General features: G+C 35.1%; 1 protein-coding gene and 1 long non-coding RNA gene across 7 annotated transcripts; one reads left to right on the forward strand and one right to left on the reverse strand.

Moving 5' to 3' along the window:
• Nucleotides 1-13,212: 13,212 nt before the first annotated feature.
• Nucleotides 13,213-120,609, reverse strand: LOC105192849 (homeotic protein antennapedia). 6 transcript variants are annotated; one of them, XM_026134241.2, is made up of 4 exons: nucleotides 118,700-120,609; nucleotides 80,365-80,428; nucleotides 27,359-28,752; nucleotides 13,213-18,145 (listed from the first exon to the last, which is right to left on the reverse strand). In XM_026134241.2, the coding sequence occupies exons 3-4, from the start codon at nucleotides 28,164-28,166 to the stop codon at nucleotides 17,892-17,894; spliced, it is 1,062 nt and encodes a 353-aa protein (XP_025990026.1). In that variant the 5' UTR covers nucleotides 28,167-28,752; nucleotides 80,365-80,428; nucleotides 118,700-120,609; the 3' UTR covers nucleotides 13,213-17,891. The 6 variants fall into 6 exon arrangements, with proteins under 6 accessions (XP_025990026.1, XP_025990027.1, XP_039309160.1 ...); XM_026134242.2 differs by lacking the exon at nucleotides 80,365-80,428; XM_039453226.1 differs by lacking the exons at nucleotides 80,365-80,428; nucleotides 118,700-120,609 and adding an exon at nucleotides 92,255-92,992.
• LOC120358603 lies at nucleotides 45,006-47,266 on the forward strand. The gene is made up of 3 exons (XR_005575488.1): nucleotides 45,006-46,197; nucleotides 46,697-46,866; nucleotides 46,936-47,266. It is a non-coding gene; the product is annotated as an uncharacterized LOC120358603 (long non-coding RNA).
• Nucleotides 120,610-133,214: the final 12,605 nt, after the last annotated feature.

The following is a 133,214-nucleotide window of genomic DNA, read 5'->3' on the forward strand; positions in this document are numbered from 1 at the left end:
TACGATTATATTACAATTAGATTACGGTTGTAATATCAATATAGTGGCTATACTTTGTTAACGTAGGAGCATATAAATCACTTCCAGAGTATCATGGTTCCAATCATTCTTTTATATGGATAAAATAACATTATTATTCGGTTGAAGCAACCTTAATTCTTTCTCCATGTGGCTACTATCTTTAATTATATATTGTCTTTCATGTATGCAAAATATGCATTGCAAATAACTTCAAGTGATTTTTATTTATTAATTATAAATAACTTTCTCTCTCTCTTAGAAAATTTATAATTTAATTATTTAAGATGGTTTTCTAACGAGAACTATGCGATAGAAATTTTTCTTCATGATATTTTATAAGTGTAATGCATATTTAAATTGCATATTTAAATTAATATATTAATTAGGTTGGTCGCTTTCTATAGAAATCGTTCTCCAAATCCTCTGTTGTGCCCCTACTCTCAGTCTTTTAATAATTAGAAATGCAAGCACTCAAATTACGATTTAGTGCTACGCCATGTTTATCAGGTATTTCGTTAATTGCCAATGAGAACTGCGTCGTTCCCCCCTTTTACAGTTTACCCTACGAAGGCTTCAACGGATTTCAGACGCACAAGATAATTCGATTCAGAAACTTTCCAAGTTTCTATCTTGATTTCACACTCGATCAAACCATTTACCATTCTATGGTGCTTTTAGGGTTTTCGTAAGTCCAAAACTATTTCATGTAGTGAACATAAAGAAAGCAAAATTCTGAACAAATTTTATTTACAAATTTGATATCTTTGTTACACAATAATATTACAATAGCGAGATTTTATATTATTCTACCGAAATTACCGTGTAAATTTGAAATTACATTATCAAAAAGAATGAAAGAATTTTATGACTATATCTTTTGGTGCGATATGATACAACATTTCCGTGCGACGGGAACCGTATAAGATATAAGAATATGAAAGAACAAGATTAACTAACTTTCCTTTTCTCTTTCTCTAATCAGTACTTTACTACAAAATTAGCAAACTATTTATATCCCGATACTACTATTTTAGAAAAAAAAATTTACAAGGAATAACCTTAATGACAAGAATAAATGTACAAAAATTCAAGCATCAACACAGAAGAGAAAGATATAAGATTGCTCATAAACCATGTTATCTGATCACATATCTGCATACGTATGTATTTAGACACGCAACATTTCGCAATCGTAAAGAAGATTTCTAAAATATTCATTAGAGGTTCGTGTAAAACATCCAAGAGTTACAGTTGTTGAGATATCATGTACGTTTCTTCCCTATAATATTCTTAATAGCTGATCCTGGAATTTTTTAAATATTAACTTAATGGGATATCTCACGGACGTAAATAAATTTACAAGATGTCATCAAAATTACATCTTATCACATTTTAACACGGCAAACGCAAAATATGTTTCAATTTTATTTTTTAATTTCATTTCTAATTTTATTTTAATATTAAACGTTATATTAATATTTTAATTCTTTTATATCGTGCGATATATATAAACAAGCTTTTAAACGTGCGTTATAAATATTATATATTTTCCAACTTAACTAGACGATTTTATTACGCAAATATGTATAAGATTTACTCAATCAACATAGAGAATAAATTTATCAGTATTTATGAAAATCGATTTTTGAACGTATACCTCTAAAGTTCTATGAGATGTAAAAAGGCACTAATATCCATCACGTGAAATTGAGTTATATTTTAGTCATGTTTCAAAATGGTTCGTATAGTCATTAAGGCATCATTAATCTTATGCTTTTCTTATGTGTACGACAATAAAGCCACGGTTAGGACAGGTGTTAAATCTAGATATGCCAATTCTAATATTAACTCAATTATAAAACAATAAAGCCTGATAATACGTAAAAGAATTTATTTAGCGGTTCCAAAATTATATGCAGGAATATACATCAAAATTGTCATTATCGAATAATTACTACAACAAATAAAATAATTTATTAAATGAAAAACCATTTGCGTTTTCTTGATCTTGATTAAATAATACTTTCAAAGAGGTATCTTGTTACTGCTCATGATGCAATACGCTTATATAAGTAAATAACGCGACCACAACATTCTCTCAATTTGGAACTTCGAAATCGCTTGAGCATAAAAGATACTTGCGTACAACCGTACGACAACTATTTCACATCGTTTTTATTAAACATTTTGCGAAATATAACGAAATAGTTGAAAAGTTGTGGTAAAAATTGAAGAAAATTTGATTTAATAGCATAGTGATCACGTAATTTAAATATCAAATAAAGGAAAAATATTCATGCCTAAAAATATTTAAAAATTACACACAAAATCTGTTTATTGAGAAAACATCTCAATATCTCTAAATGATTGTCACAGTTTACAAGGTGACGCGACCTAGACAAATCAAATTCTTTTAGAAATATCCTCGAAACTTATTGTTAAATTCAAGATTAATCGGCATTACTTGTATGATTTTGTAACCTTGACCTGCAAAAACATTCTACCTGCTCTTTCTCAAGGTCTCGAGTCTTTTCTCGAATAACAATACTGTATATCGCGGCGCCATTTTCGCAATAAAGAAAACTTCCCATGTGCCTTCCATGCATATGCACATATGTTGCGGTTTTCTTCAGAAAACTAGAGCAATTTATGGCCTTCAAAATTGACCAATATTCGACCTAGGTGCATACCTCGCTCACATCTGAGTTTTCTTCGCAAAACGTAGTCCACCGGGTACGTCACCGTTTGTATTAGATTTCAGATTTTGCGTATTTTTAAACAAAACGAAAATTTATTGCGTCGCAATATATTTGTGCGAAAAGATAGCGTATAATGGTACTGAGAAAAGAAAGAAGTCTACAACATGCACAATACCATGAAATAGTTTTACTTTGGTAAAAGCTAACAATTGTGTGTGACAAATCGTACATAAAACAATAGCGTCAGTACAACGGAATCCACTATTAACTTTCCCGAGCTTCTCTATTCGATAGATTTTTGAGTGACATTTATCCACATATAATATTGCTAATGTTTTATTTCTGTTAATATTAATCCTTATTAAAAACATTCAATGGAATATAAACCAAAAAATTGTTAAGAAATAAATTTTGTATTTGGTGAGGAATCCAAGTAATATTGCAATTTTGTATTACAAAAGTTTATACTACGAAATCTGTATTATTATCAATTTACAATCACAATTTTACATGCATCAGATTACTTACCGATTCGACAAATCTTCTAAGCAACGTCTCCAGTTCCTCGAGTCCATGACTGATGATGGAAACTGTAACAGCATGCTATAATTAAAGAATAAAATTGACTTTGACAATGTCGACCTTCTATTTATAAATAATTTTCAATCCCTACTACTTAAAAATTACTATATCATCACGAAATTTTTATTCGGAAACAATCTACTTATAACAATTCAAAGAATTTGTGTAATATTTCTCAAAAACTCACAACTAGATATTTAAACAATGCAATTACTTCAATCGACATAAGCAATGTTACTCTTCTGATATCCAAACAGTTGTCATAAGTTTCATTTTAAAGAAAGATTTGTAAGTTACACACAGCAGAGCTTTTATCATAAACTTCTTAATTTATAACTTCTGAATATGTTAGGCAAACGTAATTTCTTCTTACCCATCATTTCGGTCATCTTGATGGTGAACCAGGCAATCAGATAGAAGAAATTCTCGAATCTGGCCGACGCGAACAGATATGACCGCGTTTTACAAAACCGTTGTAGGAGATATTACATCTAACAATACACGAACAATGAAATCAGACTACTAGTCAAATTGAGAGCGTGACAACGTTGCTTGCGGAGAAAAAAAAATCAATTCGACAACCGATCAACCTCTCGATCCTACCAGTAAGGTGGCAGCACCTCGCCACGATTTCTCTCGTCAGTGGCAACGTCGATGGCTGTATTTTTTTTTTCTCTGTTCACGTTGCTGGCAGATTAGGCTAATGCGATGGACCAGATGAGATATGGGCCAGCGAATGGGAGTACAGTACTCGCATGGCAGGGGCGTGACTGTACCCTGGAAACGGCCGTGCCCGGGGCCGCAATCGCGACGTAAACTAAGTGCTGGGTGGAGCCCCGTCTAGGCACTACCTACTCGATGGAACCATCATACTCTACCTCGAATGTCACGGGGGCAGTCTAATGGTTGCCGGTATCCTCGAAAAGGCGCCAGTTTCGAATAGTAGTTCAAGATAACAGACGTATGAATGTATTGTTTAATTGAAGTATTGCTCTATGTGTGACTATTCCAGGGCCCGATACTGGATTGGATCCAACATCAACGTGCACCATACCCGTCACATTATCCGAACATTTGAATAATTATGTGACTCCATCGATTTGTGGATAAAATATAACAGCTTTTTATTTTTTTTATTAGTATAGTTTTATATGCATTTTCTAATATTTCTTTAGTCAAGGAAAAATTTTTCATTTGTAATTATAATGCATATTTTATTAGTACCAGAAGAGTGATTAATTTCAATTAATTTCCGTTGCGTTTCAGATGCAAATTATTAGATCTTCAAGCATATCAAAATTCTTATCTTCTCTTATTTTGAATCCATTTTCTTGTCCATTCTCTTAAATTGCATATAGTGTTAGTAGATCTCCATTATTCGTATTGATTGATTCATAATCGATGGATGTAATGATGATATATGTGATGAAAGAATATCCATTTTCATTAGATAAACTGATATAACAATTTTGTTGAAATCCGTAATCCATTATAGGTTATAAGTAATTGAATCTGAAAAAAACAAAAAAAAAATTATTATTATTAAAAATATAATTTCCAATTATTATATAAGATAATGTCTAATTATTATATAAAAATATTTTTTAAAAATATGTAAGATAAATATTATGAAGTAAATATCCCATGCAATATATAATACATTACTGCTAAAAGTATAAAATAATTAGAAAAATAAACGAAAAAAGTTACGTGCACAATGAATAATTGTATAGTAGTACCAACAAAAGGTACGAACAAAATATAATTAGAATCTTTTCAATTGGTTTGGCTAAAGGTACTGTGCAATCCTACTTACGTCATCGTGGTCGTGAAAGTATTGAATCCACGAGGTCGCGATATTTTTAACAGGGAACAATGAGGCGAACGTATTTGCGCCAATCTCACGTACAATGCATCCCAATGACCTCGGGTGAGAAAGGGCAGCAAAAGATTTTAAAAAAACGTCCGTCCGTCGAACAAACACTTTTCAGTCTATCAGCCCTCGCACGGTAGTTTTTCATGTCCCGCTTACTCGTTCCAACCCCTTGCTCATTCCCACGCCATTCGTCCGTCTACCGATATTCGTCGGTAGGGCCATATCTCCCAGCTACTTTTCAATTTCATTCGACAAGAACACCTCGGTGCGCACCCTACTCCCGCGCCGCGTGCCTCTCCCACGCCATTCGTGTTCAATTCTGGACGACATAAATCCGATAAGTTTTTATTATTTAGCATATCTGTAGCCGGTGAGCAACGGCTACAGTCGTCACCTAGAATCCCGTTGAGGGCCGCGGACGGTCGCTTGGTAGGAGCAGGAGCAACACAACTGGTAGAGAGCGGTAGGGGACCGAAGTCGGCGGTGTGGCGCAGCGGCGAAATTTCTGTCGCGAGGCTACGTAGCATGGTTGGCGGTCCCGGGGGATGCCCCGTTGATGTCATCGGGACATCCGGCTAATTGCGAGGATGTTTTGTTAGTTTCTCCGAGTACGCGAGTCTCTCCCCTTACAAGGTTTTGCATTTAGCCTTTCTATACATCGGCGACGTGGACCCGTACCCAAACTTCCTAAAACACCTGGAAATGCGCCCCACTCGAAATAAATTCACATTAATTCAGTAAATGTCAGCTTCTATCTTATTACTAGCGTAAAAAATATTATGTAAATCTGATCAAACCGCATATATCTATCTAAATTCTAAATATTTATATACTTCTCGATTAGCACTGTATAACATGCATGAATTTACTTTGGAAATGCACCTCACTCGAAATAAATTCACATTAATTCAATAAATGTCAGCTTCTATCTTAATATTAGCGTAAAAAATATTACATAAATCTGATCAGGTTGCACACGTCTGTCAATCTAAATTCTAGATATTCAAACATTTCTCAATTAGCACTGTATGCATAATATGCATAAATTTCCATTCATACAAGATAATAATACTGTATTAATTAAACTTTACTCATAAAAAAAAACATGTTAAAGAATTTTTATGATGTACAAATTTTTGTATACACATAAAAATACGTCGTATGACTTGAATATTTAATTTAATTTAATTTGAATATTTAATGTAATTATTACTCGTTATATCATCTTAAAGAAATATCAGGTAGTTGGTTCTTCATCGAGTAATTACATTGGAAAGTACTTGACAAACGTGCATTATTGGGCCAAAACAAATGAATAAGTTAATTGAGCAAGTCGTAAATTGTTTTTGATGAACATATCGTCGAATATTAGAGAACATATATTGTTTGTGATGTTTTAGACGTGAACATTGATTGCGGAAGAGACGCCGACTTCGCTTGGCGGTTTGCAGAGCAGTAACGGTGTTCGGGGATAGAGTGAGGTATCCTAGGGAGGGAAGAAAAGAGAGGGGGTAGCGATATTATTGATTTATGTTCCGTTATACGTTATGTATCCAACGGCGTCCTCCGCAACATACAATGATCCACCTAAAGCACAACATTGTTTACACCTGAAAATCGACTACAATAGAGAATTTTTTTTTTCAAATTCACTCTTTGACAAAAATATTAAGTACGCCCATTAACATACTTTTTTTTCGTATAATCCTAGGATTTGTAAGAACTGAGAAAATTAATGATACGCGTTGTTTTACTCATACTTAAACCTTGTTAGAAATTTTCCTGTAGAATTATGATCTATATTATCTTTTAAGAAGATAATGAAAAAAACTACAATAACTATACAATAATTATTATTAAACAGTGTTAAATAAATAAAGTAATAAAAAATGCAAGAAATGATTATCGAAAATTGTTCAAGTTTGAGAATTGCGAAGCCATTGAAATCTAACGTCCCTATAACGCGGGCGCTCGAACCTCCATAAACTCCTAGTAATTGTCTACATTATCGGACATCTCCATCGCACAAATCGAAACTGATCATCACCAACGGAAACAAACGCCGCGGAAGCAGCCGGGACAGGCGAGCAACCATCACGTACGGGCATTTCCAGGGAAGTAGGCGTTCGTGATATCAATTATCTTCGATACGATTTACATTGTACGAAATGCAGCGTGCACGAGAATTGTGTCGTTGTGCGATGCGCGACGGAAATTGAGTGGGGATAGCCTGGCGCGGAGCGCGGTGAGGAGACAAAATCGTCGAAGGTGGCAATAGTGGGGGGTCAGCGAGAGCGGGAAGCGCCGAAAATTGATGCATTCTCTATGCAAAATAGCAGAAGCACGAGGCTAATAGTAGCCGGGCAGCACGCAACCAGAATTCCTCTATGGCAACCGCTTACCATTCTCTCCTCTCCCCTCTGTCAAGCTTCTACCTACATCACCACCTCCGTCACCTACGTCCTGGACAGAATCGAGAGCGGCATAGAAGCCGTTAACACTCTATTAACACTAACGACGCTCATACATAACAACGGTGCCGCGGGGATAGAATTTATGGTCTATTAATGGGGGTTACTTTATGCGTTATGTAGTTGTAGTCGTCATGCCGACAGGTAGTATGACGTAAATTTTACGAGGCCCCGCGCGGAGCGTCCGTGTATGCAATAAGTTACTCGTGAGACCCGTTATTAATGTGTTTACACTAGATATTCGTGGATTCGGTTGGCGCCACTTTTCCTGTTAACCGCCGGAACAATTCCCCTCGGGTTGGACCAAGTGAATTAAAATCCGACCGTTAAACGCCCATAAGTATAATGAGGCATGCGAGCAGCCCAAGAGTTAGCACGCACCAAGTATATAGAGACATAAATTTAGACCGTAGACATAGGGATAGCATCAGCAGGCTCTTCTCAGATTAGAAAGCACCGACTCTCTTATCTCCCTTCTTCTGCTATCTTCTCCTGAATCCGTATGATTTTATATTAATTTATACGAGCTAAAAGTTCATTATCTAGACATTACGTTTCCAACTTTGAGATATAACGGTTTAACAGAAATTGCTTAATAAAATTGATTTTTTTTTCCTCAAAGTTTTATTCTGCAATTTAATCCAATATGGTGTAATAGTCTTTTTATTAAATGCACATTTTCCCGAATATTTTTCATTATAAAAATATCCTTAATTCTAGAAAACAATAATGCAATAACTATGTTTTAATTTATTATTGTAACGTACAATTCAAAATTCAAATTATAAAATTAAATTCTTCAAAACACCAAACTGGATCTTTCAGATCAAAATATATATTTTTTCTCTCTACAGATTTATGCGTATCGTTCAGGTAGTAAAACACATTTTACTAATGTGTTATTGCACTAAATTTGAAAAGGAAAGGAAAAAGCGGAAAGAGAGCGAGAGAGAGAGAGAGAGAGAGAGAGAGAAATAGAGAGAGAAAACAGGTGTACTTGTAATCTCTCGCGAAATGCGAGTAAACAAGAAAGTTAACGGGCTCACCGCTCGTCGAGTGCAGCGTAGTCGAGTGCCAAAGTTCATCGTGAGATCCTGCCCTCCTCACAGGCTAAAGGAGACGCGGCAAGGCCGGTAAAGTGATAAAGCGGCCATAAATTCTAACCGCCATCCTCCCACCGGCTCCTCTATCTTGCCGGGTCTCTACTCCGCCGACTCTTCGCTCTCTCCCATCCTCGGCTATCTCGCTCACTCCGCGTTCGTCCTGCCTACAGATTCCCTCCTCGTCTCGAATGCATTTGCAACGTGGATGCACCTGCAACAACCGAATTGGCAAAGGTCACCGTGCGCTTCGTTGCTTTAAATCGTAAATACGCAATCCACTATGTGTATACATATACTCACTCGACGATGAATTCTTCTGCTTCTCTGTCTCGCATGACCCGGATTCGTTACCCAGTTCCGGAAGTGCGATAACATTACAAGAGTTCCGCCGATTATACTCACCTTTCGTCGCGTCAACAGATGCGTTAGATAGTATCGCGTCAATTTATCGATCTCTTTATAGCAAGATTTGAATTAGCGGATGTGCGTATAAATATTAATGTGATCGTTTGATTTATGTTTAACATCCTTAATCACACATTAATAGAGCGTCATAAATTGATGTAAAAAGAAAAATATGCTTCAATATTGATGGAATATGCGTTAATAGAGTGCGTGTAAAATCATATTAGACATAATTTAGATTTTCTCAATTAAGAAATATCTAAATTCGCTATTGCTTCGAATATTATTTAATAACTCTAACGTATATTAAAAAATACATTTATTTTTTGTATATTATTCATTAATTCTAATCATACTTGTAAAGTGATCATTTACATTACATACGCCAATATTATAATGGAAATTACTACTTATTGCATATAAAGTAATTTTAATCCAACATGTATATATTAATCTTTGTACGAGCTTTGTACAAAGGTAATCGAAAAGACATTTGAAAGCTAATCCTTCCGATATTAAAAATAAAAATACCAAGCGTGAATAATCGAAAAGGGAGGAGATAAAGGCCGCGATATCTGAAATTGAATCTGATATTGACACTTGAGGCATGCCGGACTGCACGTGGACACGTAGAACGAAGACGTCTGTCCGTCGAGTGGAAGAATGGTTGCAGCTGCACTCGGTCGAGATGTCGAAATCCAATATCGCAAATCCGAGCATACCTACCGTCTAGGCGAGCTAGGCATGGTGTGTTCGTTGCAGCGCAGGGGCGAACAGACAGAAATCCCAATAAATCATCCCGTCACGAGCCGTGAGCCAAGGCGGGGCCTCTTGCTTCGTATTAGCCAATAATAATCCTCTCCGAGGTGGAGGCCATCTTGGATTATACAATGGTTCCTTCCGCTGCAATTCGTATAAACGCAACCTCCGGGTATGCTGGACTACTCTCTCGAAAGGAAGCCAGTGGCGTACTAATCGCGATATCCTCGTACGAGTATAGAAATCATGATTTCACGCTGAGAATTTGCGAATCCGACCTGGGAATCTCATCTACTCCGCCGATTGACCACCGCCCGCGAGAAGCAGATTCTCGAATTTGCATAGCATCGCGATGCGATGTAACGATAAGGGGGACACGACACATCCGTTTTTATCACATCCCTATTTCATATTCAACCACAATTATTTCATATTCAACCACAATTTATTTCTCGTTTTCAAACACAGCTATTATAATTAATATAATAATAATTATTATTATTAATATGGACAGACTCTTATATAATATAATACAATACGGTTTAGACTCGTCGACATGATAGCATGTAATACTATTATCCATCTCGTCGTCTTCATCATTATACATAATACATACTTCACTCGCGTAAGACATCGTTTATCATTGCAATCATCATCAACATCGTCACTGTCGTACTCTTTATGTGTACATATAGTTTACATAATGCGAGACACTACAAAATAACTATATACGTTTGTTGTAGCTGTAATAATTATCGTATATTTATATTTAAATATATATATTTATATATATAATTTATATGTATATATATTTATATATATAGATTTATTTATTTATATTTTTTTCTTCGATTTATCGTTCGATAAAGCAGTGTTGCCCATGTTTGTTTTCGGCTGCTAGGCACACCTGTACTTAAGTATTTCTTCCGCACAATCGTTGGAAACGAATGCATTGTACCCGGTCTTTTGTCAATAGGCAATGTGTATATTGAATACTTGTATGTTGAATTTGTCTTTATGTATGTGTGTGTGTGTGTGTGTGTGTGTGTGTGTGTGTGTGTATACGTGTGCGTATATAATATGTAGAATATATGATACATATACACTTTGTGTTTTCGGTCGGGGCAATGCGTAACCATGGTGACTCAAGTGTGTAGCTGAGAGATAGCAAACCTAATCGCAAATCGTACGTCATGCTTCAGGAAAACGTGTTAACGCGAATTTTTATGGAACGGCGACGAAGCGCGTTCCTTCCACCAAAATAAATCGCGGCTTGTCTCCTAGATTGTTGTCTCGCATGTACCATATCCAAAACTTGCTTCTCGCACTTGCAGGTCGCAGTTCCTAATAGTGACCTTGACACGGTTGCATTTTGTCAAAATTACATAAGCGTTCTATGTGGACATTAAACTGTTGTATGTACAATTGGAAATGCCGAGGTTACTAGATTTACTTGTTGTCAGTCTGAAATACATGTCAAAAGTTGCAATACTTTCCTTCGATTTAATAACTTGAAAATATTCGAGAACCATCATGGCAGTAAAATCAAAAATTTCTTTATAAAATTTTAATTAAAAGAATTCTTTCGTAATAAAAATCCATAAAATGCGACACACTGGAGAAACCGTAAGTTCATCAGCGGACGACAACGTGGCGGTTCTCGAAATATTGTCATCCTCTTACTCTAGTTATATTTTCGTCGAGTCACTGAGTAATCGAGTTACTCGCGGAACTCGACCATGTGAATATCGTTACTATATCGTATCAATAAATAGTGATTAATTAGACCTCTGCTACCGTTACTTTGTAAGGTTTTTTAATCTAGTAAACAGGTACCTACTTTACCTACGCGGTATCGTATACAGGGTCGCGGCTCGCGATTCGATACCGCGACGTTAGACGTCGCCTTTCACATTGCCCTGCCGATAATTTAAAAAAGAAACTTTCATGCTCTCTTTCTCTCTTTTTCTCTCTCACATATATTGTATTTTTCACATGACTAATTATATACAAATGCATCTTGTTTGTTTGTTCTGTGCCCACTGGGACATCAAAATGAAAGTTGTGTGTATATATTTATACATGTATATATAGAGCAACTTCGGCAATTTTTTATTGCTTGTATTTGGATGTTAGCTCGATTTATAAAAGAAAAGTGTCTACATGTAAAGTTCCGAAGTCACTCTAAATTGAGTCTCAATCTGCAAAATTCTTTTGGAATAATTAGTTAATTAGATTATTAATAACGCACAGTTAAATAATTATTTCTATTGATAAATAATTATATCGGTCTGGATGTCTTCCTGTTTTAGCGACTATTGTATACAATATTCTTGTCTCGCGTTATACAGAGTCTATCAGTCTTCATGGCGGAACCTATAATCGATGAGACCGCATATCTCGAAACGTTCGAAATAGCAAAAAATCGGAAATTTCTTGTGTATAGTTATGGCAAAATCTCCCTTAGTTGCATTACATAAGCAATACATTTATAATGCCTTAATCTTCCTTTTACATTTACAAGTATATCGAAGTATGATTGAGATATTAAATGAAGTGAGTAAATATATTAGACAATTTAGTGTGCATTACAAAATTTGTGGAAGAGATGAAATCAGCAAAATGTATTCCAATATATATATATATATAATTGTAATATCTGTTAAGTAATACTGAACTTTGATCTGTAACCTGCATTACAAAATTTGTGGAAGAGATGAAATCAGCAAAATGTATTCCAATATATATATATATATATAATTGTAATATCTGTTAAGTAATACTGAACTTTGATCTGTAACCTTTGTTTTACACGTTACGAAAACAATATTAACCAAATATTTCACAACAATGAGTTTAAATTCGTTGGATGATTATGGAGCGAGGGACTTACTTATTTATAGATTTTACGTATCTGAATAGAAAGACGATACCTAAAAGGTATATGAAACTAATGACATTTTCCTGAAATGCGACAGGAAGTCAGGAACTTTTCGGCGCATACACGTACGAGGACGACGTTTTTGTAATTTGCTTGCATAATTGAAAATGGATCAGATTAAAGAATTGAAATTGCGAAAGGATAAATCAAAAAATGAATACGCGGAAACGTGCCGTTTTTTTTCAAACGTCGTTTCGTATCTACACGTGTAATCCGATAAAAATGATTGGATATGCGAGAGTACAACATCAGCATGAGGATTTCGTAATCTCTACCGATCCACGTCATTTTGTAGAGATAATCGAAAGGAAGTGTTAGAATAATGGTACATACAAATACCTACAACTTTATCTAGTACATTATAAAAAATATTTATTGTATAATCAATTAAACAAACAGAAAGATCCATTTTGCGGTATATATAACATGTATCAATAAATATTACCGGACTAAACAATATTACTGTCTGTGAAAGTTATTCGTTCATTGACAAACATTACTTCTCCTTATATTTCTTCGTTTCTCTTTGTTCTACTTATCTGATAGCGTTTCTTTTTTTGCGGATAGCCTAGATAGAAAGATCGGACTTATGTACAATTTTTTTTTCTTTTTGCAAATGCCGCCGCTCTCTCGCTTATCGTGGACAATAATAAATAAAATTTTCATTGCGCGTTTCTCCCGTGGTGTACGCTTAATGGCGGATACCGTTCTTTATTTAGACGAAAATCCAATTAAAAATTCACGACTGCCACCTCCACTCATTGCGACTGACACATACCCGTTTACTTAACGCTATTTCTTTATTTTTTTTTTACGAATTAGATTTTAGATGTTACTCTTATCGAATACGGACTATCTTAGTGACATACTTCGTACGTACACACGGTTGCATTTATGTTCAGTTTTACGTTCTACTTTTGCATACACTCACGGTACGTGATTTAATTTACGTATATCTTGTAATTTAATGCGCATATATACGAGTAAAGATAAAATATATATTTTGCATTTTATTCCTCCCAGTTAATACTATGAATTTTTCCCTTCTCGCGTTATATATAATATACGTATATATTTTTAATCTATAAGTAATAGGTTCGCTATCCAATAGATACAAAAGTTCATTTTTCTTTAATTGCGTACGTATTCACGGCGATCGCTCACCACAAATGACTTTTACAGCACCGAAGTCCATCATATCTTTCGTTTAAACGTACTTTTTATTTAAACACATTTTATTGCACTATTCAACTTTTGTACATATTACAATCGAATGATGTTTGCAAATAATCTTCGATAGATATTTTTGATAGATCGGTACTGTATCTCGAATTTTAATTTTTATTAAATTTTATTTCTTGTATGCACATTACAATTGAAAAAATTTAATTATAAATATATTACAATTTCGAAAGATATTAAAATAATCCGCATAGCAAATCGTAAGAATCTCATCTCATAGTTTATTATCATTCTCTCTTTAGCAATTTGAAAAGAAAATTATTAGTTCGGTCTCTAAAAGTTGGATACATGAAATTTTCTTTTGGTCATAATATAGAACAATTGAAATCTTAGTCAAACGATAAGAAATTCTTCCTTACCAAATGGTAGAGAGCCGTGTGCTTTGCGTACCGCACACTCTTCTCTACCATTAAAATACTGTTATTTGATTAATATAATTAGAACTACGTGCAATATTCTCGTAGTAAAATATGTAAAAATCCATGTAATATCGTGTAAAGTTACATGTAATACGTCTACAAAAATCATTCATCAATAGTACAACTATATAGTTGTCGTACTTCAGAGGGCAAAAAAGACCGCAAATCTTGGTACAACTTGTGATAAAAAAAATTTTTTTAATAATAATTTCTATATATCCAAATTAGATAAAAACCGAATAACGGAACGAGAATGTAAACGGTGAATCCTTTGATGAAAGCATGAATGGCTAGGTAACACGAGAATTTGCAAAACGCGCGATAGCGAGCGAGCGCCGCGGATTTTCCGCTTCTCATAGTTCGTTGCTCCTCAAGGACAAAGAGTTTTACATAAATAAATTTCTCGAGAAGGAAAGGCTGGTCACACATTGCTCGATCGACGCACGAGCGCGAGCTGGACCATACGTTACGTATATCGATTACACGTTTTATATGTCACTCTCTTCGTCTCTTTATCCCATCTTCTCTCTTTTTTTTTTAGTGAAGAGATGGTAAGGAGCCGAATTCTGCAGCGAGTTAGAAGATTGACCACCTCTATAGGCATTTTCGATCGCTGTTCATTAATTACCACGCGGTTATTAATATCGTTTATTACGTATATTCGTTAATTATGGTGTATACAAGATATACACTAAATAATTATGTCGAATCTAAGTTTACAACACAGCACAAGAATTCACCGCGGCGGAATATATGGGCTTGCCTGGCTACAACGTGGCCGGGCTTTCCTGGATCTCCCGATACGGCATAATCGAATCAATTCATCGAACCAGATCAGACGATCGAGTTGACGATCGAGTGCTCTGATACCGCTTGCCACGCTTAACACGCTTGTTCCAATATAAATGTAACAAATTGGATTCTCACTGATCACACATTTCTCGCACATAGAGAGTGTTTTGTCATGTAAAAACTTAAATAAAAATATTATAATTCTCATATAAATAGTAATAAAAAATAATTTGTAAAAGAAAAGCACAATATATCACTCACAATCGGTTGAAAAAACTAGAATAAAAATTTGCTTAAATTCTCTTCAAACTATACAAATAAACTCTGATATGATGAATATAATTGTTTGGAATGATAATAAAAGTTATTGTACATACATGATAAAAAATTTTATTTAGTCACGTTAGCTCTAAGCCACTATTAAGGTGCCAAGCGGTTTCATGCCGAAAGCATCCTATTCCGAAAATACGCTATGTATTATAACACTTGGTAACTTGGCGTCATGTCGCGCGGAGCAAGAGCAAATTTTCGATAGCTACTAATGCAAATAAACTTTCGTTCCTTGAGTTATCTTCTTTTAATATTTAAATAAGAAAAAAGAAGAATTGCAACGCTATTACGAGTATAACTATTGCATTTGCTCTTTTTAAAAAAATTCTAAAGAAAATAATTTATTCGAGATCACGTTACATGTCCGACATTGTAAAAAAGATATATTACACTATGTACATTTATTTAATGTCAAATATCATTAGGTGTTATCAAATATCTAATGATACTTGATATTAAATATCTTAATATCAAATATCTGTTTTTCTTTCTTGAAATCATTTAAACTATTTCAAATACCAACTAAAAATTTCTTTATTCAAATAATAGATAATAATATAAAACGCATTTCTCAAATACATTTCTAAATTATTGAAAGTAATGTCGAAAACTTAGTAATTTGAACATCTTTTTTCAAGCGGACACGCTTTTCATCTAGGAAAGAACTGCTTATGTACATTATATATTCGTCATTTTGAGCAATATGCGTGATAGGAACAAATTTGTCCAACTATCGGTCAGTAAACGGATAAGCTACAGTTTTATGCACTATCAATATCACATAAAAATGTAAACACATTCCGTTGGCTTTCAAAGCTTACTGTTCTTATCAAATGCACGCTGATTCAACGAGAAACAAAGTAACATGACCGATAATTGCATATCATTAGCAATCTTTATAAGACTAACCTTGCGATGACGCTGATGAAGAAATGCCAAGTCCATTTGACTCTGCTCCGCCGAGGGGCGCTGTTTTATTTCTTTTTTTTTTCATATTCACTTTATCATTCAGCACTAGTCTGTCCCATTCACGGTCGCCTCTTCCGCATACAACATTTCAAAAACAATGCCATGACCTTTTATATTTATACATTCAAATTCACTGATCTTCCGTTTAGTTTTGCACACACTTGTATCACTGTTCTCAGGATAAGACGTAAACTTGATGATTTTTCTCTTCCACTTCCGCTCATTCCGTCCACCTGTTGTATCCCGCCGTAATCCTCTCTCGAATTTTATCAAAACACATTCTCAAAGATCACACTTGGCACGAATCATAAATATCCTCGTTAGAGCCACCGCGCGGCGGTATTAGAGAAAAAAATCTATCTAAACAAATCCTCTAAGGACACTAAACCGCTTACCTATCGCTAAATACAGACGCGATGGACATCTTCGTACAGCTATTCTACTAATCGCCCTACAATTCTACTTTACGATGTAAGAGAATAAATAATAAAATGCTCTTCTAAGATTTCGATACGACCTTTTCTTCTACCACACTCGCAGTCAGATTCGCGCATATCATTGTTTCTCGGCAAATTTAACTCTTAATACTCTATCATTCTGAATCACGTCTCCTACATGTTCTGCGTTTAGTACCAACCGGTCATCGGTCACTCGCTCCCATGATTTTACATTAAACTACATACCTCTTCATCCATATGTATATATATTTATATATATACATATGTATGTAAGTATGTATGTATGTATGTATGTATGTATATATATACGTTTATTTTTATATATATATACATATATAGGCTTTAGTATACAATAATCGATTAAACGTAATAGAGGTTAACGCGGTTCTGATTAGCATGTGATCCAGTTTCATTTACTCTTCTCGATCAATAATCCTTGATCCACCTTATTCACGCGCATTTCCGCAGATCCTCTTCTGCTGACTCGTTTGTGCGTCTTTGCTTCGTCTCTCTTGCTACTTTTCCTTTCGTCTTCCTTGTCACCTTTGTGTCTCTGAGTTTATCGTAAGTTTCCTTTTTATCGTCTATTCGTCATCGAGCGCTATTACGGGTCCTTCTACAACTTCCTCGCCTTAATCATTATCTGTTTCGTTTTTGGTACAAGCAACATGATTAACACGACAAAATAAGCGTCATTGCTTAGAGGGATCATTTGGAGGTCATCGATGAGGATTAGGGTTTGGGTGGGGAGGAGGTAGTGCTGGAAACAAGGTATTAACGACCCTGAGAGAGGTGGAAAGGAAGTTCCACTCCTCGGAGCTCTTTTAACCCTGCGGCGACGTCTGCGGCGAGATTTCAGTGTCGCCATCGCCCGAACCCGGCTCGCCTTTCGTTTTGTTCTCCTTCTTCCACTTCATCCGTCTGTTTTGAAACCAGATCTTTATCTGTCGTTCTGTCAGACATAGCGCGTGTGCGATTTCGATACGTCGCCGCCTAGTAAGATATCGATTGAAGTGAAATTCCTTCTCCAGCTCTAACGTTTGGTATCTCGTGTAGGTCTGCCGACCCCGTTTCCTTTCTGAAACAAAACAAATTAAAAATCTATTATTAATATAAATTGTTACGTGTTAGAAAATTATTATTATTATTGTTTTATATCTATATGCATAGATAAGATAAAAGATCGAAATAGCTATATTTATATCTTACAAGATACGTTTCGAATATCGCGCGCGCAAATAGTAATGCATTATAAAACGTTAAAGTATATCCTTTGACGAATGGCAGTTGCGCTTGCATAGACGAAGCACAGCCATAACGGACAAGACACGCGGAATACTTCGCCATCTTATCTTTAAGCTACAGGCGACCAGTTAACTAATACACTTAATAAATACCACAACCTGTGATCGGCTTAACTGACCGACAGAGGTTTCTGTAAACTTTAACGAAACGAAAATACCGTCGTGACTGAAAAAAAAAAAAAAAAACTCGGGATCGTAAATGCAGTTCCGCATATGATAGATACCTTAGCGATATTCGCGATATGATCTGCGGTCGGTGCGTGGTACACGAATCCCGAACAAGAATATTAATTATGGTTGCCAGGAGAGCGAGAGAGGCGGAAAAGACGAAGGAAGATACTAAGGAGACAGAGCGAGTTGACTCTGTGTGAGAAGTCTCGCAACTTTACAAGGTATAAACCTCAAAGGGTTTCGTTCGGTTAACCCGCCATACGAGTGTGAGAGAGCAAAACGAGAATACTTGAGAACGGTATAAGGGAGAGAAGAGGGAAGAAGAGGCGTAGGGATGAGAACTGGCAAGTAAGGAGGAGAGAGGTGAAGAAGAAGAAGAAGAAGAAGAAGAAGAAGAAGAAGAAAACTCCTTGGCGAGCATTCGAGGCAAACGCCGCCCGTCGCGCTGTCGGCCGATGAAGATGGATGGCGGTTCTGCTCCAGAGAGAGATGGAGAGATCGCGTAGGTTCCTGAACCATTCGACTAGACGAAGAGGACAAGATACGAAGGAAGAGAAAAAAACGTGCGTTAGAGAAAGAGAGGGACAGAAAGGAGAGGATAGAGAAAGTTGGGAACATGCCCTCTTATTCCCTCCCTTGGGCTACGCTCTCAAATTAACAACATACCAATCTCTAGCGCTCTCTTATAAGCTTTAACGATTTAGGCAACTTCCTTGGCTCTCTTTCTTTCCGTCGTTTTAAGAAGATCACCATTTACTATTTCACTAAAAATATATTTAAAATATTACAAAAGATTAATTATAAAAGAATATATCGATTGTCCCATAAATAGATGGACTATGATAAGTAGACGTAATAAAATTTTCATAAATGCTTAGTTGGTATCGCGTGCTACATGAGCAAAATATTATCATAATTGACTGTCAAGCGTACTGTCGACCGTTCTATGAAAGCTGCATCCTATTAATATTCATTCGTCACACGGTTAATGAAGATCATGTTCTAGATCTAAGGCTAAATCATCAAAGCGTCAGAGAAATACACGGAACATGTTCAAGTACACGAACACTCATCGTCAGAAAATTCTCTATTTATGAACTATTTATTTATATTTTATAGTATTTAATTTGTAAAAATAAGTAAATTGTGTTTGGAATCGAGATTTATGTATGATTAAAATTTAAACTTTAATAGTAGCAAAATTTTCACTATAGCTATCGTAATCATACATTATTTTTAAAATGCTAACAAAATTCCACAGACACAAATATATAAATTTTTTATACATTTAAAATTTACATATTTACCCAAAACACGTTTACACTTTAAATAAAGATAATCCTGAACTGACGCGACGTAATAATCAGGTTTGTTTCAAAAGGTCACTTCGTCCATAAATCCTCTCATGCCACTAGATGTTGCAGAGCAAAGAAATGAATTATTAAACGCTGCATTGAGACGAGTCTGTATTATTTATGAGCTAAAAACTTATAAGGTTTCCGAGCCGATCGATTTGATCATTGAAGACTAAAACCTCGATTAGGTGTATCCGGTTATGAGAATTAGACGGTCGATAGCAATGTGAGAGCTGAGTGGGGTTAATTAAAGGGACAGCAATATTTTATGTTCAGACGTATGTACCGATATGATTACATGTTTTTATAGAATAGTAGATGTAACATTGAAAGAGGATAGATTAAACCAATATCGCAAGATTGAAAAAAATATCCTTAACAAATCCTGAAAAAAATAAATACTGAAAAATATTAAACTCTAAACTTTAAATGTTAAAAATTAATTTTTTTTTTATTTGAACGATAAAAATTGGTTTTCATTTTAAGGGGAACAATGTTATCATATGTTTCTCATATACATATGATTTATTACAACATTACTGTGATATTTCTAAGATACTGCGTGACACATATATGCAAACACGTATACGCACGCATGGAAAGAAGTTCTGTGTAATAAGAAAGTCATATCCATGGCCTAAGTTTGCGCCGGACCGGCGCGGCGCGGCGTACCAACGCTGTTCGCGGACGGAGGTGACTTTAAACGCGGAGCAATAAATTAACGGCGTTGGGTTACGCAAGGATCAAATGTCCCCTGGAGTATGCCCGGGAGATTTATGGGTCTGCCTTCACTGGCGCAGCATGAAGGAACGAAACAGAACAGAACGTACACAACCGTGCGGCTTATTATAGGCTAGTTGCTCCGCATCTCCACTTCCCCTCCTGTCTGACTAGTCTTTCAGGCCCGCCGCAGGATACACGCAGGACTTTTCAGATTAACAGCTAGCCGGATGTTGTAACCCGCTAATAAGGTGCGGCCACCACTCGCTGCCCAATTAAGCTAAGCTTTACGTGGGCACTATGAGGCCTTGAAATGTTCTTCGATTAGATATCCTAGATGTACCATTAATTTTATCATTTGCTCGTGGTATCAGCTTTGAATTATATTTATATCGTTGACGGACATCAATATTAATGTGCGAAATTATTTCGATAAACCCTCAAATCCAACAAAGTTGATACTTAAAATCTTGTTACATGGCAATTTTTAACGATAAATACAAACAAATTTTTCTTTTCAGAAAAGGATATTAAGGATTTGAATATCCTCGAAAAGTATTCTTTGAAATAATTTCTATACAAAACTGATGCAGATAAATTAATAGTAGTACTATGAAATGACACGGTAGTATCGCAACGCTGTTATATTTTATATTCATTTTTAAATAGTTAATTTTTATTTAATATTGCATATATATTTTTGAATAAATTTTATGTAGGGGAGAGAGAAAAATAAGATGATGATTTTTCAATTTTTCCTACCTAATGTAAAGATGTTAAAATATTGAACTATTTTTTCAGATTTATTAAAACGTTGCTTATCATTTATAAAAATTGAACAAATAAATTAAAATTTTTTAAAATTTATATTTTTTTAAGTATTACATATCAATTTCGTCAATTTTGTCTCCATGTACGTATAAATTGGCTTTCAATAAAAAGTAAGATGACAAAGACGTAAGTTAAGAATGTACTTTTTTATAAATAAAAAGTATTATACTTAGTAATAAGTCTCTTTTATATTATTTTCATCTTATAATATTTTAATATAGAAAAAAAAATATAAGAAAAATGTAAAATTAAGAAATAGCTAAAAAATAACAACGTTCAAAGCGGATCTTAGTGCTCATATAATAATTTCATAGGTAATTTTATATATATATATATATATATATATATATATATATATATTTATATACTAATTCCTCAAATTGTGCACGATTTATTAGTCTTGAAACGCAGCTCGTAAATTGAATCAAAAAAGTAACATCACAGTATTAAATTGATTAGCATTGATTAGCTATTTTTTTATTTTAATTGTATTACTTTATGGTCTTATAAGTATGTTAATTGTTACAAATAAAAAAATGTTAATATAATATAAAGAAAGAAAATTAATAAGATTTTAAAACAAGTACTTATAGAACATAATCAAAAATTGATTTAAATTAAAGTAAAAAAAAATTATTAATTATTTAAACACTTAAAATAAAACGTTATAATTAAAAATAAAATTGTATATCTCGAGGATTCAGATATGTAATAAAAAATTTTGATGTACTTGTACTTAGAGAGTTTAGAACTCTGTTTATCTTTAACATGTATAACACATATTTTTTCACTTTATTTGATTTAATAATATAACTATTTTTTATTTAAAAAAAACAAGAAAATTAATAAATTGAATATAATGAAATTTATCTATACAGTCAATCAATATCAAAACACTTTTTGACGTTAACTTTTTGACGTTATACGTGCGTTTACAATGCATATTAACAAACTTATCTTATAACCTGCATGTACGAATACGTCATCTTGTTCACGCGTGACGTTCGTTATCTTACTCGCAGTTGTCGTATATTTATTTAATAAAAATGTTACAATGCAAAAAATAAAATATATTAGTACATTATTATATGTTTTAGCTGTATTATACGGTAATATCATAAAGAAAATAAAAATATTTATTACAATTATGTTATTCCTTATAAACTAATAACATTATAACTAAAACACATTTCTTATTATATTTTCTACTTTTCATGGACTGAAACACGGATTTAAACTAAACTGTAAGAAATTATTTATTATTAATATTTAAAGTCTCTAATGAGTTTAGCTTCAACGTGTTATTTGTTAATTCTTATTAGTTTAGAACAAATTAACAATTCGTCATTCTATTTCCTTTTACCTATTTAAATTTTGTCTTTTTTATGAGAAACTCTTCTAATTTTGCTATTTTAAAAATCAAACAATTTATCTCTCTTTCATTCTAATAACAATTCTTATAAAATGGATTAAGTCTTAAAATGTTAATATTTGATTTTATCGTGTCTTTCAATGTTTATTTAGTAATATCACGGTGAAATATAAACTATTTAAATGTTTTCAAATAACTCAACTAAGAATTGAATTTCGCAGAAGTTGTCAGTAAAAGGGAAAGATATTAAGCCTGTTAACATTCATGAAGAGAATTTAGAAAGCCCCAAGAAAACTAGAGTATCCGATAGGCGGTTTTTCCTTCTTACTTTCGCTTTCCTTTTTTTTATCTTCCGGACAGACGAGCAGACAGGCGAACAAGAAAATGGAGTCTAAAAGAGCCCCGAGGTAGAAGGTCGAGATAATGAGCAGCGAGAACGACTCGTCGCGACATATGCATCTTTACGGGTATCAGTTGGAGCATTAAAATTTACTTTTTCTTGCACCTGTTATTCTAGATATGAACAGTATGGCCGTAAAACTCAAGATTGAATCATGACAAACGGAAACTTACTTTATGCAAGAGTCTAAATCGATTATTGTCGCATGTAATGTAAATGAATAAGTCAAATCGTTTGCGACAAGATAGACACAATTTTGTCTCTCGAGCGTTAAATTTCGGCCAAATATCGAAGAGGAAATCAAACCACGACTTCCATATCGTTCACAATTGCCTCTATGGCGGAGCTCCAAAAGAAAGCGGTCCAGAATTTCTGTGGATTCATTCATCATCATCATGCGTCCCTTCTACCTCCTCTTACCGCCACTATTTCTCTCTTTCTTTCTTCCTCTAACACATGTTCACGTGCGACCATACATGCACGCACGCATATGTTCTCTCTTCGTTCACCTTTTTTAGCTCCTCCTTTCCTGCCCCTTTTGAACTCCATCGCTTTTCGAATATCTCACGAAGCCGCCATCATTATGGCCACCAATCTGTTGAGCGGCTAGTTGGATTATAATAAAATGCATATCGGATTTGGAATGCTGACTTTTCTGACTTGTTCTATCTGCTGATTCATTCCTCGAATAGCAACTACAAATTTTATACACATCTGACGCATCGAATACAATTTTAATTTAAAACGTTTTGTTAAATTGTATTACGTGGCTTTGAGCTTCTATTGTATTTTATACTAGTAATTTATGCGTAATATCTCATTTGATATTGAAACGTTCGCAATACTTCATTTTTAACCAATAGAGAAGTGTATAACAGAAAAAAGCAAAAAGTGCATTTTACAATATTAAAATTTGTTCGTTTAATTGAACTGCTTTCCTTTTTTGTCAATAACATATGTTTCATATTGCGACAATTTATTTACAGCGCGTATATGTTCTAAATTTCTCTTACACATTACATAAGGAATGTAATATATAAGCGTGCACGCACGCATGCAATAACGGAAGCTTTGTAACTGTATCACGCCATGTTTATTCGCCGATTGAGAATATATGAGATGGGGAAGGAGTCGAGATGTCATAAATCTTTTCACCCAGAGGGTCGCAATTATCTCATGCATTAAAAGCATCGATGGTCGGTCTCCTTTTCTCGGATCAACACTTAGGATCGGAATGCCGAATATTGAACGGTGTTGCAATACGGCAAGCACGTTGTGTTATCCAATATGAAAAAGATTATGTCGAGATTTTCGAATTTTATCAAATTAATGTATGGTAATATTTTTACTTGTCTTTCTAGATAAGAATTATTAAATTTCTTTTAACTGCGTTATAATAATAAATTTTTTTATACACAACGATTCTATTACAAAATTCTGATACATACGTATTCTAATAGAAAAACACGGAAAAATGGAGAATTCCCTATTGTGCCATGTATATTTATAACAGTGCGGATTAAACTCTTTAGTATTAATTAAAGAATATATGCGTATTTGCACATCTTTATTTCATAGCGCAACAAACATGCCGGAATTTCTTGCTTTATGTAACGCGTCCCACAAAAGATGCCAAGAAATCTCGGCAATTTCACTAAACAAATGTTTCAACGGCATCCATAAAATAGAATTATACATAATTCACGAAAGTCTAGTTGCAGCATATTTAATTCAAATTGCATAGCACAATGTAGAAAATGCAGAATGCATACAGCATAATAAAATGAGTTAGATAAAAGAAACTTTACGAAGACGTAAGAAATTTGTATGAATTTTAAAAAGAGAGAGTTAATAAAATATAAAAATACACAAATAAATGTAAAAGAGTTTTTAAAAGAAATCATAATATAATATGTTTCAAGTATAGGAATAAATTCAATTATAATTATCTTATTAAAACAATTAATTAATTAAATTTTTAAAAATAACGTTTATATTGATCTTAAAAGCTTTTTTTATTATTAAAATATTTCTCATTAATTTTCTTATTAAAATATTGCGGAGTAAGCAAACTTTTGCACGTTTTTATGCAAAAAAATGTTAAATTAAAAAAGAATTTTAAAATTTTTCTAACAAAATGGGCAAAATTAATTTTATGAAAGTAATAAGATGAGAGAATGAGATGAAACATTCTTAAACGTGCCGACATCTGTGAGCACATTCAGGGACTTGGGCCATTTTCTTCGTTTAACAGGCAGTAAACTACAAGCCCTGTCGTCGTCATAAGCGTAGTGTTTATCGGCCAATCCCGGAGCAGATACTTGGTATCTACTTCTGAAGTTAACCGAAAGATGGTACAAGAAATCATAACAAAAAAATGCATTATTATAGCTAACAAGACCAAACATTTTTTTCTTTTGATATTGTTTAATATGTACCAAAGTTGTTAAAATAATTTCAGATTTTTGTGTCCAAAAAAAGCTTATCAAAAAATCGCACAACTATTTATTTTCATTTTAATACTGTATTACAATTATTTGTATATTATAAAACAAAAGTATGTATTTAAAAAAGCATATTTTTATCTAAACAAACGTATAGAAATAAAAATAATATAGACACAATATAATAGAAACATTTTTAAATATAATATTAGATTTAATATTTGCAGTTAACGTTTTAATTAAAATGTGCTAATTTTCTTAACATAAAAGTAAAGCAGAGAAGTTATGATTTATGGAAAAGAAAAGATAAAAGGTTTTTTAATATTTGAACCTATTGACACATATCTTTAATTATTTTCTGCTGTTTTTGAAACGTAATTTCATAAACTGTTTTGCAAAAAAAAAGTTAAACATATTACTTATACTGTTCACTGAATCTCAAAGAAAATTACGGAGAGAAGCTGCTTTTAAAAGAAACGACAAGTGACTGACGTGTAAGAAAATTGAGGTGGTAAGAGTGGTTCGCTAGAATTTTTTTGTTTCGGGCAGATGCTATCTTGCAGAATTAGGTAATACAGAGGTACCGTTCTTTCATCAAGGGAGGGTCGAGTCAATAAAGAAAATGGAGAAGTGGAACATGGAACGGTTTGCTTAGCAGGATTCCATAACTTATTCAATTGTGTGCATCCAATATTTCTTTTACCTAAATGACGGTCAAACCTTATTGTTACTCCTTTACGGTTATGCCATTCGGTGACATAAATAGACGTATCATTTAAAAAGTGTTAAGTACGGTAAGAAACGAAGAGATATGTCAAACTGTTCACGAATCTTGTCAAAGCGCATTATTTAATTGCATAAACATTAAAGCACTGGATAGATAGACGTAACAAGTGTGTTCTTTTTAAAGTGAAATAGAAATTTTTAAATAAATAAACGTATTCTAATTATTATTAGTCAAAGTTTTAGAAAGTATCAATTTTGTTATCATAAGACATGACGTTTATAAAAAAAATGCAATGGATGCTTGGATCAATGAGACAAATTGCAACGTCATAAATTATGTTAATAAAATAAAAAATACATTGGTTTTGAAGCGACAGCCGCATGACAAAAGAAGAAGAGACAACGCTTATTGTGACCTGATGAATGAGCGGTGAAACTAACAGACAGGCTAGCAGGTCACCGCAATAAATAACTTCGTCGCGACGTATCTAGAGACATTGTGCCAATCTGGAGTCGGCTACCGTACGGATTTGGTTTAGTTTTGCGCTACGTTGCTTAAATACAAAGGTTGGCTACCTGCTACCTGAGAAACTACTTAATAGAAACTTGACTTTCTACGAGTCCTTTTAGTCACGCTTCAAATAAAATGTTGATTTTATTTTTCGGTATCACGTTTCTTATTCCATTTAATTTACAAGAATAAGTGTCATGTATATAGAACGTTTTTGTAATTAAAGTTTAATGTAATATATTGAAGATAAATACACATATATTATATAAAATTTTTAATAAAAAAATTTTAATAAATTGCAAGCTCAGTGCATTTGATTTCTACTCTCTCTATAATTAAAAAATTTTTTTCTCAATAAATATCATTGCACGTATCAATTCAAGTCAGGTATGATAACGATTTGAAACTAAAGGAAAGAAGGCGCATCGTGTATAATTGAAAAAAATATTACACTTACCAAACTGGCTCCTCATCCAAGGATACAATGGGCTCGGTAAGTTCGCAGACGCCGCACCCTGCGGCGCGCCTTGTTGTTGTTGACTAAGCGACGATGCAACGACGCCTTGATGCTGCTGAGCCTGTTGCTGTTGTTGCGGATGCATTCCACTTTGTCCCTGTTGCGAGGCAGTTTGAGATTGCTGTTGCTGCTGGTACATCATATGTTGCTGCTGCGCCTGCAGATGCTGATGCTGCGATTGCTGCGGTTGCGGATGCTGCGACTGCTGCGTCTGTATATGCGGATGCTGGCTGTGCATTTGGTGATGCATCTGCGATTCGACGAGAGGAGGGCTATCCGGTCCGTCGAGAACGCTGCCTTGATGATCGACAGCAGCCGCTTGAAGTTTGCAACTTGCATAGACGATCGGAGTGGACGGATGTCCATTGGGGGTAGGAGTGTGTCCCATGTGACCCATACCGGTGCTCGGAGACGTCGATCTGTAACCGGCCATGCCGTCCATACTTCCGGGTTCTTGTTGATGCTGATAGTAGGCCGCGTTCCGCATGTCAATCCGGTTGTACGGAGGAAACCTTGGATAAGGCATATCTTGCTGACCTCCCGCGGTTCCATAATGATGGGCGGATACTCCTTGACGTAACAAAGTTGGGTCGCATGGGTCACCGGCTTGCTGGGACTGTTGCTGGACCGATTGGGTTTGCTGAGGTACCTGTACGGCCGCACCGTAGTGCTGCTGATGCTGATGCGGGTGTTCCACCCCGCCATTTCGCAGGTCCGGGATATACGAATTCGCGAAGTACGAACTCATGCTACTGTCCCACCTGTCCCACCTGCTTATGTCACTTCTCTACGTTGCTGACTGACTTTCCTTTGGTTATCTTCAGCTGATCTATGATTCTTTTCTCTATCCCTTTATCTTCGTAAATTTATTTTGTTTTGTACTTTTCTTGTGTGGACACACTGGCACACGTCTTTATAGAGATACAGATTTATCACTTCGGCATTGCATTTCTTCGCCAATCTTTTTTTATAATTTTTTTTTTCACTCGACCCTTGTCATCTCACGCACTCTTGAGCAGCACAAGCACACACACATATACATATATATATATCAAATTACCATCATTTTGGATCACATGTACATCATTTGACTTTTTATCACACTGAGCTCACTACCAAAAGAGGGTAAAATTATAAACTGGAGCACTACAGAACCTTTTTAATTAGCAAGTGAAAAAAGAGGAGAGAGTATACCACGTATACACAAGGTGGTAGCGGAAGATAGTAATCAAAGTCCTTCGTCTTCCCCGGTGTGACACTTTCGTTCAAAGCGCCAAGCCACTCCAGACCCGTTTCGTTCCTCTATCCACCCTATAATCGAAATTACGCCGCACCTGTAACAAGAAGAAAACCATGTGTTACATTACGTTACACGTACAATATTACAATATTATATTAATTACATGTATTATAAATGTCAAGCATGACGCACAGTATTTTAGTGTAAATAACAATTATGTCAAGTTTACATCATATTCAAGAATACTGATAAATATACTAAATTATGAAAAAGCATTGATGATGGTTTGCGACTGCCATAAATTTAACAATTAACAAGTAAACTTTCAAATAAATACCATTGCTTGAAGATTTACGATACTTAAATATAAACTATCACGAACGCAACTGAAGCTTTGCATGATCCTTGTCAAGCGAACTGAATGAACTGAACAGAGTTTAGCTGGTGAATGACAGAAGGCGAGTTACACATGTGCTCGTCACGGTGACGGCCATCGCACAGACGCCAAACTTATTACAGCGTTCTGTGTGGGCGGGCTAAGCGATCGTTAAATTTGGAAAAATTTCCATCCATTAGGCAGTATGGTTACTTCCCACTAAAACGTTTCTCCCTTGCATCAATCTTTTTTTCGGAAGCTTTGTAAAGATTCCGATGCGTATGAAATTAGTAGGACGTACGTAAATCACTCATATCTATGTGCATGTCAATTTAATCATAAGTTGACAAAAGAATTTAAGAAAGAAATAAAAGTAGCAACCGATTTTAATTAATTTAGTTTATCTTCCTAAATAAATATCGTTATTTGAATAAATCACAACACAGACAAATTTAGAAAAAAATATTTTTTATAGCTTTATATAGCTCATGTTCGCAAATAAAATTAATTATTTAAACGTTCTACTTTACTACATTTATGCCAGTATTAAATACAAATTATGTCAGTATTAAAAAAAAAGAATATATTTGCATTAATCTTTATTTAAAAATTATACACGATGTATTATTAAATTTTATTTAAAAGTAAAACATAAAAAAGAATAAATAAAATTGAAAGTAAACGTATAACATTGCATTAAATATATGTGCAAAACTAAAAATATAAAAAAAGCTATCCAGATAATATCGGATTAATAATGTTAAAATTAAGCAATGAGTATAATGATTAATAATATACTAATATAATGATTAATAATATACATTAATAATATGACTAATTTTATTTTTTGTTCACACAACAAATAGTTAAACATTGAAAGGAACACTTAAAAATTTCAATCTATATCAAAATTTTTACATTTTGTAGAAATCAAAATAAGATTAATATTCTGAAAAATATAAATCTAATTTTTTTTTAATTTTTTGATAAGGTATTATTATATGTGCGTATGGCAGAGATATTGTTTTATTAACAAAATAGTAATACATTACTTTCTTATCGACTGAAATACAAAGGGTTTTGTCTTTTACGAGACGTGTGTTGATCTGCCGATTCAAGATCGAAACCTTCTATACCGACAATATCTAATGCCCTGAAGTCATATAATTTCTTCAAACACAAATCACTTCATTTTTATAACATTCTGATTCTATAGCTTCTTAAATTTCTCTGTTTTAAATTTTAATATAAATTGAATAAAAATACCAAACTAATTAAATTTTCTACTTAAAAAAATATTGTATATTATTTCTTGAAAACAGAAACGTTAATTCTTTAAATATAAAGATAAAATTTAAAATACTAATAAATAATGAATAAGAAAACATGGCCTATTAAAATTAATAATACATTGGACTTTTACATCGGAAAAAATTCGTTTCGTCACGAAAGAATAAATGAAAATATACATGTGAATGTACATATGGTGTTGTAGCGGGTGGCATGGCAGTGTGGGTGGTGCTAAACACGGAGTTAGGAGCGGGTTCGAATGTGCAACGGGCAGCACAGCAGGGTGAAGGGTGTGAGAGAGGGTGAGAGGTGCGGCCCTTGGGAGTTTGCTGTACATGAGAACGGGTCGGACGCGGGACGATCGCGATTAACATTCCGGCCGCTAGCTTGCTGTTCGCGCGGCGCTTTCATTAATTCCAGCGTATTGATTCCACGGATTGATGAATGGCCGCCGATAGCGATTCCACGCGCTCGCCACCCCCTTCCCCAGCGCCTCTCCTTCCTCGTCCCTCGCGTATAAATTCAACCTCTCGCAGGATTTGAACTCAATTCCCGCCCCGTAAATTCCCCTTTATGTATCCTCCTCTGAAGTGCAAGTATCTGAATCCTATTGACATGGACGGCGTATTTTTCGCAGCTTCGCACCCTCTTCCACCTTGCATCTCTTTAATTTAATAGCGTAGCGAAGTATGCAGAATCAATTATCGTTTAAGTTTTCGATTTTTCAAATTATTCTATGAATCTCACAATTTTTAGAGAATGTTTAAAAGTAGAATAATACAAAAAAAAGGAAGACAAGATCATGCTATTTGTAAAGCAGTTATTCTTCTTTCTAACGAGGTACGACACATCTATGTAATTGTGCCAAATCCAAGATATGTATACCCAGATAAATAATTTAGGCTTCCGTTAGTGGTGACATCGATCGGAAAGATCATAAACCAACTGATTATTTAAAGGTCTAAGAAGTGCATAATTTTGTCGACAGATGGCGATAGTGATAGCATGGAAGAAGAGGAAAAAACGGGGTGGAGCATGTCTGACAGCTGGGTGGGTTCGGGGCCAAGGTGATTGAAAACAGGGTGGAGCGTCATGTGACGCCATGGTTGGATATGGAAGTGACGTCATATAACTACGATGGCCTCTAGTTAGCAAAATGGCCTCTGGATAGGAATTTCTTTGTCCCACAGTCTCTTATCTACTATTTCGATTTAATCAAGAGAAAACGATTGGATTGATCGTGTTCTGTCAGTCGTTTATCCCGGAAGAAGCGAGTTCATTATGTCATAGTCTTCGGATTAAAAAAAAATTAAAAAAATAGAAATTTTGAAATAAAAATAATAAATAAAAAATAATAAATACGATCAAATATAAAAATGACAAAACTTCTTACTTATGGTTTTCGTTACAAGAGGATATAAGAAAGCCAAGAAAAAAGTGTTGGGCTATCTGTTTATGAATCTATATATCACCGGTTGATGTAGATAAAACGAGCGGATAAAATAAACGACGTCGTAGTAAGCCGTATCCCTAAAGATTGAGCCATAAATGGCACTTGAATTTGACAGTTATGGAACTCGTAGCTCGTGTCGGTCGTTCGCACCTCGTAAAACAGTCGTAAACTAAACGCGTTGTAAACTGAACGTACTTCCGATGCCACGTACAGCAGCGGAGTTACATTAAAAAGTTACGAGTTCCTGACCTTGTACTATGTAGCACTTAGTGCGCATAAGTTGGCAGCTCTTCTCTCACTCCTCTCAGATGTTTACGCTTAAGTGGCATACTAAGATATTTTTAGAAGACAAATAAAAATCGATGCACTTAATATCGATGCATAAGTATATAAAATAAATATATAAAATTAGAGGCGGCAACCAATAGGTAATATATAATTAACAATAGCCTACCATAAATCATTAAGATCAATTTACATTTTAGCTAACATCACTTATTGTTTACTTTTTATTTTACGATTAATATGTTAATATGATGACTACGTTCATAATATGGCCCACGTACTACAAGCAATTACATAAAATGGGCGCGAAGCGGACGCAGTAATAGCTATCATTATATATAACATATAATTTGGAACAAGCGAGAAAAAGAGTTAACTCGCAAAGAAACAAGATGATTCATGCAAGGTTATTAGATAAAAACAGATGTGTATTCGTGAAATATCACGATTTCGGGGTACTTTGTTATGTAAAATGATCCATCCTACAGAAACAGGATAACAATATTTTTTTAACTGTATATTACACCATAATCGAATTTATTATATCCATTCGATATTGCTGTCATATGATTTATTCGCCTCGACGGAAGTTCTCGGACATTAAACCTGTCTGGACTAGCGACCATTGTACAATGAATTTACATTTTAACGCGTTATTATACATATATCATAATTTTTAATAATGCTGAGAATTACGCATATAACAATGATAAAAGAACGATTTAATTAGATCGGTTAGCGTTTCGTTTCGTATTGTTCTAAAATGCAATATTAATTTGCTATTAATTATGTCAAACACGAATGAAGAATCTCTGCAGATTTCATTCTCATACACGAATCTCGTATTAAAATTAAATTTTATAAATCCTCTAGCAACGTTATTCTTTTCTCAACTAATAATAACTAATAAATATGATGTCCGTGCGTTCTGCGACATGAAAATTAAACATTGAAAATATGGTATAACACGTTAAATAACAATACAACCTGTGAAGATTGCGTATTAGAAATATGCCGCCATCAAAAGGCCGCGGTAGATTTAGCAAGAAACGCGATCACGACGGAACACCTCGGAGATACCGTTACGCGCATTAAAGGATGCCCGGTTGGCGGGAGGTCGAGACGGCATTAAAAGGTGTTCGTGATCAAGGATTCCGACACACGTACGTACATACACATATACAGTGTATACGGGCGACATCAGTATCCTGATTCTTAGAGTTAGCCGTGCGCGACGCGTAGACGCGTATCCGTGCGCATTCGCTTCCGCGATCGTGTGCGTAAGGACGGTGCAATGATAAACACACGGGCCACGCGCGTCGTCTGCATGTGTGTTACGCGCATGTGTGCGAGTGTATATATCTCTCTGTGTAAGTATGCGAGCGGATCAGTCGAATGCTAACACGCATGTGCGATTAGCATAATCGAGTCGGGCTGCAGGGAACCAGTTTGCAAGGCCACTGAAAAGCCGGCCGGTCAGCCGGCCGCCCGGCCGCCCGACCGATCGTTTATGCCGTTCTCTGTCTCTACCGGCGAGCGCGCGATCCATCCGTAACACCGATAACGTCAGCTGAACGCGAGAGCGAGGATGGTGACGATGCATCGTTCACCACGGATTCCAGCTGTGCGCGAGTGTTACGTGAGCTTTCTCTCGAATTACGAGACTTCGATAAGAACCCGATCTACCATAACTGCCATTTAATGTTGCATAACGGCTGTCTACGTACATAAATGAATGTAATTTGAATAATCCTATCGTCAAGTTTTGATGAGTGATGAAATTGAGATTTTCAACGTTAGATTTTATATCTTTAATTGTTCGTGTGATAATGCATTTTAATGATTTGTTAATGATAATTTATTTAACATGAATAACGAATACAAAAGTTTATATGAAAGATCAATTGTCATTTTGCCAAATATTCATGTAATTATTTCTTAAAGTTTATCGTAAGTCATTTTATATAATTGATATCATTATACATCAATTATACAATAAATATAATTAATTTATATATTATTTCTTTAATTCAAATGCGAATAAAAAATAATCGTTGATTTTATAATGTAAAAATGTGTGTGTATGTGTAAGAAAAAGAGAGAAACTATAACGAGAAAATAAAGAAACAGGCGTTAAAACGTGCAAACAGATTTCTTTTTCAAATAAAGAAATATTCCATCTATTTTGATCTTTAGCCAAGTCCATCAAACGAAGGGACCTCTTTCAAGTCAACGATCGTTTACGTAACCATTAGTGTTAATGATAATAGTGAACTGACCACATACACAGATTTGAGAAAGGCATGTGTGTGATTTGTCCATTTCAATTTTTCATGTAGAAAACAGTAGGAATTCTGAAAGCATTCGTCACATTTTCAACGCTCAAAAGATTGTGTTTCTGTAACCATAGAACGCCTACCCTACAAGGGTACATTCATGTACAAAAGACAAGCCACTTACAATTTAAAGAGTTAAATGGTAGCACGTGGCACGCGCAAATTAAAGTGCCATCTGTAAACACTGTAATGTGTAATAGAAATATTAAAAAATTAATTAAATGTAATATACTGATATACACATACGCACATATGTATACACACATACATATGTTATTTTCTAAAGTTAAAAAGTGGAATAATACAATATAATAAACTACGTAAAATAATGTATACATAATGTAAATTTAATGTGTAATTTTTTACCAAATCTAGACACCAATTAATTACGTCACTAAGTTGTTCTTACATTGAACAAACGAGTAGCTACCGGTTTTCTTTTTCTGATCCTTTTTTTCCCACTTTTTATGCCACTTTGTTTAAGTATATGCTCTAAACGTAAAGCACATATTTAAATGGTAAATTTAAAAGAGGATTTTATTTAGTATTGAGTTTTATTGTGTATGTGTTGCGTATATAAATCGCTTTAAAGTTTAAACTTCATTTATATTAATTACGCACTATTTGAACTACAGACATACAATAACGTGGCCTACACGTTTACTGTAATATTCTGCAGCATAAATATTTTCATTTTAAAACTTTAATTTTCATATATTGTAAATACTTGCGTTGTTCATGTGATTGTGTATTAATTACATTTATACTACAAAGTAGTATACACGTATGCACGTGAAGACGAATGTAAACGAGTGATTTAAGAATGCAAGAGGCGGTGCGATAAACGAGCTTCGATAACTTGGTTTTCGTGTTTAACATATAGTGCTGTTTTAATTACATGGAATTTATTAACCTATTAAAAGCAATTAGCAGCACGTAGTTTAAGAGATCAGAATAATATTTACTGAATAATTGCAACTGCTTGTAAGTTGTATGTGTGTACGTATGATAAAACTTGTACAAATATTAGATAAATTCTTTTTAAATATGCATAATTTTTAATTTAATTTACTTAATTTAATTTATTTGTTGATAAATCCCATCAAAACTGATCGTCGAGCTAAAAAAAGCTTATATTTATGTATACATGTTATACGTTGTACTTTACAGAGTATATGTTATATGTCAGAAAGCTATTATTTTTGAAAGATTTAATATTTCCATTACAGAATTATTTATTAATATAATTTGTCAAAAAATCCAGAAATAAAAAAGGCTCAAAAAAATCTAAGCTATCTCTATATCAATATAAAATTTATTAAAATAATTAATCATATGTAATCTAAAAAGATCAGAATCACATTCATTAAATAATTGCAAATGTATAATAATTGTAAATTATATATATCAAATGAGAAAAAATATTAGTACACAATTAATGTGTATCAGATAAATTTTTCATAAATATGTTTACAACTATAATTATAACAGTTTAAACTATTATATTAATCATGTTAAAAAATTGATTTATAGAAAATACTTGCTTGTTCTTATCTACTGTATTCTTGTCTGTCAATTATTAGTTATAACGAAAAGAAATGTAAAGAGCAATAAATCGTAACACTGAAACGCTGGAATACTATTAAAAAGCACTTTCGCAATTTTAGCTCTTTCCCCGCGGGATACTCGACACTTTCTATGATTTTCTGTTAGTCTCTCCAAGGGTTCCAACTCATCTTCAATTTTTGCCAATAGGTGTAAATGCCGAGAGCGTTCCGTTACGCAATTTCGCATACTTTCACATTTCGTAGTATACAAAAGTTTTTTTTGTCGGTTTACTAGTATTCGGGAAAAGACGAGATTCAACTTTCTCCTTCGAACCAAGGTATAAAAGCACAATGGTCATTGTTACGTAAAATTTATGCGCGTAAGGTGGACAAGAAATTCTCTACTTTCGAGACACTACCGTTATACGTGGCAGAATCTCTAGTGATGTTGCTGCTTTCGACGCAGACGCGTCAAATAAACACGCGTAATTTCGGACCAGTAAAAATTAATTGCTCGTAAGATCTTATGACACGCATTTCAGTTAATGTTAACGGTACCGCGACTCGCCGAGTTGGAACAGATTGTTACTGATACACGAATAAGGAGTGTCATTCTGGAGCCTGCAAATGTTCCCGATTTGAGGTGCGCTGAGTCAGAAGTCGAGGGTTAATCACTCCAGATTTCACTTAATTAACGGTAGGTTTAACGCGCAGGTTGAATTATCTGGCAACCAGATGCTATCGCAAAGTGGTAAAAGTTCTGTAAAAGAACTTGGTAAAAGTTTCACCGGGTGAAATGTAGATAATCATGCGTCCATATGACAGAACTAAATTAAATTTTTAAGTAAAATGTTGCGCGCAATCTTGCATTTAACATAAAAGATATTTAGCCTAACATTAATTATAAATTAATTTCATCTAGAAAAAACAAATACATTGCAGTATCTAAAAATGTGCAACATCTAAATAAACTAAATGCGGATCAGAAAATAATGTTATATTGATTAAAATAATTATGTAGAAAACACAAGCATGATGATACTGCTGCAAAAAAGTTTTGACATTTAGCAACTAGCTTAGTGTCCAATATAATTATTTTGATGATCCAACAGAACTATTTTTACATCTGGAAGCAAAACTTTTTTTCCGTGTACGTATTGTAAACTTATATCAGAATCATTGTGAGCTGCAATCTTAATATTGAATTATTCAAATAATATAAATTGATGTATTTCAATTAATCTTCTTAAAAAGAGATAAGAATAATATCTTTAATATAAAAAATGAAGTGTTTGCTCAAAACTCAATATATTTTTCAGTTGTTTCAGAAGACTGATATAAATTAATCGGAATATATAAAAATAAATGCGCAATAAATATTTCTTTAAAGTCATAAAACAATATTTTGTGATCGACCGTCGCAATTAATTTATTTTATAATATAGACTATTTTCACTTATCGCGACATCACACTTTCCTCTGATTTAAATTAGATAATCAAGATTCATGATGGAAACTAGTTATTTTCCAGGACAACATGGGAAAAGTAGACGCACGGATAATTCATAATTTACGCGTATGTGGGTGAAACGATGAGACGAGAGTTGCACGTGACTACATAATACCAAGGGAATCCTTTGTTATAACACGGTTTTAAAGTTTATGTATTACATGATATTAGAGGATAAAATAAAGATTTTGTATAAATACAGAAAAGTCTGATGAGTCTCAGAATCGTTAACTACAACGTTTGACAACATAAATTATCGAGATGAAACAGAAGCACATATACACGTGTACGTACAAACTGGGTGTGTCTTTATGCACAATAGCGACAGCAAACTCGAAATTACGAAGCCGAGCCTTTATTTCGTCGCAAGCGCGAGGGGGTATCTATAAGGCTGCCGAGACACGGCGGAGAGTACAAAGTTTTGACGTCACCCTATAAATCAACCAACACACTCGCACGTTCAAGACGTTGCGCGAACACATCCTGAGTTGAAGTTTTGTTCACCGTATGTCTCCTCTGCTCTCAACACAGACAACTTGTACATGGCGCGTCAGAAATTTCGGCAACGCCTTGTACATCCTTGAAATCCCATTCACACCGAAAACTATTAGAGCATCGTTTAACGTGCCTATTGTCGAATGACCAGCAATTACTAAAGGATTATGATACGCATATGGAACACTAGTGCTATATCTTACACTAATACAATAGTAATCAGAATGAAATGTAGATAAGTTTTGTATGTTATTTTTACTCGTATGTTACACCGGTTCTCGTTAAAATTTTTATGTTGAAATTTTAACGTATTCAAAAGTTAATTTGAAATATAATGAGATTATGTTATTTGAATATCTCGTGCTAAATTAATATTCAACATTTTTTAGTGTTAAAATAATATGGATAAATAAACAAATGATATCAAAGTAATGTAGTTTTAAAACGTAAATTCTAAGATAAATTGCGTGCCAACACATTATAAATGTTATTTTACTAAAGAAACTTGCTCCCACGATTTGTTTTCAAATTGTATTAAAATGTTACACTTTTTATGTTAATGTTTTTACATAATATTTATAACACTTTCTAACATATTTATCTTTTGTTAAATTAACATAAATTTGAGTGGATTGTTTGAGAGACATGCAATATATTTTAAATTTAACATAAATTTTCTGTATAGTAGAAAACGAGAACAAAATAAGAATTATAAATAATAACAAACATTTAAACACTTTTCTCTCGCGCAATAAAGTTACAGTTAAATTGACTATTTCTTGAGATAATTTATGAAACTGCTGGAAATTTGCGGAGAACGTTGAGTTAAGATGACTCGTGTAAATATGCGAACTTAGAGCGTGACATGATGAACGCAGAAATAAACTATATGGCACGTATACAGCTAGAACATCGGAATGTCAAAATAAACAGCGGCACGGGAGTTGACCGTGTCTACTGAAAAATTTTGGCATCGTCGGCCACAGCACCCGACACTGTCGGCACAACTTTGAAATTATCTCGAGGTAATTTATATTACGGCTGCGAGCCGAGAAAATACGCGACGTACTTTCGAATTAAAATCGTCGGCGTGACAACGAATCGAAATTAATGAACTTTGAGATGGGAAAATCCGTTGAAACGACTTCTATTTAATTCTGTGAGTCATACGAGTCGAAATTCATTAATTTATAAAATGTACTCACAATACACATATGAAAAGTTATGTATAAAAAAAAGTTTAAATTAAAAAAATATTTATAAGTAAATTTTTAAGACATTGCTACAATATTGAGATAATAATTTTTTCACTAAAACTGTAGAGAAATAGAACGAGGAGAGCAATAAGAAAAATTAGGAAACTATTCGGTATATATTACATTTGTCCATAAGTCTGTGAAATGTAATTAGCAACGCTATAGTTGCTACAATATTAGATGTGATAATAATCATAACAAGTAAAATGTTTAAACTTTGCTTGTTTATGTATCTGCTTTCGTCTTTGTGTGTGCATATTTCTCGCGATAAGATAAAAATAGAAGTGCATAAACATTATACAATTAAGAAATAAGAAGCCGGCTCATATCATAAATCTTGATCGCACGTAGATACGCGCATCCGCGTAGAAAGCATAATCAGTCTGTTTCGGAAATTGCGGCGTAGGTCGTCATAAGTGTATAATAACTTATAATAATAGCCGACTATTATTAAGAACTAACGATTATTACTTTTATATCACGATTACATTATGTAAAAGATCAGAGAACTAACGTGTTTACGTCTTAAGATTAAACTCGATAACTTTTTCACGCAACTCATGAAATTGTATAACGCCACGTATGTTATAATCTGTAAATGACCAATATAAACAACTACTGAAAAAAAAAAATTGTTTACTCGATTAAAAGACAGAGATATAAAAATAGTTAAAAAATAAATTTGTATACGATATTCACCATCCGTATGAATAGATGCTTTGCAATTTGTGAGTAAAAACTCGCTGCGATTGTTGGGAGAAACTGTTGGTAGAGAACGCCTTGAAAGGCGGAAATTGCAGCTGCTCTTACCTCGCACGGTCGATGTCTCGAACGCAAAAATCAAACGGGAAGCAAAGAAAAACAAGGAAAGAAATAGAAAGAGAGAGGAAAGAAGGCTGGGGTGGCCGAAGGGTGGGGTGCCCGTTCTAAGAGGGTGAGATCGAGGATTTGGCCGGAGGTGTAGAGGGGCCGATGGTACGGACATGGTATTGGATGCTATCGGGGACGGGGGATCCCGCGGTAGGGGTAGTTTGACAAGTTGACAAGAGCACAAAGGCCGTGGCAGACACCCTCGAGCGAACGGCAAGAAGGGTAGGGGCAAACGCACGGAGAGTGGGTAGGATAGAGCGATGGGTGGTAGGGAGCGTCGCGACGCTCAGCGACGGAGGATTGCCGGATGGCGGGGTGCCTGAAAGCCCGGTAGATCCGACGCCGCGAACAAAGGGTGGCTCACCCCACTGGAGTCCCCAGCGGAGTTTGGGAACGAGATCGCCTATACCGATTTACTCGGAGTCGCGAAGATGCGCACCGCACGCGATATATGTGCCTCGTGTGCGTATGTGTGGGCGAGAGTTGGAATCTACTCGGCCGATCCTCGGTAGATACGCCGCGGGCCTAATATCGAAAGTTAAGGGCTACGAAGCTAAAGCTCGTGCTTAATTAAATCGGAAGACCGTGGGAGATAATCGCTGCTCCCTGAGCGGCGAAGGTCAATATATGTGCCGGCTGCCGGGCAATTTGATCTTCGCACGGCAATTGAAAATAAAACGCTAATTTAAACGAGCGCACCCGATTTTACAACCCGATGTAAATGATTGAATGGCCCAAGCTATCAATAAATAATATATATCAATTATTTATTGATTCATCAAAATAGAAATTCTTTCAGAATGTGGAAATAACGATTTCCGACTTAATTAACTATGTAAAAATTATTGTATATAAATTTAAAAAAATATCTCTTTCGGAAATAACGTGCAGCTTGAAGACTTATCACGTATCTCTGACGCAATTGCATAGAATACCATCCTCGCTCCGAGCTTTAAAAAGAAACGGGAAGCGAAAAGAATACGGTCCGCGCCCGTGAAAGCGCTGACAATTTTTCACAATGGAATGCTGTACGGCGTGCCGATAACCGTTCAAAGGGTAATAAATATCTTCGCTAACCACCTTCTATAAGGCAACCTCCGCAAAAGCGTTCCATTCATACCGCAGCATAACGTTAGCGTGGGCACCGACTCTTCCCGTTTCCGTACCCCCTTCATCATCGCGCCTCGGCCCACATTGATACACATATCGACTCCCTTATGGTTTACGAGCCGCCGCTGTGATTTATCGCGCTTGAAAATACCGTACGGCGTCATTAGAAACATCATTCGTATCGCGTAACGTCTATCATTCTGCAACCGAAGTAATTCAATGATCCACGCATCGCTCCCTCTTCGCCTTGCTACCCTTTCGTTCTAAGCGCAGTTAATTCGCGTTATTGATATACGTGTTATGCATTTCTACAAAAGCCTGGAGGGAAGAGTAAAGTTCAAAATACACGAGAGCAAAATTTGTCCTATTTTGGAAGATGTCCTAGAGCGGTATAATTTCTTAAAAATAATTGTTATTTAAAAATATATAATATTGATTCGCATATTATTTTACATTATATATGTTTTAGTTTAATTAAAAATTATTTAAATCAATTAATAGAAAGAAGTTTATATTTGCGTGCGCAACTTCAACTACACTTTTAACATTATCAGAGCTTTCAAAAGCTGTTTTAATACTTGTTCCTTATTTTTCAGTAAAAATTCTTTTATTCTTTTATTTATTATTAATTTCTTCATTTATAATTTTTTTACGTTTTAATGATTTGACATGATTACAATTTAATTGCATTTTAAAGAGTTTCAAAATTTCAGAACGTCGATCCCGAAGTTTAGCTTATGATAGAGGTATGAACGATATTTTTTCGTTAAAAACAATATTATAAATATACATGATGATTATAATGTTAAAAATATAAAGTATATGATGAATGATATATTGCAAGCAAAAATAGCAAAAACGAGACATATAGTACAACCATTTTAAACCGTATGATACCAACGCGTCCGTCCGTATAGGATTACCCCTTTTGCTTTCTGCTCTTCTTCACGCTTGTACCAAGCTTCTCTTTTACACTATATGTCGCTAACCTCATACCTGCGCAGCCAGTAAATCAGAAACGCAGCGAAGCGTCTTTCGTTCCCGTCGCGTCGCGGTACCGCGAATCATCCCTCTATACTATACTCGCTATCTGGAAAGGTAGACAGGATAAATATATGGAACTTAATTCAGAAAAGGAAATAACATCCTGACACATTTTACAAACGCGTAAAAATAGATACTACCTAAATTAAATACGCGAATTCACATTTTATTCATTTGATTCAGATTTGTATTGAAGATTGAAACAATAAATAAAAAAATTGTTTTTCCTTAAAGAATAAGGAACAAGTATAATAAATTAAATCGTACCTATATTAATGGATTAATAAAAGTTTTAGTATATAGAGATAAAAAATTTTCTGCATTCTAGTGTATATTAAATGTGATTATTCCCGATTTAAATATGACGATTTATGGACATTAATATCAAATTGATATCGTTAGCCTTTATAAACATTGGCATCATATAATGAGAAAAGTGATTGAGAAAAAATAATCCTGTTACCTAATTCCTCGTAATCGTGCATGGAGCTTTCTTACTACAATGAAAGACGATAAGCTTAATCCTTTGTCGGTGACCCTCGTCAAATCGAAGGGTTTGTGGCTCATTAAATATTCGTAGGGTCCTGATACCGTATCGAAATGTCTCGGATTGTTGTATGTAACTGTTGTATGTACATCGGATATAATAATAAGCATTTAGCGAAACTTCAGTGATTTTGCTGCAATCGAGACCACCTAGCTTCCACGTTTTATCGTTTTACGATCGCCATCGTGTTCCCTGATAGAACGATGAGAGGATCGCGTGCGTGACGAAACGAAAAACCGGAAAGCCGGACCAGGTCGACTATTATACGAGATGACTCTCTTATCTCTTCAGGTAACCAAGCGACCTGTCATGCTTTTCCTACCAAGTCACCTGTGTGCGTTCTCCCGCCTTCGCTAACAAAATCGGTTGCCGGATCCGAAGCATCCGGGAGAAGTTTAAGATCTTAATCCGTGATAATATGGGAGCATCGTATTTAGTAGGACATTTATTTTCACATTCCACATGTTCGAAGTTAACCGTCTAATATGAGTGTGGGACGACCCCGATATATCACAGCTTCTTTGAAAGATTCGAAGGTTGGATAATTGCAAATTAGAGTGTCAAGAGTGGTCCATTGAGCACTACATTGATCGATCGATGAACCGCTTGCAGCAATCCACCTTTCAATTGTTGAAGAATGATCAGAGCGCAGCTTTAATAATTATTAAACAATTGAGTAATCGTGGTTAAGTGGACTTTTGTAGCTTCGCGAGATATCTTTCACGAACAATTCACTAATGCGTGAAGCAAACATACCTTTCTCCACATGATCCGTCTTCGCATTCGACTTCCCGCGGCTAAGATCGTCGATTCACGCGTTCACGACTTACGCACACCATCGTCTCCCGACGCATACTCCCGCGCGCACGGCAGGCCTCTTCCCGCGCCAGCTATCAGCTAATTAACATTACTGGCCAGCACGAGTAACAAGCAGGCTGGCAATTACGCGCACCGGACGCGATCGTCGCGGCCGGAGCGTCCTTATCGGTCCCGCGTCGTTGTCAACCGCGAAAAACCGACAGGCGGCTGTCGGCAAACTGTGCAAACGGTGCCAATTACGTGTACACAGGTGTCAATTTGTCGGTGTCTCTCGTCACGCTTTCGTATCGCGAGCAAGCGCGATCGAGGAATCTCTCTGGGTAAGAATCGCCGAGCGAATTTCGAGCCAGCATTTAGGTGATTCACATCGCGATGCAGCCGCGTGACGACGGTAATTAGTCCTCGTGCACACGCTGATATAACGGACCTGCAGCCGACTACGCAGCGTATTCTGGAACGGCGTGGTTGCCGACCGAAATCCAGGAAGTGTAGGAGCTTCTAATAAAACGCTTATCCGTCGCGATCTTTGCGCGATGCTGATTTAAGGCGAGTAATCGGGAGCTGAGTGCGATCGAGAGATTTAGCGATTCATAATTTTCATACGCAGCTCTTACTGGATGAGAAGACACGTTCTTCGAGTGATTGTCTGCGGAATAATCGCTGTTCCATCTCTCTTTACTCCGGTATGCAGTGCGCAATCGTAAAGTTATATAGTCGAAAATATAAAATTCCTCGTGTGCACAATTAACAATTCTCAACAACTTCCCGATGACCTTAAATGTAGATCGTTGCTTCGCATCCGTGACACGTGCGTAAATCTAATGCACGCCAGTTTCACTGTACTTAACATTACGCGTTCGACTTGTGAAACACGTTTGACTTGACATTTGCGTTTCTCGGCGCAACAATTGTACCGTTCAAATTTGGCGCGCGTTCTCTTCTTTCACTTCTCTTCCACGTGAAGATATCGTTCGTGTTGCGTGATTTACAAAATCAACGACGGATCTTTCGTATACGTGTGCGCGTGCAAAAAGGAGAGAAGATCATTGGGTATATCTAATTGCACTTTTTGTTTTCGGAGCAACAACGACTGCGATTCCCGATGAACTTTCACCGTGTTAACACGCAAAGACTCTTCGCGCTCTCGATCGCTGCGACAGATGACAGCGAAATGCACGCGTCTCGAATGCTCGCGTACGCACGATACGGCCCGCACGAGTCGACGTGTGTCAGGGCCTTCGACTCCGCAGAAGCACAGACAGAAACGAAAGACTACACAACATGACTAACGCGGCATCGAGAAGCGAACAGCAGACGTGAACTATGCGTGTGCGTGTTCACGTGCACGCGTGTCGGGGAGAGGGGAGATGAGAATGGAGGAACCGACAGAGAAGGCGAGCGAGAGAGAGAGAGAGGGGAGAGAGAGAGAGAGAAAGAGAAAAAAAGAGGGACAGAACGGCGACGGAACGCTGGGATATCCACCACGCGTTAACCAATTCCGCGAGCATCGCGCGTGCGTGTGCGCGCGAGTACGGGCGGACGTGAATGTGTGCAGAGAAGCGTATCCTCCCGTCGAGCGTGGAACGGACGAAAGCGTCGAGCTGTCAGCGCACCCCACCCCGAAAGCCCCTTTGAAACCAACCCCACCCATCGTGACGAAACCCCCGCCTTCCCTCTCCGTGTCGCAGGCTCTTTCCCTTGACTAGTCGTTTCTCCATCCCTCTTCGGACAATCCCCCCCTAACTGTGACAACATCGAGGAACTGTGTGCCTTGCACGAAAGCGAAAGTAACACGAGCGCGTATCGACGCAAATGGAAATTACCTTAAAGAAAATATCACTAGAAATAAAACCATAAGTTGTATCGCTTCGAGATTCTTCGTTATTCTTGTTAAAATTGAGTACTCGTCTTAATTCGCGCGATTTTGGAATCAAAAAAAGGAAAGGAATAAAGAGTGGAAAGGAAATGGAAAGAAAAGGGAGAAGAAGAAATGTCTGAGAGAACGAAAATACGAGAAGTACATACATACGAATGTCAGAAAAGCAACTTGGTCCCTTTCGTTTCCACCGACGCGGACGAATCATAATTCTTATTTACCACCGGCTCGAAATCATCCCCTCTGCGGTGCTCTTTCCGGTCTTCGGCTCCAGTTTTGTCCATTTCCTTTCCGACCACCCCACTTTCGCAACGAAGCGTGAACACCCATCGGAGCAACCGTAGTAACAAGAAGATACTTTATAGCAACGTAAAATTGTTGCTTTTAAATTATTGCACTAAAATGAAATTTTGCAATAGGGTTAAATCATAAAAGATATTATACTTTTAAAAATATATCCTCTTTATATTCGCATTTCTTTAGTTTTATTTCCCCTGCTATCGACGCGTGACCAAGTTCCAGCTTCTTGAAACGCAAGAATGTCAGCCGGTCGAAGGGCCGGCTCTATAATAGCTAGGAACAGGTATCGCGATGAAACGCGCGTGTGTATGCCCGTGAATGAAAAAGGATATGTGAACCAACACATTCGCATCGAGGGTTTATCATTGACGACCAATGAACAGCCCGCCATTGTCCGAAGCTGACATCCAGAGGCTGACATTTTGGTGAGCGAGGAAGAATGTGACTTTACTAACATGGCCGTCACTTTTGACCTTATGTGCGAGACGTCTAGACATTACATCCAACATAATCCAACAACTTATTCTTTATGTTAATACCAAACAGATGTAATTAATCTTGATGCAAATATTGCAATTCTAAATATTGGAACAGATATACGTATACATATACATATACATATAATTTATTATTTTTTATTTCATATGTATGTATATGTATAAAATAAAAAATTGTAATTTAATTAATTTTTATAATAAAGAAAAATATAATCCAGAAATTCGATACTTCAATTAAAGTTAATTTTGAGATTTTTTATGTAATTTTATAAGAATATAATTATACAAATGCTGTCAAAGATGAGCATTCAAGTAATTCTGCTACATTAAAGAGAATTATCATTTTAATACAAAAAATAAAGCACCGCGTTTCTTTCATAATTTATTTGTTACGTCTATTAATAGAAATCTTTCGAATCGTTCCCAGATTTGTCCGAGATCCTACGAGGGTGGAAATTTTTTTTCGAAGAAAATGGAGTTGGCCTGCGTCCGAGCGGCGAAGTGATGACTTTATCCAATCGACTCCATTTCTCATCCGCATTCGTTCTCTACCCGCAGGCTGACCCGCAGTCCCAACCAGAGAAGAGAAGGAACCGGGTGAGGGAGAGAAGCGCCCATGACTTATGATCGCCATTACGGTACCGATAATTATATGCTGTTCCGTAGCCGCTCCCTCCTGTACGTTGTACGAGAGGAACGAGAGGTACCGTAGATGATATCCTGCCTGCCGACGAACTTCGAACAGCCGACCTCTAACGTAACCGCACGCACATCAACCATACGCTCCTTCTGACTCGTTGATCGACCCGATCGATACGTTCCGGTATTTCAGAAGAGTTGGAAAATAATTGCCCTTTGATCGAGGGTCGAGCGTTAATATGTGCAATCTCTTTGTTCCTCGCGCTGGTGAGTCTCTAAAGATACTTCGGTGTTTTATCAAGTTTTATAATCGATTTCGCTAATTAATATCAATAATTAAATAATTGTAAAAGACTCAATCCTGTTCGTGTAAATTGTTGCAAAAAGTTTATAGGTTAATGTACGTTAAAAATATAATCAATAACAAATTTAAAAAGAAATTGATTTTAATATATTAATGTAATATATCATTGTAGTAAATTAAGAAGAATAATGAAGAATTTTCTAATCCAATAAAATGTGCAACCGATCAACGAGAAATCTTAGAAATAAATGATTTATAATTACACGCGAACACGTAGAGTAAGCAGAAGCACCCTTGTTGGAAATGGTGGTCGTATATATCGAAGAAAGGACGTCGTAGTGTATCCTTACGACTCCCTAAGGCCCACTTATTACGCTGATTCTCTTACGAAGCACAATCATCTAATGTAAGTATTTTGGTCATTATCGTATCAAATTGATTCGATTAATAATAGAATACACTAGGGATATTCCACGAAAAACTCTTGATCTCCACAGAAAAACTTTTCGATAATAGTCGTGTGTTTAATTTTTGTAAGAAACATAATTAAAAATCACTCTCGACATTTTTTAAATAATTATTGATAACGACGTTACGTAATGTATAATTTTTATATTGTTTCATATGTATATATTGCATTTGATGAGAAAACAATAATTCTAATCAAGCTTTTAATAATTAATGCGTAATACGTTAAAATAAATACATTCGCAATAATCACATATTTAAAGGGTGTTACAGAGAAATCTGCAATATAATTTTTAATGCAGATTGCACCTCGTTAGAGGAACATAATTGTCGAATCATATTTCGGTCGGCAATTGAGATCGCGTAACTTATTGAGACATCGGTGTGTTTAATGTGCCGTTACGTCACGCTTCGTGACTTTTGTAGTAACAAATCGGGATGGCATTGTGCCCGTGCATGAGTTTCCACCATGGTACTACAGCCCACATGCGTGCGAATACCATTAGCATAACCAACAAGCTCAACACGGCGCCCCGCGCAGGATCCAGACGCGCCGAACACAGAACGTTGTTAGCTACATGTGTAAAGTTCGGGAGGGGAGAAGAGATGCGTGAGGAACGGCAACGAATTCATGAGAACACACCAGGTGTATTCCACCAGTTCTTGATCTTCTGAGAGAGCCACGTGCTCTGACATATTCTTAACCCGAGAGTACTCGCACTTTTGCCATACTTCTTCATTTTTCATTTATATTTTTCAATTTGTTGACATGCTCACATTTCCTCCTTCTTCGATACAAATGTAAAAGCCGCGCTTCTTTCTATTTATATAATCGGTTTACATAATAAGTGTCAAGTTATTAAATATTTACTGTCCTAATTGTTAATTTGTTCACGTAATTTCTGTATCTTGATCACTGTGCAGTAAAGTTATGCAATTCAATTTTATATATGTAGAATATAACTAATTTTTAGAATAAAGTGTAGTATTGTTGGATCATACAGCGGTACTATTTTTAATAATTTTATCATTGTTGAAAAAGTTGAAAAAATATAATCGAAAATTACAATACATATTTGTTGCAATAAATTAAATTTTTTCGACTTTATCACAATTATCAAAAATAATATATCACTGTATATTGCAACATATATAAATACAAAAACGCGTTTCACTCAAGATAAGAGCATTAGTGCTAAAATTATAATAACATGTTAGGATAATTAATTTAAATGGCATGCTGCAATTTGCATTCACATTACTTAAATGAAACCGACTACGAATGCGATGGTAATTAATAAATAGCGATAGGAAGTAATGGGTTACAATAAGTAACTCATTACTCGTTATTTTTTTATACTTTTTTATACAATTTGATAATAATATTACAATTTTTCTATAATACTAATGGTAAGGCCTGAGTTGGAATAAGTCACTTTTCGTTACCATTATGAATTACTCATTGAAAGATATTAAATTGTACTCTTTACTCGTTACGTAACGAGTCAGAATAACGCATTACATTTACGTTATTTTTGCTCATTATTTAACGAATCAATTAACTTGTTAAAAATGACTGTCCCTCAATCCTAGCGTTACTATTACCGTTATGAAAAATTATAACGTCATTACCAAATCGTTATTATAAAAAATAAAAAAAAGTAACGACTTCCTATGGTCGTTGACAGCAAATACATATTTAATGTTTCTATTGTTCTACGATGGTGAATAACACTGATAACTAAGTTTGAGAACTAATTGAGTTTCCTTGGAATAGAGAGATATCACTTTCTAACATAGACAGTTTCTTCATTCCAGACGATGTTATTATGTAACGGGAGCGCACATCCCCTTTATTGTTTACGAGCGTGAGCTTCTTAAATTCGTGTTATTTTCGTCCGATGTCGCAAGATGAATGGCGTGCGGGTTTTCTGGCAACAACGGCGCATCCGAGAAGAAACTAGAGTAGAGAAATCGAGAAAGGAGATGAAGCGACGGAAGCAAGGATATGAGGGGAGACTTTATCCTTCGCTCTCCCTTCCCTTTCTCCTCTACCAAGAAAAAGTTAGGAGTTGTTCTTGAAGAACGTCGTTCGAGACGATGAGCGGCACGTCGCTACCATCTCGCCCCCGTATGTCGCCCCCCTCCTTCCCAACCCTCTTTTGTTCCCGCTGTCGTCTCTTTTTTTACCGCGCGTTCCACGCGACGCCTTCGGGGCGCCGTATCTTGTTATCCGCGTGATATATGGTTCACTAATTGCACTACGGCGAATAGCGACCGAGTTGCGACGAAATCGATCACATAACTATTCGCGTACACTTGCTCACAGTGATTAAAATTTGCTCGAAAATTGTTTCATAAATCGCACTTAATACGAACGTTTATAATAATAGACTCACGCGCGCCAACTGACAAGTTAATTAGTTTTTTCGTCCGAATTTATATCTGAGATCGAATTTGTTATTATAAAAATAGGCAATGATTTTTTAGTTAAAAACGTCTTCTATAAATTGTGAGGAATGTTGACATCCTTCGCCGTTATGGTTTTGGTTTTGCGTCCGGCAACGTGATCCCCCTCTCCCTGTTGGCCCTACTTCCTTAGTCCGTCCGTCGGCATTCGTGATTTATCGCAACGGAAAATAGAAGAAATAACAAGGGATGTCGGCTGCGTTATACGCTTCGCTCTCTATCCCAGAATAAAAATGTACTTTGGACTCGCAAATCCGCTATAACTACACGGTTTTTGAACATAGAATCAAACATTTGCTTCGGGAAGTTAAAAATATTTCTCGATGGCTAAAAACGTGTTTAGCTTTATCCTTTCAAATATTTCATCTTTTTCCTTTCCTTAGAAATTTTGAAAAAATATGGTGCTTACAAAAGATTGTAAAAAAATTAAAAACATACATATATATGTATATATAATAGGATATAACAAAGTTTTTTTTAACGAAAATTGTATAATTTAATTTTTGTAGAATCCATAATAATATTTTTTACATAAAATTATTTCTTAAAAGGCACTTGTTAACAATATTCTTTTGCAAAACTTTCAAACAACAGAAAATAAATTCCATCTTTAATCAAAATAAAATGTTAAAAATATTAATTGTTTGATTTTATACACAGATGTAACAATATTCACCAGTATGTAAATTTTATAAATGCAGTTACATTAACTTTTATAATTTTCAACAGTTTTCTGGGCATTATTTTATCGACCAATTATCTTGTTAGTCATTAGTTTACGGAAATATATATATACATGTATGTATATATACATATACACACAAAATTTATGCTCTTAATCCCATCGAACGTAATACCAGGAAGTGAAATGAGAAGCGAGGTCAAGGGATAGGTAGAAACTTGTTCTTTCGTCGTATTATCTTTCTTTGTATGCCTGCTTGTCCGAAGCAAATCGAGAAAACTTTGCGTCATTGTGAATCGAAAAAAGAAAGTTAAAAATCTCATGAAGGTATTACCGGTTACGTCAACGTTACAAGTATCTCTTTTCTCTATTTCCTTTTTCTTAGCTCTCTAACCGAGGCATCGTATATAATATCAAAATTTATGGCTTAGGCTAGGTATTCGTACAGGTCGCCCGAGCTTTCTTTTTCTCGTGTCTTCTTCCTTTTACAATTTGTTCTTTGACCTTTTACGGATATTCTCGTGATTATTTCATGTTGTTTTGAAATATTACACATATTTTATCCTAATAGCGAATTATCTAATCGCTATTCAAGTAGATAATGCATTTCCTGGAAGATAGAAAGTTATTTGTGTTTTAAGCGACTGATCAACACGTTGCGGAAGTTATCTCAATACAAGTGGTTCGTCTCACCCGACCGTTCGTCGATATCGAAAGTTAAACCGTGCTTATTAATAACAGACTCATGAGAGCGGCCACACATGCGGAGTAGTTTGCGTGCTGCGGTAATCAGTATAATGATCAGCGGCCGAATTGACGTATCGCCAGGATAATATATATGACGGCATATGGCGGCAGATGCATTGCGCAGCGTGACGTGCTCTAACGCGTCATTGATAGCCCTCCGCTCCTCTCTCTCCTCTATTCCCTTCGCCCCTCTCCTCCTGTCACTCTGCCACCCTCCATCAAATTTTCCTATCACCCCAGACTACTCCCTTCATTTCCTGCCTCGACGATCCCCCTGCCTGCCTCCTGCCTGCCTGCCTGCCTGACTGCCTGCCCCTGTACTGGCTGCCTCTTCCTCCTCCCTTCAGTCGCGGACGGAAGGGACGTAATATGAGTGAGGGGGACCACGGCCAACCAGCGTCGTTGCTTTTAGGGATAAGAATTCTATCGGTTTCGTACCCCAAGCCTTTTTTTCACGTTAATGTTAACGAGAGAAATGTCGCAACGTCGGCAATTGAAAATATAGAGAAAAATGCATTAACATCGTGCATTAGTTATTGATGTTATTTTTTCTTGGACCAATACACATGACCGATTGAAAATAAAAAGTAGGTGAAATTTACATAATAAAATTAATTATTTATGCCTTTCTCATGAAACAGATATAAGCGTCATAAATATCTTTAAAATTTTCAATAAAAATTTTTTTTAATAATTTTTTAAAAATGCATTATTTGTATACGTTATATTTCGTCATAAAGAGTAGATAATTTTGATAGAAATAATTAATATAAATGTATAAAAAAATTGGTAAGTTTAAATTTGTATCTATCTGTGAACACTTGGAAAGTAAAGAGAGAAAGTAAAGTTAATAAATTATAACATATCGACATATCGTAATAGTATTAAAAAGCTATCGTGGAAGCCTCCTTGTTTAGGCCGATTAAAAGATGAAAGAAAATATCCTAGACTTTTTTTAAGAAATTTTTCACGTGCTACGTCTTTAGGGTATTTGATCGGCACGTCGATAAAATTTGTTGACGTACGAGAAAAACGAAATTGCAACGCATTGTAGAATGTCAGGACTAAATGGTTAAAAGACCACCGGTAACCGGGCCGCTGTAAGAAGCTGGATAAATTACACTTAATATTGGAATCTGTACTTTTTGCATCAACCGCACAAGCCGCCTTGAAATCTACTGCATCATCAATTACAATTAAGAGCGGTTAGCGAATTGCCAAACGTTTCAAACACGCGGTACGGATATATTCCACGCTTCATGTATAACTTGAGCTCATGTAAGAGCTTTCGCAGAAAATGTAATTCTACATCGTTAAACTTGCTAGAAATCTAATCTTCGACCAATACTAAACCTTACTAATTGCTTCAATGCATTTTATGTGACGTAATAGATAAAAATTGGTTGTTACCGGTGCATTTTCGTTTTAGTAAATATTATATAAAAATTACATCAATAAAGGCATATTTCATATAGGTCACTGCACCAGTCAATGAACAAATTAAAAATTGAACCACGCAATTAATAAACATATAAATGAAATTTTAATATAATTACATTTTTTAATAAAAAAATGTTATCTTAATAAAATCTTTATAAAAATTAGATCATAAAAAATGCAATTAATTCGCAATTTATTATTTTGAAGTCTTATTATTTATATACTTTTCTAAAATAGTCATTCACTGGTAATTGTTCAGCGACTGGTGCAGTGACCCTAATTGGATATTTTTATATAATTGAGTAATGTCTCTTTCTTTACAATGTAATTTTAAAATCAAAATTAATCATGCTCTTGAAAAAAAAGTTGATAAACTTGTTTCAATAAACTGATTACTGATCAGTAACTGATGATATTTTATCAGTTAACTGACGAAATATAATCAGTTACTGATCGGTAATCAGTTTATTGAAACAAGTTATCAACTTATTTTCAAGGGTGTACTTATCAATATACGTTTGACATCATATATCCTAAAGATATAATATTTTCTCTTCTATTTTCTCTCCTAATCTAATACAAAATGATTTAATGAAAAGAGAGTCAAGATTTCACTCCGCAGGAAAAACTGCGATAGACATTGCTTTGTCGATTGCCTATGTGTTTTATCAATAGTATGCAAATTTTGATGAATAAGCGAAAAGTGAATAACGAATTGTGGCAGGATCATTGATCGACCGTTATAAGTTTTATGATGGGACACTCAAAGCATTTTACAGACTATGATTCGGCGTTAATTGAAACGTCACCGTTATTTCCGCGTATATTGCGATTTGCTGTAATTCTGTCACTTGCCAAACGTACGTTTCATAGGAAATTAATACTTCTTAACGGAGTAATAAGTTAGACCCAAACGTTTATACCCAAATGTTTATATCCAAGCATTTTCGATTTTGAATTGTTGAATTGCACAGAATTGTTGTATCTCAACAATTAATGTTAAATGTGTTCCCTAATAGAACATAATTAGAAATTGCGCCGTGCGCCGTCTATCTATTAAATTTCACTTAAATTCAATTCATACTTAAATAAAATCGTTTCCTATACGATGAAATATATCATCGTCAATGTTTAATAACGATTCAAGATATAATTATAGCCATTTGACCATCCGCTCACCTCCGTCGCTTCTTTTTCCGTCGCCTCCGTCGGCGAGGTCGCCTTCTAGCTTCCCCCCTGTTCAAGGGGGTAGTTGTTCTCCCCTGTAGTTTCAGGGCCGTTGCTGCTACGCTAAACTCGACTTCTTTCCCTGCTTCGCTTCTTCCCTGCACCGGGGGCCTTGTCTCCGCCCCGGCGCTGGGCCCCGTCGTGGCTGGTACTTCCTTTTACACACCACCTTCCCGGGAGTCTTTGTCCACGAAGAGCGAACAGATTCGCCAACAGTCACCGAGCCAGGTACGACAGGAAACTGCGTGGGATCAGAAAAACCCAACACCGTCGACGAACCATGTGTCCTTCGAGCAGACTCACTGTCTATTGGATAGAGTAACCATGTGAGTCCATTCACCATCACCCTTTCCTCACTTTGCCTTCGCGATACCTTCACACACACAATCCTACAAACTGGAGCAGTCGCACAAAATACTTGGAACGCTTAAGGTACTTGGTACTCCGGCTTGATTCGAATGATACTGCTTCGAGAGAGAGAGAGTGAGAGTGAGAGAGAGAGATTCCGTGCGTAGTCAGATTGTCTTAAGAAGATATTGTTAAATCGCAATAATTTATGAGCTGACGGAGTGGCTTGCTGATGAATAACAATAAAAAATAAGCGAGCAACCGACTTAGCGCAACATAAGGCGGATCAGGTCATTCAAAAGTATCCTCGTCCAAGTTGACTCCTTTACCTGGATGAAATTGTTTGTGGCAAAAGCTTGAGTTACTGGTTAGACTTCTTCAAGACATAACGAGGATAATGCTCGCGCGAGGTCGATGAACAGTGCACTGTACTTAATAAGCTGCAACTTAACATTGACTTACAAGATTTATAATTTCCAAGATCTACAGTGTGAAACGTAGTCTGGAATTGGCTTCTTTGGGACGAACTTTGTTTTCCAAATTATTAATTTCCTCGCTCTTTCTTATCGTTGAAGAGATCAGTTATGAAGTAATACGAATGGTCAATAGACGAGAATATTTCTATCTGCGAGGAGCTTTTCACGATGTCACACTTTCCTTTAGTCGTTTAACAATTTGATTCAGCTCGCGCTAAAGCACAATGATCCTGGAAGCTTTCTCGAGGGAGTACCAAGGAAATAAATATCGACCCTTCGGAGTCTGTGTTAACTGGAAGTTGATCGTCGTGCCGATTCGTCGTCGCGTTGATTCGCCAGCGCAGGTCCTCCGGATTCGTAGTCGCACTTGAAGGCGTACCGCACGTGTGTCGTGTCGCACGAAAGACCGTAATTTCGGGAGGTATCATTCGTCACCGAGCGTACTCCGAGCGTAGCATCCCGTCCGCGATTGACAGTCGTTACCGGGGCTCGGTGCGTGTCGGCCAGCGTCGGGACGGCTCTCGGCTCGCCGATACCCATGGAAAACCGCGGACGATGCCGCGGTGATGTATATCTTAAGCGAGAGATGCGACGACTCTGATCCGCGAATTCCGCCCGCTCGGTTTCGCAGCCTCCGACCGGCGGGACCGGAGCGCCGCGACGCGAAGCGCCCTGTGCACATGCGTTAAGCTTCACTCCCCCGATACACCCGTTTCCCTCTTGGCCTACCGCCTGCTCTCGCTTCTCTTGACGCCCCCGTGATCCAGCATCGGTGGTGGTTGTGTACAGCACGAGAGTCGTCCCTTCTCCCCTGCATCCGTCTTCGGGACACGGGGAGACTCGAGGGGCACCGCGGGACACTCTCAAGGCGTCTACTATATGTATACACTGTCACGCCGTTTCTCTTTGCGTCAACAAGGACAGCAGATTGCGTCTCATTGGCATCCTTCGTTGCTCGTTGACACGCGTCGCTCAATTGCTGATTAAATTTTTATCATATTAATCGAATAGAATACAAAATTCTTCAATGTTTTCGCATTTTTTGTGTTTGGAACGAGCGAGTTGTGTCCTGAAGTAGAATGGTGACAGTATACTTGAGATAAATTAATGGAACTAACGATGACAACCAATGTGTGTGCGTATTAAAATTGGGACATGGTATATATTTCGTCATCTATCTTCATATTGTAGGATGATATACGATCATTGTTTTCGTCAAAGCATTGAATTACATTTAATCATTTAATTTATTGTAGATGTATACGGTTGAGGGTGAGCCAACTCGAAAAACTATATCTATCACGAATCTATTTCTTCGTTCAACTAATTTTAATTCCCAGAAATGCTTAAAATAGCATCGCTGACGCTAACGAAACCGCCGTGCTCGCGCGCATCGCATCCACGTGCCACTCATTCAAGCTTTCATCAACCGCAAGTGTACGCGATTCGAATTGAATGCCGAGCTTTCGAGCCTCGGAACGTGCACGGCCTACAGCGTCGAAGGCCGCGGAGAAAATTGCAGAAAATCCTAAGTCCGTCCCGACTCCCGAGCCGTAGAAAGCGGCTGACGGATTCGACCGTCAATCTTTCAACGGTAGTCGTAATCCTATCAGACGACTACCAGAATCGTGTAACTCGGATAGAACGTTCAAATACTTTTTTCCAACAGGCTGATGCGTCTTAGTCATAGCATAGAAACATACACCAGTTTGATTACGCTTATATGTAGTAACATTAATATTTATTATTATCAAAACGTATATGTTTATTATTACACTGAGAAAGAAATTGTTAAAAGTTAAAATGTTTAGTCGGATGCGCTCAACTAAATATTGAGTTAATTAAGTTAATTTTTGATTAAAAAATGGCTGACATGAATAAACTATACCATTCTGGTATAGTGCAATTAAATAATTGTTGAAACAACTCGATGTTTAGTTGAAGTTTTGGAACTAAATATTAAAGTCTTTAACAAGTTTTTTTCTCATCAGTATATCAAAATTATGCACATGAAATTGTTTTTCTTCTGAAATGTTCAAATTGATATTCTGAAAATAATACCGGTTTTTTGTTTGAAAACAAATTACGAAAACATGAGAGTAGTTCGTAAATGAGGACAACAAATCCGACTGAGATCTGACGAATCTAATTATTCAATTATGACTTATTACGAAACATAGAGTAATTGGTGATGTTACGCGGTCTGCGATAAAATATACGGAACATAAACCACGCATACAGGCAGTACATTTCATATAAATATCTCATAATTTATTATAAATATTAATTACAGTGCTTTGTTTCCGTCAAAATGTCATTTATTAGCATACGTCAAAATTTTATTAGCATACGTTTTTCCCAAAATATTAATCATTTATTTATTAATAAGTTTAAAAACTTGTATTATCATCATCACAATGTGTATATGTAATCGTAGAATCAAACAGCCACGCGTATACTACTGTTAAATAAAAAAAAGTATTTGATTGATTTGTTTACGATTAAATTTAAAATTTAAAATTGATTATGTATCTTGTGAATACTTATATGCCAACATTTTTTTTCACATTCCCAAACAAGAACTGTGTTTAAAAAAACAATGTGACTTTATGACGTATGTAAGAAAGCGTATTTTCGGAACGTAATGTTGCAAGTTTAACTCACTGCGAGAGATTTAAGGGACATCGAAAGCGCTAAATTTTCGGACAAGTGCGGTAATCGTCTTGCGAATCGCAAGAAATTAACGAGACACTAAGTTGTAGAGAGTGCTGAGAGCGTAGGGAGGTAGCATCGAGAAATCACAAACTAGGCAGCTACCAAGGCAGCAAAAGTTCGCACGTCGGTAGGAAAGAAAAGAAAAACAAGGAGAGAATTTAAGAACGGTAGCGAAGTAGATAAAGAGAGGGAAGGCATAAACCAGCGGCCGTGAAACAAAGCAGGAGTTGCCGGCCGTGTAATTGGACTTTTTGTTACTTGATATTCTTTTTAAAAGCAGCAAGTAAAGCAAGATTTTCTTCATTATTAATTGAAATGATGAGCTACTTATTGAATATCGTTTACATCATATATATGCGACAAATCTGACAAAGACACACTTATCGTTAAGAATTACAATATTATCACACGATAATACTTTTTCAAAAATCCTTTTAAGTATTACCACAATGATAAGAATAATATTCGGTAGAAGTTTATGGCAAAATTTGCTGTAGATCTTCAACGTTATAAGTCAGGATATATGATGAAGTCGCCATTAATAGAGGAGACGATATCGTCAGCAGTAAGAAGCAACCAACCGAGAAGCAACCAACCGTTTATTTGTCCAGTTAGCTCTCGATTGCAGACGCATTGGGGCTACTACCGTACCCTCGTCTTGGGCAGTCGCACACATGCAGACGCCCATACGTGGGCCCCTTCTCACAATCAGTAATCTCTTCCTCCTTCTACTTCTTTCATAGACTATGCAGTCAGTTGTACGATCTCACGATCGTAGATACGCTCAACATTCGTTTGCAAATGGTTCGAGGATGGTCGCGCGACTATACGCCAGCAGAACTACGTGACCCAGTTTGTTGATAAGCGCGTAATGTCCGCGTGAAATAAACAGAGCTTCGTAATAATTGAAGAATTGAAGTTTCGATTGCCATATTGTATCATCCAATAATTGACGTTCTCCATTGATATTTTTTCATGCCGTATTTTAACGCAAAATAAAGTAGAATTCTTATTTTGTATTAAATTTTAACATAACCAAATATTAAAAAAAAATAGCAACAGATTTAAAAATTATGAAAAACTATATTAAAAAAATTGCTTATACTTTATTGAAATAAAACCGAACAAAAAACAACATGCTCATTTTACAAATGACAATCATGATGCAAGACTTCGACATTATTTACTATGAAGATAACACAGAATATTTTATGACTAACAAAACGTAAAAGAATATGAAATTGCTGGAGTTTTCATCGTTTTCAAGTAGTCTTGAATTAAAATTCCATGCAAGTATCTTTTTGGATCTGCAGTCTACGTGCCAACGCGGCGATATCGCTTTTCCGTTATCCGTGCAAAGTGAAGCTCGTCGACAGTCGCTTCTAAAATATTTTACGGGAATTACATTTTAAAATTATAAAATTTAAAACCAAATGTATATTTTGATGAATGTATATTTTTGTTGATTAGATCATGTCTAATTGTTGTAGAGCAAAAATTGTTAACGTTTTAAAAATATATAAGCAAGTACGTATAGGCCAGATGTTACCTCATCTTCATCCTCATCAACATAAAAAATACACAATTCTAAAAAAAAATAACATAAAGATTCTAATAATGTTATTGAAACGAACGTTTAATGTTCTTTGTTGTTTTTCTAAAAAAAACGTTTAGTATAATTGTTATTTATCTCAGATCGAAGGGTGCTGATTTAAAAATACTAGGAAACAAAAATTGTATTCGTCGCTATAAAGTTCTCGTTGAAAGAGAATGTTAAACAAAATAGTTGAAAATGAGAATAGGCGCGTACGTGCAATGTGTAGGAATAAACGTTTTTTCACGCGTCACCGACATCTCATGAACATCGGGTAGATTATACTGACGCATAAGGGAGAATTCAGCCCTATGGTAGAGGAAACTCTCTGCGGGAGTAGCCCATGGAAGCGGAGCCAGAGAAGTTTCGCTTCGAGAGCGTGACGGGGGTGGAACGAAGGGTGGCGTGGAACGAACGGAACCGAGAAACGCTGGTGAAGGAGGACGCCGGGAGAGAGAAGCGGGCTGACGACTCAGGGGTGGGCTAAGGGGGTAGGCGAGGGGATGAGCCAGAGTTGGAGCGATGGCAGAGTATTGATTTAGTGGGTTTCACCGTCTCCTTCTATTTGTCTCTCTCGTTCTATATCTCCACGTCTCTACCATCTACAGCCACGAAGAGCGCATCAGCTCATTGTTTCGGTGCTGCCGTTTCTTAGCTGGCAGCGCGCGCTCTATTTTTGCGAAACGAATAATTTCATTTAAGGATAGACGCTCTCACTATCCACTATTATTTATTATATTTAACTTTTTTTTTGTAATTTCCCTTGAGAAACATTATTCTAACATTATTCTAATTCGAAGAATTGTTAATTATATTAAAGAAGGATTAAAAGAGCGTTTCAATAAACGTTATATTAAGATTGATATACGTATATATAATAAATATATGTTGCAATATTTCTACATTGATTATGTTAAACGTATTCTGAAATATTTATAATACATTAACACTTTTTTCAGCAAATTGACGTCGTCTTCTCTCGCGTTGAGTCCTAATCGATAAATCACATTTAAAAGTATCGCTGAAAGTTCAGTAGATACATGTATAAATTCAGAAACAGTTATCGATTGAATAATCCACGGTCAAGCGAGATAGAATGCGAAACCGGTTTTGAAAACGAGTCAAGTTCAGGAGACATAAATCGCGATGTATCTCGATACACGTACGAAACGTCACATTTTCACGGCGGACAAGAAGCCGCCATGCCGCGTTCGACTTGCCGCAAGGCAAGGTCATTTAAATGTGAAATTTCTTTGCCGTGTGACAAATGTTGACCCAAGCATTGATGAATATGTAAACCGTTTGTTCAGGTGAACGCTAAACTACAAGCAGGCAGCAGTGTATCGATCGGTGTCGTTCTAGCGTTAATAAATATAACGTACACGATATGCAAATTAAATAGCGGAAAATCGATCTACCAACAGTGTTGTAGTTTAATTTTAAGTTATTATTACGATACACAGTGCGTAAGCTTTAACTACGGTATTTTATTTTTAATGCAATTATGGCACTCGTATATATCATTGCTTAAATAGCAAATATGTGACAGCTGCTTTCGTTCGTTCGTCACGTATAATTCATTTATGCGAATTGTGTGTGGTTATGAGACACATTAAGAAAAATATCACGTTGCAATCATATGATGATCTAATTAATGATAGTCGTAACACCTACGTAACAGTTTAGGGCACACGAGGAGAGAAACCGAGATACTATCTCCATATAGTTAAGAGGTGTTTACAACTTCAGGCAGTGAATCTGTGGGTAAGTGGTGGAGAAGATGGCAGTAAATATTCCTTGGATGCTACTCCTCCCTACTCTTCCCTTCTATCCTTTTTCCACCGTCGGTTTCCTTCTACTTTCGCGCTCCAGCATACCCCCTCGTCCCGGCCAACCGGGGCAACATCATCCTCCGCATCGCGGAATTCCAATTTACCCTCCTCGTGCCTTCTTTCATCCTCGATCGTGGAGCACGGTTCAAAACGAAAACACCCAATTGATTGTGTCCCCGGTACCCTTGCATGCAATTTCTCTTTGAATGAATTACGAAAGATTTACCCCCCTTCCCTCCCGAAACGTTTTCAAACGATTAAAAGTTCATCTTTTTATCTGAACACGAGATATAAGATAATAAACATTCAACGTAAACATAATTAAACTAATGTTTAATTTATTCTGCTTTAGATTTTCAATGTAAGTTGTAGAATTTCGCTTAATTTAATCAATATAGATATATACAGCGGGAAAAAAAATTGTTAAAAAATTAAAATGTTTAGTTCGATACAAAATATTGAATTAATTTAATTAATTCGTAGTTAAAAAATTTCAATTTGAATAGTTAAAAAAACACGAATAAATTGTACCTTTTTTGTGCAAGTAAATAATTATTCAATCAATCCAATGTTTAGTTGATTGTATTAAATTAAATATTTTTGTGTTTTAATAAATTTTTTTCTCGGTGTATATGTTTACATTAATTATATTTAATTAATATTATAAAAACGTGTCTTGAGTACATACAGAATTTAAAATTTATAGCAATATTCGAGAAATAAATAATTAGACTTCTACAAAATGTAAATAGTTATATTTGACATTATGATGAAAAGGAATAACCCATTTTAGAAATACGTTATGTAATATACGAATTTGGCTGAGAAAATAATCTGGTGAAATGCGGTCAAAGTATTACATTTTAGTAATTGCAATTTGTGTATATATGACTTTTTTGGGCAAGAATAAATATCAAAATGAAGGTTGCTTCCATGGATCTGATGAATTTTGCCCTTTATCTCAGTTATTCTCAAAGGAATTGGCGAATCTCCAGACGAGTTTCAAAGCAGAAAATTAGTTTCACGTCGCAGATCGAAAAAATAATTAGAAAGCTTTCCACATAATACGATTACGTAATCTAAATACGTCAATGAAATAAATAACTATTTTAATAAATGCACAATATACATATTTTTATAATAACCTTTTAATTTATAATAATTAAAACAAAACCGCACGATAAAAAACATGCGTACAATTTTACGCGTATAATTATTCGTATTTTATCGTACTACTTTAAAAAGTGTATATGTATATTATAATACATCTATTGAATTTAATATAAAGTTGTTCATAACAATACCAACTATTGTTATACGAATTGTTTGTTTTAAATAAATTTCAAAGATTTTGCAAAAATTAGATTAAAGTAGAAAAAAACCCACATCTACGAAATGTTATTAACAATAGGGTGCATTATAAATAATATCAATAATTATTCTAAAACAAACATGCATAACAAATAATATAAATAGAAATTACTCAAGCATATAAAAGAGAGATAGAGAAACAAAAAACGATACGATATATCTCTGATGGAAATTGAAAAAGAAAACGGAGAGAGGAATAGAGGGAGGTATCGCAGAGGGATGAGAAAAAAGCGTTGCTGTCTGCAGCCTCGGCCGATACGGAGGAGAGAAAAGGATGGAACTACCGCGTAGACTGGAAATGAAAGAGCTCAGCCCCGAACGGGCGATAATTCATTCCTGAACCGAACGAGGCAGCTGAATCCGGCGTTGCACACGTGCACGATTTCGTGGAATGGGCGGCGTTTTACGTGAAAACTCGCGACTAGTGATATCAATGGCTATGGAATCCACGCTAGATTCGCAAAATAGAAAAACACTCCTTTTTTTGGAGAGAAAATCCATATCGCAAATTGTGTTTAGAACACAATGTGAGAGTGTGTACGTATGTGCAATTTTATTCATTTTTATTGCCAATTAAAGACTTCGTTACGTATCATTAAGAAGATATTCCGAATTTTAGATAAACAAAATATTTTACATCAAGACATTAATCAATTTTCTTACAATAGAAAATTTTTTCTTTTCAGTTTCCTTCCAATTTTGATATGCACGCGCGTTGAATGTAACAACGTTAAAAATAAACGTCTGACATCACAATTATTAACATTTTCGTTTTTTTAGCAAAGTAATCCTAAATCCATCATGAGAAAAATCCAAGGTATATTGATTTTAACGGAGAGGAGTAGTATTACGTTTCTAAATTTTCCATGACATTCATGATTTTACTAGGAATCAGTCTATATAAAACGACTGTGAAGGGCAAAAGTGAAACTCGCTAGATACGTTTTTCCGACTGTCAGTGAAACTTAAGAGGATACCTTCATGGTCTCGACCTTTGTGGTCAACTTTCACCGCCATAAAAATATAAAAGCGTTGTCGTCCCAATATATTATGTAAACGGAACTAGTGTACATATTATGGTTTATGTCCTTCAAACGAGAATCTACATTCTTCCGTAAGTCATATTCTCACCGATTTAATTTCAAAACTAAAACTAGAACAAAATTTAATTCTCTTTTGTAACAAAAAATACTACTTGCAAAAAATAAATGTTATAAATGTAATGTTATAATGTTCAATGATATATTTATATATTCTTAAAAAAAATGGCAGAATATCCTTTGAAGACGTTGTCGCATTATTATATTGTTATGTTACATTATGTAATAGGTAATATGTAACTCTTAAAGGTATTTAATTTTTGGCGTAGAGTGTACTTTTGAGGCTCCACCCCTATGAAAGCTAAAGGGAAGAAAGGGAGTTTTGGATCTAAGCATAGGCAGCGAAAGGGCGGGCAGTCAGGATGAAACGAAAAGCAAGATTTAGATGTCATCCTCATGACGTGCTTTCCTCCCGCATGTTACCAGTCCCTCTTCCTGTAAGACAACCAAATGCTTCTTCACCCAACCTTCTAAAACCTCTAATGACTTACTTAAGAAAGGTACTCATCACAGAAAGTACAGCGCTCTGACAAAGTTGTTATGTTTTCCCAAAACGAAATCTATTGTAGTAGAAAATAATAAAAATAATTTGAATAATATACATTTCAACATAATAAGTTTTATTTAAACTTGAAATTAAATTTGAAAAAATTATTTCTATAGTATATAACGTATATAATCAAACAGCGTTTCAGAAAATTCTTTTTCTTAAAAGAGAGAGAAAATTAACAACCGTACAAAATTGTACAATGTTATTTTTTTAAAAATATTTTATAAAATAAACATTATGTTTTCTAAAAGTAAAGCTGTATTTATGGCTATGTAGAGCGTTTTAATTTTGTCACTAAACCGTGAAAAAATTTTAAGACTTCCAAGGGTTTGAAACCCTAAATTTTCTACGAATGGGATTAGCTCATCCAATCAGACGCAACATTGGAAGGGCGGGTTTAATTAAAATCTTCTTGGAGCCAGGCTATACTAAGTCCACGACTTGAAGATGCACAAGATGTAAGAATAGAACATGAAGAGGTTTCCGTACGACTAGAATTTCCACGTGGTTTGCCAAATTAACGAAAAGCAATATGTTATAATAAGAAAAATATTTATATTCTATTTTATTTATGAATATCGTTAATACTCATAAATAAACTTAGTATATTATAGACATTTGATTATTTTTTCTATGACAATTTTATATTTTTATGTCCAAGATAAAGATAAGTAAAATTATGTATTTAAAAAAAAAGATTTATACTTATTTTGTAACAATCTTAAAGTTATAAATGTATTTTATAGATCACAGCATAAAGTAAACAAATTTGCATGTCATTTGTTATTTAAATAGGTAGTGATTTATGTTTCTGATTTTCTCGACTATTAATGAGCAAAACGACATTGATATTTAAATGAGACAATGACGCATTTAACACAATTAATATATGACTGTTTTGTATATATTAATAAAATTTTATTTAAAAACACTACAAATTTTTTTCTGGTCGAGCACAAAGTATAAAGAAGTATTTTAGATATGTCAATAACGTGCGTAATAAAACATGTTGTATTAAATATGTTAAATTAATTATTTATATAAAACTATAAATTAATCTACTTATAGATTAAAACAATTTGACTTAACTTGATCCTCAGCTAATTCTATCAATAACTAAATTTGACCATACATTGATCAAAAGAAAAAGTAAATTGAAAATAATTTATTATATAAAAGCAAAAATAAAAAAATTATCATGTGGTTATCAAAAACTTATTTACATTTTATCATTTCTCAGGTAGCAAAAAAATATAAAAATAAAAATGAGTATCCATATGAAAGATCAGTCACTATTAACATTTTATGATGCATTATAAATAAAAACCGAAACTAGATCATAATAAATATAAAATGTACTATAAACAAACAATGAAACTTTATTATATATTCTATTATTTTTTTAGCACATTAATTTATATTAAATATAGTAATTAAATGTCACAAAAAAATTCAATAAAATCTACATAAAATTAAGTGTAAAGTAATCTTATGGTTCCAGATAAAGAAATAAAAGTAACCTTCAAAAAACGTTGAAGCGACATTTTGGTCTATCAATAAGAATACTACGATGAAGTGTAAAACATTTGTTTTAACTTCTTCAAAAAAAGATTTCAAAATTAAAATGAGGTACCTTGGCTTTTTTCTTCATATTTTAAATTTTCCAGTACATAACTTTTTAGATTGTATTTCCTATTATAAATCTAGCATCGTACTTCTATATATAAATTTTATTTTTCTTTTTATCTATCCAAGACATATTCAGAGTGTGGTCAATTCGACGCTACAAATGCTTCGAAACATTTTTAATTGATTAATTAAAATAAAAAATTTTATTAATTGATAAAAATCAAAGAATGCTTAATAGTGTTTGTATCGTTAACTTGACTGTATCCTTAATCTATATTAAGAAAAGTAACTCCGGAAAAGAAATTTTCAAAAATCTGTTCGCGAATGTGAATTCAGTAATATTCAAGGTTAAGTGCTGCCAGTCAGCTAATTCGAAATCTTCATAAGTGGAGCTATAAATTTATCACGGTCTGAACACCAAGCCTATATTTACTCTATTATACAGACTCGTTTTTATAAGCCGTTTACGTTTAACGGCAAATAATCGTTTAGATGCCGCGCCATGATACGGATCATAAATTTGCCAGCACCCATGGCGTTCGAGCTGTGTTATGATGGTGCGGGATGTGCGCAGGTCAGTACCACCATCATTTTGAGCGGGGTGCAGAAGGTGGCAGCACTACGGAAACAGCTGCTGTGCGAGCAGTGGCCTTGAGATAGAATTACACCGCCATCTGCTGCACTCTGCTGGAAGGTCGAGTACCTTTGGGTTCCAACAAAATTGGGTAGAGGGCTATGTTCTATTTGGCGGGAAATACAATTATATTTTCAAATATTTCAAAAATACTAAAAAGAATGTTGCAAAAGATAAGGAAAATATTAGATTCATGTTAATTTTATAATATAATTAACATATTTTTAACAAAAAGTTTAAAAATGAAAAACATATACATATAACAGAATGTTATTGATTTATACAATAACAAACGTAATTCTAGTGTAATTATATGTTCACTGAGAAAAGTGTTTTGTACGTGTAACTACAATTACATTGTAAAGTTTATGATTAGGTGCTTCATTGTTATATTACTGCTACACTGAGAGTTAGAATGGTTAAATTACCATAATATAATTATAATTTATAGTTCAATGCTAAGTATAAATTTATAACTATTTAAACCATGCAAATCATAGCTGCTTTAATAATATATTATGATAATAGTTATGATATGCATTCATGCAACTATAATATATCTTACATTTTAACAGGAATTTGCATATAGTAAATTGTACTATAAAATATCGAATAAACATAATTAGAAGAATGAGAAATGATATGCGTTAACAGCACATTATTTTCACATTAACAATGACATTCTATCTTCCATGTAGTTACGTCTACCTTGTTTACAAAACTTTAATATGTAAGTCTGTTGGTTTCATCATATAGCAAATTTCAATTAACAAGCTTTACTATGAAATTTTACTATGTTGATATGGTTGAGACAAATTTATAATGAATATTTGCACAGAACTGAAAACTGTGCTGCCAAAATAAGATACAGAAAAATAGCAAGTAACAGTGCCGCAGAAGTCACAAAATTAACAATTTAAAATATAGTAAATTAAAATTTACTCTTATTATAATTTTATAGATAATTTGATATAATTCTTTCTGGAATTTCTTCAGTTTAATTTTTTTAAGGAAAATGTTATTTTAAAACGTAATTAAAAATATTATTACTTTATCGTGTATACTTTGCTATTTTACTATATTAATATTTAAAAATATCATAATTTATAGTAAACATCTCTGTATTTTAAAAAAACTATACATATTAGATTATTATTAATCAAAAATGTGCATTATTGTTTACTATTTATATTGTCTCCAAGTTCTAAACTATAATAAATACATATGAGGTAACAATCAATTTTATAATATAAATATGAGAAATAGTTTATGAAATGATAAGCATATACATGTATAGTAAATACTATTACTCAAATTTAAATTTTCTGTTATAAGCACCATAATTATTATAAAATTATTATAAAATTATTATAAAAATTATTATAAAAATTATTATAAAATAGAAATCGTATTTTTCACACTTTTTATACACGATATTTTTAAACAATTTTAAAATTACATAAAAATGTATACATATATATTAATTATACTTTACATTATCTAAAATTATTCATTATCAAGTAATATATTTAAATTTTATTCTGGTCTCAGTAATGTTTTTTGCACAAGAAGAATTTAATTTCTCTTTTATTTTGGAATAGTAAAATCACCATAAAAATTACCATAAAAATTAATAGTTAATTCGATTGAATACACTAGTGCGCATTGGTGTACATTAAAGTCGTCGTACACAAATCAACGTAAAGATAAGTAATATGTAATGTTTACACTTAGATTAGATTAATGTACTTAGTGACTTTAACATATAGCAGTGCTTAGAAGTGCAGTCCAGTCGAATTCATTATAAAGCTAACAAAAAGATTATACTTATAAATGCAGTTTAAATACACGTAAAAAATGTTAGACATAAAAATATTATATATGTTTATCAAATATATGTACGTAAGTATCATTAATCCTATTTCTTCAAATAGCAGATTGAATTATATATTATATTTTTGAGATTTATGTATATTTGCCAATATACATACACATAAATATAAAAAATAAAAAGAAGACTTACTTTTACAAACAATTGACAAAAAATTTAATATACAATTATTAGACATACATTTATATATTTTTATAATTTTATTAGTAACTGGTAAATCAAAAATTAAGTAGTGTATGCGATACATAGCATCGAAAGCGGACGGTCTCGTCGTCCTCATCGCGATTGCGTGGCAGACTGGCGCGTGGCATTGCTTATCAATCACTCAGATCAACCTTATTGTTTGATCTATGAGCCCATGTCTATCGTTCTTGTAATACTAATCAACCCCCGCCAGTGCCCGCTAACACCGATCCTTTCGCCTCGTGCGCGATCGTTTGGGTGGTCTTCGGACGAAACCAGCACGGTGCCAAAGTCTATTATTAGCGACGGGGTAGGATAACGAATACGTGAAGGCACGTTGAATTCTCGCTAAGAAACCTCGGGCCACATGGCGATCGGTCAAATATCGATTGGTCCGATCCACCGACTAACTCGTTTCGTAAGCAGGTGTACACAGACTGTTTCGCAAGAAATCGCAAGTTCACAAACGTTTTTCCTAATAAATCCAGCAGCGCCTTTAATAAAAAATATCCAAAAAATTGTAAGCTCATTTAACATTAAAAAATTAGAATTTTAGTAAATTAGATTTTTTAATAAAGAAATTTTTATTTAATGTTTACAAATTAATAAAATATAATTGCCAAGCTACATTAGTTGGCAAAAAAGTCAGGAAAAGTGAATTACGTAAAAAATATAAGAATTAAATACGGGCAATCAAAATTTGACCCTTTTTTGTACATCGTAAACGATAGAATGAAAATATGAATAGAAAAGCTGCATATTGCCATTTAAGAATAAAATTTTTTCAAAGTGGCAAAAGTGCACGACTAGCGAAAACATTTACTGGGCGTTCCAGTGTTCGCATTTGGTTGACTATAAAATGAGATGATAAATGGCAGACTAGGCCTGAGCATGCGAGTTTGGTTGGACAGGTAGTAATACTCTTCGCAAAGGCAGTAACTCATACCCCCATCGAACCTCGAGGAAATTGTGATATGACGATCAAGAGCAATAATCTGGAGTAAAACGCTGAGAAAGAATTAAGGTGAAAGGCAGAGATCGACGACGACCAATTAGCCTACATAACCATTTTACAAGTATATCCGTCCCAGTCGTGGAAAAGTAAGATTTAATCACGCTACGAGAAGGATGTATGTCTGTTTTCTCACGCATAGCGAACTTCCTCCCGAAACGAGCAGTCAGTCTATTACTCACGTGCGCGATGATAAACCCGAACAATCGTCTTAATTAGTTTGTTAAAATACGTTAGATCATCCACTCACGCAAACTATGCTAATCAAGATAATACGGGTTAAATTACTTTTTGCTAATATTATTATTTAATGGTATTACTTTAATAATTTTATAAATTATTAAGATAATGCATATAACGCTCTGCTAAATTACAAAATTTATAATAAATCTTTTAATCTATATTTAATTTGAAAACGTTCTTTTGTGTAACACATGATATTATAATTTTAAATGTCAGCGACTAAGGAAAATTACGAATTTTGTACGGATAAAGTAGCAAGCTGCGTAGAACACGACCGGTTTTCTGGTTCCACGCAGTCAAGATCCCTGGAATATTCGAACACCACACCACGCAGTAGTTCGCGCAATCACGTTGCGCAGTAGATCGCAGAATAGATAAACACGACACCAGTGCTGTGGTTTTACATCCAACACGAAGAAATACAGAAACTACACTTGGCCGTTTCGCGCATCGTTCCTAGATCCACATCTCCTCGGCGAGAGGATAGCTTATCTCGGGCTATGCATCGAAGCGTTACGCTGCGACAAGAGCTACGTCTTGAATGCTCATTCCAAGCCTCATATAAAGAACCGCGTTAAAATGGAGATTATTACGATATTATCTCGCCATCTGTCTTCTAACAAATAGATACATGCAGATATACTAGAAATGTCATTTTTTTTCAATATACTGGTTCGTGCAAATTAAGAAACGACGAATCGCGAGCAGATAAAATAATATTATTTTCTTCGTATGACATGAGATTTATGTAAAAAGTGTTTTAAGAATGTCCATCGGGAGTTAGAAAACATGTAATATTCATGCTTGAGATAACTCGATAAATCCACTCATACAATTTATATTATGTCACACAATAATGTATGAACTTTTTCGATTTTAGTTCATTAATTAAGCATTTTGTTAGTGGGTAGTCTATAAATTCTAAATTTTTGTTCATTTGCAAATGCAATTTGATTTTACATTCGCTTAATTTTAATGTGGATCATTAATTTCTGTATTTCTCACCTTAAAAAGTGAATATATTATTTAAATTCCAAGTGTATTTATATACATATATTTAAAGTATTGAATTTAGGTATATTTTTATTTTATTTTTTTTTTTTACTGAAAATTCTAAATCCCATAATAATGGATGAGAATTACACGGTTAAAATACCGTCGAACAATTTCTGGTCGATCTACAGTAAGCACGATGGAATAAAGGATGGGTGGAAAAAAACCAAAGATGTATGACGTATGTGCCTATTTCAGCTAATAATCCCGTTATGCCCGGTTCGACTTTGCCTCGCGGCAGATAATGGACGCACCAGAAACCGAACCCGGGACTAAATCAGCACGTTGGGGGCGTAAAAGGGAGACGAAAGGGGGACTGAAAGGCCGCCTCATCATCCGTCAACTGTCAAACGTCCAACCAATCCTGTACGGTAGAATCAAGAACCAAGCAACCACCCACGGGGCCTCAAGGGTAAATTACACCTAGCCTTCTATCCAATCTCGCCTCTTCCTTCTTCTTCTTCTTCTTCTTTCTCTCTCTTTTTTCTTTTACTTTGTTTTACCTATCAAAGCATCTGGGAATTCTTTTATTTTCTTTGTTATTTTATATTTATAAAAAAATTTTAATTGATATAATGTTAGAGTTAAACAAAATTATTTATTTATTATTTATTTATAATAACGTGTTTATATTTTGTAGATAAAAAAAGTAGAGAAAGAGAAAGAGAAAGAAAGAAAGAATAGCAAAAAATTATGATCAAAGAAAAATTATAGGAGATATACATGCATATTAGTTTAGGCAAAATTTTTTGCTGCACCATACAAATTTTATCAAGAAATTATTCAAAATATTTTCTATTATATAACCACGTAGATATTAAAGATTTTTACTACTTTATTTCAGAAATAAACAGTTTTTACAGCACTTAATAAATTTAAAAAATTATAAAGTCCCTTATAACCACGTTCAGCAGAAAAAGCAGTTTTACAACTATTGTAAGAATCTTTAATATAATTGGTTTATATATTCAGATTTGGCAAGATCTAAATGCAAGAATCAATCGTATTAAAAAATCTTACAACACTTATAAAGCTGCTTTCTCTGCTAAATGTAGCCAATAATTTTCGAAAGAATGGGCTAGTAATCAATTTATTGAAAGAAATTAGATACTAAGAATCAGTTGTGCAGCAAATTTCTCTCAAAGTATAAATCATGTCACGTAGATATGCGCAAAATAGAAGATTAAATCTGGACTTAAACAGTGCTGACATGATTTGTCAATATTTATACACATGTGTAACATATCACAAATGGATTTTACATTAAAATAGTATTTTATAAATAAATGAATACTATTACATACGCGATAATACATAGGAGTATAAAATATAACAATACCAAATAAAAATTATCGACTTACCAATTGTATGATTCTGCCCTTTTTTTTTTAAACAACAGTTGTTATTTTAAAACATTTAACTCACATTTCGAGTTCGAAAAGATTTTTATGGTAATTAACATCTTGATGTTTGTGATTTTGTATTTTAATGAAGTGATAAAAATAACTTAGTCGTGTTGAGGAAATGCTAATGGGCGAAGCAGAAAGGAAATAGATAAGTAAAACGTGAATGGTCAAGAAAAAGCTCACATTGTGGTTTATACGAATTGCCAATAACGTACTATCATTAATTACATTTATATGCAAAGTAATTTTAATATGATACAATAAACTAGTTTAAGCCACTCCGTCAACGATTAGAAAAACTTTCGTGCGTAATCGATTTCTACATCGGAATACATGGATAGAGAGTAGTCGCGAAGAATTATTTGACAGAATTATTACAAAATGTTATATGATATTATGCATTATCAATGTCGTTTGAATTGTATGCCACAAAAATTGTAATACAGATTTTTATGGAAAAATTTCTCGTATAAAATTTATTATGCTCAAAGAGATTTTAATAGCACAGAAATCAGATGGTATCGCAAAGAATATATATTAATTTTCACAAAGCAAAAGTCGGACGTTCACGGACGAAAGCGTAATGTTACAATTGTCCGAAATCACTGTGGAGCAGAAGTTTGACGCACGAAAGTAATGACGTCCGGTTATCAGTTGCTAACTTGGAACTGGCAACAAAAAAAAACGCAACTTTGTAGCGATAATTATAAAAATACCTCTTTTTGAAAATTGTAACGAAACAGATATTATTAGGAAAGAGGAACGAACCGATTGAGTAAGTTAACGGATCGAGACGCGCAGAAACACTGCCAGGATTATGAAGTGCGATGTTGATGGCAAGCAGCGCCGCAGAAAGAGGAAGGAGCGCGCGCGGGAAACACAGCACGCGCACCTATACGACCTGCCGGATGCCGCAAGACATACAAGCACTCACGTCTACTTATCGCCACATATCGTCGAGCATCGAAGCCGTAAGTACGCCTCGGAATATTTTGTTAACGATAAAAAAGCAGCGATTAATTTTCATGATAGCTACTACAAAATTAAATAATATACTACCCAAAAAATCCAAATATCGTAACTTTTTAAGTTTTTACGTATAATTTTATATTAATTTATTTTATAAAAATCTTTAGAATTAGATTAACTGTAAAAATAATTATATTTTATAAAAATTTATTTTTGTTAAATTCTGATATGTACATATATAATTATTATGAAATAATTATAACACAAATGTGTTGCAAAAAAAAACCTTTCTTTTTTCTGATATTTAAACGAAAGTAACTTTCCTGCCTATTACAATACCTTGATGCCAAATTGAGGCGCGTTTTTGGCAGTTCCGCAATTCCCATCGTAGACTATATATCCGCAATTACTTTGATGGCGAGGAAAGCTTTTAACGTAGCCCACCATGACCGCCGACGAACGAATCAAACATAGCTTACTAACATGTACGAAGCTACTAGCCATGTTGAGGAGGGAAGCCGAAGTAATACCTGGGACGTGGACGTAACGTAATGTATCGCCGCAGGAACAAGCGTGTTACAATGGTAACGCGTTCTGTCACGGTACGTGATATACTACATGGTGATGTAGACTAGAAACGCCCATGCGTATAGTCGTAAGATCCGAAAATATATAATCAGATTTTTCTCTCTATTTCTTCATACAGAAAAGAGGTAGTGTTGAAAAAATTTACCTTATTTTTATTATCTTAAAAGCTTTCAATTTATTAATTCAAGGTACACATATGTAATAATTTATTAAGAAATTTAATCTTTCCTCCTTTGAACTTTTTTTCAAGAAATGGAATGTATCGTCGAGTTATTTTTAAAAGTCTCAGGGATCGTTAATTGCAAAAATTAAAATAATCGAAACATGAAAATTTAAAATCGTGAACTTAATATAGTAAATCCACGAATTAAAATATTATTATATTGCAAATTGTTTATTATGAACATTATTGACCGTATTTTATTGTTTATTTGGCATAAATTTAAAGAATCATGTTAAAGACTTTTCTTCTTTGCATTTGTAAATATTAATAATAGCATTTTTTCCATTTTTAATGATTATTCTTCTAATTATTAAAAAAGCTCAAAAATCATGAATATTTATACATTATGTATAATATAAATATCATCAAAAATGTATACTGTATTACTTATATTTGAGTAATCGCTATACAAAAATAATACTTGTTTATTATGTCGAACCTTCCATGGTTACTCCGAGAATTTCCGATCTTACGTTATAATTTTTTACATTTTATGATTGTATTTATATTACAATATTTTTAAATCAGAATTTAAAAAAAATTTTTTTTTCAAAAAATTAAAATAAACAGCTTATTTATAATTAATATTTATAAAAGAGATAAATTTTTTAAAGACATTAGTATATGTATGTATCACTGGGCCAGAAAAAATTAATCTATAGAGTGAAAATTCTTATAAAGATGTAAAAAAATGTATCTTAAAATAATTTTCTGATAAGATGAATCCTTTGACTGCAGTACAAACTTGGAAAATAACAAGTGATACAACAAGCAAATATATATCTGTATACATGAAAATTTAAACATTTCAATTATAATTATTAACATATTGTAATTATTATTACATAGAAAATATGCAAATTACCAATATACTAAATCAAAATATACAAATCAAAGAATATATATTAAGTCAAAATGTTATTCAAATTAAGCTCATAAGTATAATTCAATTACCATAGATCAAATTCTATGTTATTATACTTTGTAATCACACCCAATGTGATTACATACAATGTGTATTTATACATTTACCTATAAGACAATAAAATTATATAACGTTTTTAACTTTGCAACGTGTAAAGTTACGTTATAGATAAAATTTATTCCTCGATCTCTTATTCATGAAAATTCGAGTTTTTGGATTCTAAACATTATCCAAAAGTTCATAGAAACAAATTATATTTAAATTCTCATCATGGTTCGACGTTGAGTCTTTTGCAAAGCTAGAACACAATCGATGTTTATGGATTTCCATCCACATGTGCAAGTAGAAATCGCCACGTGAAATCGTGTAGTTGATAGTAGCAATTACAAATCGCGTGATTTGTGGTCATAACTCGTCGCGACGGCGGCGTCGTGACGCTCCCAGGTTACCTGCAGGTGGCCGGCACGAAGTTACCTTCGCCTTCAGCACGGCACTGCTTTTTGAATGACGGAATATTACAGTGGGTTTTACATCCCCTCGCGAAATTAGTGATGTGTTCGTTCAAACCAGCAAACTCCATCATACATCAGGCAATTTGAAATACAGTTTCTAAATTTGATTCGGAAAGTATTACGTTTCAGCTTTTTTAAATTTTTACTTTTATGACAACACTTTTATCATTAAACTTATGAAACAATTTTTAATAAATTTTTAATTGTAAAACAAATATTATAAATTAACTTTTAAAGATTTTTTCGTATTAACTTTGCGGAACCACATAATATGATATGATAAAAAAAAAGGAATTTCGTAATATTTCGTTTCATCAGTAGACAGGAATTTAAAACACGATCAGTGCTATAGCGTCGACAATTCAGCCGACAGGAGTCGACAAATGTGGCGGATTTAGAAAGTCACGAATGCGAACTGCGACTGTCGCCGACACTCAATTTATTCGCTGCCGCCAAACTCGTTCGGCTGCTAATTGAAAAGCGGACAAATTAACACAGTGAACGGATCGTTCCAATTAATAATGTGCGTCTGCAACAATAGATAAACGAATGCAATACGAATACCGGGACGTGCTGATTATTAACGACGAATAAAGAGAATTGATTAATCGAAATTTGTGATGAATTCGCAATATCATTTTTATATCTTCTCAACATGCAAAACAATTAAACTTATTTTATTTTTGAGAACGATCTTAGAGAAAAGAAGGCTTCGATTTGAGCTATGCTCAAATATTTATCATTTTATTTTAATTTAATATTATCTTTAACGTTAATTAAAAATTATATTAAATTTATTATATAAGTTTGGATGCGAATTCTTTTTATTATTTCTTTTTATCGTATGTTACTTTCGAATATTTGTAGAAGATAAATCATATATTAAAAATACGCTATTACGTAACAGATCACGTGTAGTGGACTACTAAATATTACAGGCATCTACTAAAGTGCAGAAATTTGAGTAATTTGAAGTTGTTGACGTGTAATATGAGAAAAGTGACTCGACACAGTTCGAAGAAATCATCCCTTAGTTCTACGAATATAGTATAACCAATGAGCACCGTGTAACAAATACAAACGATTATTATCGAGCCCCATTTGAAGGGGAGACAGTAATTATAATGATTATATTGGAGTTGGGTGGTACGCGGCCGGCGAGGAATAAATTACAGGTTTGCTTGCTGTGTGCGGTCGACATAGCACCATAGGCTGGTTCGATAGATGCGTATCACAGTGTTTCATGCGACAGAGAGAGCCACTGCAACTGCCGGTTTCCGCAATTTCTTATCGCCGTTAATATGGCCGTCATATAGAGTTAAAGTCTCGAAACTCTGATCCTTAAAACCTGATCCTTAAAAAATTAAAAAATCGTGCATTTGCCTCGCGGTGAAAGGCGGCACTGCAAATTGCGGATGGTGTCAAGGCCTTATTACAATCTTAAAGAAATTAGACACTATCGCACCTGGATCATGGAATGATTCATTGAATGGTAATAGCTAACAATTAATAATTTCAGCAAAGCGGCAATCTTGTGCATATGCATCAATTATTATTCAATTTAAACCTATAAATTATGAACATTATAAAATACGAGTTGTGTACGTATAAAACATAATAGATGTGAATGACAACTCTTAAAGAAAATTAGTTAATTTATGACGATTCTTACGAAAAATAAATACATTTTTCTCGCATAACTCTTTTATAAAATTATTGTAAGCGTTATCCAGTGAAAATTCTAAAAGAAAAATTTACTACATTCCAAAAACAACAGCAACTTTTATATATTGTCACTTTCAATCATCATTATAATAATTTAAAAAAAAAGATGATCTTCATATAAATTTCCTAAATACTTCTATTAAATGTTATTTATTAAAATTGTAATATATATTCCTACACAAAAAGAACAGAAAAAATTTTATTAAACACTCAAAATAATTATATAAGGCGCTTAAATTAATTGCTAGAATGTCAAATTTTTTCAGCATTATTGAGCGTCTTACATATTTCTTTCATGAACCAACAAAATTATTTTTAGATCGGTGCCTAGCTAAATTTTTAAATATTTTAGAAAAATCATTTTTTCCCTGTTTCTATTTGCAGCTATTTCTATTTACAGATATATTTTATTTTTCGTGATTTTTATCATTTTAGTATTTTAATATGCGTATCTTTTTTTCTCATATCTTCATTTAGATTTTGATATATATATATATATATATATATATATATATATATATATATATATATATATATATATATATATATATCATACATAGATATTTATTGTTTCGTGTCTCTTTTCTTTTTATATCTGGTGCTTCCGTGTTCCTTCACTTCTTTTTTGCAAAACGTTACACAGTCCACTTCTTCATTCTCAATCTTCTTACTCTTATCTTCTCTCGTCTGTATCCTTCTTCACACTTCCCTTGTTTGTGACACCATCTTTCTCCTCCGCCCCTTTCTTCCTTTGCGAGGCGCACCGAGTACAGCGATACATGCGATTTTCTTCTCCACGTTCCTCTTCTTATTCCTCTCTTCTCACTACGGCGAAGATTGTCGCGCGATTAGTGTAGGCTCCGATGTCACCTGGAAGATGTATTGCCCTCGTGCCTTGGACCGCATTATATGTATCCGCGGTGTATGCATATCTGCTGCGGCTTATACGGGCACCGTTTATATACGGTAACGGTGTAAGTGTATAATCACCGATCGCATTTGCTTGCACTTTGTGTCAAGCCACGGCACCTTGCATGTCACTAAGCATCAACGATGTGACGTATCCCGTGTAAACGAAGTCATACGTTGTACGTGTGATTTCGAGCGATAAACGCGATCATTAATGTCTTGTCTATGTCGAGTATCACATTTTATTTATTAGAATAATTGTTCTCTTTTCAAGATGTTCTCACTTCAAAGATATAGCAAAAAAAAAAAAATTTGCTGCATTAAAATGTAATTTTTAATAATTGTGCTATTTTCTTAAGATCAAATATAACCTACATTATTATAATTGTTGCTATACGCGCACGCGTGTAACTGAATAAATGAAATTTCTAGAAAAAAAGGAGCACATCAAGGAAGATACTTGTATGGTAAAACGATGACATTTCTAACGACACTACCAATTGCGAATATTGAGAATTATGTTTTTTCAATAAAAAGAAAAATATAAATTCAAAAAGATTAAACAGCTCGGCAGCTGCAACAATTGCGTCCAAAGCCACGCTTGTTCCTTCCCCCTATACTCCGTTCACTTTAAATTTTCCTGATATGATAAATTAATTCGACTAATAAGCAAGATAGAACATTTACCAATTCTGTTCTATAAAATTGAAAAGATATTGAGTTCTTGATATCATTTCTATAATGTGCCATTTAATGGGGTTTACTATCTGTACGTCAACTATTTAAAAGAAATGCACAATGCGTGTTCCGTATCTTTCTTATTTTCTCTTTTCTTGTAAAATGTAAAATTTCAAATAAAATACAAAAGTATAGAACTGTAGGATAATGCACCGGTTTCGTGAACCCGACCATCCAATGATTCACTGTTGCTCGTTACTCAAACAGCTTTTTACTTTAATCATATTAATGAAGCATTTAATCTTGCGGCGTGTTTTACAAGCCGCCGGGTGTGTGGGCCTATCCTGATTCCGTTGTTGATGACGACTTCTCAGCACTACTTTTGTGAGCATCTTTCTAATCTTTAGTCGTATTCACTGTGTGTCTCCTTCTTAGTCTTATTTTTTATCCTTCTTCGTCTATTTTTAACTAATTGTTGTTTTATTTTTTATCCTCCAGCAATGTTCGCTAATAAGTCTCCTTTAGACTTCCATTTACACCTTCACGATGATATATGAATGCTCAAGTCATTAATTATTCAGAAATCATTACAACGGTGCATTATAATACAATGTATTACATGCACTTAGATTCTGATATATTTATACGAATAATATTATTTAAAAAATGATTAATAAAGAAATTGTTAAAAATAATTGAATTTGTGTGCGATTTTTTAATATTATCATTGTTATTATTATAATTTCAATGTTCTCATTCTTCGATAAAATTAAAACTTTTGTAACAAAAATACATTTTTGATAGTTAACTCAATTAAAATAATTAATTAATTACAAAAACGTATTTTATATACAATGACATTTTTTAACTTTCATATTTTTCTGCGTTTTTTAATAAATTATTTATTTAGCATCTGTCTTAATCTGCACTAATAAATTTTCGAGATGAGTTTAATTTTTTTATAAATAAATAATTTTAGTTTCAGTTGTAATATTATAGTATAAAAAGTTATGATCTTACAAAGTTTATTATATTATACACAAGCGCTGTTCATGAATTCACTAACGAAAAAAAGCCGCATTCATATAAATAAAAGAAATTAATTGAAAAATTTAACTATTAAATGGAAAACTCAATATATCGCAATAAAACGCTATAAAACACGAAATATGAGAATTAATAGATAAATCATAAGGGCCATTTAAAAAACTCGCCGGAAAACCGCTCTTGACCCGCTCAGATTTCGAGATGTCTCCTGATTTATCATCTGTTAGTTCTAGAGATGATATCTTTGTGTCGATTGTCGCTCCGTATCGATCGGGCATAGCGAGTTACAAATATTGTAACTGGGTTATAGAATTATAGGATAGCATATTATATTTAATATATGCATAATAAAATTTAAATAATATAAATAAATATTTTATAAAAAAAAGTAGTAAGTAATATATAAAGTAGAATCATATATTACATAATTCTACTTTTTAGTGAAATAATTTTCATTCGCGCAAACCATCAAAATTTTATAAAATTATGATGAATAAGTTGCTTACGTTATACCAAGCAAGCTGCACGGACATGCTCCAACAAGGTTCGAGGCGTTGCAACGTCACTTACCTGAAACAATAAATTACATTACTGTTAGATATAGATTGTACGCATGTACGTACATATATACACATATGTACATTCTGTTAATGTTTGATACATTGTTTTATTTACATGTTTCTACATATCTTATATATCATCTACGTTATGTAATGCCTGATTTATATCATATGTTATTTTTATAGCAGAATTAAATATTAATACATATATTATGCCAATCAAATTACACAAAATATAAATATCTTTACAAAATTGGCGTTTAAAATTTATTTGAATTTAACTTCAATATAAAATATAATTATATAATACACTTATATTTTGTTATCTTAATAAATGTAATTAGTTATTATGGCCAATAAACAATACGTAGAAAAAATACGACATACAATTATTATTTAATGAATAATAAAACAAGTTGCTAACATCATTTACCAATTAAACTGACATATATTCATCCCAATATCCGCGCGATAAGATCACGGCATGGTAATAACAATGATATCTGAAGCACGGTCCAACATCTGTATTCATTCTTATTGGCTGATACTCGGCGCGCACATTTATTGGTCTCTACTGACACGTGGTGTCACCCACTGCACACTTTGCTATCCCCAAAAACCCACAGGATAACGCGCACAGTTAGACACCATCAAAATCTGAATATTTGTTAAATTTTAATCACCTTCACTAATTTAAATTTTCCAACACCTAGTTTTATTTGATCAATAACTGTGAGTAATGACACGAATTCTTGTGACATAATGTAATCGGCGCGACCCCTAACATGATTTTAGGCAAAAGATGTATAAAAGAGGCAAAGGGAGTGAAAAAGAAAAAAAGGAGCGGCACGAGACAGAGTGGAGACACCACATAAACCTTTCAGACCGCAAGCCACCACATAAATATAATAGAGAAGGTAAGGCCTCGTGATGGTCGGCCGGCATTGCCCGCCGAACCGTCACGGACTCAGCACGTCCTACAGGAAGGGGGAATTTGCGCGAGGTGGGGTAGATGGGTGGACGTGTCAGAGACAAAGTGGTGGCCGCGCGGGGTTGAAGGGGGCATTGGTGGCCGACTCCTCTCTCTACGCCGCGCAATACACAGCGGCGTGAAACACGGGGAAACGGCACGAATGATCGATGGGATTCTGCGCCGTTGCGGGCATGGCATAGGTACATACCCCCACTTTCTCACCACTCACACACAGAAGAGAGGCAGTGGGGAACTTGTACTCCCCTCTCCCCAACATTGACGGGCGTGCTACGCCGCCTGGTGGGCACGATGCACGTGGTTTCGAAGAAGTTTTAAGCTTTATTTCATAGATGGCGCACTGTACATTCGGCGCCCGAAGCGCCATCCTACAGTGAATTGATGAACATTGTCGATACAAAAAAAGTCAGTCTGATTGGAAAGCCGATAAGTCAGCAAAAAAGGAAAGCATTATTTGTTTATGGCATAAATCATGTGATACAATGATACAAGTAATTAATAAAATAATCAATATAATTAATGTATACGTTAGTAAATTCAAGATATTCTTCTAAATTATTCTAAAAGAAACTTAGTAAATAATTTAAAAAAAGGAATACATATATATTATTGCGCAAGCTTGTCTGTAAAACAGACAATACACATTTTTTCTATTATTTGAGAAAATTAAATAATTATTTTTACATACAAAATCTTTTTAACTGTGGTAAATTGAACTTAAGTAGAAAAATATTAAAAAATTTCAGTTAAAAAAAGATTAATTTATAAATATTTTTTAAACAAGAACTCTGCTCCTATAGTGATATATATTATTCTTATAACAAAATAAGTTTACTCTTAAAAATTTATTATCTAAAATTTTAATCATGTTTAGAAAATAAATTAGTATGGATAAAGCGATTTAAATATGTAAATATTTAACGATATTATTGAGTTATAAAGAATTTTTAGTGCCACATATTTCATAAATTTTGCGAAACTTAAGCAATTCTAGTTTATAAATATTAATATGTTTACGCGATGCATTTGTTATTTGTTGATGCATGTCACAACACATCAACTTAATTGTCGGATTGATAAATCATTCACGATCAGTCGCCGTGCATGCGTGGAGTAATGCAATTACCTCCCGGCTAGAACTGATCGGCTTAGGTGATTTGTTGAAACCTCAAGGTGAAACTTAGTTACGCGACACCTCACGCGCACGTGCCCATAAACTGAGAACGCGTGAAGCATATATTTGTGAAATGCAACCATCGGACCACCCATACTCCGCAGCCCCTTCTACACGCCCATTGACGTGAGTATTGTTCTCATGATCGCGCGCAGAGATAAAAATTATTGAATGAAAGAAAACTCGTTCTACAAGGAAACGCTAATATGATATCTACACAGAATGAGCATATAATTTTATTCATAAGTTCAAAATTAATAACATGATGGAAGAAAATTGGATCTACAGAAATTTAATTTGTCAACTGGCAACCTAGCAGCAGATTGTGCTTACGCACAGAGTACGTAAAGTAATTTACACAATTTAAAATATTGTAAAAGATATTTATTATATTGACAACAATGTGATTTATGTGGTTATTTATCGAACAGCTAATGATAATCTTCAAGAATAAAAATAAAAAGTCAGATATCATGGTGTTTTAGGGGACATAAGCATCATATAATTAGTCGCACTCAACTTCACAGTGGGATATCGCGCCTCCAAGGGTATTGTACTTTATATCACGAAAGTAGCGCGAAGCACGGTAAAGCAATTGATCAATATAGCGCCAACAATCCCTTGTAGCTACCCCTCCGCAGCTTCCAAGCTCCGTCTGCCCCTTCCTCCACCTTCTTTCGTCCAAGTCCCAACGGCGCGGAGAGAACGCACCCCCATAACAAGTTTCTTACTCATCTTTTTCGTTCAATAACTCTCCATCCAAGATGGCCACCGCGGTCGTCCCTCATTGGCTGGGGGAAGGGTCGCAGGGGTCTGTACGGGGTTTGGGTGGTTGACCCGTAGTGGTGCGGTGCGGGGCGCAGGAGGGGGTTGGAAGCAGTGACGCTATCTATCTTCCGTTGCCTTGGCTCGGCGTAACATAAGGCAAGATAAATTGCGGGATCTCCCGGGTTCTTGAACCTTTCTGGCAAATTGCATAAGAATATCCACCCTCCACCCCACAGGCTGCCTCTTCTCTGCTCCTCCCCCCTGACTGCCCCCGCGGCTCCAATGGAATTGGAATTAACTCGAATAAATCACCTCCGCGCGGCTCTGTACGGATACGCAAGAGCTTCGACCGTGTTTCCGCTCCACGAAGTTAAAATTTCTTTTAGTACAATACAATGTTATAGTATTATAAACATTCATATTTTTCAGATCCTTTATAATAAAGATGAGATAAAATGTAAGAGTTTTGATAAATGTACAAATAACAAATATTATAACAATTTTTTATTTTTTATGCAGCAATAATAAGACTTTTTAATTTTACGAAGATTTTTTAAAAATTATAGGCGATCGATATAATCAACCGCTTTATTAATTAAAAAACTACTAACAATAACAGTTATAACAACTACATTTCAAGAAAACACATTGTTATAATATCTTAATTTCATCACAAATTTTTATAGTTTTACAATTAATATACTAAAAATTTCAATTGTATTTTTCATAGTATATCTCCAAGATTTATTATATGTATAGTCGATATGAGAATATAATTATAAAAACATCACATCAAATAGAAAATCTATAAAACATTGCTGACATCAGTATTTGTAAGAAAATCAATGAAACCGAAGACACAATACGACAATACACTTGGTATCATGTATGTATGCACATACATATGTGCTTTTTCATAACAAAAATTAAGTATTTAAGATCTAATGCTTCGTACGACATCTTCGTATATCACAGATATGTTTGGTAGTTGATTCAAGGTAAAACAGTGACGCATGTAACACAAAAATAAAAAACAAATATTTTTATAAATTTATAATTTTTTAAACTAATAGGTTGAATAAATATTTGGACTGATATATTCAATTCAAAAATATTTTCAAACGCCGAAATGTACGAGTATATGACGCTGACTGTACGTGTGCGCGCGCACATTATGGCCAATTGATCAGAAGAACGTATCTCTGTCCTGCGTAAAATGATAAAGGTAATCTAATTCATATATCGTCAAATTTATTTCTCAAGTTATATTTTAAAAATATCTCATGTGAAAGCTGTTTTGTTAGTAAACAATAGTATCACATAAAAGATAATATGTGATATTATTTGTAAATTGATATACAAAATTATTCATTGATAAGAAATGTCAGACACAAGCCAGTGCATAAACCAAATCTGCCTCTTTAGTCAATATCCTAATACGGTTTATCTTGAGCTATTATCTACTTCATTTGTCACAATTACGGGGCTCGTAACCCTTTTGCGCGCATGCTTGTTGCGATATCTCGATCGCATGCCATCAGCATGACAGTTCCCCTCTTACTCAGGCAGAGAACCGAAGAGGGGAAGTGGCTGGTTATCACTGCCTGCCGGCTGACTGGCTAGCTGACTCTCCGTATCGCTTTCCGTGTATTACGGCAGGTCAGTAAATCCGAAAACGAGCTTTACGATTTGTTTACTCCGTACTGGGTTATGGGACCCGGTTATATAGCCGTAGGTATGCGCGGGCTATGTGATCGCGGCCATAAACGCGCCTGTTATGCGCTCGTAAACCGTGAGAGCCCCACTCAACGTTCGATGCTATAGCGGTGTTTCCCCTTCTGCGGTCGAGCATCGTAAAACACTTGTTTTACGATTGCTGCCTATCGTTGACGATGCTGCCACCGTTCGTGTGGCGAAAGTATTCAATGTGTTATCTGGATCGTCATTCTATCCCGTTTCCCGATCCTTTCCCTTTCCGTTCTCATGCTCAATTGAGTCTGAAGGACGTCGACGCACATGTTCGACGTCCTTGATAATGGACAAGGTTATTAGGTCAACTTTTATACATGTTTTTAACTGTAGTAAATTTTTATATACTACAATCTAGCTTTGTTGAAAGAAAAATATTTATTTATGTATTTATTTATGTTTATTTTGTCAATATTAAATATTTTTCATAAATCAACAAATTAAAGTTTAATCAGCTTTTCATTAGATACGTACGTTTAAAAGAAGAGGTAAACAAAATAATTCCCTTTGAGTGTACATGCACCCTAAGAAATTTCTCTTGCAAATAAAGTTGCACTTTACTAGAATTATTTCGTATCATCTTATCGTCTATTTTAACTATCGTCTAACAGAATTCTCATTGATACATCAAGCCTACTAATTCATCTCGTATGTTCCGTACAAACATGCAAATTGCATGGTGGAGTAATGGTTTCGTGTCACGATCAGCGCGCCTCTAGCGGTCGACGTTTTATCGACGACTGCTCTATCGGTGACGCCACGCTTCTACGTCACAAGGTTGACGTCATCAGCGGTATAGAAAAGGAGCGACGACAGCGTGAATGTGACGTAACTGGATCTAAAGGGAGAGAAAGAGATAGGTTGCGCCAGCCATGCTGCTGTAGGTAGGGGAAGGAAGAAAAGGGAGCCATTATAGAAGGGGCGCGACTAGGCTGAATCCTCCCCACCGGCCTGGTCGGCCCACCGAGGAAACAGCTGTCAGCTGCGTGGAGTTGCGGACCCACAACTCTCACCCACCAACCCTCCTACATTCTATTCTGTGTGCATGTGTGCGTTGGTACATGTGTCCCGTGTCCCAACCTAAACTCATCCAGGCACAGAATCAGCCGGGCTGCCACCCACCCCTGATGTTAAAATATTCTGGTGGGCGAGCAAGCGAGCGAGCGAGCGAGCGAGTGAGCGAGCGAGCGCGGGACGGGAATAGCCCGGGAGAATTATGGCCGCCTCCGAGAATCAAATAACTCTTTAATCCGCGGGCGCGTGTACGTTGCTCACGCTTCTTTCTACCGTATGTCGTTTGTCTCGCTACTGCTCTCTTGCGCACGTTGTAATTTTCTCGTCGCTGTCATTGATCTGATTATCCACGATCGATGACACGTTAGCATTTATGTCAAATTATTGATTCGAAAGATTTTTGTAACTCATAAAAAGAAATTTATGTTATGTGTATATTTTAGTTTTCGCGACAAAAAAATAAAGATTTTTATATTTAACAATAATGAAGCTAGAATGATTAAAATAATGACTTTATTGAGATCTCTATTTGCCAATATATAGCAATATCTATACATATATAACAGGCTATAATTAAAATACAAAAAATAATTGTAGGAGTAAAATTATAAAAATAAAAAAAATTAAAATTTAGTAAAACAGATTCCATACTAAATATAAAATTAAAAATTAATAATTTGAATAGATAAATTGTACTAGATAATACGTCAAATATTTATATTACAAATTTTTTCAGATTCTATTGTATAAAAATAAATGACTTACTTTAAAACAAATAATTTATTGAAATACATGTAAATATAGAGCAAGGGTGTATGAAACAAAGAGAGAGAGAAAGAGAGAGAGAGAGAGAGAGAGAGAGAGAGAGAGAGAGAATGTGAAATAAAAAGTTACGATTCAATTTAAAGTTGCAAAGATAAAATTAACAAATTCTATCATTGTTAAAAAAGAATTTTGTTGAATGCGTGTGTAGTAATGCACTCTTGTGCAATTAAAATGCACGATGTATTTTTCCTGTTTATGTGAAAATCACGAGTAAGTGCATCCTTCATAGCGTGTATGCACGCAGATTAAATATCGGACAATCGTTTACGTGTAAGAACATACGCGTTTGTGCAAGGGGCGCCAGGAAGATATATCGTTCCGCTAATTTGTTCTTCGTGAGCAAATCCATTATTAGGCGGAACACGAACTTTTGCGACTAATTGTAAGTAACGTGTGCATGCTTGAGCGACTATTACAGAAACTTGTATCAAACATGCTTCTGCCCACGTGAGAAAATTGTACTATTATGCCAAGCAATTTAATTAAACTTTTGAAAAAAGATGTTCTGCATTTCTTACAGAAAAAATTTTTTCAATTTTATGTTTGTTTAAACGTTGAGAATATTTACAAATATTTAAATAATTTGAAGTTGCAGGAATAATATTTCATATTTTTTTATTATTATTGTAACAATAAAAATTTTAATTGTAGTGTATAATTATGGGGTTATTTAATATTAAAAATATCTTAATGAAAGTGTTTGCAACAGAATTTCGAAACATTTTCGAACGTAGCAAAATAGATTTCTTTTTTTAAGCTGCATACACTGCGCTGCATACACTGTAAAAAAAGGACCAGCAATTTAGGATTTATATAAGTATAAAATGAACATATGTAGCATAAAAAAGTTTGTGCTATTGAAAGACGAATATGTCCTAGAATTAGTAGACAAACAAAAAAATTCTCAAAAGGGATTTCTTCTCGAAAAGGTTAGTGGTCTTCTCTCAATGCAAGATTTAAGATGGACATAGACTACCATTTAAACTGTAAAACCATCAATTGACTTTTGATTTTTTTCGCTCGTCGACATATGGAGACAAGAGGCAGAACACAAGCGTAAAAAGAATCAATGCTAGTATTGTGCCCGTTTTGACGTTGTCGGCCTGGCTTTAGTACAGCTGGGCGCGAAAAATCAATATATCAATTTTCGGAAATGAGGTGATTGAACTTTTTGTGATTAAACGACTTTAATCAAATAATGATTACAATAAGAAATGTAAACACACACGTAACAGCTCAAACCCGAGCGTAATAACAATCCCGTCGTTAGAGAACGCGCTTTTCATGTCCGAAAATCGATATATTGATTTTTCGCGGTCAGCTGTACTAAAGCCTGGCCGAAAACAGGCACATTATTATTTTTTAAACTATTCAATGTTTTAATATTCTCTATTCTAGAAGATTGTACGCATTTATATATTATTCTTTTTTCATTGATTATATTTATTTTCGAGTAATTTTATTGATTATTCTGAACAATTTCAAAATTTTAGTAGAAATTAGTAAATTAAACGAATCTTATAAATCTAAATCAGAATTTTGAAAGGATCGTTCCGTTGGTTTCTCCAAGGTCGAGCAAGTACGTAGTCATATAAGAGGCCGTGGACAACAGTCGGTCATCGGTGGGGCTATAAATCGGCGGGTGACGTTTTTTGTCTGTACCGGAGGTACCGAACAAAAAAAAAGACAAAGAAAAAAAGGCGTCGTAGCAAAAAACTCCAACGGTCAGCTTGTTATAAGCGATCCCCGGTTAGGCGGACGCAGTAGGATGACGTGGGACCTAAGGGGACCGAAGAAGGGAAAGAGGGACTAGAAGGCGATCCAGAAGGAACAATGCCTAAAGTCACCAGGAAGAATGTGGTCCGTCGGGCTACGAAAACGAACGAACTCACTCCGTCCGTCCCTCCGAAGACCATCGATATTCTTTGCAGCTCTTTTCTGTAGCTAGATAGGCGATAGATATAACAGAGAATTTAATACATCGCCTAGCGTTGCGTCACAATTTGTTAATTAAATTTGTGTTTTAATGTCAAAATTAAAAGTTCAATAAGTTTCTTTAAGTTTTTAAAAAATAACTGTTAGATATTTATAAAATGTAATATTTTTGAATAATTATAATTTATTATAGAGTGGAAAAATACGAATGTTATCAAATTGAATATTGTAGATACTAATGCATAAAACATTTTTTTTTTCTGTATATCTACAGCAAAAATTCAATGCTGTCAAATGACTCTCATCTATTTTTCTATTCACAACCGTATGCGTTTACAATAAATTTATGTTTAGTCTTTATATATGCATTAATGTTAGTGAGCATTGTAATTCTTATGAAGCAATCAAAGAATATCTCAATTGACGATCAATGAGTCCCTTGCTAATGACACTGAACGAGAAACGAATCTAGATGAAAAAAACTAAAATGTCTGCAGGCAACGCTGCTTCCATTATCGACATACGTAATCGCATAGATGTAATCTCATGATTCATTGCTAAACTGCATTTATATCGAACATTTTATATGCATAAGCGGATTATAAAAATTAATTATAAGTAAATATATGCGATTGTTAAGAACATTTTTGTTATTTTGAATAAATTCAAAAATTACGTTTCTTTGAAGATTATGTGAAAAATAATGCGTTATAAATTATCAATGTTTTTACGTAAAATAACTTTATTAAGGTATTTTATGCGCATGGTATTTAACGCTATGTAAATATTTGTTAATGATTTCCAAAATTACAATACCATTATTTTCTCATGTGAGATATATTTATTTTTATAAAATAAAGTTTATTTAAAACGACAAATATTTTTACCAGTGGGCAAACAATTTATCGTAATATGGATTGCCAGTTGCAAAAAGAAATTGCTTTTCTTTCGATTTTTCGCGCGTTTTTCTTACAACACAACTTCGCTGTGATGCCCGGCCCCACCCCTTCCTTGTCGCTGAGAAAGTTTCCGCCGGTTGCGCAGCCGGCGCCTATGAGCACTCGCAGATAGGAAAAAGCGAGCTGGGTGGCTGTAAGACGGAGAAGAAGGAGATGGTGGAGGTACGCGAATAATAAAAATCGGCCTCATAACTCACACCATGTGCCTCAGCGTGGGGTGGAAGAAAAGCAGAAGGGAGTGGGAGGGTTGCCTGAGCTTCTTATCTCAACGCTGGGGTGACATTAGCGCTACTACAGCAATTCTCTCTACACTGCTCTTCAAGGTGCACTCCGTCTTCACTCGCTACTCTTAACGATGTTATAAAGCATGGATGAAATGTGAATGCTAATATAGATGCAGATTTACATAATAGAGAGATTTATCCATAAAATTGAGGGATTTATCCATAAAATTGGGAGATGTCAACTTAATGTATATCGATATATATAAATTTTAACAGCGTTAATGCAAAGTTATGTGTTAATTTCTATGTAAATATTTATTAACGAGTAAAAACCTGGAAGCTCGATATATAGAACGACAAACAATTAAACAACCGCAATTCGTGGAACATCCGTTTGTATCGTGCAACGGATTCCATTGCTGGTACGTACATGATGAAGTGAAATGGGCCGGCCGCTAATCGGCAATGGCCCGAAAGACTGGCGGACTATCGTAAACAACGTCACTATAATGTACCCACGTGCTTTCATACACCCTTCATCGTTCGCATCATACGCGAACAAGGTAATCAAAGCTGGATCATTCGCGAAGCGTATAATAGATGTTTTCTTTATTTATGATAGTTGGCAACGTATTGTACTAAAGTATACGTAACATTTTTACTAAATCATAATATAAATGCAACATTATTATATAGTATATGGTATAATATACGGTACAATTACTTATTAATTTATAGCGTAATAGACTCGATTTTATTGTGTGTACGATAAATGAAAAGAAAAAGGATTTTAATGTTTCAGAATCTAGAACGATTGGAAAGAGCAGACCGTTCGCATGTGTGTAAATCCGAAATTAAGAATCGTTCGCGAGGATTATCCGATAGAAAAATGGAGAGTTCGAAACATCCCTCCGGTAAACTCTGCGCGCAATAGTACATACTCGTCCGTCACTGCCGGCGAGCGCGCACAAACGTGTATTTCTAACGCGTTTGTACAGAGCAGAGCAGAGATGAGTGAGCTGGGTCGTCCGGTGGTGGTGGTGGTGGAGGTGGCGGTGGGTATCACGGGAGGCAAGAGGGATACAGACAGGGGATGAGACACACGCGGAGAGTTATGACGCCGCACAATTAGCAGTTCGTGTGAGAGAGATCGATCGCCGCCGAGAACATACATCAACGATGTAAACTCAGGACGCGTATCGTCGTCTCTACGTGTACATCCCGCGGATTCTGCGTAACGGTATGCGTAAACGTAGGTGTGCGCTGTTTCGCTATTTTCGTCGATTTAACCCCAGGACATGGAAGCAGCGCCGAGCCGCGCCGCTCTGCCGGGGAATAATGCATTTTCGTTTTAGTTTAAATTGCAGCCGACGGCAGCGCAGCACGAAAATTGGACGTTTGTTTAGCACGCGTCGCGTCGCGTCGCGTCGGCCAGGTCGGCCTGCGCCAGACGAGAGACGCCGTAGTGTTTTGTCAATAGCGGGAGATTTAGTTTTGGATAACGCCCCGCGTGTGTGCGCGCCACGACGCGACGCGCGCGATGCTAACGCCGACGGGGGCGCACCACCGATGGTCGCGCCGATTCGTCATGTTATCGCTACTTCCGTTTATGCTTCATTAATTTTAATTAATTTCAGTGTCGTTCGTTACCGCCGCTTGCGCACTCCAAGCGTGATTAATTAAAGTCGGGGTATTATCAATGTTTTTAATTAATCCGTTGTAAATTGACTTTGTAAATTATGTTTGGAACCCACGAGCCGTTATCGGGATCTGAAGTTATGATTCGCTATTCAGCCCCGTTAGGAAACCGATATTTTCCGTTTATGTCATGCGCCGCCGTTAAGCTGAATATTTACTTTTAAAAGATTTCAGCTGCACAAGTGCTGGTAGTTGACTTGAAACCAGTTTTATAAACGGTATATAGCTTTTCCGCTATTTACCGTTTACTTTTACGGCTGTTTGCTAATATTATTACTCGAGATATAACTTCGACTTATTATTGACAAAACTGATTAACGTTTTTATATCGCCAACATTTATCTACTGGATATACAAAGCTGTTTACGCGCTAAGGGCTCGAAAGAGGGCCCTTAAAAAAGAAAATCGAGTATAATAATCTACATTATTATCAGCCGAGCGTTTTCGTTTCGCAGCGTGACAATTTACAAGAATAAAGATAAAACCGTTGTTAAATTACCTGCAATTTTTCCATCTCACAAAGAAGCCCTCCATAGTAGAGTATAATTAGCTGAAAGACGAATATTGTCCGCAGCCGCGTTGTCGTCAATCAGAATAATTCACTTTCGCGCCACTTCAAGACGACGAAGTCATCTCTTCTCGAGCACCATGGACGGAAACTGTACGGCAGTATTTCTCGAGGGGCGCGTGCCACCGCGCTAAGTTACGAGGCGTTTATGAGCCATAAGCGATTCTACGAGCTAGATAGAGTTACTTAGAGGAGTTATTTCACTACTTTCAAGATGGAGAGAGTGGGACGGGCTAACTTTGATGCGTCTCGCAGCACCTCCGCTACGGATAGATCAGAAAGACCGCCTGCGACTGCCTGATTTACTATGGTGGACCGTACGTTCCTGAGGATCAGCTCAACCCTGCCTGCGGTACGACAGGATTTTGTGACGGGGGTAAAAGGGGGACGGGCTAGGACAGAGGGATAGCGGATCGTGAAGGTGGGGCTTGTGAAGAGTGGCTTTGGGGAGCTTCCTACTCCAATGTGTCATCGATGGATGCATGCCCTTGTCTTACTCGTTTTACTATCATTCCTTACTTAACGACTTAAAGTCTTAATTAAACAGGTTGCGTCTCGTGTAAGTTTGTGTCTCACATTCATCATTCACATTTACGGCTGTATCAAAAACGTTTAGAACTTTTAGTACTGAATTTACTTTCATATCTAATAACTCATATATTAATTATCAAAAGCCATACCAATAGATAAAATAAATGCATATATACCGCTTAATAAATTTTCTTTAAAATGTAAAACAAGCGGTTTGTTTTTTTTTTTATGTGAGCGATTATCCCTTGTTCAGGAAATTGCAACTTCTGAACACAGTTTACGCTTAAACCGTGAAAACGACGACCATACGCGTACAATCGTAAATTCTTGTCTACATTTTCGTAGTATAGCTGCATTTCGCACTGCATTGCGATGCGTAAAACTTGAAATGCAACATTCCTACGTGTATGCGCGGAATCTCTTGGGCTTTTTTTAGATTTTTTAGATATTTGTTGAAACTATTCATGAATATTTATTTATGTTTAAGCAAAGTCACGATAAAATTCGATTTAAGGTTAAAGAGAAAAAATCCTATATGTCCTCATTAAAATCTGCATTGATATTTTTTTTGTAATATATATTGGAACTAATAAAATGAAAACTTTATGTATATGTATTACATATGTATACAATTTCGCAATTTCTTGAAACCTGTATATGTTTAAACATTCTACAATTACGTAAACGTTGATTATTGTGAAATATAACATACGGTTGTAAACCGTCATTAATAATTGTAAAGTGCATTGTGAGAGATAGTTTTTATTTTCCATACTTACAACAGCAGTTGGTTGTAAGAGCGAACCAATCAATGTGCTTAGAGGATTGTCACATATCCACGCCGCCAACATTCATAGAATTTTTCATAGAATTCATCACGTATTTTTATTTCAGTATAGATTAATTTTGTTGCATAACGTTCACTACTACTACTTTCATAATCCAACAATCATGTTTACATAATTGTAAAATGGGTTTCATATTCATAGATAATATTTCAAGCAGCTTTGCGTTCTAGGTTATCTGCGATGGAAATCTCGAGCAACAATAGTCGTTAGGGTGCGACCCTACAGTTCAAAGGTATGTGAACGTCACGTGACATAATTTTCCATTTTATTATTTTTTTTTTGATAGATTTTTTCACGGACCAGTGAATTCTGCTGGGAAAGAATAGCATTTTTATGCTAGCGCTGTCTCTTTCACGGTGACATTGACTTATGAGGCTTTTTTTTAATCAAAAGGGTACAAACATATGCAATATGTTTTGTGACAGGATTTCTTAAATGTATCACAGAACATTAATTCAGATATTTGAATCACAAATAAGTACTTAATCGCTTGAAAATTCAAGATATAAATAGTAGAATCAAAGTAATCATAATAGTCGAATGTATAACATAATTCATATAATTCATAGAAGTTCAAACAAAATTGTTTATATTAATCAAGCGGTAGATATAAAATAGGGAAAAACATGTCATGTTAATATCATTTGTCAATCATAGCTGAAAAGCTTAAAATGATTATCTTAAAGAAGTATATTTTGTAATTATACAATAATTAACCAGTATTTTATTTAAAGCTTAATTGAAATAAGAGTTTAATTCTCGTATTCACTGTACATATTTTTTTTCATCAAACTTGTGCATCATATAATATCGCGTATAATTATAATTATAGCTTATATTATAAAGTACATTGACGGTAAGTAAAATTTTAATTATTAATATCTTTATCGACATTTAAAATACTAATTTGCTTTTGAGGGTTGCTATTACTAACGTTCGTGGGGGAGTCAAACGTGTAGCGTAGAGGGGATGACAAACGACATCATCGGCTGGCACGGCGTTACGATGGCGAAATCCATAACTGTCATCACTTCTAAACTAGATCTGGGAGAATTCAGATTGCCTCCCGTTTCGCGTCGACAGGTTAGGAAATTCGTGAAACGTTCTGAGTGATTGAAGTGTGCGTTTCACGATGCAATTAATAATCGATTTTAAATCATACTGAACAAATAAACAAATGAACCAATAAGCTGTCTTTTGCAAATGTACAATAATTCTTTTTCGTAGTTATAAAAATATCATATTCTTAAATCATGACGAGTGAGTTATACGATTTTATTTTGTGTCTTTTACCAAGAGTGACAATATTATTCTTTACATAGATACATAAAAAAGAAAGTGTATAAACACTTTTAACATTCAAATAGATAATAAAATTAAAGATACCGTTTCTTAGTTTTTTTAAAACTTATCCTCAGGTAGGTAAGTTTTCGTATCAGGAATACAAATTAATTTTGAATTCTTTTAATGATAGCCTAAGAACAGGTAAGAATTAGTTGGCCGAAAGGGTAATGGGACGCGACTGTCTGTGCACTCGAAAGAGTGAGGAGGGTATAGCCAAGTGCGACCGCGAGGCCACAACCGCAGTGTGGGAAGTGAAACGAGCCGAGTGGCGTGGCTTTTAATGGAGTGAGGGAAACAACATTAAGTTAAGAGCAAAGCAGGGTGTGAGAATTACACGGAAATAACTGTAGCTGCCAGTAGAAGCGGCACGAGGGGGAGTGGAGAATACGATTCATAAACCAGCAATTACCCTCTTGCCCATCCACAAAACAGCGTACGATCTTCAAGATGTCGCGTGATTATGTACTTTCCGAGTGTTGAAGCCAACGGTTCGAGATACAAAACACATTGCATTGTACTAATATTTCATTTTGCGTTTATTTTAACAGATGAGACGGTGTACACGGTACGAATTTATAATGCCGTGATATATATTTCACAAAATTCACAGATGTAAAAATTTAACGAACGATTTTATTCATATTAATCACGGTAAGGTTTAAAAAATGTAAACATACAATTTTTTAATTACAACAAACTACAAACAAAAACGGATTTTTGTATTTATCAAAGTATATTTATAGATTCCTTTCCTGGTTTCATGTATAAAATTATTTGTTAAAATTATTATATTTAAAATTATTTTTTTTAATAATAAAAATCTTATTATTTTGTTTATAAAAGTCATTGTGTAAGTAACTAATAACAAACGGAACTTCTGAAGTATTGACAGAATAAGGGTTAGGAAGTTCTCGATGTATTACGCGGGGGATGCAATTTATCGAATGATAAATTTCAGGGAGATAGGATCGCGCGCGGTTAGATTAAACGATTCCTTCTCTTCTCTTCTTCTCGTTTCCACCACCTATTCCATCCACTTTCCAAAGTAGTGAAATTAAATATAGAGGTCGAATTGCAGTCTACGGTGATATAAGTTTCTCTTCGTCTTTAATTTCTTTTTCTTCTCCTTTTTTTTAATCCACATTTCGACATAAGAGAGTGCCTTTACTATTTCTATCTATTGCTACTTCTTCTCTATCCTTATCTGCAACCGCAGACCTTTCTCTCCATCCATTGGCAAGCACCTTCCTCTTGTATCTGAAAGCTACTGAGCTGGCGTCCCTCCGATTTAGATACTGCTATAGCTTACCAACCACGTTATCGTGTGAAAGGGACGCGCAAAATGAGTTTGGCCCAAAACATCGATATACATTCTCTAAATTTATGAAAATTTGCAAAGGATAATGAAGATATATCCTATCAAATAATTGAGCAATTAGGTTTCAAGGAATAATCTAAGGAATAGATCAGAATCAGATATTTACGTATCAATTTAAATGTTTCTCATCTATTCTTCCAGTTAAATGAAAAACCATTGGAATAATTGCACACTTAAACAAAGTATACAAATACATCGTCAGAGAAAAGTTAAATAGCAATTTTCTTCAAATTTGTTTTGACTTTACATCGGTTTACAGTTTTATGTTTTTCTCAGTGATGCGACTTGAGTTTTTTTTTACGAGACGAGCGAAAGTTCGAGAATCCGCGAAGGTGATGGGACAGATAAGGCTAATTCCGGGTATTTCGCACCCCGCCGCGATACGTTGAAACGCCGACCATGCCTTGGCAGAGACAAACCCCTTGCTACAGCAGCCCCTATCGAGGGAGTAAAGGGCGGTAGTAGAGGGTGGATGAGTGTGTGTGTGGGTGAGTGGAGAGCAGGGCAGAGCAGCAGCGTGCTGCCCGCACCAGGCGCCCCTTCGCATATTTCACCGGGAATTTACGAGCCTCGATACGACAGGGAAATTGCAAGAATGGCGGAGTAATCTATCTCTCCTTGCCTCTATGGGCTCTCTCTTCTTTTCCCGGGTTCCCTCTCCCGAGCGCCCTTCTTCTCGCACACGTATGTAGACACATAGATATACTTATATGTGCATCCACACACGCTTGGAAAAAGAAGGAAACTCCTAGTTTTTCCATATAGATAAAAAGGATTTGTCCTTTCGTTTCGAGTCACCGTTATCTCCTAATTGTATTATTGCGATAAGAAACCAATCTGTTATGTGCTACTGTGAATTCCTAAAAAATGCCAGATCTTATTCGTGTGTTACGTGCGGCACATAAGTGCAAGAGTAAGAGAGAGAGAGAGAGAGAGAGAGAGAGAGAGAGAGAGAAAGAGAGAGAGAGGAAGGGAAAAAAAATGAGATAAAGATTATTATATCCTTGATATAAAATATAATATATTATTAATTCAAATTAATTGTAATTATAAATCAATTATATAAATCATAAGAAAATCAAAACAATAGCTCCAACCCTCTTATTGCGCAATAATTATGCGGAAGATTGCCACGACCATTCATCCGACTTGTTTTATCGTCATTTTCCATCCACATCTTTCACCTTAGGGGTGAATAACGTCCGATACGCATGTGCTACAATTACGGTGCACATATCAGATTTATTCAGAAGCACTCTTGGATCATATCCAAAAAGAAGATAACGTAAGACAATAAACGATTTGTTAAAAAAAATGTTAAAAAGAAATAAGTTTGATCCACAATAAATCCAAAATAACGTTTAGTTAAGTTAAACTTTATCTTAACCCGTTATGAAAATACTCACATTACGTTTATCGGTACTTAATTGAAATGTAGAATTATGATTCGCGGGAAATTGTGCTACACTTGTCCACTCGCGTTTCACCGTTATGTTCGCCACGTTGTTTAAACAGCGAAAAGAGTCACGGCCGACATGTTGCTGGACACGATTATGTGTAATGTACCACGTTTTGTAGAGAGAAGGACACTCGTACTCAACGAGTCAGAGCAGAGAGAGAGAGAGAGAGAGAGAGAGAGAGAGAGAGAGAGGGGGTAGCAGAGGGAGGAAGAGAGAGGAGGGGAGTGTGAAGGGAGAGAATGAGTTGGAAGCACCATAGGTAACTGTACTTGCTATACATGGATAATACATATACACGGAGGAAGAGAACCCCCTGTGTCACGGCTCGGTGTGTGCACCTATATCCACATAACGTACTGTATCGTACCCGCGGCCGGCGGCCAGTTTAATTTAACACAGCAGCTGTAATCCCATCCATTACGCTCGCGGTAATATACGATCGCTCGAGATTCATAGTCCGTTTTTTCACTAATTAACAGACGGGACAAATCGCTTCAGCGATCCGCGCCCTCCCTCCCTCCCTCCCACCCACCCTCCCTCCGTCATGCCACCCCTCACGCCCCACTGCCGTCACTCTCCTCCGCCTCGCGCGCGGACTCTTCATTCTCTTCTCGTCCACCGACGAACACATTGTTTCTTCACGCTCAAATTTACACACTGTTTCGCGTAAATTCGAGTATGTTTCATTCGCGCTATTGGCTGGCAATTCGTTTGATTGTAAGATATCAAATTCCTTGCTTTTTCGCACTGTTACGGATTCATTACACCTGACGCAAAAAGCCCCCTAACGATAATGTATATTCGTTTAACTTGCTGTATAGAATCGGTTCATGATATACGTTTAATTTCTCTCGTCGTCGCTTTGGAAACGCTTTTTTTTCAAGAGGGTGTTAAACGGTAATTAAGAGAATCGATTGATCATTCTGCGCAAGCATCGCGAGTGGCAAGTACAACGTGTTCGAGATGCTTGGAGTAGTAATAACTCTTTCGATATGGGAGGTGTGACGAGCCTGTCGTGACACTTGCGCGTAAAAACACTTTAAAAAAGATAATTAACACGCATCCATCAGAGCGACTTTGATCGATGAATCGAATACAAACACTGACATGTATGTACAGACGAATTAAGGGATTGCTCAATAAAATAAAATGAAAGAAATAAGAAATTACGATACAAATAAGTAAAACAGTTCGGATGTTGAAAATTATACTTTCAATGTATTGTAAAAATTTTTTAAGATATTTAAACATGCGTAGCTCGAGTAATAAATGAATATAAAAAACGAAGAATGTTCTTTCTCTAAAATAATAAATGTTAATAAAAATATATGTATATTACATTTCCTGTTAAATGGTATTGACATTAAAATGACAATGTTCTAAAATAGCAATATTATAAAATTAAAAATCTTGCTGCTTCACGATTAATGTAAAGTTCCGGATATGAAGCAGAATATATGATAGAAAAAAACGTCGAGTAAAAAGACAGGTGAGTGCCATAACACACGCGAGAGGGCGGGGGCTAAACGGAGAAGATGAAAATGCGAAAAGCAGGGAGGAAGAGGAATGAGTTAAGAGAAGGGAGAGATGTGCCATGGTAGTTCTCGGTATAACACGGTATAACTCGCGCTCTCTTGGACGTCGCGTCTGCGCACTCGTAGACAAGGTGAGCGGATTTAATTGGATGGACGCCATCTCGCGGTGCTTAATTAACTAATTAATTTCACACAGTATAAAAACGAAGAGATACCGCTTGTCGACTTTAAATGACTCCGACATGGCAATAGCTGCCATCCGCAGCTTATAGTTTCACGCGTTCAAAAAAAAAAAAAAAAAAAAAAAAGAGAGAGAAAAAGGCAAGATATAGAAACATGTTTAAAAGGCCATAACTTTTTCGGTAAATGTTTTATGTTGCATTACTGCGATAAATTTCAGTGTAAACGAGTCAACTCGGTATGACATAAAACGCTCATCTGCTAGATCTGTCATTTATCAACAACTTGGCATAAAATAAATCTCAAAATGTCGACAAGGGTAATCTCGTTGCAGTTTTTACTAGTCCATTTCTTGCAATTATCTTGAAATGCAACTTGTCCGATGTTGCTTCATATAAATAAACTAATTCATCAATTCAATTATAACAAGACGAAGAAGAATGTTGTTCCAACATCTAACGCTACTGAGGACAGCATAAAGAGCGAAAAGAAAATGGCCGAGGTAGACAAGATTTGCATTCCATAAAACATATGCCCATGCCGCATGGAATAAGAAAGCTGCTTGCTCAGCAGAGAATACGCCGAGAATACGTACCTGATTTCGGGTTAGAAAAACGGGATTAGAAAAACTCTACAAGCATAAGGGTTGAATGCGTTCATGGGAGTAAACTTCAAGTAAGAAAAAGCGATAGAAGAAATGCATCTTTATCGTAAATCAGTTATGTGGAATTTTATCAAATGTAAAAATAATGTTTATAATAATAAAAAAATGATATAGTAATAAATCAATAAGTGATATCAACGATGTGATTATTTAAATAATTGCTAAATAAAGAAAAATTCAATTGTATTTTTAAGAATGCTAAAAAAACATCTTATACAGAAACGTATCGTAATTTCTATTTAAAGTTTTCGTTCAAAGTATTTGTTAGTAACAACAAAGGTAATCCAGGAAGATAATCCAGGTCATAAAGTTAAAAGCCTCATCTTGTATGCTAAACATAATTAAACATAATAAAATTACATGCGCACGTTCCCGAAGTAAAAGCGCACATTTAAAATAGTCATAAAGAATAAGAACGCGGAGGCATGAATATGTAATGGCGGGTCGGGACTTCGCGATGAAAAAGGTTTACAATCGGTAAACAGCAAATGAGGGCGCGCGTATACTTAACTTGAGTTATAGGAGTCATTTTCAGATAGATGCTCGAATATTCTCGGCTATGTAAGCATCTCGAGAAGGAAGGAGGGGTCAACGGAAGGCGGGAGAAGGTAGCGACGGATAGTCGAAAAAAGAAAGCGAAGAAAACGGCGTTGTAGGGAAACAAATCAACTCGTCTGTTGGCTCGTCCCGAGTTTTTAGTGGCGAGGCTCCAAATATTTGCTTTGGTCGTTCGAGCCTGATTCGTGCACGGGATGTATATATGCCGACAACCGCGAGTCTAGCGGCATAGGCAGCCCGACTACTCTACTGCCGATCTTACGGGTCCATGAGGTTGAGCCAACAACCCACGCCACTCCGCCGTTAATATTGTTGCTTGTACGAATGCAACCCCTCATCGACCCCGAGCATCATCCCACCCTTTTCTCTCTGTTCGATACCCGGGTCTAACCTCGCGAAGCCGCTGCCAAGAATAAGCTGAAAACGCGTTCATCATGCCCATTATTATATGAATGCCATAATATCGCTACTACGTCGTTCTATCGCCGTTCCATCGTCACTAAAATTCCCTAAACCACTTTTGTCTTCCTCTCCGCCTTTTTCCCTTTGTAGATATGCTTTTTCAGACTATACTTTTGGCTATTATCCTTGTCAGATTTCCCATTCCTTCCTTTGTGTTCTCACATTATTCCAAGAATTGGCACATAATATCATGGCACGTGAAACATTTAAGCTGATCTCTGATTATTTCAAATCTTATGGTTCGATGCTGCATGATTACGTCGTATGAATCGTAACCGAGCCAAGAAGTAATGTGAATAAAAGCTATTTATTTGCGGCATTATTTTTATTATAATATTTTTATTATAATCCTTTTTGCAAATTTTGTATCTGCTTACTTTTTTATAATCACGCATTGAAATTTCGAGGCATATATTGACAAATTCTACGCGTTTTTGTCATCCTTCTTATTCTAATAGGACAATAGAGTTGTATACGTAATATTAAGTTAATTTAGACCTGATATTAAACTAGTGTATCTTATTAATAAATCCGCAGTATGCTCTCCTCAGCAGTTATCTAAGCGCGCAAACGGGAATGAATTATTAAAACATGTATGCAAAGTTATGGAAATATACTCGCGACGACACAGCGCAACGTCTCGCAATTGCACTATTATAAAGCGAGTTTTCACGAGAACTATTATTGATACTAAATTTATTTTTAGAAAATTTTAGTGAAATAATTTCATTATGCAATTATTTCTTTGTCGTAAATTATAAATTTATTTTTAGCTGGACGTCTCTAAGAATAGTCAATATTTTAAAACTTAATATTGTGTAGAAATGTACTACAATAATAAATACATCCTTTATTATGCTAATAAATTTAAAAAGAACGTTTAAAATGTACGACTTTATCTTAGACAATTTTAAAAATAATTTAAATAAAATAAAATGTAATATCACATGTTGCATAAATAAACTATTTATACATGGAAATTTTCTACTGTATAGACATAAATAATAATTTTGCTGTTAGTTTTCTAATAAACTGAAATTAAGGATTTTATGGTCAAAATAAGACCAAGAAAGAAATCGAATTAAATTTCTTAAATTTTTCCTAAGTTTTTAGTTACTGTAAATTTAACTAAAAAGTTGCAATTTTTCTTATTTTTTTTGTTTATTACTTTAATTATTGCACCTAATTTAATTTATTTCTTAAAAAGATAGAGACAAATAATATCAGAGAGATAGCGAAATTCTTGACGTAGAAAGTAGAAAGGCAATAAAAATGAAGCGCGGCATCTTTCCCCAGAGATACTTCGCAGGTTGACCGAGTATCGGTAACTGAAAGTTATCGTCTATAAAATACACACCATTTCATACATATAAGTATGAGCGAACAAGTTGGATTTGTACCTGCAGATAGTTCGTGATGTATTAACGTAACGTCACACAGAAAATTGGCAAAACCAACGCATAGAGGTTATAGGGCAATTAAACGTACAATTACCTATCCGTAAACATTGCTAAAAAAGATAAATGTGAATGCCTCGATAAATGCTTTTCATTTATATAGATTGTCTAACGACGTGTTCTCTGGCATCATTCAAAAGCAGGGCGGTGATTTCGGTGCTGTTCTCACTGACAGCGACAGCATATTTATTAACGCTTGGCATCCTGACAGCTACTTCTAGAATGGGCTGTTCAAATACCGAGCGTTTGTCTTTAACGAGTCAACTGATGAACGAGCCTGTTTTACGCCGAAATAGATTTGCGGCAACGAGGATTCCGTCCGTTTCGAAAGCAAGCAAAAAGGCTTTATGCTTCTTAGACTTATCTACATGAATAGCTTCTATAATTAATATCGCGAAAAATTTTATTAGTGCACCCTATAATTGATGCACCAACAGAAATAAGATTGTGAAAGATTATTTTCCAAATTCTTATGCTCTCACATGCTGTCGAAGCAATATTTTCTTTCACTGCAATGCTAAAAATTCACAGAAACGAGAATTTGTTCTCGCACATCTTTTACAAAACTGACATTGCGTGGGGCGTTTGTCTGAATTGTAAAAGATTATGCACTAAGAAATTTGTAATTCTGAATGAGACAACGTGATACATCACGCTAAGTAGCGTGTCCTACAACGTATGCTACGCGGATATGCCAGTGATAGTTGAATGTGCACCACACGGTATGCACAGTTTACTAATAATGCACATTTGAATTAAGGAATGTGAAGTTTCAAGCCGCAAGAAGACCCAAGGAGGCAGATACTATAGCCGCGCTAGCGATCAATCAATGTTGCCCGTCAGACGGTAAAACAATACGATGTTACAACCATAATTGACGGAAATCTATCACCCGCAAATGTTCTTCCATTGTACTCCGCCTTAAGATCTCAATATTTGGAGAAATCTGATGCCTATATGTAAGCATATTAATTCTTTGCAATTATTTATATATTTATATACTTATTCTTCTTTCTATTCAATGACACATTTTCAAGTAAATAAACTAATAAAATTTTAATATTTTACAAAAATATATTTTATTTTAGAAAATTTATACCTTTTTTCATCAATCGTGCTTAACTTGATCGATATTAGCAAATAAGTGTTCATTATTATTGATAATATAAAGAAATATATTTAAAAAATATTAAGTAACAATAAAATTAATAAATTTGTTTATATTTTTTTAGTTTAGAAAAGAAGTTATATAATTTTTAAAATTTTCTTAAAGGTTTCTCAATAAAGGATAAAAATAAAGGGTCGAAAGGAGATTGGCTACATGATAACGCGAACGTACTGATGGCGGAAACGTGAGCGTGAAAGAGGGTAGGAGATTGGTAAGCCCCAAATCCTTGAGCTTAACTAATTCCCGCATGAGTTATGAGAAAGCCAGGGCTAATTCCAAATAAATATTCGGAATACAGATTATGTTAATCGCAGCGGATGCAAATTAGATGATTAGCAGAAGATGTACGTACCCTCGATATTAGTGTGGTATACTTAAGATCGCTCTTTCATTCTTAAGAAATTTGATAAACATATTTTTATACATTCTTCGTATATGTAATATTAGCTTCGTTTAGCATCATACGATCTAAAGATCTCATATATTTTCATATTAATGCCTATTAAATCTATTTGGCATGATTTATTCCTCATTTATCATTTCTTCGAAATAAAGAGAAATGTTGATTAATATTACAGCGACATAATTGGTGATCATAAAGAACTCCTTACAAGAGGGATTCGAGCTTGAATCCAGCATTGTGAGCTTGACAGTGAATTACTGGTGGAGTCTGGTAGGCACTGGTCGAGAATCTAAGTGGCAAGTAGGTAAGTAACTTGGAAGTTAGGGGGTTATATTCCCTTGCATGGACCCGATACATGTGCGGAAAGCGTAAATGTACACGGAATCTGTGATGTTCACTATGTGTGCGTTTACATGTACACGTAATGTGGAATATATCTACCTGTGGCCACAGTTTACCTCCGTGGTAAACTCTAGTAGGTGCCTACGGCAGCAACTCTACTCTAATGCAGAGTAATGTTGATTTATATCTGCATTAGTTTCATTTCACTCCCCCTTCCTCTAATAAGGTCACCATTTGCCTATTTTCCCCGTTATATTTTGTTACGCTTTTGCCAAATTAAATATACACGCATTTGCCATCAGACATTTATATAAAATTATAATAATACAAATACTCTTCAATCACATATACATATATTTACATACGTTTTCCAAAAGAGTGAACAAAATATCTGAAAAAATGCGTACGTACAAGCTTTTTGTTTAAGCAATATATACATGTGTTTCATTGTGTAGTAGTTTTGAGGTCCAATTTAGCGAATGCATTAATTTCACAGACGAGACTACTAGCTCTTTGTGCTGTTTCTACATCCACATTTTTTATATTTACATAACAACACCTAACAAATAATATGCGCCGTAGTTGGTTGACAGATTGAGAATAAGTATGGCCAAATTATACCGGATTGTTCATTCGTACGGATTTATAGTATGCAGTATAAATGTTAACATCGTTTTAAACTATGTATCATGCGGATCTTAGAAGAAGTGGCTCTTCGAAGGACGAAAGAGAATGAAGTAATCCTCGTTATGAAACCGGTACGCGTGTACCCGCTGTTCCCACACGTGCGCGCGATCTCCGACGTGAATACTTCAGTGCGTAATTTCTAAATATGTGATCCCCTCTCTCCCCTTTCTGTCTCTATAAATGGAAAAGATATGCATGCATATCTTATACATAAGTTAACGTCGCAAATATTCGCCACAAATAATGCCAAATTAAGAATAAGGAAACCGAAATATGCGATACAATTATAAATCATGCTATATTGTAATTTTACAAGTTTTTTAAAACTCTATTATAAATAATTGAGCAGATGGTGTAAAACCAAAGGATTATTTTACAAGTGTAATGAGCAAGTATAACAAAAGCATTTGTTATACTACAGTTTGACATGTAATATTTTATTGTAGCTTTAGTCAATATTTGTTACCGTGTAACTTCAAGATAAGGGTCGCGGAGCGAGCTTTATTGCAATATTTTGATGTCAGTATCAATATTCTAAGTTAAATTTGAACAAGGAGAAATATATATTTAACAATAACTTGAAATATTAATTCTAACGATATTTATCTAATAAAATGCTGCATTTGCATGTTTATCAATATAGCTTCAATTTTCATAATTTATCATATATTTTATTGTTTATTTATATTTTTATTGCTTTTTTTATCGATCGTTCTCTAAATCACGAAACATAAAAACCCATTTCAGCGATAGTATTGTAAAATTTTATATGCTGACGCTGAATTTTTAAAAATGTTCCTTAAATATTCTCCGTTATATAAAATATAATGCGTAAAACAATACTCTGTTTATTTTTAATTAATATATTATGTAATTGATTTTATACTACAGCAAAAATTAAAAACCGCGACTATATAATAGAATAATCGAATTAAGATAGTACAATTCGAAAAGAGGAACGTAGAAAGATGGATATCAGTCGGAGTACGGCACACTGGCATTAAACGCGAATGACACACATGTGTACTGTATAAGAGTACAATATATAAGCAACGCAACTGCCGCCTATAGCAATCGCGCGACGCGGAACGGCGCAGTGTGCCGGGTCTCTGTTAGCGGTGGGTTATGTTCACCTGCCTCGGCGGTCGGTCAGGCCCCGACCGACGCAGCCTGTAACCGGCTCGGCAGCATGTCACCCTCTTGCGCGGGTGACTCCATGCCTGGTTCCTTTTACTTTGCAGTCTCGTCACGCCGTCCCTTCCATACCTTCCACTATAGAAAAGCGGAGGCGCGCGAGCACGCAGCCTTAGGGCACGTTCACAGCGCCCGGTGGTGTCATTCGCACCCTCCTCGCGATTCTTGCGCGTATTTTCGCGCGCGATTATCAAAGATAAGAGATAATCCTAGATGGGAGAATCTTAATCTCGATTAACCTAGCAACGCGACGCCAAGTATATTAAAAAAAAAAAAGATCAACGGGCGTGATAGTAATTACGCGAAAATGTTGTAGTACTACGAAACCATCTAATCTTATGCTAAACAAACTTTTAAATAAAATATTTAAAAGCTAAAATTATAATAAAAAATCTAACGACACTTTTCTAATATAATATCGATACGTTACTTTTGATTGTGCCCAGTTCAAATAAAATTGGTATAATCAATACTGAAGTCGTGAGATCGAATTCGTGAACGTGCACTTTAACAACTTCAAGTTCGTCAGTCATATACATGTGCACAAAGCGATTTGTCTTCAAGGGGCTTTCACACGCAAATTGATTGATAAAGATAAAGTTGAGTTATAATGTCACAACAATATCAGCAATAAAATGTGCAGACACATCATCGAAATCAAGATGAAACTATAGGATGGGATAAGAAAGATAAAAGATTAATGCAAAAAATAAAAATGTATAGAATTATTAATGTAATTATAATTTTGATTTAATGAGAAAAATATAATTATTAGATATTGTATAAACGTAGTTTGCACTATTAAAAATAAGATCTTAAAAATATCTGTTTCTTTTTTATTTTAAGAAAAGAAGAAATATATGCAAAGTACATAAAAAATAAAAGTTCATGCATTATTAAATAGTAAATAAATTTAAATAAATTTATTTAATGACTTAACTTAATTAACTGTTCAAGAAAATATTTAAAATCAATCTAATTAATAATCTCAAATTAGCAAAGTATTACTGACAACAAATTTAAATCTTAAAAAATAACACTTGAAGATATTATATTTGTTAAAAATTAAAAATTATTATTTGGCACCAAGAACTGCTGACTAACATAGGCCTTCTATTCTCGTATTTTGATAAGTAGACTTTAACATAGCAGCATGTACATTTCTGATAAATTAATACTTAAGATATATTTAATTATGTTTAAAAAATTTATTTTTTAGTTATGCTAACTCCCTGTAAATAGACAGTTAATGCAGTAATTTTAGTAAGAAAAAAGAGAGAAATATGATGCTGCATTATAATTATTCTTATAACAATTTTTTTTTTGTTTCACACCTCGTAAATTTAATAAATAATTAATACATCATAAATTATTCTATTAAAACACCTGAGCGCTTCCAATAAATTTACCAACGTGGTTCGCAAGGTTACCATTTTATAGGATTTTATTCAACGCACTCGTTCCTGTTCCACCGGTTTCAGAGAATTCTTACGCAAATGTCTGTGCTTCAAGTAGTGATAATATATATTGCGAAGTTGGCTGGAGTGCGCGGCCTAGAAAACCTTTAGCTAGAATAGGCATCCAGTCTTTCGTCATCGATACTGATTTATGCGCATTGGGTCCATGATTTGCCTCTTGATCCGTTATATAATTGTGCGACAAACATGAGCGTGTACAATTGTAGCAAATGAATCTTCTAATAGAAAAGTTTATACCAAAGAAAGAGAAAATAACAAGAGATTAAGAAAAAATTTCGTAAAAAATAAAATTTATTTCCATACGAAATTTGCGATAATTTTGCACAAGACATCTTATATAACTTTATTCGTGTCCAGTATATTAGTTTGCGCGTACGAAGTAACCAGTTACGGTAGACGAAATTCTGTAATGAATATTTCATTACTCGAGAGAGGAATGTATTAAAACGAAATATTAAAACCGGCGGCACGTATTATTAATGTAGATAGAATGTATCACGACTCGAAAAGCGTTAAAATCACACGCTTCTTCTTTCTTGCAAACTAAGCCCCCCGTTAAACACTTCAACCCGTATACTTTTAACGTCAACTTGAAAGAACGTGAGTAGCCTGCAAGCCTACAGGCTATTTAGGCTGAAACATTGCCCGACGTGTAAATCTGGTAACCTTTAGCGATTTGCAATTTGCGTACAGAAACAGTAGACAATGGGAAATCAACGCTGAAAGAACAGAGAGAAGCGCATGTGAAAACCAGAATAAATATCGTACAGGAGAATGTCATAAAGAGAAAGAAAAAGGGACGACAGCCCATTCCGTAGCATCGAGAAACGATGGCGAGACCCATGACCCCACCTCGTCGTCATGGCACGTCCAATGCACGGCCAAGGAAGAAGGAGAAGTATTTTCGGCTAGGAGTAGGCCGTCCCCTCTCAACGTACCGCGCGTCCAGGGAAAGACGAAAAGAAAGAAAAAAAAAAAAAAAAAACTCATAAGCGGGACTCTCGTGGAGAGTGGTCTTGGAGAGTAGAAAGGTGGGCATATAGCGAGCAGGTTCTCACGCGAGGCGAAAGAGACGGATGAGAAGGGAAGATGGCGGCCGCCAAAGTCGCTAACCGGTTGGTCCGTCTTTCTAGATTCCCCTAAGTTCACGTCGGCGCCCCAGTACTGTAAATCCAGTTTGGACCGAGTGTATCCGTTTTTTGCAATTTACGCTCGTTATCGCGCAATCGCTGCTTTTGGATTAAAAATGTAGCGCACAAAGTTTATATCGGATCTTCGGAACTTCTGAACTTTGAGTTTCGGCGAAACTTTCGTGCAGTGTTTCATTAGGTTACGTTATAGGTGATTTTTAGGATCTGACAATTAAAAATGCTACAGCTTACAATTTGTCAACAACTGATACCTGTGATTTGATTGGATTGCGTGATTGCTTACACAATACACAACGGAAATGTCACTCGTATATCTATTATACATACAATTTTGCGTGCAGCATTATTTTTGCAAGGATTTTGCAATGCATTTTCGTTTGCGTTATATACTTTACCAGCGGCGTAATAAATCTGTCAGTTGTAAACCGGTATCCCAAAATTTATTGACGTTATCACTTGAATGTAACGCTGAAATTGTGCTGCGTCTGCAAAACGAGATATACCCCGTGTCGACACAGCGACCTTTAGATTCCCGAAATCTTCGTTGGTCGCGCCATCGTGCTTTGGCCCAACGCCTTGTCCTGCGACAGAGTTCTTAATCCTACAAATACCCAGTAAGCGCTGCATCGTCACTGACTGGGCAAAGCCCAGTCTTACAAAAGCTCTCCTTGCTTTGAGAGCGTATAACGAAAATCTCGCAAGTATGAAAACGCGAGAGATATAAACGCAACGAAAATGCGAATAGGAGGAAAAAGGAGAAGAACGAAAGCGAGAAAGAGAGAAAGAGCAAGAAGAGATCAGTCCGTAAGCTCGGGGTACTTACAGCGTTGCAGTAGTGGTTCCATTGTGCCATAACGACACAAGTCTCCCCTCTGCTTTCCGGTACCCTCACCGTTCCTCTTTACAATCTCGATGTTCTGCCACACTCTTGTTCACACATTCATACGTACAGATACCAATGATATCAAAAAATATTATTGCCGACGCCACTGCTAGGCCGACTGGCCCCAATCTCGAACGCAAAACGTTCCTTCGCACCATGGATTTTTACGAGTTTCTTACTACCCCGGAGAAACGGTAGCGTATTAGCGTAAGGAAATACGATACACCGATCTATGATGCTCAAGGAAACTGAAGCAAAGAACCTTGCTAAACAATCATAATGCACTGCGGCGACAGAGAAAGGAATAGGTCAGCATAAAGCTTTAGCACCGTGCTGACCACTCCTCCTTGGTATCTCTCACTCATCCACCACACAATCGCACGATCGAACTCGCTTTACACTTACACCGCTATTCGTCAACTCCCACTTATCCCTCTCGTTCATCTGCATGCGTTCTTCTCCCTCTTTAACATCAATAGCAGAAAGCGTAACTTCCAAACGATCCGTTAACCTTCTCAATTTTCTTTACAAACATTTTCTGATAAGATGACAATTAAATTATTTGTACTTACAATATACAAAAGACAGAGTGTATTTTTTAATTTTGAACCACATTATAAAAGTTATTATAAAAGATGAAAACTGCATACATAAAAACTTTGTAAATCTATATCAACATATATGTAGACAGAAACGCGGCCAGATAAAATAGCTTTTAATTATTATTACTACATTAATATATTTATTGACTTGAATATACAGTGCGTTCATGCATGATTTTATGTAAGTTATCAGATGCGTTGTATTTTAATGCAACTGTGATTATGTTCGAGTAATATTTCATTTTCAACTATATCCATTCCTGGTTACTTGGTACAACATTTCTACATGAGTGTTTAGTTAATTAAACATTTTTTAAAATTAAAATATAGTTTTTATTCAGGTATCAATTTACGGCTAAAAATATCACGACAAGACGTACCTAAGTATAATTTTTATTTTAAATCTCATTTTTTTACATTTTAAAAGTTTAGAGCACAATTATATTGTATCAATATGCATTTTGAAGAGGACTGACAAAAAGATGAAGATAAGGTCAATTCATCACTTAAAAGCTTAATTAAGGCGAACCGAAAGAACGAAATAGGGATATGTAAATTCGAATGACACGAACGAAGCAAGATAGTTACCATGAAAAGAACGACATCGATATATACACGTATGGGTACATATGTGCACGTGAGGTACATATAGGCAGTGAACAGTGTCTTTTACCTTTGAATCCACACATTTCGATTTATCGTTAACGGCTCTATCGCATACGTAGTCTTCAAACCAGTTTCTCCTTTTATCATGGTCACTGTGCAGGTAATACGCAATCGAGTAGCGGAGTAATTATTATACCAGCGGTACCTGTTTGTAGAACGGTTTACAAACGTTTCTCCATACGGCACAATAAAAATTTGCTTTTTAAAAATTACAGTTTTTTAAAAATAATATACTGAAATATACAAATTATCTTGGATTTATCGATGAATTGTATGTCTCTAAATTTCTTTACATATTTAAAATCAATTTTTTCTCAATACATATGTAAAAAGTTAATAGCTTTTAAGTAAATTATGAGCGACAGAAAATAAAAAGCTTTCCCAAAATCTAATCTTCAAAATTGCAAATAGATAGTAAATCTGTTACTTTAAAATAGAATTTTGTACTTTTTGTAAGTGCTGTAACTATATCGAAACATTGTATTTGTAATCCAATTTTGCAGAAAAATATTGGAAAAATATTTACAATACAATACTATGGCGTAAACGGAGAAACTATTACAACATACAGTTCAATACACCAATCTAAAAGTTTCCATACTAGTAATTCGTATGTATTGTATTCGCACAATCCATAATTCATGATTCTCATCGCATTGATATATCATTGTACGATCTAATAATTAGCAGACTGTTTCCAAGCAATTCCAGATGCGATAACAACGATGTATACTGGATGATTACTAGCACAAGATTTAGGAAGTGCATGTAAATGCAATAATTTATAATTATATTTTATTTATACGAACTTCTGATGTAATTTGCCCTTACAAATTTGCATAAGTAATATTGTACAATGTTGTAGCTGATAACTGTACAATTTATTAAAAAATAAATAAATTTATAATTATATAAAGAATTCTATTAAGAATTATATGAAATCTCTAATAACGCTGTACACACAGAGAAATCACAGCAATTAATTAATTATATATTGTACAGCAATTAATTAATTATATACATATTTATTTAGATTTATATTATGTAGTGATAGATATTTTTGTATTAAAAGAATGACATTTATCAAGTAATTTTACAAATATCGCGAACTGAACGAGTAAATAATGATACGGGCATCAAAACACAGGTGCTTCAGGCTTTTCATGTTAATCAGAAACTGTGTGCTCCGTTCGTGCACACTCGCAAACGTGTGCGCGCGTACGCACATGTGTATAGCGATACATAGCAAAGGAATATGCAAAATAAGTTTCCACGCGTGCGCACATATATATCCTGTAGTATTTCATGCATCAGAAGTAGACGGTGCACGTTCGTTACGCGGGTTCTTTCCTTGTCTGAATCAAGTGCTAGAATGAAATAATTATATTATAATTAGCCGTGTAGACTGGCGTTAATTAATACGACTTTTAGAATAGATATTGCTAATAAGCATGTAAGTTTTGTAATGAGCCTACATATGCTGGTGCATCTTGAATGCATTAATCATGATAGTGTTTCTTAATGACGGACGTTTCTTAATTTTGAACAAATTGTTCTTTTATCTCTATTTACAGTTTACTGTACTGCTATTAGAAAATCGTACATTCTGAGTTTACTCTTACTACGAATGTATAGTAAAAATCTATAACAATCTCATATATATTGAACTTAATACCGTTGTGTACTACTATGTTGTGTGTTATATTAACGTACTTTTATGGATTGTTATCCAAATATTACATAGCGGTTTACGAATTATCTATTTATATTACTATCAGACTAAACGGCAATTCGTGCGTTAAGAAACAATCCGACAAGTCTGATGTATCTAGGAGCTGTGTGTTGGCGATGCCTTAAGTATATTTCTTGGTGTATCGCGTAATCTCTGTGTGCCATCGCGACAACCCAACTTAAACTAGGCACCGTGTAGTCGATGTCCGGTACGCCGTACGGACCTGTCTCTCTTTTTCTTTCTTTTGCCTGCTAAAGGAGTGACATCATCAGCCACCTATGTCCACCTTACACCAATCCGACAGTCCACGCACGTACTTTCGACCAAAAGAAGCATTAAAACAAAAATATTGATCCGTCTGAAGTTGAACTTATAAATCAACGGTCACCAACTACGACTCTTGAAACGATCATCGTTCTACATAAATCATTATTTTGTGCCATAAATGAGGATTCCTTTATAGTGCGCCATTTAATTAAAGTAAAATTTATACATATCAATTACAAATAATTAAATTGTTATCGTTATAATTTAGACTCCCGATAGATATTGTTATTCATCTAAATGTGCGTATTTATTATAAATAGATAAAGCATATATTTTGAATTAAATTTTCAAATTAACTCTGTAATTAACGCCAGAATTTAATTGAAAAATCTCTTTCGTGAGAGAGAGAGAAAGAGAGAGAGAGAGAGAGAGAGAGAGAGAGAGAGAGAGAGAGAGAGAGAGAGAAGTAAAGGAGAGAAGTAAAGGAGAGAAAAAGAAGATATATACGCTCAAACTTTAATTGCAAAACATATTCTGAATTGCATTATAAAAAAGAGAAAAAAATGTTTGGTATAATTTATACTTCCAGTTTGATACATAATTATAGTCATCTATTTCGAGCCAATGTACAAATTACGCACGGTTCATCATACATATATTTACCGGTTACGAGATCATTACTCGAGACCGGCCGTGATCTTACAACCGTCATCTTATTACCGGAGCGCGAACTTGTTTATCTTCCAGAAATTGTCCCAATTAATCTTAATCGTAAGACAAGAATGAGAATGAGTGACATTAGTCACTCGACAAAGTTGAATCTAAGTGAACAGTGAAATGCAGTTTCACGAAACGGATAAGATGCGAGACTTGCTCGTTCTCGCGAAATAAGGAAGAGATAATGCATAATTTTTTAATTGAGATAAAAATAATTTTATAACATTACATGTATTTCCCGTATAACGTTGGAAATATTGTATATATTTCCAACATTTCAATTATGAGTTTTGTTTTAAATATATATAAAATTTTATGATAAAATCTTTGAAAGTATAGGTATTGGAAACAAAATATTTAACTGATGCAATTTTTTATTCCTTCTGTACTAAAATTATTAACAAATTCATGCTTGCAGATGTATATTATCATCATAGTAGCAAGCGTAATTAAATTACAGCAAAAATTGAGAAAGTATAATTGTATAATGAAAAATTTATCTCATACTAATTAAATGCCACAGTTAACAAATAGGAACAATTTTTTAAATTTAATTTAAAATAAAGAAACTTTTTTTATTCCAAATACATTATTGATTCAAAATTTTACTGTAATAGTTATCAATCTTTTTGCAAAATATAAATTTAATTATATTTTTATGATCTAAAATTATTATTTTATGTTCCCTAACGTTAGATATGCCAAAAGAAAATAACTCGTAATATTAAGTAATGTTAAATGTTATTTATAAAATAAGTTTTTAAAATTTCCAATACTTTTTTTAATTTGAGTAATAATGAGAAAAGCCAAAAATTCGTATCGACCTAGAGCCAACGTCCTTCAAAAAACTAAGAGACATTACCGTTAGATTCATTTCATTTGCGTGACGTTTTTTATGACTAGTTTAATTTACGGTCATGAATAAGGTCATTTTTGTTAACCAGGTAAGAAAGGAATCGTACAGGTGACGCAATAGCTTTTTTGACCTTGCTCCAAAAACATTTTCACACCCTCATTCGAGATATATACCTCTGCATGTTCGTCACGCATCTTTAATTGATCAAGATCCTGTTGAATTGTATTTTTTAAAAAGAATAAAGATCTAATTTTTTATAGTTCAGATTATTTTACAATATGGTACATTTCATTTTATCTTAAAAGATAGTGCAAATTTACAGCGCAAAAAGGTAAAAGTCTCTGCAAATTACTAATACTTAGAAATTCATCTATCTGAATCATTTGAAGGCTGTAATTTATTTTTTAGTTCAATATTTAAAATTACAAATTTATACTTTTTTGTGTGCAATCAAAGATACTTGCTATAATTAAAGTATATGTAAATTTATAGATATTATCTAAAAATAATACAAAAGATGTAGTAAAAGCGTTTCACAATGTTCGCACGAGTCGCATGCGTGCTGCTATCCGACGGTAACTATATGGCGTAATATGGAAATCTATATAAAAACTTTTGTTAAATTCAACACATTAAAAAATTCGCATTGACTTTTTATTAATTTATTTCCGCGGCATTTAAACAATTAATTTAACGTTTATTAATATTTTATTAATATATTTTTAAACATAATATTATATTAATAATAAAAAAGTTAAACAAATATAAATATTGCGATTTGCAACATTATATGTAATATAAAACGTCTACTGATAATATATAAGGTAATTTTACAACTTAATTTAATAACCAATTTTATCAAAAACATAGTAGAAAAGTTAAGAAATCGTAAGAAATCACTATTTTCTGATATAAAATCAGAATTATATATATTAAAAAATCTTTAAAATTGCCGAAATCGTTATCGAGAGTTTTTCAGTTATCAAACTAAATAAAATCTATAAAAGTTAATGTACAACATTTAAATGTAATATAATGTAATTTGTATTAGAAGAGTTATTATTTTCCGTAAACCATATCAAGTCAGCAATATGATATATTTATAATTTTACTATATCAAACCAACTCATATAATAATTTCAGATATATGCATTATCAAATGACGACAAGAATAACTCATTTTCATATCTAATAAAAGTGTCCTCAATTTCTTTTTACTTTGGTAATATGTGTGTATATTTATCTCAAGAGACATTTAAAATAAAAAAATAGAAGAAACATTTAAAACGACTTCTGCTCAACTACGAATTACAGATAAGATACTTGGTCATGCGCCGTTATTTTTTCCGAGGATGATTCAAGACCTGGCAGGCCCTTTTATCATCTAAGGTTTGTTAAGTTTCGGGCGACACTTATCTTCAGGCCGCGGGCACTCGGCCGGCACTTTAGGGGTTGCGAAACCTAGAAAGGGCGCAGATCGCGGACCACGAGTAGAGACACGACAAAAGGGGGTTTCTTCGGTCGAAGAGGGAGGATCGCTAAGGTGTCGCGAGTTAGAAGAGGGATGGAAGACCTAGGGGCGGGCAAGAACGCAAGAGGGCAAGAGGCATCGGATGACATCGCGACGCCCGAGGCTCCCTGAGCAAGTTCTCGAAAGTGTCGGCTAAACTGATATGAGAAATGGTCGCTTCGTGCTGCCCGTAGGGGATGAAGCAGCCCAGCTATACCTATTCGTTATATGGTCGGGGAAACGCTCAAGCACCTCGAGTATTCGTAAACCCCTTCATCCGATACAAGGACAAGCGATCTGCAACTACTCTATATATTTCTGCTGATATGAAGAAGAATTGTCATCTAGTGAATTTCGAGTATGTGTTTACGCTATTTTTAATATTATCGCTGAATATTAAAAAGTACAATTTGCGCATTTCTTGTATATTAGCATTATAAATATTATTTTTCTGTAACGTACATAGTTTAAGAATCAATTAAATCTAACAATTTTTTCAAGCCTCATTTCAAGGAACAGAGTATCTTTCATTGTCACTTTACAGACTATACAAAATTTTAAAATAATGCAGAGCCAAATGATAAACTAACGAATAGAAAATTACTGAAATTCAATCCCACATATATTTACAATTAAAATAATTTTTTTAAACTTTATTTATGTAAATTTTACATAGTGTTACTGCAAGTTCATCTATTTGCTTCATTTGTTTAAATTTTATTTTGATTACGCTACAATTATACAAGTCATACGTATTTCAAATTAGAATCATTTAAATCCACGAAAACATCGCCGATTAAATATATGAAAATACCACTAAAAAATTGCGTAATAAAAAATTTTGACTCATTATATTTTTACATTATTTTTTTAATATTAACTAAATCCGTTATATAACTGAGTCTTGTTGACGCCCATAAGTTTCTCAACGTTGTCAGATGGTTCAACATAAATGTTTAACATATCCAACTGAACTTCAGTTTGATAACTTTCTGCAACTTTCTGGGGTGTGCATAGATAGACTGGGTAAGAGGAAGATGACGCACGAGAAAGTCTAAAGGATTGCACTGGTGGGGGTAAAGGAACGCTTATCACCGCCTGCAGCCGCGCCGACCGTCGGATCCTTATTTATGGCCTCCGTCAGGCGTCGGTGCGGTACACACTATACCTATTTTACCCTCAGGTTCCCCGATACTAAACTCACTTTATTTTCGGACGGATAGCTCTCTACCTTCCTTCCCCTTCCCCTCTCTTGGAAAATCGAAAACGTCTGCTAAGCACAGTCAACGAATTGTTAAGAAAAGCAAAATAAGTTTTCAGAAACCGCATCTCTACGTTCTGCCGAAATTAGGCAACTTAAACATCTTTTGATGAAGAAAAAAAATTCTTTTAATTTTATGATGTTTCGTAATGTGTACGCGTCGATTTAAACAAAACCCTTTGGATGTATATTACCAAAATCTAAACGAAAAAAAAATAAAATGGCAAATTTAACTTAATGATTATTAGGCACTAGGTAGATGCGCGTCATAGTGATACATTGCGCACATAAATAAATGCCTTTTTAAACATCATTTCGCACGATTATAATTCTGTTTGTGATTTAACTCATATATTAATTTTACACCCATGTATTATCAACATAAAGAAATAATGTACAATTCACGTTACACTGTTATATTATAAAACAGTGTTTAAGATGACATATTGATCGTATATTAAGGGCAATAGTGTTTATGCGCGGGCGTGTGTATGTATCTATACATGTGTATATCTAAGAAGGTTAACCTATTCGAATGACGTGACAAGTTCTTTGCATACATGTAATGTTCATGAACAGCTGTTGGAATAAAGAAGGTAAATTACGTTTATCGCATAAATAAACAAATTTAGAAACGTATTGTTTATGAGTGAAACGTGCTCATTACAAACTATTGTATCTGTCAAAACAATTGACTTGTAAATGTTTCATATGTCACGAGACAAGCATTCCTATAATCAACATTGCATGTAAATGAATAGCAAGATTCCAGAACATATCGCGATACACAGTACAATTGATAATTCAATAAAAAATAATCTAAAGGAGTATTAAGGGAGAATCATCCCGTTATATAGCAGCTCTAACTGACTAACGGAGCATGTGCACTGCGTAAGGTTTTGGCGGGAGGGCGATCTCTATAAGTTTGACAGCTTTAACTTCTGTCATGTTTACTCGTCTGTTTGTATTAAAGAATCGCGCGAACGAGACAACACTTATTTTCGTGTGTTTCGGGACAATGTTAAATCGTATGACGACTTACCAGTAGCGGCTCACACGAGATCAACGATAGCGAAGTCGTCTTTGCGGAAGAATAGTCCGCGCACGTTCCTTACAGCTCATGATAGGGACCTGATTCCAGCTCGCTTTCCCAGATTCGTCGCTCCATCCGCCTTACTCCGATTTTTGACGTTGATCCCGTAGTCTTTCTCTCGCGCCTCCTCGCTTTTATCGCTCGGACGGTGCGTTCGGTAGAAACGGGCGGAGTCCCCAGATCGCTGGCGGAATATGATCCCGCGGTCGTCGTTACGCTGGTTACGAAACCGAGTCCTCCTCGTCCGACAGGGATCGCCCGATTATACCCCCGGCGGAGAACGAAGGATGGAGACGTCCTCGCACAGGATGAAAAACCGCGTGTGTCGCGGTGGATTTCATCCACCACCTCGCGCGGAGGTTTCGCGGAGGTTTCGCCTTCGAGACTCGCCGACTCTCCGAGTTCTCGGGGACGCTCTTTCACCGACCAAAGCAAACTTGTTGGATGGCAATACGTGAGTTAAATGTTCACCGCGGATGGTTTACGGCCCGATAGTCCCCACCTCATGCCGCCACGCGGCGCTGCCTCCGTTTTCTCTCTCTCTCTTTCTGCCTCTCCTCGTGCTTTCGTCCCACTACTACCGGCTAGAGAGCTCTCCGCTCCTCTCCCTCTTGCACTATCAATCTCTCTTTTCTCTCTCTCTCTCTCTCTCTCTCTCTCTCTACCTCTCTCTCACTCTTGCGCTCTGTCTCTCTTTCTTCCTCCTATCTCTCGTATTCGTGTCGTCTCTTCCGTGTGCACGGTGCTCCATCGTTGTGTCTTGCTCCGTTTCACGAGTCTCTGGCACTCCTCGCGCTTCTACGCGCACCAGGGCTGTCCTGCGGCCAGCGCAAAGGCGGGGTATTCGGACCGTGGAAGCGAGAGCGTATTAGCGCAAGGGAGAGAATTGACTTTAGAACGAGACAGTAACATCGCAAGATACACGAAATGAACGGAGACGAGAGATCACGCACACACGCGCGCGATTGACTCTACACGAATAAGAGGCGGATTTATATGCAAGGGCGTTGTTAATGGCGGGAGAGAGTACGGCGAAGGGTGTACGTTTGCTGCCTCTTTCCTGCTTCATTCTGTCTCTATCGAGCTTTTCTTTTCTCTCTCTCTCTCTCTCTCTCTCTCTCTCCTTTTCATCTACGTTCTATATCGGTCTTCCTCTTCTCTATTCTCCCGCTTCGAGCATCGCTTTCCTTTTACGATATATGTATAGTCGTCCTTGTTTCTCGCGAGCAATATTTTCATCCCTCTTCGATATTGCGCTCGCGCTCTTCAAGGATAAGTTCGACATCTCTGTCGCGCGCGCGCACGTTCCCTTCCCCTCTTTGCCTTCTCTCCTTTTGATCGTTCTCTCACATTTTCTCTCTCTGTCTCTCTCTCCCTCCCTTCCTCCCCTTTCCCCCTTCTCTCGCCGTTGACTTTGTACACTCACAAGGATGGCCACGATGACGTAACGAAACACGTGACTATCGTTTAGCCAATGGCGGACAGTTAGTTCAAATCTCGCGGGCACCGAAGACCCCACCTAGCGTTTCATCTTCAGGACTGGTTATCATCGAATGTACATGCAGGATTGAGCCATTACCAGGTGCTTGGCGTTATAGGTATAATTATATAGCGTCGCGATACACATCGAGTAATGGTGATTTGTGGTCACTTCTCCTCACGTATACATACTCAATTCTCTCCGTAACCACGTGGTGGACGCGCTACATACAGTACGTTGACTGCTGCTATAGATTTTCAGACGTGACGAAATATCGACGCGCATACTTGATAATATTTTAATGTATTTTATCCTCGCATTCGCTTTCTTTACTATTTACGAGCTTTTTTCTAACTTATAGCGATTTACTTTTAATTGTATGTTAAAAGATGTAACAGGTACGAGATAAAACGATATGTTTCAAAACTGTATTTTGCATAGGCTTGAAGAAAGCTATGGCAAGAAATGCCATGAATTAGTAAACGTGATGTCTACTGAAACCTCATTCGACGCAGTTTGAATAATTTAGAAAAGTCAATTCGCACGACGTCCCATTAATTTGAATTCGCACGAGAATAAACTCTGCGCTGCGAAATTGCGTTTCGCCATGCGGCCAATTCCGCTTCTGGCGAAATTTAAATCGAGCCCACCTAAACTCGGCACCGAATTTAGAGTTGGAAGCGCCCGGTGGACCATGCGTGCGCTGCAGTCACCGCCGGCGCATACATCATCCGATATTTATTTGTCTCTCTTCCTGAAGAATTTAAAGCGTGTGGAAGCTCCTACTTTTTTCGTCCGGCCACAGCAATGAACAGTTTTGGAGAAGATACCGTTATTATGGCGTATGACGCAACGAATGGTATCGCGCGCGACAAGTCCGATATATTGAACGATAAATAATGCCGAGACATAAAATCGATGAATTGGAACCCGGGCTCCTTCGCTCTGTGTGTTTGTTTTTGCTAGACAACATTAAATCCCCAAACCCTACGAAATACACAAAACAAATAAAACAGTGTATTTGTAAAAAAAAGAAAAATATGAATGTGACAGCTAAGATATATCTTGGAGATTATACCGCCTTCTCTCTCGTAAATAGCATAAAGAATATAAATATTTTTCAAGTAACTTTACACAATACTCACGGATTTCATGAACAGTATACCATAAAAAGTTAAATACATCAGAATTACATAAAAGCAGTTTTCATATATTTGGTTAAATTATTGTTGGAAAAATAATAAATGTACTGTATACATGTAACATTAATTCTTTTTTTTCCATGATAATAATGATAAAGATAAACGCTTTAATTGAATGTGATAAATGTGCTTTAATAGATAAATGTAATTAATGTAATAAATCGCGGGAGCACGTAGCTGTGGAGACGTTTCTGAGAGTTAAGATGGAGTTAGGAAATCCGAGTACGCGCATTTGCCGTTTGACGGAATGTTATTGCGGCCATAATCGCAGGCGCCAACAGGTGCGAGCCCAGCACAAGCCTATACATGAGTGTATGTGTGAGCGTGCAATACTACGTCTGTGAGTCGGTATACCTATATTATCGCCATAGGGCAATAAAGACCCCCATCCCTATAATCTGTGGCGGAAACAATAACTAAACAGGCAGGCAAGCCAGCCAACCGGCACTGATCCAGTACCAGTCGTTTATAATGCTAATGGTCATAGAACTGTCAATATTTTGACATTTTACCTCTTTCAAACGTGATCTTGTCACCTTTTCCATGTTCTTCTATTATAAGTAATCATCGTTATTCATTCTATGAGACTTTTGATTATATTACATATGAAATTTATACATGTTAATGCTAGACTGTGTCAAAATATGTGCAATTAATATTAACTACGTTTAGAAAATGATATAAAACACAAATGGCATAGAAAAAGTTTAGAAGTTAACTTAAAGTTACATAGAGAATAAACTTTTGTTTCAGAAAGCTTCGTAATATAATAACTAAAAAATTATTGCGTAAAAGCAAAATTCCATTAGTATCTAAAAATATTTTTGTAGAAAAAAATATTTCTTTATAACAGTATTTTATAGAAAAAAAGCGTATCTTAGCGTACGTAGTTGTAAATAGTGTTAAAAGTTACAAAGCATTTAACTTATTTTATATTTATTTTTCTCGTCATGAGCATATACATTTTATCATGCATGTCTGTACACATTTAAATCTATCTGCATTTATACATATGATGTTATGTAGTGCATGTCATGCTGATTTCCATAGTTACATATGCGTTTACATTACTAATAACTCGCTCATGAATAGACATTAGTCTAAATCTTATAACTCTGACATTACAATATCTATATATCACGAAATATCGAGTGTTACAATCTAATTTTCAGTTTAATGTCGTCTTATTTTTATGCTTATTTAAAAAACATTCTCCTTAGATAGAGAAATGCGTATAGAATATCGTAGTGCATATACGTATACATTACGTGATATATATGCTATGTATATCTTTTTTTATATCATTTGTACGTATGTATGCCATAGAAAGGTATATATTTACCGCACAAGATATTTCCACATATCTTCCACCTCGATCTACTTTCTTATCACAGGGAAATTGTCCCGCCCGTCGTGGCAAGACGCCCGACTCCCTCAGCCTTAGGAAGAGGGAAAAAAAAGAGAGTTAAGGCATACTGGGGAAGAAACGGTGACGAGAGGAGGGAGGATGTTCACTCCTCTAAGGAACAGTCGTACATTACTGCTCGCGAAAAAAGACCATCCACAGGACGTTTAATTTCCAAAGCCCTTCCGCCAGCTCCATTCACTGCGTCCCTGAATCCACGAGCATTGCATGAATTCCGTCATTCAGAGCCCAACCCCTCTCACCACTCACTGTACCTCTTCAGACTTACGACTGCGAGGCACGACGACGAAAAGCGCCGTCGTGTGCAATCTTCCCTATGATATCACCTCTGACCCTCCGACGTATAGAATTACAGAAGTAAAGAGGGTTCGTCCTCTCTGATATGGCGAACGCTTATACTTCCCCATATGTAATTATAAAAACATGATGCAATCTTTTGATAACGCTTATCGCGTGCATGAAATATATGTGGAACATTTCTATGTAAACATCATTATTTTCGTTTCGTTTACGTATAACATAATTAAAGTCGAGAAAAGACCAACAGTCAAAGCAAGATCATTTTACGTTATTTCTCAACATTTATGTGACTTTATATACATTTTGCATGTTGTGATATTTTACACACTATACTGGTCAATTTAAAAATAATTTTAAAGCGGAAAGTAACAACGTGCAATTTGAAGAACTAGAAAATATTCGTTGACTTTCTTTCAATTTTAATTATATTATACATACCACAATCTTATCTCAATTATTGATTTTTTTCAAGTATACCACTTTTGCCAAAATTGTAGCGAGTTTGAGATTTTTATTTCTTTCAAATATTTTGATTGCACAAATATTAGCAATATAAATTGTTAAATAAATCGCGAAACATTAAACTTCTTCACATTAGCATCTCTCCTTTAACGTTAAACAAAAAAAGTATAATAATAATTTCTTTCGTTTTGTATCGCACAAATACATTATTCATTGAAAATTAATTCATTGAAAAAGCAACAAAAAGCGTAAATATTTTTTTAACTTTAAAGTTATTTAATAATTTAAGACTTTAATCATAATAGAATATTTTACACAAAATGTATGAAGAATTAGTGGACGTATAAAAAATTATTGCAACAGCATATTTCGACGTATCCGTTCGATGTACTCTTCGCGTCAATCTTGGAATTAAATACCAACCGATGCTAAAGCATATTTACTTTCCGCGCCATTAAACGCTGCGATTTTTACCGCAAGCAATCATGTAAGTTTTGAAAATCGTCGGGTTAACCTAACGGCGCTATAAAATCTGGATTCCGGCGGCACGTGCACTCATCCCCGTTGCCACTCGTTCTATGGAGTATAACCCTCCACGAGTCTCCACACCACGATAACCTAGCGACACTTCTTCCGCTACGTATATCCTCATTTGTCCGCCGTGTTTTACAACTCGAGTCTCGCTTCACGACCGCTAAACGTGACGAATGCCTAAGATTCACATTTTCCTACAAATCATGAGCTCGCAACCTATATGTGTTACACGAGAAGCACTCGTTATTTAACTAACAATAAGTACATTGAATTCACAAATCTCTTTGATCGGTAGAATAATAGGACATTTTACGTAATAATGATTTTAATTGTGATACAAATATAGAATTATGACTGTGTATATTCTAAAATACAGCAACATTTATATAAATTGATTATTGTTTTATTTTTAAAAAATTGAAAAAATTAATACGTCGTAATATATTTTTATTTTTTAAGGAACATCCTTCAACAAAGAGAAAAAAATTATATATATATATATATATATATATATATATATATATATCTTGTCACATATGTATATATTATATATTGTTTATTATAATATTATATATTATTAAAAAATTTATATTAATTTTTATATTTTCCATATTACTTTCTATAATTTTAAAATTCAGAAAAAATGACCCAATTAGAATAAGTTTTCGCTTCGGCTATTATAAGCCAATGTTATTAAAAGAAAATTAAGCAAATTTTTATACCGACTTTCGTAGAGGGTGAGAAGAAATGCGGTTTTAAGTACTTTGGCTTGAGGCAACAGGAGAAAGGGTGTTTCCTTAGACGTTACCGGAACTGCCTCTTGTTTACAGTGGGAAACAAAGTTTACGCGGTCGGGATTAATCTTCGAGCAAGGCGTCCGTGGGGTCTCCAAACGGCGTCAGGATCAGCAAGATCCCTAATGAATCTAGGCAAAGGACCCTCGAGAGTCGGCATCTTGACTTTTGAGAGGGCGCAGCCAACTTCGATGTTGGTCTCGTGGTAGCCAAGACTTGGTCCTGAGTTTCCAACGAGCCAAGGAATACCTCCCATGTTACATGAACTTTCGAAAATTCGCATCTACCCACGCATCTGTAACTGCATAGAAAGCTGCAGATTCTCTACTGTATTCGCAAACTAATATATTTCTCTCATGCTTTATTAATTAATCTTTCTATCTCTAGGATGATAATCATTACATTTTTTACTATACTTGTTAATTCATGTCATTAGCGCTAATAGCTCTATTTAACTATAAACGATTGATTTTTATCGTACAAATTTTAAATGACATTAAATTTTGATTAGTAGTTAATCATCTCTATTATTTTTACACACAAACGTAGATAATTGAAAATTATCATACACACGCATGCACTAGTCTCAATTTAGAATGCTAATTGATAATGCTTTCGCGTACGCTTTATAGACCGCATCCAACGTAATTATAGTTATACTTGTTGACCACGTCCATTTTCACCATGATGGTTACGAGTTGGTAGCATTATGGTTGACCAAACGATTTGATGTAGCAACCACAGATGCAACCGCAGATTGATGTTAATATCCATTTGGTTTTGCAGTAGTTAGTAACGCGGTCGCGCAGGCGGTTATAAGCTTCTTAAATACAATATTTTTTTTTTCAAAATATCGTTACTTTAACTTAACTAAATATCAACAGCATTAATACAAGAATATAAACATGTTTTCTTTTTAGCACTTTAACGTATCATAGAAAACATCAGAGATGATTATAACGATGCCTATAAATAAACGAAGGTACATCAAACAAAGTGACAAAGCGCGTGTGACGATCAAATTCACGGGAGTTTCTCGCGCGTAAATAAATGGTGGCGGAGCATGGAATTATCGGTTCCGTGCTGCCACCGCCAACACCGTAGGCAGATAGCGTATATTCCATGGCTCTGGTCGCGAGGGTCTTCATCTTTCCTTCGTCTCGCCGCCCACTCGCGAAGCATGCCCAGGTACGTCGAAGTAACGAGGGGCGGGAGGATGGGTTAGAGACAGAGAAAGAGTATAAAGTTCTTTGGACACGCGGGTACAGCGCATACGCAACCATGGTATCAGGTATAGCGCAGTGGCAAGCCAGCGTGTTGGCGATAAATCATGGGTTACCACATTGTAGCCCAGTAAATCATCGGACGCGGGGAACGCGAGAGCTTCCCAGCGTGAAATGAAACGAATTCATCTCTGTCATCCCCCACTACGTGCTTCCATCCACCTCTCTTTCCACTCCCTTTCCCTCTCTTGCGCTCCCACTGTCGCTCTTTCTTCCGCTTTCTCCCTCCAGCCCACCCTTCTCTGCACCTCATCTACTACCATCCCTCAATTCGTCCCCACCATGCCCCTCTCCGCCGCGTGGCCGCGTGTTTTCCATCCTCTATACGCAACTGGCTAGGGTAGATAGTTATATATAATATCGGTCCCACCCATCTACCCCCATTCACAGTCCTTTCGGAAGGATCGTCAGGAATCTTTCACACAAACGAATTTTTCTTTCGGAGATCGCGTGACATTTACTCGAATATCCTTTGCCAACCATCGTACAAATACACACATAATTCAGATAACATTACGCGCGTGCGTCTTATCACGTGGTAATATTTTATAAGATAAATAACACATGCATTTAGCGCGGCGCCTTAAAAAAATGGATTAAACGTTTTATTTATTTTATGAAACCTTATAATTTAAAAATTGAGTAATACTTATCAAGTTCCCAAGACACGATGCATAGTTTCATTATGTTACATGCACTGTCGCTAAATGAACAATACCATCCATTTTTTTTTGCATATAGAACTAAGTACCTCCTTTCATTTTTAATGATTCGCACAGTAGAGCCAAGCCCTGTCTTTGTTATAAGCTTTTCATTTCGTTGTCTTTAAAATAAATCTTGAAATTGTCTCTCTCTCTCTCTCTCTCTCTCTCTCTCTCTCTCTTACTTTCTCTATGTGATGTCAAGTCGTGGCGTTGCGAGTAGGCGCCCCTTACCGAGGTTCACGTCGGCACCGCAATATTTATCGTAATTTGATACAAGCGGACCACGAACAAAAAATTGCTGCTAGCTGGCGGAGTGGGAGGTCAGAAAGATGAGGTAAGGGTGGGACGAGAGGTGGTAGACCCATACATTGCGGGCAACTCAGACGCAGCCGCGCCTCCGCCTTCCTCAGCCTCCTACAGCAGCCCCTATCGCCCGATACCGCTCATTTCTCCTACCGCCCCTCGTACATTTCAACTTTTCACTTCCGTTTTCATCTGTATTATAGTTCTTCCTGATACGATCATCGATCACTGAATGTAAATACAGCAATGATTTACAGTAGCGTAACTCAACAATAAACAGTTGTCATTGTTTTACAAAACTGATAACAATCATTCTTAATATTAGAATGGCATGTAAAATATTGTGAACGTTTGAGTCACACAAATAAAAAATTTAATAATTTATATATAAAAAGTTTGTTAAATATATTTCAGTTTTCGTGTCAATATTGCATATATGGCATACAATTTATAACCCACAAAAGTATTCCTTTTCTTTGAATTTAATTTAAAAAGTAATATTGTTTTAAAATAAAGTTAGTGAAATAGGTTAAAATTGTACGGTTTAGAAAACATAGTAAGAGTAGAAGAAAAGGAGAGAGAAATAAATAATAATAACACAAACCTCTGCGGTCAGGTATGAAGAAACTCGTTTCTACCCGTCGAATAGGTCTTAATTAACATCAGGTAGATTCTGGAACGCGCGCGTGTAGCTCCTATTTATCATTCCCAATTAAGCTATAATCCGATATGATAAATAATGCCGTTAACGCAGTAAAGAGGCAACAGGATTTGATTTATTTAAGAGGATAATCTGATCACATTATATAACAATCAAGAATCAATGAAACCTTAATGTATGATCACAGTGTTCACCTTATCTACTGCAAAAAAATTCACATTTCAATGTTACTTCTTTGTGTCTTTCGTTACTTCTAAATTTCCTTCTTTACTACAAACGCAATAAGACATCTCCGAGGAAAAACGACAAATTCATGCGCGAATAAGCATCGCGCTCGCAATAAACGCACGACTGCAATTAATCCGGCGAAGGTCGTTGGTACGGCTAGCAGGAATGCAAGGAACTAGTGCACTAATTAGGAGTTACCTCCATTTGTTCTTTTATTTAATCAGTGCCGTGGGTGGTGAGCGTCAGTAGGGTGGATGCTGCAGAGTAGACGGCGAACAAGAAGGGGCGAGAAAGAGAGGGGCAATGTGGGGGAGGGAGGTTTCTCGCGTTGCGGTGGCAGACTATTACGGGACTCCCACATAAATTGGATTGTCGCTCGGTCCAAATGTATGTAGCGATAAATCCACCCGGCGAAAATAATGGCGACTCATTTTGTAAATGGCGTAAAACTTAAAATTGTGCCGTCTCCGACAGTGAGTTTTATGGACGCGATGACAGCGTTGCTATTATGATTACTATCGTATCTAAAAGTTATCAACGTAAAGATGAAATTAATAAAAAATATTTATTATCAGAAAGATGATTTTGTTAAGTGTGAAAAAATTTTAACATTATATTATAATTTGGTATTAATAAATCATTAGTGTATGAAAAATGCATATTTTTTTATTATTTATCATTTAAGAACAAATATCATGAAGCACTGTTTCGTATAGTTTATATATTGTCCAAAAAGAGTAAAAAAGAAAATTGCAGCCTCTAAAAATTTTCATTTTGTTTATTTAATTGAATCAATATTTTGATAAATTAAAGCAAGATATTGCGTAATATTTGAAATTTACTCACTCCACAGTCGATTTATCAATCTATCTATCTTTGACGCATACAATGCTCGTAACCTATTGGCCATCCACCAGTGACAAGAACCGAACCTGGGACTACCCTTATAGTCGACTTCATTGAACGCGGTGCTCGTTTATCTCCGAACGTGTATATCATCCCCTCTTCTCGCCTCACCAATGTGCCAACCCTGTTTTCGGTTTCGCCTTCTTTACCCCTTCTCCTTTCCCCACTAGACTCGACGCACGTTCAGTGGTTCAATAGGGAGAAACTGTAAACCTAAATACTTCGTCTTCATTTACCAATGTTCAGCGTTGAGTTTCGTCTCTCTCTTGTTCGTGTTATTGCAAAGAGTTCTTACTTGTGGTTCGATAATCTTGTATTTTAAATCTATTATTTATTTCTCTATATATTTATTATATAAAATGCATACTTTTGTTTATATGTACATTCGGACATTTATAATCTATATTTATCTTATTAGACAAAAATAACTAGTAAGAAAAAAAATATCAAAATATCAAGATCAATATCATGATAAGATCCTTCGAGGGCGTAAAAACAGGCCAAATTCGCAGTGGGCGTCAGACAGATAGGGAATCTAATTTTCAAATACCAAGGGGTGGATCTAAATGAACATCCCCCAGCATATTATTTATAATATATACGCAGATGAAATTGGTGCCCAAACACGTTAGGCACGCGCTATCAAGTTATATGTGGCATATATTTCAAACATTTGCTAGTTATTTACATTTTTTTAGATACAAAGAAATTTTCAATGTCGACAGACGGACAATATTACAGACAATCTTTGTGAGCAATAAAATGCTCATAAGATGCCAAAAATTGATACATAAGAATCTCTCTTAAAATAATTAGAAAAAATAAATAAAAACAAAATTACAATTAAATGACTGCGAATGTCAGCGCAGTTGTAAATTTTGTTTTTATTTTATCTTTTCGAAAAACTCCTTAAACAACTCATTTTTTTGTTTGAAAAAAAAGTGTTATTAAGTACTGTAGTAAATATATTCTAAATGCTTTACTTACAAATATTTTAAATTTTTAATAAAATTAGTTAATAATTTATTAACATTGTAAGTACGTAATATTTTGTAATAATATTTAATAACAGTTTGAAATATTTTATGATTTTTAATTTAAGTTTAACAGATAATAAGAATGCGTATATTTGGGCACGTGGAATGTTGAGATAAACCGATAGAAGACCAATGATTGGAATAAAGCTACGCCAACCAGCGTCTTCCAACGGATCTCGTTTCACGGCTCAATTCTGTCACGAAGCGAGCAAGGAGTTTCGATACCACATTCTCGCCGAAGGGATAACTAGAAAACTTCTTTTCCGCTCAACCGCCTTCTCATCCAACACACACCGGGACTAACTCAGAGCTACCCCCTTCTTAACAACACCCATGCCCTGCCCATCCGCGCCCCTGGTTTCTTTTTACCCTCCTTCTTTTTATCCTTTGTAGCAGTTGTGCAGTCGTAGAGTATCTTCGCGCTGCAGGGACGTGTTCACCCAAATGCGCTGTTAAAATTTTGGACACAATCTTACCATTTGTCTTGCGGGATCTGAGAATAAATCTTTGGCGGCTCAGGCGGGCCGAGAAAAACGCCTTGCCCTACGTTACTCACGTGAGCTAGTAAATATATATATGTATGTATGTATGCGTGTGTGTGTGTGTGTGTGTGTGTGTGTGTGTTTTTGTGTGTGTAAATGCGTATACCTGTGTAACCTCGCGCATGTGCACGCGTATCTATGTATACACGTGCAACGGTACCCTCAGGGCTTCCACCTTCTTATTCTTCTTTTTCTTCATTTTGCCACCCTTACGGACACTGGCAGGCACGCCGAACAACCCCTGGAGTCTTACAGACCGATGTTCCATCAATAAATCATAATATTCGTATTAACATTCTTCGCACTTCTTTCGTGCTACGATGTTTTACCTCTACCTCACCCTGCCATCACCAAAATAGATAGCTCTTGTGACATATCAAAGCGGCAAAAAACTTCTTGATAGGACGAGCAGAGAATTTGTATCACGTAAACACATATAATATATTTCCAATAACACATGTACACACACACACACATATATATATATATATATATATATATATATATAAAATTTGAGATAATTGTAATAAATCATTGTATTTATATCGATACTGTTACATTAGCAGAATATGTAAGCAAGATTTTCATAAAAGTATTTTCATAAAACTATTTAAATGAAGAAGCTTTATAAATTATTAACGACAATTATTACGTAATTTTTGTAAATTTTAGCTATAGCTTTTTAAACAGTTAAGAAATAGTAGACGTGATATATGTTAGAATTCATCGTGTAATTCAGTGTTCGCTAGAATCAATACACTGTCTGCATCGAACGGAAAGCGAATGAATGACAATGACATCGTTCATCATATATCGATAGTGGGGCGTGGAGACGAGATGAGAAATTGACGTTTGTATATATCTAAATTTATGAATGCGGAGCATTATTAAAATTTACCTGTCATCTCCAAAAATGCAATTATATATACTCTGAATATAAATGTATCATACATTATTATATATTGTTATAAAATTTAGAGAGATATACTAAATAATGCAATTGAAAATCTTCAAGATTCTTTGCAAAGTGTTTTTAAAGAAATAACATGATATAAATACAATTTATAATTAAATATAATTATTTATAAAATGTATTAAAGAATAATTTTTTATTAAATGACTTTTAAAGATTTAATTCAACATTGTTATTTAGCAGAAAATAACAAATCTTTCAATATATGCAAAGTATTCGATTAATAAAACAAATATATATCTGTTTTTTATTAAACAAACAGCATTATTATTACATATTTTATTAAATCACTAGCTTTTCGTCATATTCAGCGTAAAATGAAAACTATATACCACTATATTCAACAAAGGAATACCGAAGGCGGATGCATACACATTTTAGAGTACTACTTCATATAACGATAACTCAGAAACGCGACGTCGTCGTTCGCCGTGTACGCTTTGCCCCATTCGTGAAGAGCTCCGGCGTAAAATATGTGTCTGGTGTCTTATTCTTCACCCGGTCGGTTTCTCCCGAAGGCAACAGGAGAATCGAGAAATGGAAGAAAATAAGACAAGGAGAAAATAGAAAGCACGAGGGGTTTGAACGAGGATGGTCTTTCCACAACTCTTCCGAATCCTCATCATTGCTCCAGTGCTTTCCGCTATGTCGTTGCTTACATTCACCATTTCCACGATTCTGCACAAACTTATTATTATTGTGGTCCCGCGAATGGGTGGTCGCGAAATACGCTGTCTGTCACATTAGCGGTCCAAAGAAAGATATCATATCGGACACTTTTGATAGCTGCGAGATATTGTCATCGCCATACTGGCGACTGCCCGCACACTCCATTCTATGGAGTGTGCAACGTTTATATCAGTACTTATCAATCGTTTCCTTCCCCGTTACATTAATATTTATTAAGTCATTTAATCTTTACGTTTTATATGACAGTGGTTACCGAGCGTCGCGCACATTAAAATATTTGCGGTAATGGAAAGGCATTAGACGGTAGACATACGCTTTTATAGAAGCCGATGACATGAGTCAGTTCTTCATGACGATGAAAGGGAGATTACTTCGCAGTGGTTACTTTAGGAGAAGGGCAGAACGTGTTCTTGCATATATTTAAAATATTCTGGTTGAGAACCTCCTCTCATAAACCTCCTCACGGCTGTATGTACTTAATACCTGTGAAAGTGTGTAAAGGAGTAATGTATGCGGTGCTGGTAATGCACTTAGGGAGATAAGAGTTTCCCACTTATCCGGGGACATTACCGGATCTAAAAAATCAACAGAGGTTGCAGAAGAACCGAAATTTAGCGAGAAAAATATTGTCATTGCAGGTAACCGTAGGTTTACTGAAGGCAATAGCCTTATAGGAACGCTCTCTCGTTCGAAATAAAACGAGTAATTAAATAAATTCGGAATATTTCCTATTTTAGAACAACAACCGATATCTAATCGAGAACTCAATGTACGACGCAATAAACATGTAACTATTACGACAATCCTCGCATGTCTCGTTTTTTCACAAATTGCCAGCCACGATTAAATTAACGCAAAGCTAGTTTAACGTAATATCGTCCCTGATATCAAGACAGGGGGTTGAACCTTTCCCCTTAAAAGAAACGTGCATTAAATCAC

The sequence above is a fragment of the Solenopsis invicta genome, chromosome 8, assembly GCF_016802725.1.
Source record: "Solenopsis invicta isolate M01_SB chromosome 8, UNIL_Sinv_3.0, whole genome shotgun sequence".
In the NCBI taxonomy this organism is placed as follows: Eukaryota; Metazoa; Arthropoda; class Insecta; order Hymenoptera; family Formicidae; genus Solenopsis; species Solenopsis invicta.

Bases quoted from the DNA above. Each gene is read 5' to 3' on its own strand.
- LOC105192849 (XM_026134242.2), bottom strand. From the start codon at position 28,166: ATGAGTTCGTACTTCGCGAATTCGTATATCCCGGACCTGCGAAATGGC. The intron at 18,146-27,358 runs GTAAGTGTAATA...GTTTTGTTTCAG, and splicing joins TTGGATGAGGAGCCAGTTTG to AAAGGAAACGGGGTCGGCAG.